Here is a 113,776-nt window from a genome sequence, read left to right on the forward strand (position 1 = left end):
ACTAAGGGAAGTTGCCGGTGTCCAGGGCTTGAACTTGCCTGCCTTTACCCCTACATAACTGAGATGTAGTACAGCTCAATAAGAAGCATTGGAAAGCCATAATTGTATGCACGCTCCTTTAACTGGTCAATTACCTGTCAGAAACGGAAAGTCTGTGTTGGAGAAAGCTGTTTTATTATAGGCCTCTAAAGAAACAATAAGGAATAAAATACATGCACATTTTCTTTGGATCATTAGAAAAAAAATCAATATAGTGACCAACTTGGGGGGGAGGGGGAGGGGTGGGTGAGAACGTCATATTAGCTTGATGATTGTGCTATTTTGACTTACTTCTAGTGATACCCTTTGAGTGTCATCTTCCATTAACTTCATCTCCACTTCCTCTTTTCTCCTTCAATTCAGTTGCTCCATATCATTCCATCTGCCCTTCCCCATTTCATGACCCTTTCCAGATTCCAATCCATTTATTTATTGATTTATTACTGGCATTTATAAAGGGCCAACATATTCCGCAGTGCTGTACAATTGGGAAAAAGATAATACAGTATCAACAAACCAATAGAAAGGTAGAGGGCCCTGCCCGTTCGCTTACGATTTAAATCCATCTCGTCAATCACTATTTTCCTTTCCACATTTAAAGCAATGCTCTAATGTTAAAAATAACATTTGCAGTTATCCTAGTTTCTTTTTTTTTAGTTTAGATTGAAGGGCCTCCTTAAAAAAAAAAAAAAAATCAGCAAAATAGCTGCACAAAACATATCTTTAGTGCTGAGACAGTCTCCAGTCAGCAGCCTGATCTGCTCATGATGAAATAGTCAAGCTTGGTGATATCTGGTCCAAACCCAATCTTATAGAGAAGCATTGTGGACCCAGGACACAAATATGGCAAAAGCCATTCTTTACAAAGCAGATGTCTGTCGGCCAAATGTAGCCCTGGATCAGCGCAGCTAGGGGAGTGGGCATTGACAGAGCCAGGAGGTAGGCATAACAGCAATAGGAAGTTGAGTGACAGCTAGCAAGCTGGGTGGGGCAGAGCCACGAGCGGAGTATTTATACCGGCCATCTTATGAAGAGGCCATCTTAACTGAACCTAAACTTACCTGTCAGTTGTCCCTCCCACTCTCCCTGAATTTTGTTAGGTTAGATAATTTTCGCGTTTTTTCACAGTGGCGGGGAATGGCCAGGTTAAATCGGGGGTTAGATGGAGGAGGAGAAGGTGGGTATCCTGAGGTTTAGTGTGGATTAGGCAATGTTACACGTGGTTGGTAGGTACTAGCCCGTCGGTGGCTCCGAACCTGGGGGTGTGGTGGTGTCTTGGTACACCCTACACTGGAACTGGTGGGTAGCGGTGTCTTGGTACACCCCTACAATGGATATGGTGGGTAGCGGTGTCTTGGTACACCCCTACAATTTAATATGGTGGAAATGTGGTCATATTGGACGGCCAGTTTCTGTGTTAATATGTTAATTAGATTGATCTATTGTTATTATTGTGGGGTCATTGCCAGGGGTATGTTATGTATATGGGGGGATGTAGACTTTAAAGATTTGTGGTAATTACCCTATTTGTTATTCCTTAATTAATTAATTACTTAATAAAGCTGTGGACTAATATTTCCAACAGTATAACCTGGGTCCGTGTCTTAATGGGATTGGGGTAAGGTTAGCGCATATGGCGGTAAATCCGACTGTGCGCCTGTCATGTAAACATTGTCTTTTTTCACAAACAGAGTTTTACATTGTCCAAGTAATCGGGGAGCATCTATGCACCACACCACTACATCAAGATCTTCCGTAAATCATTGACTATTCCACCTCACCATCTCTTCTAAATTTCACTTCTCGTTTCAGTTAGTTCTTCCGTTCACCCCGTCTATCCTTTTCCTTCACTCCCCTAAATTATTGCATCTCCCTATTATTCCAACTACTCTTCTTATGACATTTGCTCCTTCACATTCACTCTTACTTTTCTCATTCCATCTAGTTTTACCTTTCTCTTTTTTTTTTACTTAGTCTTCTCTTTAAATTATATTTTACCTTTCCCCCGCTATTTCTTTGTTCCCTAATCAGCCAGCACCTCCATCTTACCTGTTTTAGTCAGAAGTTGCTGTGCAGTAACCTGCATGAGGCCAACCACAAGAAATTCCTCCATTACGTTTGGTCAGTGACATCACTGCTGTATCACTGTTCCTTCCTTTGCAACACATTCTCGAGGCTGGTACATAAGCAGAGGGGATGCGACATGACAGTACATCTCTGATGTCCACTGCTGCTACCTTCCCCTCCCTTTCCAAGCAGAGGCATTTCCATGCAAATGTAAACAGTGCTGTATTGCCTAAATTGCAATGTTTACATATGCCTGAATGCAGGGTCATTCCACCAAAACCACTACATTATGATATATACACTATAGCGCTTAGTTTACGCAAATAAAGCTGGTACTCCTAATGACTGGCACAATATAAGATACCAAGATCACACACAATGTGAGCCGCTGCAGAGATGTTGAACTCACTGCTATCATTTGTTTCAAGAACTGACTCACAAGGCCATCCAACACGATGGTAAACTTTAGTAAAGGGCCTACACGAAAATCTGTTGTTTTTTTTAACACTATGCAATGCGGTTTGGGAAATATGAATCCCTTGTGGATCTGAGGTTGAGTTTAATGCATACAGCCTGGCCCTTACCAAACTCTGGGAATTCTATCTATCTATCGGTACATGCTAGTGTGCATTGGAGAGTGTTTTGTTTTTATGTGGGTTTGTACAATGATTTTTTAACGGGCCCATAGAGTTCTGATGGCAGCTATTCGGACCTATACTGGATCTGCAACCCACAATTACAATTTCCCATCCCTGGTAAGCATATGGTGAATGAGTAAGCAATTTGTCTGTTTTGTATTAATATAAAGCTTACTTGCTTTACTTAAAATTAATACAATAATGAACTGGTTAATAGTGAAAGATGTGCAAAGATATGAGCACAAATACATTCCCAAAGTTTGCTTTTTTGCAACTTACAGCACACATAAACATATTCTCCATTATGAAATGATGACACATATTTTGTTCAGTACTGAGACCCTTGCACACTGTTGCTTGCAGGAGAGGAGGAGCCTTTGACAAAAAACTGTAACAACAGTTCCTCAACCACACGTACAAATACATACACACTCACACACAGACACTTATATACACATACAGACGCCTCCTTCTCATCTTGTTGCTGCCTCACTGCTCTCACTATACAATGCACCCACATTTATTACATATATTTGTCTAGTCTAGCACCGATTACAGATACAGCCTCTGCTGCCTTTAAACAAGCATAGATATCTATTATCCAAACAGATCCATAACCACATAGACACAAACACATACACACACAGATAATTTACACCTAAACTAGACGTTCCATTAGTGGAGCTTTCTCTCAGCACTCTTATCACAACAGTGGTATTTAGATACAGAGGTAAACAGATACCCAGAGGCACAATGTCAGGAAGCAACAAATCCCCATTTAAAAAGAGAGCAAGTCTACAGGCTCCCAGCTCAGCAGGTGAGTGAAAGGAGGGGCTGCTGTTGTAAAGGGCTGGGGTTTGGGGGCTGGGGTGAGGAAGACATACAAGGGAGAGATAATAAAATATATTAGGGATGTTTAAATATATACAAATGCCTGTCCCTGTACACTAGTAAGGCTTAAAAAGATATTGTCTGCTATAGCACTTTGCACACTGTAATTATGACTTATGTTTGCACAAAGCAGCCTCTGTTCCTGTTAATCCTTTATTCAGTTTGAAACGTCTGAAATGGCATCATGTAATTATTTAACAAACAGAGGTCCGCAGTCTAACCTATTCAGTTTTTTTTCTATCTCAGCAATTTTTGTCTAAAATGTGGATTCCACTGATTAGTTTTCCCCCCTGGTGTAATGAATAAACCCCTACAGTGGTTTTTGTGTTTTTTTTTTTTTTTGCCTCAGCTGCTCCAGCTTTGACATATAAAATTGTTAAATTAAGCAGGCACAGCCATTAGGAAAATGGATAGAAATGGAAAGAGTTATGGAGGGAGAGAGAGAAGAGAGCAATGCTGTGTTAATATCCAAGTGACAATAAAGACATCTCAATGATTTATGCATAGGACAAGAGCATGCACTTTATCAGAATTGGCAGCGAAGGGAGCACCGGTGGTGAGGGTGGGAAGAAGGCATCTTGGAATGCTTGGCGTAATTCTAACATAAACATTCTGTTTCAGTTCAGAATAAGCAATTTTTCCGTTGCCATGGATTTTGATAAAGAAGGGCCAAGTGAAATAACGGAATTCATTATAGTGATACAGGGGAGATAGAATAAAATAAACGGGCAAGAATGACTGGCAGAAACACATATTTTTTGTGACACAGAAGGTCAACAATGTCAAACAATAGAAAAGAACAGAAAGAAATGACAGTTCAAGGATAGGATGCATTACAAATAATTAAAAATGGCTTATTAAGCAGTGTGCGTCTCAATCTCAAATAATATATGCATTAGATTAGATGTTGCTGATGTTTATAAAAGTGATGCAACTATAGTTGCTGTAATGCAGCTGCATCCTCAATTCAGATCCCATGGATGTCTACCTCGTCATTCCATTATCTCACAGTCTAATGGGTAAAGGCAGAGAGATTCATGTCACTAAAGGCAAAAATGTCATAATTATCTCTTCCCACTCCAGCCTATAAAAATACCCTAATCTGCACTCTTTTACACATTCCGTGAAAAGACTCAGTTTGTGGAAATTCCATTACTTCAATAGTTTCTAATCCAGTATTCCTGTAGTTTATTATACTACTTTACTGACACGAGACCCTTTGCTTTGCATTATGTGACCACCAATGTAGTTTGATGATACCCTGCCATAAAACATACATACAGCATTGACCATTATGAACCTGGAATGGGAGGGGAGTTAGTTGTGGTGCTGATGTAGCCGGTGTATTTGGAGTGTCAGTAAAGGAATTAAGATCATTTGTGATAGTCATAAAAGTGAAAGGAGACAGCATCCTGGTGCCCAGTATGACAGGTAGCTCATAGAGGCAAGTGGCCCTTTAGATTCAGAATTGTTGATTTAGAATTGTTGACTAAACGGGGAACTGTGAAAATGATAGGGGAATTGTAGATTTTAGGCATAAATAACTTAACTGGCAAGATTAACAATTTTTTTAATCTCTGATAGTCACCGCTGGTTCTCCTGCACTCTTATCACAGCAACTAAAGTGCACACGCAGTAGTTGCTGTGATAATTTCACGCATTGTTTTTGCAATATTGCAACAAAATGACAAATATCACACTGTTCAGAAAATAAAGTATCCACACGCCACAGGCCAGTTGGGTAGGTAGTGGTTGGGACATAGGTGGGAGTGGTGGTTGGGATTTACATTAGTGTAACACCAGTATAATGGTGGCTCTGTCAACACCGGAGAGGCGGTAATATTTAATTAACATCTCCTTAAACAATAAAATATATAATTAATCGCTTTGGATAAGGCGATGCACTCACTTAAAACAAATGTATCACCGTTTATTATAATGCAGTTCTATGGAATATAATCACATATTATAGTTGTAATATATATCGTTATGCACGGTGTGGTGGTGGGAGTGCGTAGTATAGTTAGGTGTTTCCAATAATGTCTGTAAGATTCAGGTTGACATTGTGGACTTTCATCTAAAGGAATATTTTAGGTACCATTCCTGCCCATTTAAGAGCAGCTGGTAATGTGTTGTTGTAATATGAAGCAATTACATCAGGACAAGAGTGGAGCTTAACAAGAGTTAGAGAGCAGGTGTTTGACTGCAGACTGCAGGATGGTAAAGTGATGTAAGCGTATAGTTATGTTTATGTGATGGTCAGAAACAAATAGGGATTAGAAAATGGATAGATTACTGAATATAAGACGTAGAGTGTGTACATCTTCATACAAAGAAAGTTGAAAGCAAAAACTTACTAGGATTCAGAATGGCCTTTTAAATTTGCTATTCTCTATGTTTATGTAAATTTGTCAACTGTCATCACTTTTTGTCAATCACTCTTTTATTGCGACACAAGGTGTAAATCCAGACTTATATAGCAGTAGTAGCAGCGATGCATAGACATAGAACAAAAATATATCAGATACAAGATTAAGAGGCATGAGATACAGGAAGAACATAACTGAAGGGTGTACAGGGTTATATAAGGATAAGAAGTTAAACATGAAAGATTATACCCAGCTGTTCATTAGCAAACACCAGCTCCCCACAAAATAAAATTCAAACTGACACTAGGCTATGATCTGTAGTGTTGTTGTTGCCTCAGGTGAGTGAACTATTACATATTAAGTATGGGACATTACAGGGTGCACCCGAGGGGCCAAGCAACTTCATGCACCACGTGCAACTATATTTTTGTTGGGTTTACCCGATACCCACGCTTGCTACTGGAGTCTCACATCGAGACTGAGTCCCATTGACTTTTAGTGGGCCCCTTCGCTGAACCCAGGCCTTAGTAAGAGCCAGCATACAGTTCCCATTGCTCCGGTTTCTTGTGGCACCATAAGCTGTATCTCGGATGGCTATGTTCACAGAGTGGCAGTGTTGGTACATTCTCCTAGGGTGAGGGATTTACTGTGTGGTATACCCCTCAAGGCCTTCAGTCTGGGAATACGGTAATGGGTTGTGGGCAACTTAGGGCACAGACGTGCAGTGGCTGTCTGGGCTTGTTTGTTCCGGCGCTTAGGTATGGGCTTGCTTTGACGCTTTGGATCAGGCATGGAGCCCTCAGCTGCAGGGGGTGAGTAGTATTGCTTGCTTACTCCCAGTCGCCTCTCCTCAAGCCTGCGCCAGAATTCCATTAACATTGCATCAAGCCCTGTGAGAGTGGATTCCATTGGGCCCTGTCTGTGGCATGGTGTGAGGTCTTGCGCCCGCCATCTTGGTTCCCGACGATTCATGTGCTGAGTCGCAGGGCCACCAGGGACTGGTGAGAAGGGTGTGATTGCTGGGGCCGGGAGGGGAGCGGGAACCCTTGCTATGTCCACTTATTCCAGTAGGATAGCCAGCAGGAAGATCAGCCGCATTCTCCACGCCAGCACCCAGAATTAAGCCACAGTTGTGTATCGAGTCCAGGCTGCTCATTGTGCATCGGAAAAACTGCAGAGCGATGCAGGAGTGGATTCAGAGTATTCCCAGCTTCTAGATGGCTGGGTTTGGCGAGGCAAAAGTCCAGATTAAACCACTCAGGTTGGCAGCCAGGCCCCGCCCCCGTCATCACTTTTTGGGCCCATGTTGCTGGTGAATTTGCTTACAGTAGCCACTTCAAGGAAATTCTCAATGAATGTTAATGGTGTAAAAGCTCCAGATGCTTTCTTGCTGAGTCGCTGGCTTATTTCCTGGCAAGTCACCTCAGCTTGTCATGCTTCCAAAGTTATTAATTTAAGAACCATTAACCCCTTAAGGACCAAACTTCTGGAATAAAAGGGAATCATGACATGTCACACATGTCATGTGTCCTTAAGGGGTTAAGGTTGAGTAATAAAAACATCTAGACCCAGGGGCATACTTAAAAACACTTTCAAAGCTAAGTGTACCTTCTCAGTTATATGATTTACAGGATATTGGATAGATTTTTTTTTTAATTCTTTATTTTTGCGTGCATGTGAGCAAAGCGTTATTCAACAGTTCACCTGCCACAACAGCTGGTGTCTATGTTTGTTTAAGCATTCAACAACATTTTGGCAAGAGTCTATGCACATATATTTTTTGTGTAAGAAGTGAGTCGTTGTGAAGGTAAGTGGTACCAGTCGCGTCTGTTATAGGGTAGGGGTCCTTCACTCCGGTCTCCTTGGCTGGGTCGTGTTGGTTCCTGTTGAGTGTCCGTAAGTGTGTCTGGTTAAGATATGTAATGTTAGTCGTTGGTCTACTATAGTGTTGCAGTCTAGTTAGGGGAGAGGGGGGGGGTGAGTCCTCCGGGTCTCGGTGGGTACTGTGACCGCATGGTCTAATGGGTATTGTAGAGTCCCTTGTTGATTAGGTGTTTGCACTGTGGTGTATGTTATGTGCGCCTAGATTACCCCTTGGCATGGGGGGGGGGGTGTTATCATTCAGTTGGTAGGCAGTCAGGATCTGGTCTGGGCCTCTGCTTGCCTGTCAGTAGTTATGGTCTGAAGTGGGGAGTGTTTTTAGAGTCCCTCTAGTTGATGTTGATTGACGCTGCATGGGGGAATGTCCCAAAAGTCTCTTGGTGGTCTTCAGGTCCGGTTCAGGTCGCAGCTACTGCGCGCTGCTCCACTTGAGGCCTCCTCGGCACGAACTCCGGTGCTCTGACTGCATCCCGCCCAAGGGGGTACGTGGTTCTCGCCGGTGGTCCCGCTGGTTCAGGGGGAGACCCAGGGCCCTCGTGGCTTCTTGCATGTTGCTTACAGTATGTGGCGTGTCTCCCCTCATGATGTGTAGGGTGTGAGTTGGGCCCCAGCGGTACTTAATTTGGTTGGTTTGTAGCACTGCAGTGAATTGTTGTAGAGATCTTCGCCACACTAATGTTCCGCTGGAGAGGTCTGGAAAGAATGACAGGGTCATGTTTTCAAAGAGGTATGCCGACTGTTCCTTGGTGGCTGCTAGGACTGCAGTTTTATCCCTCAGGTTTTGGAATTGGAGCACTATGTCCCTAGAGGTGCTAGGTGGTGCCCTGGTCGGTCTTGGCAGGCGAAATATGCCGTCTAGCGTAATCGCCCTGGCGGTTTTCGCGGTCAAGAGTGCGGTGATGAGCCGCCTGGTAAAGTGTGGGAGCTCCGCGTCTGGAACTGAATCAGCCACCCCCCTAACCTTTAGGTTTTTGTAGCGTCTTCTGTCTTCCTGTAAAGAGAATCGCTGGTAATGTAGTTGGTTCTGTTTTTGCAGTGCACTGATGGCAGCTTGGAGCTCAGTTATTTGAGTAGTGTTGTGGAGATTCCCTCCACTGTCTGGAGTCGGCCTGTCAAATTTTTTAAGTCATCCCTTATCATAGCCACGTCAGCCGCGATTTTTCTATGGTGCTCAGCCATGAGGTCTCCTATGGCTTCCGGTTTGGGGTCAGTCGCGTGTGGCTGGGTCCGTGTCTGGGCCAGCTGTTTTAATGCTGGGGCCGGTGATGGGTCTCCCTCCGTGTCGTCTGAGGACCCCTGGTAGAGGTCCGAGCAGCCGCCATGCAGGGACGCCATCTTGGAGCTGGCGGCCTCATGGGCCTGCCGCCAGAGGTTTCCGATATCCATGCCGGGTCGGGGCTTATCCGGCTTTTGTTTTTTAATTCTTCTCCCCATCTGGTCCGAGGGGGGTTCGGGACTCACCGTGCGGTTGTTTCCGCCGGTGCCCAGGTGTGGAAAAGGTGGGTTTTGTAGTAGTTTTACCCGGAGCTCCTCCACCATGCGTCCGTATGCTTCCCCAGCGTAGCTCCGCCCCCAGGACTTAAACTTTTAAACGTGAAAGGATCACTAGAAAGTTCTCTATATCTCTCCCACAAATTGCTTAATGGGATTTATTCTTACAGTATAGAATACAGCAAAATGGCGGTTAACACATGTTTTATATTGGGACAAATTTTACCTTGCGTAAACTGAAAGTAAAAAAAATCTATACTTGGTATATTGCACATAAGCAAAGTATTCTTTTTTTTTTAAGTTCTAAAGAATTCTATTAGAAACATAGAAACATAGAATGTGACGGCAGATAAGAACCATTCGGCCCATCTAGTCTGCCCAATTTTCTAAATACTTTCATTAGTCCATGACCTTATCTTATAGTTAGGATAGCCTTATGCCTATCCCACGCATGCTTAAACTCCTTTACTGTGTTAACCTCTACCACTTCAGCTGGAAGGCTATTCCATGCATCCACTACCCTCTCAGTAAAGTAATACTTCCTGATATTATTTTTAAACCTTTGTCCCTCTAATTTAAGACTATGTCCTCTTGTTGTGGTATTAGCTTTTTTACCCCAGCCTATTTTTTTTCTCTTTCCAATTTCTTTAACTAAGGCTATGGCTGCATAAACAGAGACAAAGTGATTTAACTCCTAAATGACAGTGAATTGAGCAGTGAAATTGCAGGGGAATGATCTATACACTAAAACTGCTTTATTTAGCTAGAGTAATTTAGGTGACTATAGTGTTCCTTTAAGACAATATCATTTGGCTGTCAGTGGGAACAGTGTCAGCTAGGCAATGCACATTTTTAAGAAGGCTTAGCGGGTTACAAATCTTAATTTTAACCCTGTATGTGGGATAATAATTGAAATTGGTTTTATAGAGTTCCAGCCAAGTGCAAATTCCGTTTTGTGTTTGTCTAGCACACAGCTTTGTTTCCCTTTCCTGTTTGGTTCTAAATTAACCTTTCTTACCATCCTGCCCATTGCTTATGTCATTTTACAGAAACCTGTAATCTACAGTGCGCAAAATCAGCACTGTTTATTCCTCTTTGAGTGAGACCCAACAATGTGTTGCCCGTTTCATAGGCTGCTTTGCCTATTCCTAATACCAAAGCTGCTTTTCACTCTGCATTACTCCCCCTCAATTCTATTCTCTCAATCTGCTAATGCTAAATTGTGTAAAACAGCGATAAGAGAAAAACTGTGATTCTGTACATAGAAACAATTGTCAGCCTTGTATTGAATGTAAATGAGTTGTGTTTTGCAATGATATGGTAACTCTGACTTCCTATTTTTGATGTGCATAAAATTTACAAACAATCTTTCCCCATCTTGCCCCAACAGCATTGACAAGGTAATTGGAGAGACATAGCACTCATTGTGAGGCATTCAGGATAACCGCATATTCTAAGAGGCAAAAATCACTGGGGACAAACATCAGGAAAATACAATGAGAACAAAAAACAAACTGATATCACTGCAGTGTTTAAAGGCAGATGCAGCGTAAAGTAGGGGTCCCTTTATTCTGCCTATGCCGGTATTTGGCCAGATGAGGAAGGGCGGTCCAGTACCAGTCCATGCTTCTCCTGTCTAAGTACATTTTAATGGCAGAATTGGGTATTTCTGGTTAGATAGGGAAAAATAACTGAAGTATGCCATGTGTATATATATTGAACACAATCATATTGATATTTAGTTGAACCAAGGTTTGCTGTAATAATACTTTTAACTTTTTTGGGATAAGTTTCTAGCAGCTTTACACAATGGCTGGCAGTAGCTTATTCCCATTATTCTTGCTAGATTTACTCCAAGTTGCTAGAGTGATTCTTGTGGGCTTTAATAGTACCAATGATTTTCAGTATGATTGAGATCAGGCCACTGTAGGATATTCACATTTTTGTTTGCCTTTGCCTGTGATCATTGTTCTACTGAGAGGTGAACTTTCTCCCAAGTTTTAGCTGCTTTGCAGAAAAGGCTCAACTGCATTAAATATTGAACTGTATTTTGCTCCATCCATTCATCAGTTCTTTCAAGATTCCCAGGCCCCATTGACGAAATGTCCCCCTTGGGATGATGCTGCCACTACCAAACTCAATACTGCAGCGATTGTGTTTGTTGATGTATGTAGGGTTGGCACTTTTCTTGGGAAAAAAAATTATGACCATGCTAATTTGCATAATTAATTATATATGTGTGACATCACAGGGAGAGACATAAGAGAAAAAATAGAAAACACATTGAAAAGAAACCATTCCTTAAAGCACTAAAAAAAAACAAAAAACTACTTACAATAATATTTTCCAGTGCAGAGGGATTTTTTTCAATCAGGGTCAGCCTTGGGACTTTAGGCACCCTGTGCAAAACATCGTCACAGTACCTCTCCCAGGGCACACTCCCCTCATCCAATACCTCCAACCATTTTAAAACTCACATTCTTATTAATCCCAAGAGATTAAAGGAACATTACAGCATTAGGAATACAAATTTACACCTAACGTTATAGTGTCCCTGTTGCTACTATGCATTAAAATAAAAATAAATAAAAGTTTTACTTTTATTATGTGTGTGTCCATGTGTTTGAATGCAGAGGCATGTGTTTGTGTAGAGTTGGTATGTGTGAATGTAGGGACCTGTGTGTAAAGGGCTGATTTACATAAAGGGGCGTGTGTGTAGGGGCTCAAAAGATAGCACCCCTTTCCACCCAATATGTAGTACCCCATTCTCCTCCTCCCCCTCATAGATAGTAGCTCATTTTACATTAGCACCCTACAAATATTTTTTTTTCAATTCTGATCTAAGCATGTCTCAAAAGTAGTGCATATCCCATAATGGTTTGCATGTGTGTGTAGAGGCTGCTTGTGGTGTTGTATGTTTGTGGAAATGCTGCTTGTGGGGTTGCATGTTTGTGGGTGGCTGCTTGTGGGGTTGCATTCTGGGTCTCTAGTGGGGGAATAGAGGCTTTAGTGGGTGGTAGTGGCTATAGTTGAGTGATAGGGGCTTTAGTGGGTGGATAGGGCCTGTACTGGGACAGATTTGGCTGTAGTGAGTGGATAGTGAGTAGGAGTCTGTAGTGGTAGGACAGGGACTATTGTGGGGTGGGAAGTGGGTAGAGTGTGGTGACAGAGGATGTAGTGGGGTGAAAAGAACTATAGTGGGGTGAAAGGGGCTATAGTGGAGTGCCAGGGGCTATACTCCGGTAACAAGGGCTGTAGTGGGATGACAATGGCTGGATGGGGGGGTGACAGAAGCTTAGTGGGGTGACAGGGGTTGTAGTGGATGATGGGCTGAGGTGGAGTGAGAGGGCTATAGTGATGTGAAAGGGGCTGACTAAAAGTTTCTTCCCCCTCTCTGGAGCTTAAACTGGTCCAGGAAGAGGGGGAATCCAGTTCCCTGGTGGTCCGGTGGGAAATGTATCAGATCGTTGCCATGGTATCCACGACAACTCTCTGATATAGTACAGTTAAGGGAGAGCATCCCTCTATTCAAGCAAAAGCCTTGCAGGTGCCAGCCAGGGAAATCTCACCTGTCGTACCCAGCCACACAAAGGAGGAGAATGGATTGGCTGGTGAGGGAGATCTTTGATTTCCCATAGGCCAATCCTCCCCTTTTCTGCCTGCTGCTCCGAGACTGTGGCATCGGCGGCCTTATAAAAAATCCAGCCCTGGCATGACTACCACACTATTAAAGCAGCCAGCAATAGCCCACTGACAGCAGCCATGCTAACAGCAAGTACACTCATGCAGAGATGATGAGCTTTGAGGGACCTTCAAAAGGCTACAGGTAATGGGTAAGTGGTGGTTCTACACACCATGTGAACTTTACAAAGTGTTAGTGTCTCACAAATAGTAGCCAATTGTTAGTATATTGTAATGTAATTAGGTTTTTTTTCATCTGTGTAAACATGGAACTTCCACTGCAGAGGGGTTGAATATATTTGCAAACAGCACGATTTATTTATTTTCTTCAAAATGCCACCTTCTTAAAATAATTATATTTCAGTCTTAGGTAAACTATCACACAGAACAAAACTGTTTTTCAGATTTTAAATGTGAAAATATATATACAAAAATGTGAATCATACAATATTATAATATCAAGTACAATAGTGGTTGAGTAAATTCTATATCAACAAGCCTGACTGCATATAGAGAGAATTCAACCTTACACTGGAACATTGCTTTAATGCCTTGTAACCTTTCCTCTCTCATGTTCCCATCACCTCATTCCCATTATAACAGTTTCATATTACAACAACAAAATGTCCTTAAAGAGGCAGTATTTGTTTTTAAGCTGGGTTTATGAAATATATATAATATTATTTTACATATATTATATGTAACTGTAAGAATCTGTAATATAAAATAATGCCATGAGACTAAAGTCAGAGTAGTTATGAATGCCCCAACAACACTGAGATGGCATTATTCTCCATTAACACCCTTAACTGTTATGTAATAAATATTACATGTTTTTTATGGGGTTTTTTTTGGTTAGGGTTAGGTTTTTTTGCAATTACTCTGATAGACATGTGACAGCCTGCCCGGTATTCATGGGAGTTATACTGACAGCCAGCAGCTAGTATTTGAGTATATTGTCCCTAATTCTAATTAGAACTCTAATACTTCCCCTTTCCGATAACTGACATGACGGAGAGGTGCTGGAGGGACAGAGACAGTGTAATTCCCTATTCCTAGTTCCTCTCCCAGCATGTTAGTAACTCTAATGGTGAAGTGAATTAATGGAAGCAGTTTAATAAAGTAGTTTAATAAATCTTGGTCAGGCCATGTATGTCCTGGTGCTGCTCTGAGATTAATGGCCTCTGGATTGCACAGTATCACTCATACCTCCCAACATCAGCACCCGGCATATTAGGACAGTGCCGCCGCAATTGGGTATGTTGGGAGGCACGGTGTAGGTCACAATGTGTAATTCACATGCACTGTGAAATGTAACTGACTATGCAGTACCTTGTGTTTGTTACCCTTATGCAGTAACACAAATGCTAATTAATAGAGTAATGTAATATCATGTAAACGATGAGCTTTCTAGAATTTTAGAAAAAGAAGTTCTAGGAGGATCCTAGACATATGCCCCGTTACCGAATTCACGTGTTAGACATGTGAGTTGTATGAGCAGGGTCGCCATCAGGGGGGCATAGCCAATAAGGCTGTATGGGGCTTGCAGCGCCGGACTGGGGGTTCAAAGCAGCCTTGGTAAAAAAAAAAAATCGGTGCCAGCCTAATAAGTCATTGTGCAATGTAGTGTGCTTATCATATATATATATATATATATATATATATATGAGAAAAAATTGAGAGCACTCAATGGATTTATAAGTAAATACTATATTAAATCAACCGCATACAAAATCAATGTTTCGACCGTCTAGCGGTCTTTATCAAGATGCTGTATCATGTGAAAAATGTTAAATATATACAATAACAAGTGTTGAACTTACCCAATCACCAAGTGCACCCTGTTCGTCCGATCTGCTCTGTGAACAGGGTGCACTTGGTGATTGGGTAAGTTCAACACTTGTTATTGTATATATTTAAAATTTTTCACATGATACAGCATCTTGATAAAGACCGCTAGACGGTCGAAACATTGATTTTGTATGCGGTTGATTTAATATAGTATTTACTTATAAATCCATTGAGTGCTCTCAATTTTTTCCATTTTGTATATTCTGCACAGAGAGGCACCTGGTCATTATTTATTTCATGTTTTCTTTTGTTATGAGTGCCAGAAACTGTTGTGATTTATATATATATATATATAAATATATATATATAAACTCTGCATGTGAGTATGCTTTAACCCCTTAAGGACACATGACATGTGTGACATGTCATGATTCCCTTTTATTCCAGAAGTTTGGTCCTTAAGGGGTTAAAAGAAATATACCAATAAAAAAAAAAAAAAAAAAAAATATATATATATATATATATATATTATTGGTATAGTTATTTTTCTAATTGAAAATATTGGTCATTTCGGGGTAATTAAATTATACAGAAAAGCATACTCACATGCTGACACGTTAATCTCACTGACACAAGCTCATTGATACACAGGTTAACAGACAATCTCATTGATATACATAAGTTCATTGACATTGAAACACAAGCTCACTGATGCACACAAATTAGCTCACTGACAGACAATCTCAATGACACACACTGACAAGCTTACTGGTACACACACACAAATTTAGTACAGACAAACTCACACGCTCACTACAGACAAGCTCACTGACACATACACGCTCCCTACAGACAAGCCAATTGACACACACATGCCTACACAAGAGCTCACTAACACACATGCTCACCACAGACAATCTTATTGACACACACATGCTCCCTACAGACAAGCTCAGACACACTTATGCTCCCTTCAGACAAGCTCACTAACACACATGATCCCTACAGACAAGCTCACTGACACACATACAAGCTCACTCACTAGAAGGCACACACACACAAGCTCACTCACTAACAGGCACACACACATACAAACTCACTCACTAGCAGAAGCACACACACACACACACACACACACAAACACACACACACAAGCTCACTCACTAGCAGGCACACACACACACAAGCTCACTCACTAGCAGGCAAACACACAAAGCTTACCTGGCACTGGTAGGTGAAGGTCACATTGTCTGGCCTCTTCATTCCAGCGAGGTCAGCAGCTTTCATGCGGCCTGAATTGCTGTAAATTTTGAAGGGAGACTGCCGCACCAGCCCCAAGTTTCCCTTGGACTGACACAGGCTGCCTGAGTCCGAGGGGAAAATCATTTTAAATTTAAATGAAATCCTAATTTAGGGCTGTCTGATCGGTCTCAGCCCCCAGGTAGCGCAGCCCACCGGGAAATTTCCGGGTATCTTGGTAGGCCAGTCCAGTCCCAGGGGCTCAGACTGCAAGAGGGCCCAATGTTTATACATTTATTTATATATAAAATATTTAACCAGGATGGAAACATTGAGATTTCTCTCTTTTTCAAGTATGTCCTGGGTCCACAAAACATTACATTGTTACAATAGGATACAATATTACAAAAAATATGATATACAAACAATATATATATATATATATATATATATATATATATATATATAGCCAAAGATGAAATAGGAGCACTCAAAAGGACTTTTTTCCGTGTATTTAATGTGGTAAGAAAGTTTACAACAAAGTGTAACGCATCAAGTAAATCGACGTTTCGACCCCTAAGGGTCTTTTTCAAGATCAAATAATAAGTGACATAAACAGCATTTAAATATGAAATACAGATGATTAACTCACCAATCGTGCATGCAGCTAGCCGAACCCGGAAGTGTCCCAACACCTCACGTGGTACTGGGCGTGCGTAATGACATGCACAGTGGTTGCTAAGCAATGGAGCCGAACCCGGAAGTGTCCCGTCGTCTCCCGTGATACTGGGCGTGTATAGTGACGTGTGCCACAGTTGCTAGGCAATGGAGTGTAAACTCCGTTTGCAAAGATACACACCGCAAACCTCCGTGTGAGGGAAAAGTACTGAATACAAAATTAGGAGATCTCGAAAGCGAGATCAAGCTGTGATAGATTAAAACAAAAGAATACATAATACGTATTCTATGAGAAGATTTTCTACTGTTCATGATATAAGGATGAGACAGCCGAGGGGACAAAAAGTGCAAAAAAATGTGTAAACAAAGTGAAAAGTGTGTCTATAGTGACAAAGTGACGCACACTAAGAGTGCTGTAGTCTACTCGGCAGATATGTCTCAAAAAATGAACAGATACTAAACAGCAGAATATCATAGCAAATGAAAAATAATGATTTAACATATTGATAAACACGAATGAATATCATCTAGATATGTATAAATTGTACTAATAGTTTGTCTCATAGCTATAGAGCTGGATATCTCAAAGGTATATCCATATATGAAGATTAAGGCTCATGATTTGACCAAAGATATAAATAATTCAAAGGAACATCTTAAAAGAAATATATTCATTGAGTCCCTTTGGAGTAACAGTGTCCAAGCGGACACTGGTAGGTTTCGCGCTGCAGTAACAATTTGGATCTGTCTCCTCCTCTAGGACTGGGTGGAACATGGTCGATGGCCATAGATTTAAGTGTGGGGAGTCTGTGGTTCAGTTGGAGGAAATGCTTGGCGAAATGCTTGGCGAGTAGACTACAGCACTCTTAGTGTGCGTCACTTTGTCACTATAGACACACTTTTCACTTTGTTTACACATTTTTTTTGCACTTTTTGACCCCTCGGCTGTCTCATCCTTATATCATGAACAGTAGAAAATCTTCTCATAGAATACGTATTATGTATTCTTTTGTTTTAATCTATCACAGCTTGATCTCGCTTTCGAGATCTCCTAATTTTGTATTCAGTACTTTTCCCTCACACGGAGGTTTGCGGTGTGTGTCTCTGCAAACGGAGTTTACACTCCATTGCCTAGCAACTGTGGCACACGTCACTATACACGCCCAGTATCACGGGAGACGACGGGACACTTCCGGGTTCGGCTCCATTGCTTAGCAACCACTGTGCACATCATTACGCAAGCCCAGTACCACGTGAGGTGTTGGGACATTTCCGGGTTCGGCTAGCTGCACGCACGATTGGTGAGTTAATCATCTGTATTTCATATTTAAATGCTGTTTATGTCACTTATTATTTGATCTTGAAAAAGACCCTTAGGGGTCGAAACGTCGATTTACTTGATGCGTTACACTTTGTTGTAAACTTTCTTACCACATTAAATACACGGAAAAAAGTCCTTTTGAGTGCTCCTATTTCATCTTTGGCTACATGTTCCTGACGTTGGTAGCACCTAAGGCAAGATAACCGAAAGTTCCTTAAGGGTGAGTGCCTAAATCATCTTTATTTATATATATATATATATATATATATATATATATATATATACACACATATATAAATTGAACACATACCAGGTAATAAATATATTCAACCATGACAGGTGCATTCTGTGCTGCGGTATATTGCCATAGATCTCCTAAAAGATTTTAGATTGAATGAAGATTTGACTGTGTCCCTGATGTTATTCCATAATTGCGGTGGTCTGTAGGAAATTGAGGATTGAGCCACTTTATTTTTGTATTGCGTTATGCTAAATATCGCACTAGTATTGGATTGGAGGTTATAGGAGGTCGGAACAGCTGGGGAGAGCATTCTATTCAGGTAGGGTGGGAGCTTCCCAGAAATGCTTTATGCACAAGACTGGAAAAATGAAGAGTGCTTTGGGATTCCAGCAACAGACAGTTTAGCTCTTTTAACATGTCACAATCGTAGGTAAAGTATTTACATTCAAGTACAGAGCGGCAGAACAAATTATACAGAACGTATTAAGTTTATTAAGATGGGTTTGCGATGCAGGTGCATACACTACATCCCCATAATCAATGACCGGCATTAGCATTTTTTGCACTATCTGTTTCCTTTCTGTAGGGCTTAGGCAGGATTTGTTTCTGTACAGGGCACCTAGTTTTTTTTTTGTAAATCTGTTTTTATTGAAGTATGAAAGTTGGCGGGTACAAAATATAAGAAAGGAGACAGAGTTTCGTACAAGTCGGGAATAGTACAATGCGTTACATATCATCTCTGTACAATTACTAGCTACACAATATTTCCATACTTTTGTTTTTGTCTAATGTTTTGCCCCCGTTTGGAGATCTTCATTTAAACATTTTTGTTAAAGGAAAGAGTGTAAGTCGAAGGCAGCAAGACATCAGGAATGTTAACTGTAGACAATCGTCTAGAATATCATAATAAAATACGTGTAGAGCAATCCACATACTTATCCACCGACAGTTATCGTCACCAGATATCACCATATATGTGAGTCGCACAATAGGGTTTTAGTGTTCTTTTCCTAACAGTGCGTGTCATAGGGCTTAGGGGTAAAGAGGATTCACAGGAGGGGGGAGGGGAGGGGTGCGAGGGAAGAAGAAAGGGGGGGGGGGGTCTAGAAGAATATAAAGTACAGTCTAATAGAGTAAACTGAGAGAAAGTATAATGTCCCCTTAAACTCGGCACCACCCTGATCTATAATTTTAGTTACCCAATCAAAAAAATCAATAAGATTAGTTTGGCATGATCTCCCTGAAGTAAACCCATGTTGTCTCTGATCTTGAAATCCATGTGTTTTTAGATGTTCAACAATCCTATCCTTTAACATGGTTTCCATCACTTTCCCCACTACTGAAGTAAGGCTTACTGGCCTATAGTTGCCCGACTCCTCCTTATTACCTTTCTTGTGAATGGGCACAACATTCGCTAACTTCCAATCTTCTGGGACTACTCCTGTTAACAATGATTGGTTAAATAAATCTGTTAATGGTTTTGCTAGTACACCACTAAGCTCTTTTAATAGCTTTGGGTGTATTCCATCAGGTCCCATTGACTTATTTGTCTTTACTTTTGACAGTTGAAATAGAACCTCTTCCTCTGTAAACTCACATGTAATAAATGACTCAATTATCCTTTTTTTTAACAGAGGTCCCTTTCCTTCATTTTCAGCTGTAAATACCGAACAAAAATATTCATTGAGGCAGTCAGCTAGACCTTTATCCTCATCTACATACCTTCCTTCTTTTGTTTTTAATCTAACTAATCCTTGTTTTACTTTTCTTTTCTCATTTATGTATCTAAAAAAAGTTTTGTCCCCCTTTTTTACTGACTGTGCTATTTTCTCTTCTGTGTGTGATTTGGAAGCTCCTATAACTTGCTTAGCCTCTTTCTGCCTAATCTTATAGGTCATTCTGTCTTCCTCACTCTGGGTTTTTTTATAATTACTAAATGCTAACTTTTTGTTTTTTACTATTTTGGCCACATCTGCGGAGTACCACAGTGGTTTCTTGAATTTTTTGCTTTTACTGACAAGCCTAATGCAATTTTCTGTTGCCTTCAGTAGTGCAGCTTTTAAATAATCCCATTTATTTTGGACTCCATTTAAGTTGCTCCAGTCTGATAATGACTCCTTTACACATATTCTAATTTTAGAAAAGTCTGTTTTTCTAAAGTCTAAAACTTTTTTTTTTGTGTGGTGTGACTCAGTCACTGTTCTTATATTAAACCACACTGACTGATGATCACTGGATCCTAAACTTTCACCTACAGTAATATCTGATACCAAATCTCCATTTGTTAACACTAAATCTAGTATGGCCTCTTTACGAGTTGGCTCCTCAACGACTTGTTTTAGAGACAATCCCAGTAGGGAGTTTAGAATATGTGTGCTTCTGGCACAAGTAGCTATTTTTGTTTTCCAATTCACATCAGGAAGATTAAAGTCACCCATGGTGATAACTTCCCCCTTCATTGTCATTTTAGCTATTTCTTCAACTAGTAGATTATCTAACTCTTCAATTTGTCCTGGGGGCCTATAAATCACACCTACACGAACTACTGTGTGATTACCAAATTCTAACGTAACCCAAATGGACTCTATGTTCGTCTCACTAACCTTTATTAGGCTAGATTTTATGCTATCCTTCACATACAGGGCCACCCCTCCCCCTTTCTTGCCTTCCCTGTCTTTTCTATATAAAGAGTACCCTGGTATTGCTATGTCCCAGTCATTTTTTTCATTATACCATGTCTCAGTAACAGCGACTAAATCTACACTATCAGTTGCCATTATTGCCACAAGTTCATGGATCTTATTCCCTAAACTGCGAGCATTTGTAGACATGACTCTAAGCTTATCATTTTTTAACACACTTGCTACAGGCACCTTCTGTCCTTGTTTTGGGGGACAATTGGATTGATGTTTTATCATCCTTTTGCCCCCCCCTCCTAGTTTAAATATATCTTAGCAAAAACTCTGAACTGCTCACTGAGAACATTTGTTCCCTTTTGAGAAAGATGCAAACCATCTTTTTTGTACAGTTTATTTCCATTCCAAACAGAGCTACCATGAGCAATAAAGCCAAATCCTTGCTCCCGACACCATTCACCAAGCCACAAGTTAAAGTCCCTAATACACATCCGCCTGTCATTCTGAGTGTTATGCACAGGCAGAACTTCAGAGAATGACAGTGTGGAAGCAACCTGCCGTATATCATTGGCAAAAACACTAAAAACTTCCTTAACCTCTGAAACCTCATTGCAAGCCAAGTCATTTGTCCCTAAATGGACAAGTACATCCAATTCCCCTTCCTGCTTTGCTTGCTTAACAATATTACAGATACGTCTCCTGTCTCTGTGAGCAGTAGCTCCGGGAAGACACCTCACAAGACCACCATTGTCCATCTCCACACCTCTTATGATGGAATCCCCCAACAACAACTGCTTTCTATTAGGCCTCATCATAGTCTTCAAGCCTCTCTGCACAACACCACTGGCCTTAATGCCTCTCTCCACAACAGCACTAGCCTCAGTGCCTCTCTCCACAACACCTCTAGCCTCAGTGCCTCTCTCCACAACCCCTCTAGCCTCAGTGCCTCTCTGCACAACACCACTAGCCTCAGTGCCTCTCTGCACAACACCACTAGCCTCAGTGCCTCTCTGCACAACACCACTAGCCTCAGTGCCTCTCTGCACAACACCACTAGCCTCAGTGCCTCTCTGCACAACACCACTAGCCTCAGTGCCTCTCTGCACAACACCACTAGCCTCAGTGCCTCTCTGCACAACACCACTAGCCTCAGTGCCTCTCTGCACAACACCACTAGCCTCAGTGCCTCTCTGCACAACACCACTAGCCTCAGTGCCTCTCTGCACAACACCACTAGCCTCAGTGCCTCTCTGCACAACACCACTAGCCTCAGTGCCTCTCTGCACAACACCACTAGCCTCAGTGCCTCTCTGCACAACACCACTAGCCTCAGTGCCTCTCTGCACAACACCACTAGCCTCAGTGCCTCTCTGCACAACACCACTAGCCTCAGTGCCTCTCTGCACAACACCACTAGCCTCAGTGCCTGTCTCCATGACACCATTACACTCTGAAAGTGCAGAAAATGAATTATGTAGAACAACAGACTGTGCAATATGCCTTTTATCCACAACTCTAAGTCTACCAGATCCTACAGTAGTCCATCTGCCATTCCTAGTATGTCTCTGTGGCAGTGGCTTTGCAGCAGTTCCAGCCTGAGTTTGTTTACCAGATAATTTACAAATCTCAGACTTCAAAAATACAATCTCCTGCCACAAGATAGAGAACTGTCTACAGATTAGACAACAACTAAACCTCCAAAAAGTGGAACGCGAAACAAATGCATAGCAACTATTACACGGAACTAAGTCTGCCATTCCAATGAGGTGAATAATTTAAATCAAACTAATCTTAACTTTTTATTTATCCTCCTGAATACCTCAGATTACCTCCAGTTTCTCTCCAGAATATCTCCAACCACAGACACTTAGAAGCAACACTTAGAAGAAGCAACCAAGCTCTATTAGCCAAGCTAATGACAACAGCCCTTATATACTCCTAAAATCACCTCCCACTAGGAATGTTTAACACCTGGGTAGGCCTCTATTAGCAAACAATAGCTAATTTACACAGCAATCAATAGCAAGTAGCTACCTAATCCAATCATATGCCTTATAATTACCAACAGGAAATCAAACCTTGTGCAATCAGTAACCTTTTCCTACAGATGAATCTTACCTGTAACAGTAAAAAAGAAAACTCTTAGCACAACTCTTAGACAGTTGAAGCTTCTGTAAAACTCTCCAGAATATCTCCAACCACAGACACTTAGAAGCAACACTTAGAAGAAGCAACCAAGCTCTATTGATTTCAAGATTTCACAGTGGGTGTCAATAAAGCTTAGTACCACTACACTTGGTACAAAAGCCAAAAAATTGTCTTATGCTAAGGTTCATAATATGCCTTTTGAAATACCTTGGGGTGTCTTCCTTAAGGAATGGTAGGCCTTTGTGTGGTGGTTTGAATTAGCAATCTGCTACAATGCTCCAAAATGGAACACGGACCCATCAACACCATCTATGAAATTATCACGTCTCCTTTACAGCAACTTGTAACTTCGCAAAATAGTGTCTATGTATATAAAGAAATAGTTTCGCTTGTCCAATTTTTCTGGGTTCAACACATGAAATTCAAGAACTGACTTTTCACTTGCTGCCTTCTGTATCCCACTCCCTGACACAGATGGCATTGTAATAGGGCCTTGCCATGGCTCCAGGCGGCATTTTGACAGGGGTATTTTTCCTCACCTGTACACTGTGCAGGGCCCGGATGAGGCCAGCGCTACCATAAGGCGGGCCATGCAGCCACCTTAGGGCACAGCAGCCCAGGGGCACTGGATCTGACTAACATCAGGAGGAGAGCACACTGCACACACTTCCTTCTACCCGGTCTGACAGGAAGTGCTCACAGAGAGCACCAAACTGCTTCCTGTCAGACCGTGGAGAGGGAAACAAGTCTCTCTACACCAGTCCATGGCCACGCTACAAGAGGGAGATAAGCTGGCACCAGACACACACACACACACACAAAGACAGACAAGGGCTGAGGGTACAGAAACAGAAAAGTGGGGGGCAGAAACAGACAATATAATGAACTCTAGGTCATATATTAATTGAATACCATCCAAGACAGTAAAGATTTAAATAGAATAACAGCCAAGACAGTGCAAGACGTGTTCAAAAGCGAAACAAGGTATCCTGTGTTCCCTCTTTGATTTACGACTCATACTGGACCCCTTGTCCCTTATTTTTGGCCCATTGTTCTATTTCCATTCTCCTTCATTGATCTGTTCTGCCTTCACTTTTGTTCTTCCTCATATGTCCTCTGCTCCTAATTATGTCAGGTCTCTTATTGTCCTTCATATTACACAGTAAAAAAGACTCAAGACCATCAAATTCAGCCTTTCACACATCTCAACTTCTACTTTTGATTTAAAAGAAAGCTAAGAAAACAAGTGAAAGTGATTTTCAATTTACCACAAAATAGGAAATATATACTTCTTGAATAAAGTCATATTTATCCTTGAATCAACAAACTGTTAACTGAGAGATTAGCAATTTATTAGCTAATTTTTCCTTAAGTACTCGATTTAAATTAAAACACACCTCTAGACGCTGTCTGTCCAGGCACTCCGTTCAATTTCTAAAGGACATCACCCAAGCACGGCTATTTAGCATTTTTGCTGTAATTTCCATGCATGTATTATGTGTCCTCAATCATGACTACCCTCATTCAATGTTAAACAGAACGCAAAATGGTTTAATACTGAACAATAGGATGGCACTAGAAGACTACATGCAACATAACCAATTTAATGAGATGATATGGTTATGGTGCCTAGAGTATCCCTTTAATAACCCATCAAATAATTTACCAACAATGATGATGATCTTGTAGTATTTTTGTCCCTGTTGTTGACCTTCTGGTGTCTCCTGTAGTTCGAATTGTCCCTTTTGTGGTCTCTTCTATTATCACTTTAGTCTCAATTGTTCCTCTTGTAGCATCTCCTGGCTCCCACTGTAGTAGTAATTATAAATCCTGCAGGTCTCCTCTACCCCTATAGACCCTATAAACTTTATTGTGACCTCCCATCCATGGTTATCCATGTTGTGGCCTTCTGTGATGTACCAATCTCTCTGACAACATACACTGATACTGCAGTGGATATCAGGTTTGTTGCAATGCTCACTACACACACATTCTTGCTGCACCAGCATCTGCAGCCACAAAGTTTAGTAGTCTACACCCAGTCTTGCTGACTGCCCTCTTATCTTCGCTTGACAAGGAAGGACTTACCTAAACAGGACACATGTTTAGGCACATAGCAGTGTACTATCCTTACTGACAAAACCCACAAAGACATATTCTGACTATGTAACTTAAGAAATTAATGGTATAAAACTCTGGGCACCTGCACATAAGTAATAAATTTTGAAGCCTACGTGATATGCATGTAGCACACTAGCACCAAGAGGAGTATTCACCTAATTGAAAATTATCATTAATTCAAAGTTGAGTCCAGAATAGCCAAACTAGAAGCATGGCTGACAATTTTTCCAGTTCAACTATTTTAAGCTTAAAGGGTTACTCCAAGGATTATCACAATTACAGACCTCTAGGAGTACACTGACGCCATTCCCTGGCAATGTTTGCCCTCTGATCTGGGTCCTGGCTGGCACCAGGTCGATTCTGAAGAACGATGAACGACATCTGGCTTAAGGCCTCATACTGATTTCATATTAAAAAAAAACACTGCTCATACAGGCTCCAAGCTAAATGACCACTTAAAAAAACTAAAGTGGTCATTGTGCTTGAAATAACCCTTTACATTTTAAATTCACTTTGAATTCCTTACAATTCTCATTTTAGTGGATAACCATGCTAATTTATATCACTATCGTTTTTGGTAAAGAGTTATTCTTTGAGGTTAATTTCAAATTAGGGCCAATAGCCAAATAGTGGACATAGCAGACTTCAGGCCTACATTTTTGAAATTCACGTAGAATTTCTGGAAATTGCATGATTTTGCTATTACATGACGAAAAGTCATGATTTTATTAAAGACACGGAGGCGAGTATTGCATAACCCTTTCTTTACTGTCCACCAATAGCAGCAAAGAATACAAACAGAATGAAAAAATGAATAACATACATTAACATAGGCCCCTCCCCGCTCAGGTCCCAGTATATTAGGCAGCACTTCCCTTCCATATCCCTCTTTCTGAAGATGCGACCTAGTAACAATGTCCAAACAAGAACAAGAACAGAGTCCAATAGTCCAATAACTAGAGAATCTCATAACTGGAGGGTGTAATCCAGTAACAACAGGGAAGCACAACCGGATGAACTGTAGGACCGGAGATTGTCAGCGGGAAGTGTCCATTCAAGTTGGGTAACAGCATGCCATCTTGTCGGATCAGGCTGTGAAAACATAAAGAGACAGGAGCCGACAGGCTAAGATCGATAATTGCAACTATTGTCAGGTACCAATTGAGGGGAAAAAATTCCACATGAATACAATCCCACATCCTAGGGTGATTAGTAAACAAACCAACATAAACCATCATTGAGACATGGCCCCACTTACCGTACCAAAATATTAGATGTGACTCGCTGCAACATACGAAAAGGGTGGGAAGACAGGAAAAATAAACGTGGGCGGGACAATACTCGCCTCCGTGTCTTTAATAAAATCATGACTTTTTCGTCATGTAATAGCAAAATCATGCAATTTTATAACAAGACACGGAGGCTCATATTGCAAGTTTAAAGCTGATTAACTACTGCCGTAAATGTATGTGGGGCCGGGTGAAAGTAAAATTCACGGAAAGTAGATTCCCTAGACCAGTCGGCTGTCCTCATAATATCTTCCAGGCGAGCTCCTGCGGTCATCATCGAGGAGGCTGAGGCCCCTCGGACCGAATGGGCACCGAAGATCGTGGTATCGATGCCCGCCTGATCCAATAACCATCTCACCCAGCGTGACAATGTGGTGCTAGAGACCGGGCGGAAGGGTGGTCGAAAGGACAGGAACAGCTGTGGGGATACATGGGAACGATGAAGTTTGGTACGATCTTCGTATTCACGAAGGCAAGCCACAGGACATAATGCTGGAGAGGCAGGAAAAACTGAATAGGACACCGACTTGATAGAGGTTTTCGTCCGGCGACTGATGTTGAACGTGACCCCGTCCGGGGTGTATGACTTGGCATCGCCAGGGTTCTAACGTCCGAGACCCTCTTGCATGACACGAGGCAGAGCAGGCAAACCAGTTTGGCAGATAGTTGTTTCAGGGAGAGCACTGAGTTAGCGGGCCACAACGAGATAAAGGATAGTACAACGGAAACATCCCATGACGTGGAGTAGCGAGGCCTGGGGAGCCGGCACACCAAGTGATGTTGACCAGCAGGGCATCCATCGAAGCCTTGATGAATTGCAGAGATGGCTGACCGGTAAAGGTTGATAGTCCTGTAAGCCTTCCCCGCTTCGAAGAGGGACGTCAAAAATTGTTACCATGGTTACAGGGGCCGAAACGGGATCCGCGTCCCTAGCCATGCACCAGCTAGTCCAAGCTCGCCAAGCTGACCCATAAGCTCGTCTAGTTCCTGGGGCCCATGCTTCCGCCAACAGGCGTCTAGTCGTGTCCGAAACTCCTTGGATTTCCCAGGGTCCCCGGAGATCCGCCATGCCAGGAGTGGGAGGGAGCCGTCCAACTGGAGCGGGTGACACCGTCCCATCGGGTCTAGCAGTAGATTGTGGCGTGAGGGTAGTAGCCGTGGGTAGTCCATCGTCATCTCGAGAATTTGAGGGAACCAAGACTGGGTTTCCCAGAATGGGGTCACCATGACTAATTCTGCCCGGTGTCTGCGGGTCTGGAGGAGGGAGCGTGGAATCATGGAAAACGGTGGGAAGGCATATAGGAGGTCCCCGCTCCAGTCTTGCAGGAAGGCATCTACTGCCTCCGCCATCGGGTCTGGTCTCCAGCTGAAGAATCAAGATAGTTGGGTGTTGAGTCGGGAAGCGAAGAGGTCGATAGAAAAGGGACCCCAGAAAGACGATAAACTGGAGAACGCCTCCGTGTCCAACTTCCAGTCACTAGAGTCTGAAAGATAACGTGACCCCCAGTCCGCTTGGACGTTGTGTAGACCAGGTAGATACTCCGCGTGGACCATCAGGTTCCGTTCCAGGCAGAATTCCCAAAAGTCCTTCGCCAGGGTGGCCAACACTGCTGACTGCGTACCCCCCAGGTGGTTGACATATCTCACCGCTGAGACGTTGTCCATGCGTAGACGGATGCAAGTTAGGGCTCTGTCCCTCGCGAAGCTGCGGATGGCGAAGGAGCCTGCCAGAAGTTCCAGTGCGTTGATGTGTAGCCGTGATTCGGCTGCCGACCAACGGCCTCCTGTAGAAATCCCTTCGCAATGGGCCCCCCATCCGTGGAGGCTTGCATCGGAATCGATTGTGAATTCTGGCAGCGGGCCAAAGATCGCCTTGCCGTTCCATGCGGACAGGTTGAGAATCCACCAACGCAGCTCGTCCTTCGTTTCGGTGTCCAGTGACACCTGGTCTGCGTAAGATGCACCGGCTCTCAGGTGTGCGATCTTCAGGCATTGCAGTGCCCGGTAGTGGAGTGGGCCCGGGAACACTGCCTGTATAGATGAGGCCAGTAGGCCAATGAGCCGTGCCAGCTGTCGCAGGGTGAGTTGGGGCCGTACTAGGGCTCTGCGTAACTCCTTGCGTATGGAGAGTATTTTGGACCTTGGCAGGCTCAGAGTCGCCTCCCCTGAGTCCACGAGGAATCCTAAGAATTCCATCCGAGTGGCGGGGGTTAGGCATGACTTTTCCCAATTGATAACGAACCCCAAGCGGGAAAGGAGGTTTATGGCCAGCCGTAGGTGGGTAAGGAGAGTGGAGCGATCTTGAGCCATAAGGAGTATGTCGTCTAAGTATACGATTAGACGAACTCCCCGGCTGCGTAGCCATGCCATCACAGGACGTAGTAGCTTTGTGAAGCACCACGGTGCTGAGGAGAGGCCGAAAGGTAGGCATGTAAACCGCCAAGTCTCGTGTTGCCATTGGAAGCGTAGGAGGTCTCGGGAGCCCAAGGCAATCGGCACCGTCAGGTATGCATCCTTGAGGTCTAGCTTTGCTAGCCAGTCTCCGTGAAGGAGAAGGTCCCGTAATAGGTGAATACCTTCCATTTTGAAATGGCGGTATCGGACTATGGCATTGAGGGGGCGCAGATTTATGATGGGCCTCAATTGTCCGCCTTTCTTTTCCACCAGGAAAATATTGCTTATGACCCCTGTGGGTTCGGGAGGTGCTTTCTCTATAGCCCCTTTGGTAAGAAGGGTGGAAAGCTCCATGTCGATCCGTCTGCGATCCTGGAGTGAAAAGCAGATCGGTCGAGGAGGGGGAATGTGTACGAAGTGGTCTATCAGTTCTATGTGAAACCCTTGAATGGTAGTCAGTACCCAGGGGTCTGAGGTAATTTGTGACCAAGCTGGCAAAAAATTTCGGAGTCTGCCCCCTACACAAACATGAGAAAAAACATGAGGTTTGAGGTAACTCACCGTAGGGTCGTCTCAAACCAGATTGGCCTCGGAAGCCTCTGGATCGCCACGGGCGTCCTCGAGATGGGAAGAAGGAGGGGCGGGTGTTAGTCTCCTGGTATTGGGTGCGTTGGTGAAAGGAGCCTCTGTCACGACACTCCTTAGCTGATTTGCCCTCGTGCAGTACTCATACTCACCACTGTTTCTGTTTGGCACTGTTCCTGATTTCTTTTCATTAAGCACTTCACCTGGTCCTTGTTTAGCACCTATTTAGTTTGGGTTCTCCCCTCACTCCTTGCCAGATCATTGCCTTTTGTTTCCTGTTTCCCTGGTTTCTTGTGTTCTTGGCTCCTGGCTCCTGTATACTGTGAATTGGTCCTGTTTCCTGTGTCCTGTGTCTCCTGGTCTTCATCCTGTGTCCTCCTGATCCTGCATTATTGTGTCCTCCTGGTCCTTCGTTATTGTGTCCTCCGATCCTGTGTTCTGGTTCCGTGGTTCCGGCTTTACTACCAGTGATCCTGTCCCTGCAGACTTACTCATTGATTTTCCCTTGGATCTTGATGTCACTATATTGTCTTGTGACTCTGGACCTGTGCCCTACCTGATACTCGTGGTAGCTGCACAATCCTGCCCTTACCAAAGGACTTTCAGTATTTGTTACCTGCACGATTCGTGCTTATTTTTTGATTTACTGTATATATTTTGTGGCCTTGTCTGTGTATATATATATATATATATATTGTTTTGCTTTCTCCTTTGGTTCCCTGTAAATATATTTGATTCTTGCTTTAACCTATTCATTTGTGTCATGGCATTATTTCTCTGCTGAAAGGGTTCCCACAGTTAAAGTGACAGTGCTGTTCCAGGGCAGCACCCCTTCATGTCATTACAGCCTCGTCCCGTGCCACGGGATTGGAAATAGTTCCGGCCGGACAGACGGCTCCTGGATCTGCCGGCCCTGGTGGAGACCCGTCCCTGGAAAACTTGCCTCATAGAGGATTGAGCCTTATCCAGGGCAGTAAATGCCCCAACAAAACGCCCCAAATCTTTTATAAAGAGTCGCCGAAGAGGAGGCCTTGGGCGTCCTTACCGGCTTCTGTTAGGGCGAGATTAGCCAATTTGGGCTCTATTTTAAATAAGATGGCCTTACGTCTCTCAATCGAAAATGAGGTGTTAACATTTCCAGCAATACAGATTGCTCTCTGGACCCAACCACGTAGGTCTTCAGGGTCAACCATGCGGTTTTCCGCTCTGGCGTCTTCCGCCAAATCAAATAGCTTTGCCAATGGGCCGAATATGTCCAGGTGTTTATCCTGGCAGGATTTTATGGCGGATTCGAGCCCCTTACGGGGATTCCAGCCTAACTTGGTAAGAAATTGGGTCATCTTGGGGTCTACCTCGGAGTGTCGCAAACTTTGTTAGGCACCACAGGCCTTGGACACTCCGCCCTCAATTTGTTGAGGGCCGCCTTACTAAGTGGGTGTCGCACCCACTTCTCCAAATATGTGGCAACATGGTCGGCCGGGAGCCACTCTGCCGATCTCGGATGGTGTAAGTCATCCGGGTCGAAGAGTGGAACGCCCGACGGATCCACAAGGGTGGACTCCGCTGTCGCGGAGTGCCTAGTCCCTGGTTCGCCTCCGGACGTCTCTGCCTGGGCAGAGGGAAGGAGGTCGAAGCCTGTATGAGCGGCATCCGCTTCAGAGTCGCTGTCCGACTCAATCCTAGCCTCCTCACTTGACCGGATTTCTGAGTCGGAGTCGCTCTCTACCTGTGCTCTGGCACATTTCCATAGCCGAGCCCGTTCTGCCTGGCTCGGAAAGGCTCTCTTGCGTGGTTGTGACACGTTTTCTGGGGCGACCGAAGGTACGCCAGTCATGATGTTTCTGGAGGCAGAGGGACATTTAGATTTGTGGGTAGCTTTCCTGGGTATATCTTCCGGTGGGTCCACAGGAGGACGCGGCTGAGGCGTCGTGGAGCCTGAGTAGCGCTCGTCCAAAGGACGTGGCAGGAGTGCCTGAGAAATGGTGTGGGAGAGAGTAGAGGACATGGACCCCATGGCTGCCATAATGGCGTCAGGCACTGAGCTCTGTTGCGCTAAGAACTGAGTCCCATCTGAGTGGGTAGTTCTGTTGGAGCGAGCAGGTGAATTACCTGAGGTGACAGGGGCTTCTCCCCTGCTGAGTGGGGTATCAGACTCCCCAGAGGGAGGTGAACCAGAATTTAGTCTAGGTTTAGGCATTTCAAATAGAGTAATGATCGGAGCAGCAAAGAAAGAGGGATATGGAAGGGAAGTGCTGCCTAATATACTGGGACCTGAGCGGGGAGGGGCCTATGTTAATGTATGTTATTCATTTTTTCATTCTGTTTGTATTCTTTACTGCTATTGGTGGACAGTAAAGAAAGGGTTATGCAATATGAGCCTCTGTGTCTTGTTATAAAATTTACAATTTATTGTATAACCCTGACTCTTTTTTATACAATATTTTGTTGCAAAGTTGTGTGCAAGGCAACACATTGCAGTAAATATATTAGCTGTAAAGAGATGTTATGGAGTTTATTGTGAAGATCTGAAAGGTAATTACATATTTTAAGCAAAAAAACAGCTACATTGGAAAAAAAATCTCCAATCCATCTATTTTTACCACTTGCTTGTTTAGTCTAAAATTTACTCTCTTGTCTTTCTGACACAATTCGTAAACAAATCCTAAAATATTCAGCAAGGGCAGCTGAAATGGAAAATGTTGTCAGTCTTTTTACATTGGCCTAAAATTAGCAAATCTCTTATTCCCACATTGGGGAATATACACGTTTCGTGTTCGGCTTGTCAAAGCCATACTTGAATAGTCATAACTAAAATGCATATTGCTAAATGTTTTTATTAAACAAAATGTTCCTTTGGTTTCCCTGGGGTCATCCATGTTTAGAAATCAGAGAGCTCTTTTGTACATATTTGAGCTTTTTCCTTTTCCCTCAAGCTTATTACTGGCAGTTTCGACATTGCAGTGGTTGTAGAGGCAGCCAGGGCTGGGGACTACTTTCCATTCTAAAATACATACTGCTAAATACAAATGTTGAAGAATAAAAGAGTTTTGATAAGTTAATTATTCTGCTCCGTGGCAATCCATTTGAGGGATTTCCCTATTGATACTTTAGGTACTTTTTCTACTTGATAAAATATATTGCTACATTCCCTATGTCTGTGTATTTTACAGTTGCCAACTCAGCCACCTAAGATCCACAAGCTGTTGGGATGTGCATAAATAGTGCTGCCTTGTAATAGCTACAGGTCACATGATGCTTGAGGAAATCAATTATGATTTGATTTTCTCCTGGCATCATGTGCACTGTACATCCTGTTGGAATTCAACTGAACTCCCAGCAACACAAGGGACATATAGCTAGCTGCCTGAGATACTATAGCAACTGTGTGTCTAGTTTATAGGGACTATGAGTGCACTTAGCATTTAGAAGCCTTCACTTTATTAACCTCTCCACGACCAGAGTTCTGAAAATCCCTTACTGTGACAGTCCTGACATTTATATAATATTGAATGGGTTAATCTAATTCTTCAGCTTCATACTGGATTCCACCCATAGAACAATAAGCAGGGACAGTCCCAGACAGTATTAGAATCTTATATAAAGCCACCAGCTGTCACCAAAGTCCATCTCCTTTACCTCTCACTGTATCCCTTTCACACAGTGAGCATGCCCCTATCTTTTACACCAGAATAATCCCTGGATCTCTGCATCTCTGTTCCTGGACTCCAGGCCCAATCCCCTCTTCCCATCCCTCTTTTTTTATCTGCATTTTCTCTCCATGCCCCTGATTTATCTTCATCCCACTAGCTGACCTTGTGTGTTTGTGTTCTTACATAATAACCCATTTCCTTCCCATCCCCTATCTCTGTCTGCACCCTCCTCCTAACCCAATTTCGCTTTCTCTATCTATGATTCTTTCTATCAAAACACAAGTTTTAATGGAATGTGATGGAAGATATGTACCAGCTTTAGCAGAGATAGTAATATCCAATAATTACTTCCCCACTGGAAACCAGTGAACATTGTGTCTCTCCACAATCCTTTTCTTTTGTTTATTCTGTTAAAATGTTTCTCAATATTTCTCTCCATGTGCAGCTTATTGCTCTTGTAGTAAGTCTGTCTGACTTTTTGCAAGGCCCCCATCTGACGATCTCTTGCCTATTGACAGCCCCCCCCCCTCCTTTCTTTCATCCCCATGCACAGCAGTTTTGCAGCTGATCATAGGCTGTGCAGCTGCCCTCCCCCCTCTGACTTAACACTTGGTACAGTCCTCTCCGGTTGTTTTGCTTGTTCCTCTGGGACTGCGGCTCGGACGCTTCCACAGACTGTCAGAACAGAGGGGGAGACGACCGGCTCTAATGCAGCAGTTCTTGAACAGCTGTACGGTCAGTGTTTGGCTCCGGGAGAAGAGGGGGACACCGGGCACAGAGAGGAGGAATCTGGGAGCAGGAGAAGGGTAGGTGAAAGGGAAGGGGTGCAGGAAAAGTGCAGAGGGACGTAGAAAGATACTGGGTTAGATTTGATACACTCAAGGGGCAAGGGGTAGGCTGCAGTGATGTGCATGGGAGCACCCATGTGGAACTAGGTACACAGCAGATGGGGAAGGTGATGTGGGGTCTGGGAGGCTCATAGTGTCTGTAAGATAGATCATCATATCTAGGGGTCACTGCCAGATACAGGTGATCTATGGATACCCAGATAGACTATAAAGCCTAGGATGCTGGTCCATGGAGGGTGGTAGGGATTATATTATGGACTATAAACCCTATAAATGATACTTGTCTATCGAGAGTGATAGGGGTTGTATTATGGACTATAAAGCCTATGACGCTTGTCTATGGAGGGTGGTAGGGATCACTATCACTGGCTAGATGTGGGTAGTCTTCAAAAGGGTAGTACAGAAATAAAAGGATTTGGGCTTCTGGCATGCACACTCTTGTAGACCACAACTCCATCATGCTCTGCCACAAGGTGCACATGACATTGACAATAAAGGGGGCACACATGATGAGCAGAAGAGAAAGAGGTTAATAAGTTGCTGTTGACTTTAAGGACGTTGGATAGGCAGGGGTTCATGAAACAGAAACAATTTGGCCTGTGAGATGATGAGGTGGTAAATGAAGTTGGAAAGTAAAAGAAACATACAGGAAATTAATTTATTCATAAGGAGAGTGTGTGGGTTACTTGGAAATACCCTGCAGATCAGAAACAGCAACAAAAGTGTTATAATTTATTAAGCTGCAACTCAGGATTCCCAACTGTGAAAAGGGAAAATGATAAGAGAATGTTAGGATGCAGTGTGTTTGAAAGGGCAGAAACACAAGCTGTACATGTAACTTACACTTGCCCTAGGCACTCTTTATCCCACTGACTAATTTCCAGAAATATATTGCAGAAGGGAGTCTAAAAAGTTAGTCGTGACTCTGTCTTCCTGAATAAAAATAAATAAATCTATGAGCAGACATAAAGACCTAAAATAGAACTTGACGTCTGCTACAAATCTCATAGTCTGCTGAAAAGAATTTGCAAACTGTTATGGCTATTTTGTTCCCAAGTTTTCCCAGGGCCTCAGCCTTACAGAGAGAATACAGCAAAATAAAACGATGTAAACTGACAGCTAGGCACAGGCCAATCGGAGATTGGAAATGAAAAAAAAAATAGGCATAATGTCATAATGTGCGAGGATGCAATATGAGTGAGTGACGGAGCAGTAAAATGAGAAAGCAGATGGTAATGTTGAATTAGATAGCGGTGTAGATAAGTGAAGGTGTTTTTTATTTTTTTATATACACGAGAAAACATGGTTCTGTCTTGTTTATTTAGGTTCTATGCACATTTAAAACTGCCCGATTAATATTAGCCCAAAATAGCTAAACATGTTAAAAAAAATAATATAGAATTATAGTGGGGGGAGTGGGGGGCGGTGGGTTGTTCTAGCAAATCTATTAGGGTTTAAAATGGGACATTTTTAAAGCAACATTTACATTTTTAAATAAAAAATTAAAACTTGATTCCTATGTTGATGCATAGTAAGACTACATATATTATAAAATGGTCTGTTCTCTTAAAGGGACACTCTAAACACTATAACTGCTTAATCACGTTGAAGTTGTTTTAGTGCCTTGAGCCCCTTTGCACTGTCCTTCCACTCAATGTTAAACTGTTTGAGGCTGCCTAGCCACAGCTGTAGACTACCCTTGTCGTAGCCATTTATATCAGCAGTGGGAGGCTGTGATAGGCTGAGAGTGTTTAGTGGGTGCATTATCCAAACCAGCAGAGAGGGGACATCAAAAAGAGAAACAAATTGCAAATATTCACAACTCATCTACAAAGTAAGAAGCAGTTCTAGTGTCTGGAGGCCCTTGGGTGCTTTCTTACCTTAAAGGGTTATCTGCAGTTCCCCCAGGGGGCTTCCACCTTCTGACATTGAGTTTCAGGAAGCGCGGAGTCAGGCCACAATTTGGCTAGAGCAGTAAGCTGATGCTTTAAGTAACAAGGGATAGGCAAGCTTTGCTACTCCAGATGTTGTGGACTTCATCTCCCCTGAAGGTTTGCAAGCATTATAGCTGAATAAAGGTTGCCTACCGCTGCTCTAAGCCAAACAATAGCTCTTCATTCATAAAAAAGCGGTTCCCCTACCTAGCAGCATTGCACCCTTCCTAAAACTCAATATTAGAAGCCAGATGGCGCCTGAAGGAACTGCAGATCTAAAGTTGGAGGTTTAACTCCTTAAGGTAAGAAAGCGCCCATGGGCCTTCTGGCACCATAACAACTTTATTTATATTAAGTTGTTATGGTGACCGGAGTGTTCCTTTAAGCCACATTTTGGAAGATTTCAATTCACCATAAAACTTATTTAGTAAATAGACACTACAGTTTATTAAGTGCCATTTATTTGGTGCTAACTTTGCTATAATGTGAGGGTTTATGAAAGGTGTTTGTTACAGGCACACATTGTGTACTATTGAGAAATAATTTAACAATATCAGAAAGAATTGAAATGTTGAACTATAGAAGGCCAACGGATTAAAAATGGGAATTTTCAGATGTGAGTGTAGGTCTTTCCAAAGAAATATTACAAAGAAATATTACAAACACAATGAATGGTTATTTTAGTATGTTGTCTAGAAGGAGAGATTGATTTATGATTAAATGATCTGTGATGAACATTTAAATACTGTGGAGTATAATAGGATATAACCAGAAAATTAGATTTATTAACTTCAACAGTTTAAAGGGGCACTATAGTGTCAGAAACACAAACGTGTATTCCTGACAATATAGTTCTAAAACCACTGTTTAGGTTGTTGAGCCCTATAACCTGGGTACAAAATTGATTTAGTCGCCTTTTTCCAGCACCACGCGGGGCACCCCACGTCTGGCCCCCGCCTCCTTGCCTGACATCAACAGAATTGATGTTCTAAGTCTATCATAATGCGTTCCCATAGGAAAGCATTGGATTGGCTGAGATTGTCAATTCTGATGATCTCACTCAAAGAGGCAGGGGGCATAGCCAAATGTTGCCCAGCCCACTCAGCATCTCCTCATAGAGATGCATTGAATCAATGCATATCTATAAGGAAAGTTCAGTGTGACGCTGAACGTCAGTGCACACTGTGCAGTACTAACCCAGGAAGCACCTCTAGTACCCATCTGAGGAGTGTCTACTAGAGGTATTCCTAGGTTGTAATGTAAACACTACCTTTTCTCTGAAAATACATTGTTTACATTAAAAAGCCTGCAGGGACTGACTATACTCACCAGAACACCTACAATAAGCTGTAGTTGTTCTGGTGACTATAATATCCCTTTCATTATGACAAAACAGAAAAAACACGACACCGCAATACTGTCAGTGGATTGGGCCTATTGCCAGGCATTTCCAAACTTGCTTTGAGTTCACTCCCCTTTTAACTTGAATGGAATGTTGACTCAGGAGCTCAGATCAGAGAAAACGTATTCACCTGTTGCTAAAATGTTTCTCCTAAACTTGCTTATCAAAAGGTTAAAAAATACAGTCCATCAAGTTCAAATTGAATTACTTTTCATGAATACCCATAGACGCTAATTATTGAAAATATTTATTTTGGGGGGCAATTTTTGAGCCACGTTGTTAGGTTTTAAGGTGTTTGTGAACTCGAGTTTTACCTTAGTTAACATTTGGGGGATTACAGTTGGTGCACTTGGTGAAATCTTTTTTTTTTTTTTTTTCTTCAGTTAACCACTGAGTTGTCCCAAGCCAAACTGAGTATAATTTGAGGTTCCCTCAATATTGTTTACAGGCTTTTTAACTAAGGGGGATTGAAGAACTAGAGATGAATCAAGTTTTGCTTAATTGAACAATCTACTGTATACAACATTGTAGTTTTACAATAGTAGTTGTAGTTTTGTAAACTCAGAGAGTTTGACCAAATTGGTACTGCTGAATAACACCAGATTTCAGATAGAGCTGTTCACAGGCCTAATTGGTTCTTAGTGAATAAACCCCTTGGTACTATGATAGGATGTCCCCCAACATTTAAAATAGACAAAGAGGGACACTTTCCTTTGTGAGTGTGGGTATGGCCAGAGGTGGGGCTGTGCTGAGCAATTTTAGGTGAATGTATTCCACTAAAATATAAGTTAGAACATGAACAATATATCTTATTATGCAGACTGATTTCTAAAGACAAACATTACTGTGAGTATTAAAGCCGTTTATATACTTTACAATATGGAGCTCCTAGAAAAAAAGGATATTAGGAAAGAAAAGAGGAACAGAGGGCTTTGTGTCCAAAATGGGGACTGTCCCTCCTACATAGGGACAATTGGGATCAGTGGCGTACACATGACCCATGGGGCCCCGGTGCGAAAAATTGATCCGTGGGCCCCCCCCCCTCGCGCTTACTCTGCGCGGGCCGGGGCAGCAACACATGGCGGCGGGCACCTGGTCGCAGGGGTTGCGACCGCGGTATGTACGCCACTGCATGCAGATGCACACACACTTAAAGGACCACTACAGACACCCAGATCACATCAGCTCAATTAAGTGGTCTGGGTGTCAGGTCCCTCTAGTTTTAACCCTGCAGCTGAAAGCATAGCAGTTTCAGAGAAACTGTTATGTTTCACTGAGGGTTAATCCAGCCTCTAGTGGCTGTCTCACTGTCAGCCGCTAGAGGCGCTTCCGCCATTTTAAGACACTGAACGTCCATAGGAAAGCATTGAGTAATGCTTTCCTATGGGCGGTTTGAATGCGTGCGCGGCTCTTGCCGTGCATGCGCATTCGGAGCTGAGAGGCGGAGGGATCCCCAGCGCCATGGGAGTCCGGCGCTGGAGAAAGGTAAGTGCTGAAGACACACACACACACACTCTCACGAACAAATGCATACACACTAGCTAACAGACACACATTTACTGACAAAGACACACTCAGCGGCAGACATACATACACACTCACTTACAAAACATACACTCTCACTGACAAACACACACTCACTAACAGACATCAAACAGACTCACTAACACACACAAACACACTCAGTAACAGACACACACAGTAACACACTCACCGACACTCACTAGCACACACTCTAACACACTCACTGACACTCACTAGCACACACTCTAACACACTCACTGACACTCACTAGCACACACTCTAACACACTCACTGACACTCACTAGCACACACTCTAACACACTCACTGACACTCACTAGCACACACTCTAACACACTCACTGACACTCACTAGCACACTCTAACACACTCACTGACACTCACTAGCACACACTCTAACACACTCACTAGCACACACTCTAACACACTCACTGACACTCACTAGCACACACTCTAACACACACACACACACACACACTAACACACACACACACTAACACACACACACACACTAACACACACACACACTAACACACACACACACACACTAACACACACACACTAACACACACACACACTAACACACACACACTAACACACACACACACTAACACACACACACTAACACACACACACTAACACACACACACTAACACACACACGTACTAACACTCACACGCACTAACACTCACACGCACTAACACTCACACGCACTAACACTCACACGCACTAACACTCACACGCACTCACACGCACTCACACTCACACGCACTAACACTCACACGCACTAACACTCACACGCACTAACACTAACACACACACGTTTTTTTTTTTTATTTAATCCCCCCAGCCTCCTTACCTTTGGAGTGCTGAGGGGATTCCCTGGGGTCCAGTGGTGCTGCTGGGCTCCTGGGGGGGCCGGTCATCCGGCGGGCTGGCTGGTCCTGCGGGCGCGCGAGGGAGCACTCTCCCCTGAGTGCTTCCTCTTCAGCTCCCTCGCGCGCCGCGTACTGATACCGGCGCCGGAAGATGACGTCATCTTCCGGCTCCGGTATCAGTGCAGTGCGCGAGGGAGCTGAAGAGGAAGCACTCAGGGGAGAGTGCTCCCTCGCGCACCAGCCGGCCGCCGGGTGTAAGCAGGGCCAGCCTCGGGGGGCCCGGAGGTGGCCGGCTCCTGGGCCCCCCAGGAGAAGAGGCTGGCGGAGAGCGTACATACCGGGTCGCAGGGGCGGCCGGGCCCCCTGGTGGGCCGGGCCCGGTCGCAGCCGCGACCCCTGCGACCCTGGTATGTACGCCACTGATTGGGATGTAGATTGTGTTTTGATGAACACTCATCATGGACTGCTGTGAATTTGCCAAGATGTGTGTTTATTTAGCACTTACACCAAATTTTTAAATCAGTTCTCTGTTATGCAAAGTTTCTTTAACTCTCTTTGATGGGCTCACTTGAGTTAAACTTTAATTTTGGCTTTAACTCAGACATTGACTTTCAGAATTCCCTACCAGAATCCACATTCTGTTTCTTTTATATTTACAGTTTTGCAATCTCCCGAACGTCTCTTATGAATCTCTATGTTTTTTTGTTTTTTTTCAGTGTCTCAATGAAATGCTTATTTAATTCACAAGGTTTTTAAGAGTCATACATTCACAGTGTTCTTTTTATCTTACATACTTGCTTGCTTTCAGATCATCGTGGGTCTCCATTCCACCCGCTACAGTCTGCAAAATCTTTTTCTGGTACCCCTCACAGCTTAAAGCAACTGAACCGTGAACTAAGAACATCAATGGAGGGAAAATACAAGGAAATTGCAGAGGTTACTCAATATTAATTATTCTTATTCTTTTTCGTCTCATGAAGGAACACTGTATCATTAGGAATACATATATACACATCATACCTATACATATCAGTCTTGTTGTGCCTAAATAGTTTAGGGCTCCCACAGTGTTAAAAGAAAAAAAATGAAATAAAACAAATGGCTCACCTTTTCTCCAGCGCTGAGTCTCTCTTGACGCTGCTGCGGCCTTCTCCTTGGCTGATGTCTTCTTGGAGGTGAACCTCTTGAGGAGCATTGGGGACCATAGGCGCATGCACCTATGATTCTGCCATAGAGAACCATTGGCAGAATCATAGGTGCACTGCACTGCACATGTGTGCATGATGTCGTGCTGTGAGAGCCGGTAAGAAACAGTCCTGCCTATCATACAAGGATGGCATACTGAGAGAGACATGCTTCCAAACCTTCTAATTCTTAAAATAAAGGGTTCAGGGGGGAGTACTGAATAAGATGGAGTTTTTATAGTACCTACAGTCTTCCTTTAGTATCTGATAATACAGCATTAGTTTGTTTTATTTATCCTTCATTAAATCTAACAATGTCTGTCTTGTGTATATTTACAGCCTTCCCAACATACCCTTTTTTATTTTCTCCAGAATTATTCTTTAAGTTCCATGTTCCTTTCAGTTGTGCTCTCTCTGTGAAATCTTACCCTTATTCAAACCGTTTCCTTTTTTTTTTCCTTCAGGAGCTCTTCAGTCGCTCTCTTGCAGATAGTGACATGCGTTCTGCTCCATATGAATTTCCAGAGGAGAGCCCAATTGAAAAGCTTGAGGAAAGAAGACAACGTCTAGAGAGACAAATCAGCCAAGACATTAAGTAAGAGCATTTAAGGAAATATATTTAAGGGACGTATGAGGGAGAAAAAGAGGACCAAAAGCCAGAACAGGGCTGAAACAAAGACACAAAAATAAATAGAAACTCAGCACAATTAGCAGTTCACAACACACACTTCTGGTAAATGTAAAACCAATACCAGATTTCAGGGTGCCACAATCACTAGGTGTACCAGCCTGTCTCCAATGGACTACTTAATCCGAGACAATTATAGCCAGAAGACAATTCTATATACCAGTAATAAAAGGATAACAATTTATTCCATAAGTGAAGAAATATACAAAAAAACAAACAATAAAATAGTCTCAAAGAAGACCCTTCTGGTAAGCAGCTAAACAGGCAATAAAGCAATTAGCAGTTCATACAACGTTTATGCAGAGTGTAAAATAGAGATAGAATTGACAAAAGGTGTATAGATGTTGACATTTTTTCTATAAAGGATCTACGGGAACATGTTACACAAAAGTTTAACAAAGGAATAATAGGTGAAAAAAATGAGGATGATGTGATGAAAATCCATCAACAGAGATCTAAGCATGGGATGGGGGTGAGAGCATTCCCTAGACCAATATGAGATGAACTTAAGTGTTGACCCTCTTCCAAGTCACAGTGGTTTTGCCTGCTACTGACCTGACAGATTGTTGTAGTGGTAATGGTACCAGGAGTCACCTAGCGCTGTTCCCTAGTTAACAGTCAAACCATTTTCAAATAGTTTGACATACGTGGTCCCACTTACTCTTCAGATTGCTAAAGTATATGTTCTCCTCTCACAATTAATTTTATATATATATATATATATATATATATATATATATAATGTATTTATTTTTAAATAAAATCTGTCCAAACATGGGCAAATATGGTAGTTGGAAATTACAAATCAGTGATATCTGAAGTGGGGGCTGCACCATAGAAGCTCAGGAGACACAGGTAAGTGTGAAATGATTACAGCACTATGTAATGCATGTATTGCTTAGAGTGATCCTTTAATGCATTATCAATATACTGTATTCGTAAATTGGATTTTTTTTAAGGAGCAACATCTATTTAAAAGGAGTACATGCCAACGGGAGTGGTTTGTTAAGCAGATTTTTAAAAGTTTATTAGAAGCATTTCAATGCCCATGCATCCCGTATCGGCAGTGCGTTTCAGGGAAAAATACTAGATTGGATAGACGTCATCATAATTGAGTAACTCACTGGAGGTGGAGTGGCTGCACTGAGGAGACTGTCCCAGTGCTGGAATAAAGGTATGTTTAAAGATTTTATAAAAAAAAAATATTTAAAAAAAAAGGTGGAGGGCTGACATCAAATGCCAAGAGGAACGCTTCAACAGTAAAAATAAATAAGTTCTATTACATATATTTATTTTTAACCTTAGAGTGTTCCTTCAGTATTTGCAGACATATGTTTACATTTATGCATTTCTGAGGTTGTTTTCTTTGATGCTTTATTTGCTTTATTTGATCAGGGATGCCCAAACTTTTGCATGCAACTGTGCAGTTCCAGTATATGCATATGAGATCACATTTAATTAAAATCTAAAGGGAATAGTTTTTTCATGAAATTACATTACAGATTCCCAGTGTCATGTGTCGTCATTATCGAGTTTGCCCTTCCCTCATATCCTTTTTTTCTCTTTTGCATCTTTTAACTCCTATCTAGACTTGAACCTGATATTTTACTTAGAGCTAAACAGGATTTTCTGAAAATTGACAGCAGCTCTGACTTACAGTGAGTTACGCCTTTGCCTCTATATAAAATTGTTCCTGGTTTATTTCCCTTCCAGTTTGCGCTTCCCTTTCCTTTTTTTATATCTTTATCTGTTATATTTTTATTTTCTAATTTCTCAGTCCCTTCCTCTCCCTTCTTCGTTTCAAACATTTTACTCTTCTGTTTGCTATCCCTTTTCTCAGATTATACGACGAGGAATATGAAGATTATGTAGACTGCTTCTCAAAGGAAGTTATCCTTGAAAGAGAGTATTTAAGAGTATCCATCACTGGCGATGAGAAATGTGGGGTAAGTACCAACAGTTAATTAACTATTTAGGTAAAAGGTAGTTGACGCCTAAAGACTTAAAACCTACTAATATATTGCACGAACACAAGCATTTATGAAGTTTGTCTCAATCTGAATTGAGATGTGAGAATTATTGGGTGAATGCAATAGTTATCATGGGTCATTTTTTTAATTGCTCCATTGGTTCTTTTTTGTATCTGGTCCTCAGTAATGTATTGAAATTGTGTATATATATATATATATATATATATATATATCTATATATATATTTGTGCTTGGAATTTCTAATACGTAATGGGATGTAGAAGGAGAAGCAAAGTTGGTTGAGGTGTGCCGAAACCAACGTACGAGTAGGCCTGTAAAAAGAGGGCAAAAGAGGATTCTAAGAAAACACACTTTATTGCAAGTTTATACAGCGTGAGCACTGAAAGCTTGTAAGAAGCTTTTACTGTGATTGAGGTATATATGTAACTGAGCTGAAGGTTACCTGTGGCCCCATCACTTAGTGATGTAGACTGGGTGTAAGAGCTTGAAGCTGCTGATGCAGCGCTTTTGCGAAAAATAGAGACCAGCGAAGGAAGCCATGATGTAGCTCAACCACAATGGAAGGGTTAGACGTGAAGTAATGGATTAGGACTGATAGTGTGTGGTTGACCTTGGAGACGTAAAAGCGGAGTGACAGCATAGGAGGTTTAAGTAAGTTGCTTGATTTGTAGGTTTAGAGGAAGAGGCAGAAATTATGGAGAGCAAAAATAAGTCGCAAGAGTGCACTGAGGACGGACAGCAGCTGAAATAGCCTGCCCTTCGGTGGGTCCCCGCTCAGAACTCAAGCTGGTTTTAGCTCATCTTGTGCCATTACAGAGAGAACATATCTGAAGCATATCAGACTGGTCCCACCCATACGGGCAGTCCAGATCCGAAATGCCAGCAAGTTCTCTCTGCACGAGAGATACAGCAACACCAGACGATCGTTTCAACCTTGTTAGGCATCATCAGTGAGGCATAGCTGATATCTCTCTAGGTACCGTGAGCAAGAGGCAGAAATTACCATTGTTTAACTGCAAAAGTCTTGATTCAAGCAAACTGTACTTGTGACGTGGCACAATATACAAGGCCCTGGCATGAGTGATAGAGTTGTCGTGAAACTGTGTGAAGCGTGCCTGCCAGTCCTGGTGTAATTGTGTGCTTAGTCCAAGATTAGCTCATGGAATGGTGGTATCCTGGATGGTAGGTAGTGGGTCGTAGGGAGTGCATGAAAGAAGACCTTAAATTGAGCATGAAAGAGCGTCAGTGACTGTGCTGTGGACACCAAGAGTAAGTGTAGACTAGAACTGAGAGGTTGCTGCCAGCCAAACCAGCCTGCGAATCAGCAAAATAATGGAAAGAAGATGAGTGAACTCTGGAGACTGTAGTAGTAAAGTAGATAATGCTTTTATTTAGCAAAAATAAACATCAACGTTTAGTCCTCCTGGACTTTTCTCAAGACAAGTGCTAAGTGCCACACAACGGTTATGTATACACACAACAAAATATAGAAAAATATAAGTGGAGCTCTAAAATACCTGGATAAAAGATGAATATTCTGGATTGTAATCTTTTACAGAGATCTGCAAATAATAATATATAACACATACATAGTGCAGATAGTATATACAATTTAAATCTGAAAATAGAGTATGACAATTTCCAACTCACAAATGTAGAGCCAACTGGTCACCTGGCTCTAGTGTGTAGCGCTCTGGGTTCTTTTAGGGGAGATCCACCACCCACTTATGTCTCCTTCTGGTCTCCTCCACCTTCACTTTCATATGCAGGAATGGACAGGAAACTCCAGTGATAAAAGGATAAACATTTATTGAGAATAAAAAATAATAAAATAATCCATTGATTAAAAAAGGCTTATGGTATTTAAGTCCAAATAAAGTCCAAAACGCGTTTCGCCATATACAGGCTTCTTCGGTTGGTGTGTGGGTTATATATACACAAGCTGTGAGGTAATTGGAGGGTGAACAGGTGAGAGCAAGACTGGTGATATCAGAGATGACATCATCATACCAAATGTAACCATGTGAGTGAAGGTAAGAAAAAATATATACAAAGAAACAATTAGCTCTATAACGTATGATAAGTGGAGACCCGATAAAAAGAAAACTGGATCGACAGAGAGAAGTGGGGTAATATTCATGTGAGAACAGAAATGATCAAAGAGCATAATTCAGTGATAGTTCCAGTCATAAAAAGAAGGAGGAATCTCACATTAACTGGGAAGGAAACAATATAAAGGATTTTTCTCATTCAGTCTGTGTGGGGCTAGTGTCCCCAATGTATAAATCCAGAATGCCTCCCTTCTCAAAAGTTGTGCATCTCTGTCACCACCTCTAGGGGCTAGTGGGACAGGTCAATGCCCATGAAGCGTAACATCGGTAAAGAGTGTCCAGCTTCCAAGAAATGTTGTGCCACTGGAGTGTTGGCAGAACGGGTGTTCAGGGCGATAACTATCGCAGAGCGATGACCTCGCATTCTTTCTCTTAGGTCATTAGAGGTTTTTCCCGATATATACAAAGCCACATGAGCATGTGATGCGGTATACTACATGGGTAGTGGTGCAAGTGATACAATGTCTGTTAAAAGTCTGATGTTAAAAGTTTTTCCCGAGTGGGGGTGGCAGAAAGTCTTTCCAGTAATCATAGAGTTACATGTTGTGCAACTCAGGCACAGATAACATCCTCTCACAATGGGACTTTTTTCTTGTAGTATGAGGTTATGTTGGTCAGTATGTACCAGCATATCCCGTAGGTTTCTTCCTCTCCTGTAACTCATGATGGGATTATTACGAAAGATGGGTGGTAATGAAGTGTCTTTTCTAAGGATATCCCAATTCCCTTCTATTGTAGATGTTATTTGACAGGAATGAATGTGGTATGATACAGGAAAGATTAGTCGAATATCGATTGGGTTTGATGGTCGTTCATCTGCAATCGTTTGTTGTGCCTGCTGGAGTGTTTGTCTGAAAACTTTTTTAGAGTAACCTCTTTGCAAGAATTTGGTAAACATCATTTGTAGTTGTACATCTGATTTAGAGTGTTCCGAATTGTTGCAGAGAACTCTGACAAATTAAGAGATGGGTAGAGACTCTATACGTTTGTTGGGGTGGAAGCTTGAGGCATGTAGAATAGTATTTCTATCGGTGGGCTTAGAGTAGAGTGTGTAGGCCAAACGGTTGCCTGTGACAAATATTTCAAGATCAAGAAATTCGATACAGGTGGTACTGTACTTGTATGTGAGTTTCACTGGAGTAGGTAACAAATTAAAATGTTGTATCACAGAGCATAGTTCATCCTCACTACTAGTCCAAAGGAGGAGGATATCATCGATAAATCTCATGAATTTAAGTACCGTATATACTCGAGTATAAGCCGACCCGAATATAAGCCGAGGCCCATAATTTTACCCCCCAAAATTGGGAAAACTTATTGACTCGAGTATAAGACTAGGGTGGGAAATGCAGCAGCTACTGGTAAATTTCTAAATAAAATTAGATCCTAAAAAAATTCTATTAATTGAATATTTATTTACAGTGTGTGTATATAATTAATGCAGTGTGTGTATGAGAATGCAGTGTGTGTGTATGAGAATGCAGTGTGTGTGTATGAGTGCAGTGTGTGTATGAGTGCAGTGTGTGTGTATGAATGCAGTGTGTGTGTATGAATGCAGTGTGTGTGTGTGTGTGTGTGATGCAAAGCCTTAGTGGGGGGTGGGCATTTTTATAATTTTTTCATTATTATTTTAATATTAGTTTTTTTTTTTTTTTTTTATTAATATTTTTTTTATTATTATTTTTTTTATTATTATTATTTTTTTTAATTTTATTATTATTATTATTTATATATATATATATTTTTTTTTTTTTTCGTCCCCCCTCCCTGCTTGATACATGGCAGGGAGGGGGGCTCTCACTCCATGGTGGTCCAGTGACATTGGCATTTCAGTGGAGGGGCTGTCAGTGAGTGTTTACTTACCTCTCCTGTCAGCTCCCTTCTCCTCCGCGCCGGTGTTCGGTCAGCTCCCAGTGTAAGTCTCGCGGCCGCGCTATGACCCTGCGGCTCTCGCGAGACTTACACTGGTACTTGCCGAGGGAGCTGACCGGACCGGCGCGGAGGAGAAGGGAGCTGACAGGAGCTGCAGGAGAGGTAAGTAACAGCTTCCTGACAGCCCCCAACAGCCCCCAGTCTGAATTATGGCAATGTAAATTGCCATAATACAGACATTGACTCGAGTATAAGCCGAGTTGGGGTTTTTCAGCCCAAAAAATGTGCTGAAAAACTCGACTTATACTCAAGTATATACGGTATATGTTCTTTATATCGATTCAAAATGTATTTGCTCTCATAGTTGTTCATGAAGGCATTGGCATACATGGGGGCATCGGTGCCCCCATTGAAGTGCCAGCCTGTTGGATATAGTCGCCAGACTCAAATTTGAAGTAATTCAACGTTAGGCAGAGTTGTAGTAATTCAAGTATAAAATCAACAGAAGGACTCCCAGGGTCCTGATGATTCTCCAGCACTTTCCTCATTGCTTGGATTCCTTCAGAGTGAAAAATAATTGCATATAAACTGCTGACATCAATTGCAGCCAAGATAATTCCTGATGGAGGGACAGTAAGCTACTGGAGTTCCACAATCACCATAGGAGAGTATTTAGCACAAGTAGTCAAGGACATCACTGGTGTTTTAAATTTGTGGTCAAGCCGTTTGCCAATCGGTTCTAGGAGGCCCCCTTTGGCAGAACAAATAGGACTGCCAGGGGGGTGTACCGGGTTCTTGTGAAATTTAGGCAGTGTGTATAAGACGGGACATATTGGGTGAGTCTCTAGTAAGTATTCAACCTCCTGGGGAGACAAGTGACCCTCGGTTAAGCCCTTATGGAGTGTGTTGGTTATGATTTCGCTGTATTCCATTGTTGGATCCTTAGATGAGAATCGATATGTAGATGTGTCTGCCAATTGACGCAGTATTTCATCTTTATAATCCATATATTGCATAATCCCTATAGCTCTCCCTTTGTCCACGGGACGAATAGTGATAGATAGGTCTGTGGCTAAGTCATTTAAGGCTTTGCGTTCTTTGCTTGAAATGTTTGCAATAACGTCCGACTCTCTATTTGTAGATTCTGTGTGAACACTTTCAAAGTTGCATTTGTGGACGGAGGGTCAAATGTGCTCCTGAGTCTGAGATGATGATCCATCCAGTTGGTGGTTTCTGAGTTGGATCGAAAGTGATCTGCCAGGTGTAATTTCTGTCAATATCGATACTGATCAACTTCCCATTCAAAGTTTACTATATCGGAAGTGGGAACGAATGACAGTCCCTTGGATAATAAGTTAGTTTTAATAGACGTTAATGTTCTCTGTGAGAGATCGATAATGGGGGTCTCCATCACCTGTGAGGAGGTCTGCCTCTCTGTCCAGTGTGCCTTCCCTTTCTGACCTCTCCTTGTAGGTTTGTCCCGGGAAAATGATACTCTGTTCTGTTGCTGCTTCTTGTATCTCTGGTATTCTGGACCGGTTCCTTGGTAAGACCCAAGCCTGGGTCTAAAAAAGACACCTGGTTATCTGTGTGTTGTTGTTTGTGAGGTAGATCCAGAGGTGATGGGTGCTCCTTGTTCTGATTCAGACGTTGATTCACCTGATGTAAAATCAGTGGTTGGCCTAGTGGCTTCTTAATCCTAAGTCTGTACGGTCTCTGAGTTGGGCGGCTATTATGGCCAGATAACCATCTATATACTCTGTGTTCTGAGTAATCAGAATTTACCTTGTCAAGTTTCTGTCTTTTGAATTGTACCAGGTCCTTCTTATATTGTTTCAAATCTTCAGAGAGTTTCTGAATCAGAGAGTCACAGTTAGGTGTTTAGAATAACAGTGTGTTTGAGTTCGTAGTCAGATATCTTGAACTTGGTCACTTTGAGTTCCCTTCCCACTTCCTCTATGACCACTAACATCAGATCCAAGGAGCATTTGTTTCAAATGCCTGAGTTGCACAGCAAGTAACTCTATGATTACGGGAAAGACGTTCTGCCACCCCTACTTGGGAAAAACTTTTAACATCAGACATCGCATCACTTGCACCACTACACATGTAGTTTTCTGCATCACATGCCCATGTGGCTTTGTATATATTGAAAGAAAACCTTCTTTCCTATACTATGGCTTGGCACCGGAGCATCATTAAAGACCGTGAACTAGAGTGCTGGGATCGTATATATATGTAATCTACTGTGTATTGTTGTATTGGAGAATACATCTTACCAGGAAAAGGGGAGAGAGAGCAAAATTTAAACTGCATGTCCCACATTTCTTATATGATTATCTGTAATGGGGCAGTGAGTCCCAAGACGGTTTGTAAAATAAGATATGCATGGAGATAAACCTAGTTTGCTTTGTGTATCATAAGTACAGTTATTATCTACACTATTTTTTTTTTCCTGATAGCAAAATATCTGTACAGGTAGGATTTAGGGATTTTTATAGTAATTGAGATAAAGAAAACAGCAGAAGTGTATACATTGATTTGTTCATTCTTAAAATGAACCTTTCACTGTAGGTTAATTTTAACATAAAACAGCTCCCAAGGAAGTGAATATATAATGTATCATATATAATATATATCTGTGCTTTGGAAACTGTTTTATTAGTAAAATGTAAATGTTACACAGTTACACAGTTACATTTTTGCTGCAATTGGCTCTTCTTGTGGACACTTCCAGAGAACTTCTGCTGTTATTGCCCCTACTTGGGGATATTTCCAAAGAAGAGTAGGGGGAAGCCTACTGATGACATGATGATGCTAGCACATCCTTGTCCTATATTCCTGCAGCAAAAGAGATAAATGCTTGCTGGAGGACCAGAGACAGGAAGCAGAGAACTGCATTTGGAAAGGTTCTTTTACTCTTCCTGGTGGTCAATTTTTGGCTTAAAATGTCTATGCCTCCGACATACAGGTCTAATGTCAAGGGCTGACTGACAGGTGGGGATGGGTGCATGGAACTACATGACAATGAACAAAAAGCATAATTTAATTTGTCTCATGTTGGCAAAGTTGACCAAGATGATCCAGGATGATATTGAAAATATGTAGCATGTAGACGCAGGAGTTGACAATGAAACTGTCCAGCCAATATTTCATTTGGTAAACACTTTGTTCCAACGAACATTTATATGGGAATATCATGGTTTTTGTTTACTTTAAACCCTCATGACTTGATAGGCATGCTAACACTAGGGTAGCAATGGATTCCCACCAGAAAATAGTGGACACAATAGGCACCCAGACGACTTCATCTCATTGAAGTGGTCTGGGTGCAGTGTCCCTGTCCAACTTAGTCCTGCAATGTAAGTCATTGCATTTTTCTAGAAACTGCAATAATTTGTTTGCAGCACTAAGACGTCTTCTAGTTGCTGTCTCTCAGATATCCACTAGGTGTGCTTCCGGGATTCTAAGTACTCCGAGTCCCTTAAACAATGCTGGATGTTCTCATGCTCTGCATGAGGACATCCAGCATCAGTGAAAACCCTTATAGGAAAGCACTGAAGCAATGCTTTCCGATGTGGAGGTCTAATGCGCCCTCCCACATTTCATGCTTTGCAGTGAACAAAATAACGTTTTGAAGTAAACCAAAATGCTGAAATATTTGTTAGGTATATAAATTGTTCTGAAAAAATGAGCTGTATCACCAATGCACTGTGTCTGCAGGTTCAACTAGTTTCCATGGTAACTGCTATACTTTTAGTACTGTAGACCAGTGTTCCCCAACCCCCGGGCCGCGGACCGGTACCGGTCCGTGGATCAAACGGTACCGGGCCGCCCAGGGGTGTGCGAGTCTGCCGGCTAATGCAGGGCTGGCAGTGCCAAAGTGCCAGCCCTGCAATATGCCTGCGGACCGGGGAGGGAGATCTCTGATCTCCCTCCCCGGTCCGCAGGCACTGTGCTGACCGCCGGCAGCGGAGTGAATGAGAGAGGACCCGGGAGCTCTTACCTACAGCTCCTCCGGGTCCTCCTCTCGCGAGATTTGGAGCGTTGCCGCGGTAACCACGGCAACGCTCCAAATCTCGCGAGAGTGAACTCTAGCCCTGTAACTGGGCTAGAGTTCATCTCACCACCACTGGGACCACCAGAATTTCCCCACCGGACCACCAGGGACTAAGAAATGTCCCCCCTCCTCCCAGTAAAGGTAAGAAGGGAGGGGGGACATGAATATATTAATTTTAATTAAATAAAAAATATATAAAAAAGCCTCCCTACCCTCCTTACCCCCCATACACACACTGCCCCCATGCACACACTACACACATTGCCCCACAAACACTGCCCCCATGCACACACTACACACACTGCCCCACAAACACTGCCCACATACACACACTACACACACTGCCCCACAAACACTGCCCACATACACACACTACACACACTGCCCCACAAACACTGCCCCCTCATACACACCTGCCCCACAAACACTGCCCCCATACACACACTACACACACTGCCCCACAAACACTGCCCCCATACACACACTGCCACCATGCACACACTACACACACTGCCCCACAAACACTGCCCCCATGCACACACTACACACATTGCCCCACAAACACTGCCCCCATACACACACTACACACACTGCCCCACAAACACTGCCCCCATACACACACTACACACACTGCCCCACAAACACTGCCCCTATACACACACTACACACACTGCCCCACAAACACTGCCCCCATGCACACACTACTGGCGCCATAACAGAGGGCAGAGGAGACTTGTGATCGGGCACCAGAGAGAAGGGGCACTGCATGGAAGCAGAGGCAGCTTGGGACAAGGTAGGTAGGAGACTGAAATACAGCCTTGAGTTCCCAGCCACAGAAACTCCCCCAGTCTGTGACTGGGAAAGAAGCTGCGGAGTATAGGTGGTGTTACATCAGCATTAGTCTGCTGGTGTAACACTACCTACCTATCCTGTCTGTCACATACCCTCATATGTACCCCATTTTTATTAACTCTCACATGAACATGCTATATACATTCAGTCTGCGTATGTGTGGGACCGTGAACCAACAATTTTGAGTCTGTCTTTATGTGACTATGTTTGTGATTTTCTCACTATGTATGTGTCTGTGTGTTTTTTTAATATATGTGACTTTTTTTTTTTGTCTTATTAAATCAAAACAAGCGGGCCACGGAAAAATTATCAAACGTTTACCGGTCCGCGGCGATAAAAAGGTTGGGGAGCACTGCTGTAGACCACTTTTCAAAACATAACAAATATTTTTCATAACCTTCATTGTGTTAAGGTATCAAGACTTGAAGCAAGCAATCTAGAAATATCAGTGGCTTGCCAGAGTGCAAATTTTTGGACAGTCAGACTTTCTTTATATGTCTGATTTTTAACCGTCTGACAATATGTCTGACAAATATAAAACTACCTTCTGGTTTTTAAAGCCATTCTGTCAGATCACGAATATTCATTTGGAACACAAGTAGACTTTTAAAATAGTCCCAATTAGTTTAGTCTTTTTAAGATTCTAAATGTCATTTCACTATACTAAAATTTGTTTATATGATAAGCCAACTGACATTTTCAAGCTAAAATAATAATAATAATAAATGAAATTCATGTGAACCTAAATCTACTTGTGTCCTAACATCTAATAAAAACAGATTTTACAAGCATATGTTTTTCTTTATCAAGTGATATAAATGAAAAAACTATTCATTACATTAATTTACATCAAAACTGGTGCTGTGACATTTTTGATGAGTAAAACAAGCCCTCTAGTGGACACCTATGAAAAAAAATTCTGGTTCTAATTGTGACCGGTTTCAAGTGTTTACCTTGCAATTCCTGTTGTTTAACCCCTTAAGGACCAAACTTCTGGAATAAAAGGGAATCATGACATGTCACACATGTCATGTGTCCTTAAGGGGTCAATAGTACTTGAACTCTAAACCACTTCCCAAAACATAGAGCCAGATTTATTCTATTCTACAAATCTAAGAAAAAACAGTGGACAGTGCTAAACCTACAGAGGCTGGTCATTTTAGAAGATTTCATACAAAAGGGAAACCTAAGAAAGCAAATGTGGAAGATTGGAAGATGTTATCTTAGGAAAAGTTATGAAATACTATCATTTATAGCAATCTTTCGGATAATCCTGCCCTTTCCCTTTCCATGACAATTGGCTTTACATCTTTCTCCTTCTTTGACAAGTTGTAAAGTTTATGGATAAAACTAATATGTTCTCAGTTATGATAATATGATAATGACGACACTAGGTGGTGCACTGATTAAGTTTGGATGCATTTTCACTGCACAATGCTAGCTAAGACAGAATATCGAATACCATCAGTGGTATTCAATCAAACCCAGATATTTTGCAGTCTTAAGTTTGAAAAAAAAGAGGTTGAGACTCAGTAACATTAGACTTACATAGATCATTAGCCAGTTGTCCTGCCTGTATGCTTTCTCACTTCATGCTGGGGGCCACTTGCGTGCTACTTAACCTTCCAGGAGATTTTCTACAGCAAGGGGTAGGCAACCTTCGGCAATCCATATGTTGTGGACTACATCTCCCCTGCTGCTTTGCTGTGCATAAGAGCATTAAAAGAGTTGTAGTCCACAAATTCAGGAGTGCCGAAGGTTGCCTACCCCTGTTCTTTCGAGAAGCAGGCTAGAAATGGAGGTTATGCCTCTACGCTACAATAATGCCGCAGGCTCGGCTGACGCTCTGTGGGGAAAAGATCTGTGCCCCCTGCTCTGTATTCTTCCTGCCTCATTCACCCAATGAAAACTGGAATGAATTAAGTATCTTCCATTTGTTCACAACAGCATTCAAGTGTCAGTGAAACTCTTTATCGGATCCTTTGTGTTCCACCATGTTACGCTACTAGGGGTGATTTGGATTGGAACTCAACTGCAGCTTGTAATCTCCCTAATTACAATAGTGAAGAAATGGAGAATCCTTAAGTATCAATACTGTAGCTTTAATAAAAGAGAGAATCACTGGTAACTTGATTCAACCAAAGTTTTAATAAGTGTTAAACTTAAATGAATTGCATTTAGGCAATAATCCAATAAGAAGAAGTGCAAGTAATCAACAACACAGAGTTCATTATTAAGTATTTCTTCAGAGATCCATTAAGTAACATTCTTTAAGTTCATGAGAATAATATTCAATAGGAACAATAATCAAGTAGCTGAGGATATTTGCAAAGCAAGAACAGTTCATAGTGAATAAGCATGATGGGAGTTGTCCTTCATGAGATTAGTAACTTGTAGCACTGAATGTAATTGCAAAGCAAGGAACAGTTCATAGTGAATAAGCATGATGGGAGTTGTCCTTCATGAGATTAGTAACTTGTAGCAATGAAGATTTGAGTAAGCAAGCATTAGTTCATTAATAAATGATATTGCAGACAAATAGCTGAAAGATATACTTAAGGTTAATATGGGTAGTCCTCCAATAGTTCAGAGATATGGTCCACTTGTAAAGTAGCAAAGTATCCGTTCTCCAGTAATCCTTTATGGCATGCAGCAATCCCTGCATTTGCTCAAAGGCTGGAACGGCTTGTCTGAGCTTGTGGAGAGGTAAGTCTGGTGGAAGTAGCTCCCAGTAGCTGAGCCTGTGGAGCCCGCGGTCTCGCGGAGGCAGCTCACACGTTAGCTCACACAATCAATCACCAAGCACCCTCTCTCTGGCCCAGTCTCCCTAAATACCGTCAGAGCTGTGTCAGAGGGGGGCGGGGTCCGGCTCCTCACCGCTGAGTGCCGAACCCGGAAGTGTTACTCCATGACACACCACCTCTTGATTGCAGATGGCTCACTAGAGGGCTGCTCCTATTTTAATGAATTAATGCTGTTATATCTTTCTGCCTTTCTGCCTCACTGTCCATTAACAAGTCCATGCAGGGGACACAAAGTAATTCACTAAGACTTGGGGGGGGGGAAGCATATTTCACATAAGGAGTGAATTATCAATCTAACAGCATGTGGAGATTAGAGATGTGCTATTGAATGCTATAGATGCTTGTAAAATGGGCAAACTACTTGATAATGGCTGATATACGGCATTTGAAGATTCTTTCATGGGTCTTTCGGTGCCAGTGATGTGCTTATTCTAATCCTTCTGTTGCGCTGCCAAACTCATTTCAGCCTCTTTTTGTGACTATCTTTGTGTAGTGGGCCATCCTTCCTGCACCTAGCAAACTGTTGAGCATGTACGACCAACCAAACAATGTTACACACTTTAACCTACTATCATATCTTATTTAAAAATGCACATTCTTTCTTGCCTTGTGTATGTGCCTTGTTAATTTTCACATTGAATACAGAGTATTTTCCTGCTCCGATTTAAAAGTACACAGATTTTAGAGACAAACGACAGCATGAATTAGAAAAAAACATTACATTGGGCTACCAGAATAGGTTGCCTAATTTGCTTTTGTTTGCTTGGATTTTATTAAACGTCATATGATTACTATATACAAATATATTTAAAGTCCCAAGATAATTCTTGGAATTTTTTGTCAATCTTTCTTTTATTAAGGCATTTGATTTGATTGGTACAGAATAAAGAAAAGGAGTTTAACGAGATATACACAAGATAGGGATATCACTGCATTTTTTTACATACTCCCAGATATGACTGCCTAATTTTTTATTAATTAAGTAGAATATAAACACGCTAAGCTAATGCTTGAAGACTATGAACAGTTATGAAGTTTAAACATGAAAGAAGAAACGGTCTTGGCTACACGTTAATTAGGTATGTCTGTAATCAGACGATTTAGATCTGTGAAGGTTACCACTAGTTGCAGAAATATATGTTAAAAGGCACCCGCAGGTTACAGCACATAAACTGGCCTGCTATATTCTGCTAGTGGCCCGTGCAGCCTTTGCTAAACAAAACATGTACATTTGAGCAGTGTATACCTCTAGGTCTGGCCCGTAGAGTAAACAAATGCCATGGGTAGTGGGCCTCGCAGCCAGTCTGCATGTAAAATGAAGGTGAGAAGGAGCTGTCGCTTTGGGAAACCAGTCCATTAGGTAGCGGGGAGGGGGAGTGCCCCACCCGCCCCAATCATAGCAGTGGGCTCGCAGAGCTCTACCAGAACGTTTGCTAGTGCCATGTCGGTGTGTAGCCTTACACTCTACCTCCTGCAGCTCTTGGACTTGTGTCGCCAGCGTACCACGCGTCTTCTGCCTGAGGCCTTGATAGGAGACCTTGCCACATGTCCATTGATCTCATTATCAGGATCGTGGGCCCAGGGTTCTCCCGGAACCCGACTGTCCCCCTGGGTGTATGCGTGGAGCTCAGAAGAAGCACGTGCCGCCCAGACAACAGTGGAGCCCATTTGCGCAGCAGGGGTTACTGGTTGGTGTGAGTTTTGCGTCTTTCCAATCCCCGGCTCAGCTGCAGGTCCTGTTATAGGGTTGGATTGTATGCTTGGTGTTGCGGGCAGTCGTTGCAGTGCTGCTCTGGATTCGATGCAAGACCAGAAAGGTGTACATAGCTCATCAAAGGCTGTCTGGAACGTGTTTGCCAGTTCATTGCAGTCTGCTTCTCAGCTGTGCCGGCCATTTTGACTTTATCAGAGTGTGCTGCTACAGCGTGGCAATCTCAGCACTGCTGCAGGTGCGTGTTTGCTTCGCCCCTAGTGGGGACCGGGATATCCCCCACGGTCCAGGCGGGAGGATAGCTGTTGTACACCCACAGTCCCAGGCTGGAGGATCGGCCATTTCCTCCCTCCGTGGGAACTGAGTATGACCGCGGACCAGCGCATATGGCTACCAACTTTTTTCAGAGGGCACCACAGCAGTTAGTGGCAGGTCGGTACCTGTTTGGGTGAGTTTAGGGGATGTCACCTTGTTTTGTAGCTGTGAACTTTGCAGGCTGTGTGAGGAGCTCATATCAAACGCGTATGTTGGCCATGTCGGTTAGGAACATTCTTGGAATTTTTAGCAGTCATAGAACTTTATAGTTGGTGAGGACCCACCCTAGCATGGGAAATGGTTCCCTACATACAGAGAAGTTGGGATATGAAATGCACTGCCAAGTCTAGTTGATTTAATGGAGTCAGACAATAACTGAAAAAAGGTTTGATAACTTTCTATTAAATAGAAGTGTTCAGAGTTACAACAGAGTTAAAGCGACACCCAAAGCACCAAAACAACTTTAGTTTAATGGAGCAGTTTTGGAATATATATCTTGCATTGACAGCCCCTCTGCTCAGTTATGTGCCATTTATGAGTTAAATCACTTTTTGTTTTAAGCAGCCCTAGGCAAGACTCCCCTGGCTGTGACTCACACAGCTGCCATAAAAAATGTTTCACTTTCAATCAGATTTTAGTTTACCTCAGAAGTTCTTATCTCTTTTTTAATTGAATTTTAATACACAGGGGAGGCTGCTGTAGGCTCTTTCGGGCAATTAGCAGTGCAGGAGATAATACATTTGTAAATGAAACACACTGTGTAAAAGGGGATATGAAATGTTCAGTGATCCTGATAACCTAGTTTTATTTATTTTAATGCATTACCTACATAATACTAAAAATCGGGTCAGCTCCAACCTATGTACAGTCTCCGTAAATCCAGTGTAATATTTGACTTTTTAAAGCACTGTTGCAATCCAATCTGTAACAGATCTGTACAGCTTTCCCCAATCCAGTGTTTCTTTTATTTCTCACTACAATTCACAATCTGACCACTCTATGCCCCTGTTCCTTCTACTTTTGCAGGTACCATTTACAGATCTTTTGGATGCTGCTAAGAGTGTGGTAAGAGCTTTATTTATCCGCCAGAAGTACATGAATCAGTCTATGCAGAGTTTCTGCCGTACCACTGCACAGCACCTAAAGGAACTTAGCGAAAGGACTCCAGACAGCCCCCTAGAGGAGGAGAATGATGACACCCCAGTTGCTGAAAGTAAGTCAAACACTGAAGTGTATTGAGCTGTCTCTCTATGGATGTGCAGCAATTGCTTTATATATGTTATGATTTATATTAAAGAAATAAAACTGGGCTTTCATTAATAGAATTGTTTCTAGCACTCACTCTGTGTCTCTCCACAGATGCCCCTGTACACCCACCTTTCTCAGAGCATCACCCCTATAAAGTTTGCGACCCCAGCAAAATGCCGCACGACTTGGGCTTTGGGCTGAAGATGGTTGATGGTGTAGTTCACGTGTACACAAAGCGTGACATCACTGATGTGTGAGCATCCAATGTACAGCATTTGTGTCTGGCATCCGACATCTCAGATGTCTGGGACTGAAAGTTTGTTATAGTGAAAAAATTGTCATTTTAGTCTTATTGACTAAAAGACATTGATCATGCGTATTATGTGACAAGCATTCTTATAGATCACCATGAAGAGACTAGTGCACAGAAATAATTCACACATGCTAATTAGGGTCACTTATCCTGTCCATTATGCAAGTTATTGAAAGAAAACCCCAAGCACCATAACCACTACAACTCTCATGTGGTGTTTCAGGTGCCACTCCACTGCAAAGTTTAGCTCAGGAGAGCTAATGGAGGCTTGTGCTTGGAAGCTTCTGGTTCTCTGGCACTAGTAATGGAGGCTGGGAGAGGTTTTACTAAATGGGGTACCTCCGGGGAACTTGGAGTGTTCCCTTAAAAAAAGATCAAATTGATTTGACAGATTTTCAGAATATTTTTATCACAGCAGACCTTCATGGGCACCTGTATTGCTATTTGTGTCATTTGGCACTGTGGCCTCGGCTGATATAGTACAGCTCAGTCTCAACTCAACCTCAAAAATAAATTGAACATGTTATATTCAGCACAGACAGGGAATATATGGAATTGTCATCCCATGTCACCTCTTCATATCGGTGCATGTGAGTTAATGTCTTGTTTTGTTCTATTTCACTGTTTCATTGCACTATATCTCTCAACAGGAGCACTGAAATGGATCTTCCATATCCAGACCTCCAGGAGTTTGTGGCTGATATGAACGTACTGATGGCTCTGATAATAAATGGTCCCATGTGAGTAGCATGTGATGGGAACTGTGACTTAATTTGGGGAGGAAATCATGTTGAAGAACGGACTGAGTTAGTTTAAGTTAGGGAGTAGTGCAATTAATCATATTCTATTTGTATTTTTCTGTATAATTATGACAATTGCCTTTCTTCATGTCTCCGCTCCCTGTCATTTATTCTCTCGTCTGCTTGTGCCATGTCCAACTTTTCCCCCATTATTTCATATCCATTTTGTTTTTACACCTTCTGTGTTGCCCTTTTGATCTTTTTCATTGCCCACATTAACTCTCATGTAGTAAGTCGTTCTGCTACCGCCGGCTGCAGTACCTGAGCTCTCGCTACCAGATGCATGTTCTCCTCAATGAGATGAAGGAGCTGGCAGCTCAGAAGAAAGTGCCTCACAGAGACTTCTACAATATTCGCAAGGTACATAATAAGCCTGTTTACTTATACTTGTGGCCTGATTACCAGTGTACCGTCTTTTTACCTCAGACCTCTCTGCTTTAGGTGGATACTCACATACATGCAGCATCCTGCATGAACCAGAAGCATCTGCTGCGCTTCATTAAGCGAGCCATGAAGAAGAATAGCGAGGAGATTGTGCATGTGGAAGGGGGCAAGGAACAGACATTGCGGCAGGTGTTCCAGAGCATGAACCTAAGTGCATACGACCTCAGTGTGGATACTTTGGACATGCATGCAGTAAGTTAGGGGACTTGGGAAAGAGTTCACTCAGCATAGAACCCCAGTGCAGTGAGAATTCCTCATGAAATATGTTTTCTAAAGTTTCACTGAGCACCGTTTCTTATGTTGGCTTAATGACAAAACCTTTCACTTCTGAACCGACTTAAAGGACCACTATAGGCACCCAGACCACTTCAGCTTAATGAAGTGGTCTGGGTGCCAGGTCCATCTAGGTTTAACCCTGCCTGCTGTAAACATAGCAGTTTCAGAGAAACTGCTATATTTACATTAGGGTTAATCACAGTGAGAAGACGCCAGTGCCCATAGGAAAGCATTCATAAATGCTTTCTTATGGAGTGACTGAATGCGTGCGCATTCAGACAATGACGTTGGAAGGAGGAGAAGAGTCCCCAGTGCTGGAAGACAGGTAAGTGATTATCCCCTTCCTCCTCCTAGAGCCCGGTGGGAGTGGGACCCTGAGGGTGGGGGGAACCTATTAACACTATAGTACCAGGAAAACGAGTTTGTTTTCCTGGCACTATAGTGATCCTTTAACTTAGCTGGAACACTGCGTAGGATTGTGTTTGTCATTAGTTGGTGGCCTGTGGGAAACTTGATTTGTATCAATAAAGAAAAGTGCAGTGGTAGAGGAAATTTGACATTGGAAAAGGCAGATGTGGTCCCTATATTCAAAAAGGGTTCAATAACTCTGCCTGGCAATTACAGACCTGTGAACTTACCTTCTGTGACTGGGAAAGTATTTAAAAGGGTTATTAAGGGATAATAATCAGGAATTTATTGGGAATTCATTAGCAGAAATCAGCATGGTTTTATAAATCATGTCAACATTATAGATCATGTCAAACTACCTTAAAGGGATACTCTAAGCACCAACTTTAGCTCAATTGAGCAGTTTTGGTGTATATTGCATGCCTCTGCAGTATCACTATTCAATTCTCTGCCATTTAGGAGTTAAATCACTTTTGTTTCTGTTTATGCAGCCCAAATCACACCTCCTCTGCATGTGACTCACAGAGCCAACATGAAAATGTTTTTAAAAATTTTCAATCAGCACAATGTGTTCACTTTAGAAGTGTGTATCTCCTGCTCTAGGTGAAGCTCCTACATGCTCTAGCAGGCTTTTAACACAGCAGGAGCTATGAAATTCTAAATTAAACAAACTATGCAAGACAGGAAGTTTAAACATTAGAGCTCTCTTTACATGAAATGTGTAGGGAGACTGCCACAGGCTCTAGCATGCTTTTAACACGCTTTAAATGTAAAGCTATGCCCTTTGGGGTGAAGAATGCACAGGAAACTTAGTTAAAGTTAGTGTTAGTAAATTAGGAAAAACGACACATGAGAAGGATTTAGAAATAGTTACAGACAACAAACTAGTCAATCAGCAGTTGCTAAGGCCGGTAAAGTATATATATTTTTTCCTCTTTATAAATCAATGGTAAGACCACACCTTTAATGTGCAGTGCAATTATGGGCACTTGTTCTAAAGAAGGATATTATGGCACTAGAAAAAGTGCAGAGGTGGGCTACAAAATGAATAAGTGGAATGGAAGATTTTAGTTATGAAGAAATGCTAACAAATGGCCATGCTCAAATTAGCTTACATTATTAGGAGAGTGGGTAAAACAGCACAAGAGGTAAAGAAGGGTAAGATGTAATAGAAAAGTATGTTGCTTGAGGTTTACACTGAGGCTTAGTTTATTAAGGTAACAATTGCTGGAGATAAGGGACGTGTGGGGAGGGAGAGCTGTTAAATAGTTAAATTAAATGCCTTCTTGAATAAGTGAGTTTTTGAAGGAATGGAGACTTTGAGTGTCTAATGTAGCAAGGAAGGGAATTATATAGGAATGGTGCAGCCCTACTGAAGTGTTAAAGGTGAGGTGAGAGTCAGAGATGCGAACAGAAGAAAGACATAGCTTTTCGGCAGAGCAGAAGGACCTTGATGGTACATTCTTTTGCATTATTGAGGATAGTTAGATAGGAAACATCCCCATATGTAACATTCCCATGCATGCTGTTGGTTTGTGAGATATAATTAATATTCATAAACACTAATATTTCCGTACATTTTTATGTTTGGCCCTTTGTAGGACAGAAACACATTCCATCGATTTGACAAGTTCAATGCCAAATACAATCCAATAGGAGAATCTGTCCTAAGAGAAATCTTCATCAAGACGGATAATAAAGTGTCTGGGAAATACTTCGCTCATATCATTAAGGTGACATCTGCCACTACTCAGAATTGTCTTATACAGGGGAATTAACATCCAATTGCATTTTTGGACCTTTAATTTCAATGTGATTGGAAGTAACAGCTGTTGCAGTACTGGAAATAAAATTGCAGTACCTTTCTGTTTACAGAGTTGAAAGTCCTGTTGGAACTTTCACAGCTAAAATTGAAGTCAACAAGGCCAGATGGGAGACATGCAGAGATTGGCAGAGCCAAAGTTGTGTTCACCCCATTATTTTTAGAACCACTATACCAATTACTTTTACTGCTTGTTGAATGAAAGCCTAAGAGAGAGACTGCCAGTACTACATTGCAAGAATACAATGCAAGAATTGCATATTGTTCAAAAATATCTTTCAGATATTTCCTTTTTGTTTGCATGCTCCTATGTGCGTGTTGTTTAGCAAATAATGTTAATAAAGTGCACCTTAGCTTCACTTTTTTTTTTTTTTTTTACTCACCAAACTAGCTTGGATTGTAGCCAGCTGAAATCCAATGGCAACATTTAAGCTAAAACAGTCAAGCTGTGCCGGTAGCTGAAATTGATTTTTATTTTCCAGAATATTAATTTTGGCTTTTATTTTCCCATTTGCTTCCATTTGGAGTTTAACCTCCCTGGCGATCTGATTATGTCCGTATTTTTTATTGTTAAAGTGGTAAATTGTTTTTACAATGTATTGTATGTATTTTTTTAAGCCAGGGGCTCGTAGGGAAAAGGTAAGTGATACTACAGTGCAATCACGAGCATGGCTCGGAGTTACCGCTTTTGGATCTGAAAATTAACCCCGCGCCATGCTCGGGATTACCGCCAGGGAGGTTAATGAATGAACCCTAAATTGTAAATTTGTACCCTAAAGATTTACATTCCTTTACATACCAACGCAATGTTTTCAAAAGTGAATGAAAGACGTTTATCTGTTATAGAGCTTGAAACAAATAATATAAGTCATCGAAAAAGGACTCCCACAACTTTCTCTGAGCCCTCCCCTTTAACATTTAACGCTGCTTTTAAATATACAGTAAATGAAAAAAAATGAGTGCTTGCCCGGCACTATTCATGTTTTAAATGTTCTAAGGCAGATCTGTTCTACTGAATCATCTTACAGGTTAGAAATGAGAATAGAGTATGTATCTTAATAAGTTTATGCCCTATGTTCCAAAAATCAAAACCTTTTCTCTATTAGCCCTTGTTTAGTTTGCCATATAAGGGGTTGTATGTCCATCCCTATTGACCTGGTTACCAATGATTTTTGCCTTGTGCAGGAAGTGATGGCTGATCTGGAAGAAAGCAAGTATCAGAACGCCGAACTGCGTCTCTCCATCTATGGGCGGTCTCGGAATGAGTGGGATGCATTGGCTTGTTGGGCAGTCAACCACAAAGTGCATTCTAACAATGTGCGATGGCTTGTGCAGATTCCCAGACTCTAGTGAGTATTTCTGTGGAATAGTATTTATTTTCTAACATTATATTAACAATACAGATAAATGCTATCTTTGTCCTCCCTTTATTCTGCTGTCTAAACAGACTATCAGTGTGAGTAACAAATGGGCACATAGAAAATATAAGAGTAGCAAACTTCGATCCTGACTGAAGCCCTTATCAAGCTGAAAAAACATTGCCGTTATACATGTGTTGTATTCGCAAACTCTATAAATGATGTGCGCATACACATATTAACGCTGGCCTGTCTACTTTAACAAATATTTATTCGGAGACAAAACAACAACAACATACAAATAATGACACACAATCTAACTAACTATACCAACAACAACCACAAATGAACTAGCTAACAATAACAACTAAACCTTATGAAGTCATCAGATCACACTCACAGTTCACCATGATAAAAATTAGCCCATGTCTGCTCAGTAGCACAGCCAAGAAGGAACAGGGAAGAACGGAGATAGGGGGAAGTGGTTATTTATTTCCTGACTTGTAAATGTATTGGATTACCTAATTACCATATAAATGGGTAAAGCCTATCCCCCTGTAATAAAGGCATACATGAGCTTGGTCACATGACCACTGGTCACCCTATTAGTTTGATGACAGAATGTCACCACAGTACCCTAGGTATATCATGTTATCTAGCCATATATTTCTTGTGTGGACAGTTATTATGTACTTTGGGGTTCTTTACAGTGTGGGTGCTACTCTTTTCCAGCCAGCCGTTGCTTGCTAAAAATGCAACATTGTTAGAAAGTAGCAGCTCCCTTTATTAAAGGGCCAGACTTAAAACTAAGGTAAATATATACTCCACCACCAAGACTCATCACACGCACAGAGAGAAAGGAAAGAGAAAAAAATAATAATTCTTTATTTACAAGGTACATAATAAACGCCAGAGAAAGATGGAGAAACTCCTTGTAGGAATCAGCGAGAGAGAGTTTTTGTCATTTCAGTTGAAATTGATTTATGTAATTATTTGTTTTTGTTCTGTAATATTTTTGTACTATTTCGTAAAAATGTAATGTTCACAAGGGCATGTAGTTCAAACAGACTGCTGACGGCAGTAAACACACCGCGAGTTATGCCTTTATACTAATGCTCAAGCAACAGTCATATATATGAAAGTTCTAATCCCTCAAAGTTATTTGTACCTGTAAGTTTAAATCAACACTATTTGTATAAGCTGTTATTGAATGTACAGCGGACTTCGCTCTGACTTATTTGTGTTCATCGTGTGACATCTCTTTAATGATGAGGCGACTATGTATGAAAACAGACCTTAATAAACACTTGCGTTTGCACAAAAAAAAAAAAAAAAAGAGAAAGTAGCGGCTAGTAACGGCATAATTTCTTAAACAGCATCAGTCGCTTACTGACTACCATTGTTGAAAATCAGTCAATAAGTAGTGGTCAATGTCTACCAATATTCTCTATGGGAGCCACTAGCCACTGGTTTTCAACCCTGTGTCGATTCATTACGAGCTGCCATTTATATTAAAAAATGTACCCTGGCCTTAGGCCTAATGGAAAAAAGTTTACAACAGCTAAATCCCACTATATCCTATAACTAAATATGTGTTAGTTATATGGCATTGCATTGAAACTCTATAGCACATATCAAACCATATTAAACTGTATTAAAGAGCAGTAAAATAAATGAAAATGACAGACATTTGGTGTAAAGAAATTAAATGAGTCTTTCTATAAGCAAATTGCATGTGTCATTTAAATGAACAGTCCCCATTGCATCTCAAAAGCTCCGTAGCTATATATCTGGCGTAGCTCAATATCACAGTTCAATACATTACATACACTGTCGCTATCTCCTTCTTAGACTAATCAAAGAGTGAAGTGCACATTCTCATTGTGAACCTTTTTTTTTTTTTTTATATTTAGTTTTCATTGAAGGTTTTCAAGGTTATGAATCCAGTACATAGTTGTTTCACAGAATAAACCTATCTGATTATAAAAAAGGCAGTAGGTTTGAGTTTTACATTAGCACAGTAAAGTATCACAGTGTTTACATCTGTTTTAATGCACACGTTAACATTTCACTATTGTTTCACCATAGTGGTCTATTATTTCCTTCAGTAAGGTATGTGGTACCATGCAATTCAACTCAACAAATGTATTTACACAAACAAACTTTCAGACAACCACGGAGATTCATATTTAACGTTTTTCCATGTGTTTTTTCATAACAGTTTACAAAAGTCCCTATCTTGCTCCAATCCCTCTTTTAGTTCCCCTTATTTTCCCCGATATTTCCCTCCCCTGTACCACCTATCCCAAACTTCCCATACATCTCTAAACTTTTCTGTGGCTTTAGCGGTTTCAGTAGACATTTTCTCATATATATAGATGAACCTTTTTTTTACCATCATGGTAATCATTTACCGTTGTAATTACTATGGTGACAACTTACACATCATGTGTTCCCTATGTTTTACCGGCACACCAAGTGGCTAGTCAGCGAGTGGTTGGAATCTTTGTAAGCAGAAATTATTGTCGGTCAGCAAATAAAAAGTAGCAAGAAGGTTGGAAACCTGTCAGTAAATAGCAGCCACTATTAAATACTGTTAACTGACGTTGTTAAGTAGCAACAGCAGCTTGTGACTGGCAAGATTGAAAATGAGCCCTTTGTATGTTGTGGATTTGGCTGCTCTGACCATGATGCACCAGTTTCCTGCGTGAGCTGCTCTATCGTTTATTTTAAGTAAGAACATTGTATCTTTCAGCAGGGTTCTATAGTTAACTGTTCAGTGCTTTAAATTTAATGGGGTTTCTGCAATCGGATAGATTAGCATCTAATAGCAATATTTTTGTTCCTCTGCTGTTTTTGTCTTCATCAGTGATGTGTTTCGTTGCAAGAAGCAAATCAATCATTTTCAGGAAATACTACAAAATATTTTCCTTCCTCTGTTTGAAGCAACTGTGAACCCAGCAAGTCATCCTGAATTGCACCTCTTTCTGGAACATGTGAGTACTGAAATGCAATCCTGAATTAATTTGCTTGTTTTAGCTATCTATATTTAATCCACCCCTGGATCAAAAAGGCAAATACAAGTCTAATTGTTGTGCCTAGCGCCTCCTCAATCAGTTACTCAGCCTGGTCCACGTTTGATAATGAGTTAATTCATCTTGTTTATAATAATGATAGTAAAGTAAGATAAAAGTGATTAGATTTTTGGAATCACTTTGTTGTGTTTTGTGTGTATAGAAACATAGAATGTGACGGCAGATAAGAACCATTCGGCCCATCTAGTCTGCCCAGTTTTCTAAATACTTTCATTAGTAATTGGCCTTATAGTTAGGATAGCCTTATGCCTATCCCACGCATGCTTAAACTCCTTTACTGTGTTAACCTCTACCACTTCAGCTGGAAGGCTGGTAAAATATTCCTCTGTCGCCACCAGGTGGATGGGTTTGATAGTGTAGATGATGAATCAAAGCCAGAACAACATATCTTCAATATGGAAAGTCCACTGCCTGAGAACTGGAAGGAAGAGGATAACCCCCCGTATTCATATTACCTATACTATATGTATGCCAACATGACTGTGCTCAACCATCTACGAAGGTATGCATTTATCTATGCTAATATCTATCTATCTATTATTATGATTATTATTATTGCCATTTATATAGCCCAAACAGATTTCGTAGCGCTTTACAATATTATGAGAGGGGGGATTTAACTATAAATAGTACAATTACAAGAAAACTTACAGGAACGATAGGTTGAAGAGGACCCTGCTCAAACGAGCTTACAGTCTATAGGAGGTGGGATATAAAACACATTAGGACAGGAAATAGCAATCAAATAAGGTGGGAGTGAAGCAGAGCTGGAGGAAAGAGTCAAGTGCTGCCCTTTACGAGAGAGCAAGAGACAGGTATGTGAGGTAGAGGTTACTCTGGGAGGCCATAAGCTTTCCTAAAGAGATGGGTTTTAAGGCACTTCTGATGGCGGTAGGCAGGCTATTCCATAGGAAGAGAGCCGCCCGCGAGAAGTCCTGCAAGCGTGAGTTGCCCGTACGAGTGCGAGCAGCAGACAGGAGAAGGTCACGGGCAGAGCGGAGAGACCGAGAAGGAGCATGCCTATGGATCTGTGATGAGATAAAAGCGGGGCTAGAATTGTTCAGTGCTTTATAGGTATGGGTTAGCACTTTGAATTGACTCCTGTAGTATACAGGAAGCCAATGTAAGGACTGGCAGAGGGGTGAGGTGTGAGAGGACCGACTAGACAGGAAAATCAGTCTGACGGCAGCATTCATTACAGACTGTAGAGGGGCAATACGGCTTTTGGGAAGACCAATTAGGAGAGGGTTACAAGAATTAATGCGGGAAATTACTAGAGCATGGACAAGCTCCTTGGTAGCATCTTGCGTAAGAAAGGAGTAGACACAGGCTATGTTTTTAAGATGGAATCTACAGGATTTGGCAACATACTGGATGTGAGGCTCAAAGGTGAGGCCAGAATCAAGTATGATGCCAAGACAGGGCACTTACTGTCTATCTATTTTTGTAGCATATAATAAATTAGTTTGAATAGGAAATATTTCTGTGTGTGTGAGAGTTTCCAGGTAAAATATGTATGAAAACTTGGCTGTTAATGATAAGAGCTATATTTCAATAAGTCTAAATTCTGCTTAACCTAAAGCCTCCTCTTATACTAAAACCTCTACCCTAATCTTAACCTTAGCATTATCATTTGCTGTAAAGACATGGCACTTTTACTAGTACAACACCATTTCAGAGTTATTAAAACAACAGTATTTAAAAAACAGCTGCTTCAAGTGTATCGCTTATTGATTACATACCAATCTGAATTTGCTGCTACAAATTTAGACCTTGCAGAATATCTTCATATGTACGAATAAACAAACAGACAGCAGTTTAACCTTCTATATATTTATTGTACTCACTTCAGGAGTTTACTGATTACTAAATGTTCCTAGCAATGTTTATATACCGCAAAAATAATTATCTAGTATATAAAAAAAGAAGTAAGAAAATGTAAATAGAAAGTGTATGCTGGTTTTAGAGTAAACTCATGCATTTACTTCAGCTGGTTTACCCTTCTTTTGTCATATTCTCATATTCACAGGCAGCGTGGATTTCACACTTTTGTATTGCGCCCACATTGTGGCGAAGCAGGGCCTGTTCATCACTTGGTTACTGGATTCATGCTGTCACAGAATATCTCCCACGGACTCCTGCTACGCAAGGTGACACTGTCCCCACTGTTAACCCATAGACTATCAAAGAGCATACTAACATACTAAGATCCACGCTGAATGTCCCTGGCACTGCAAAATGATACCTAGATATCTTTAGTCTTGCAAATATATATATTTTTTAGAAGCACATTCCAATGCTTCCTTTCTCCTCTGTGACATTACACACTGATCAGTCTATTCCTCCTGATATTATATTCCTATTGCTTAACAGGCTATATTTTTACTGTATTTGGAAGCCTAGTCTCATTCAAATTCTAAATACGTCACTGTATCCTCACAAATGTCTGTAGTAAATCCCCCATTCTACTGATGCCCTTTATACTATTTGTACTATTATTATTTTAGTTTAGTAGAGTGTCCTTTGAAGGCCAAAGTAGCTGAACTGGAACCACAGCTGATCTATAGAATGTTTCAAATTCAGCTAATATGGCCTTGAATTTAAAACTCATTTTTAATACACTTTGAATTCTTGACACTTCTCACTTAAGTAAATATCAATGCCTGTATCTGTGTTTGAAACATCTTTATTTTTATCCACACAGACATGCCAGGCTTAGTTAGAATCTTACATTTTCTTTCTACTGACTTTAGCCCTACTGTCAATCTTGTTTTTACAGAACACCACAGAGTCTCATGTATTTCTTTCTGTGTTTTTTTTACAGGCTCCGGTGTTACAGTACCTATACTACCTGGCACAGATTGGCATTGCTATGTCTCCACTTAGTAACAATAGTCTGTTCCTTAGTTATCACCGGAATCCACTGCCAGATTTCCTGTCTCGAGGTCTCATTGTGTCCCTATCAACAGATGATCCGCTGCAATTTCACTTCACAAAGGTGCCTTAAGCAGAGGTTTCTCCAATGATTTACAGTTTGGAGTAGGGAAAACAGAATGCATGCTTTATCTGTAGTTTGGAAAATCCTGTGTCAATATAAAGCTCTGTAGGTAAACTGCATTGTCTTCTGCAGGAGCCGTTGATGGAAGAATACAGCATTGCTACCCAAGTCTGGAAGTTGAGCTCATGTGACATGTGTGAACTCGCAAGGAACAGCGTTTTAATGAGTGGTTTCCCACACAAGGTAACGTTCAGACACTAATTGCCGACATGACACAACACCTTGCACTCAAACTGGTCTGGAAACAAACTTCATCAGATCTCACCATTGTATAATCCCAATCTCCCAGGAAATCATCTTGCCGATAACCCAGAGATACAGTATATGTAAGGGGGGGGTTTACTAGATAATCTTATTTCATCATGATTAAGGTTCTGCGCTGGCATTTCTTATTTGAGAATGGTTTTAATTTCTGTTTTTTCACACACAAACCACAGGCAGAGTTATCCACTAAACTTTGAATTGTCAGGAATTCAAAGTGAATTTAAAAAGCCAGGCCAAAATAGTCAAACTGAAAGCATAACTGACTGACATTTCTTACAGTTTGATTACTTTCGCCTAAGATGTGAAATTCACTCCCAGATTCAAATAAGGTAACAGTGTTACAAAAGAGGGTTAAAAAAATCATGAAAACAGACAGTGTATTGAAACAGAAGAGTGTAATTTGATACATCCCCTTCTTCCCATTTAATTAAATCACTTGACATTCAACTCATTGTTACAGGATTGTCTGTAGCTCTAATCCCTGGTGACACTCTGAAAGTTTTTTAAATTGCTTGTGGATGGTTAGGGCATACTGGCACAACACCAGAGTAATGATATTAAGAAATCCTGGTGCTGCATTTTGGCATTTATGTATGTACCAGAATATTTCACTCTGGTAAAATGTCTGTCTACCAGCCATTGTATTGTAGGTTCTGGAAGCTTTCACCTGGGTTGTCGTCAAAACGTTTATGAAAACATGGGTACCTGGAATTGTCTTGGAGCTGAAATGATACACACTGTAGAACAGTTCAAGAATAATTGAGATTATTAGGATAGGAAATAAGAAAATGTGTTATTTCATTCCATGTTTCTGTCAGATTACCAATTTATGCCATAAAAGACACTTTCATTAACATTAAAGGGACACTATAGGCACCAAATCAACTTTAGCTTAGTGAAGCAGTTTTCGCATATAAATCATGCCCCTGCAGTCTCACCCCTCGATTCTCTGCCATTTACAAGTTAAATCACTTTTGTTTCTGTTTATGCAGCCCTAGCCACACCTCCCTTGACTCACAGTCTGCATGAAAAAAACTGGTTTAATTTTTAATTAGATATTAACTTGCTTTACAAGTTTTTATCTACTGCTCTGTAAATTTAACTTTAATCACACACAGGAGGCTTCTGCAGATATAAGACAATCTAAATTAAACAGAATACACAATAAAAGAAGTTTAAACTTTAGATGATTCTTTACAGGAAGTGTTTAGGAAGGCTCTGCAAGGGAGGTGTGACTATGGCTGTATAAATAAAGGGATTTCATTCCTAATTTGCAGGGAATTAGCAGTGAGCATGCATGGACATGATTTATACACTGAAACCGCTTAACTAAGCTAAAGTTGAATTGGTGCCTATAGTGTCCCTTTTTAACAGTTTGTAGCTAAATACTAATTGGTTTCCACCTCATTCATTTATGTAAAATGCCTAACTAGCCACTTTCATCTGTGTAGGTAAAAAGTTACTGGTTGGGTCCAAATTACCTATGTGAAGGTCCGGAAGGAAATGACATCCGCAGAACCAATGTCCCTGACATACGAGTTGGCTTTCGATATGAAACTTTGTGTGAAGAACTGATGCTCATCACCCAGGCCCTGCAGAGCGATGAACTGGAGCCCATCCCTGAAGAGATCCTGTGCATGGGTGGAGGATCACGTGGAAACATTACAAAAGAGGAGACCTCTACTTTGGAGAATGAGAAGAGCAGACCCTGATCATAGAAAGAGTGGTGGAAGAGGGATGGAAGGTGTAGGAGAAGGAGGTGACCCTGAGCACTGTTGGAAAGCAAGAAACTCTGAGAAGGGGGTAGCATAACTAGGGTAAAGACTTTAAATGTGGACGGGCATTTTAGGTAAAACAAAACAAAATCAAAAGTTTGGGATATAAAAGAAAGTCCTAATCCAAGAAAACAGATACACTAATACTGGACAAGAGAAATTGTAGTTCTGTGGTAAAAGGGTGTGAGGTGACCACATAAAAAATGAAAGGGGGTTACTTAAAACTGGAGACATCATTACATTATTGTAGCAACAGGAAAATTCTTGATGACAACACAATCATTCAATATTAAATGTTGGATAATATAAATGTGACAGAAAGGAAGAGAGGAATTAGCAAGGAACCTTTAACCCTCATGTCATGATTCCCTTTTATTCCAGAAGTTTGGTCCTTAAGGGGTTAAAGGGATTTTATCACCTCACTATCAGCAGTGTTTCATGTGGAATGGTAAGATTTTATCACCTCACTATCAGCAATGTTTCATGTGGAATGGTAAGATTTTATCACCTCACTATCAGCAATGTTTAATGTGGAATGGTAAGATTTTATCACCTCACTAAAAGCAATGTTTCATGTGGAATGGTAAGATTTTATCACCTCACTATCAGCAATGTTTAATGTGGAATGGTAAGATTTTATCACCTCACTATCAGCAATGTTTCATGTGGAATGGTAAGATTTTATCACCTCACTAAAAGCAATGTTTAATGTGGAATGGTAAGATTTTATCACCTCACTATCAGCAATGTTTCATGTGGAATGGTAAGATTTCATCACCTCACTAAAAGCAATGTTTAATGTGGAATGGTAAGATTTTATCACCTCACTATCAGCAATGTTTCATGTGGAATGGTAAGATTTCATCACCTCACTAAAAGCAATGTTTCATGTGGAATGGTAAGATTTTATCACCTCACTATCAGCAATGTTTCATGTGGAATGGTAAGATTTTATCACCTCACTATCAGCAATGTTTCATGGGGAATGGTAAGATTTTATCACCTTTCTATTAGCAATGTTTAATTTGGAATGATAAGATTTTATCACCTCACAATCAGCAATGTGGAATGGTAAGAATTTATCACCTCATTGTTAGCAATTTTTTATGTGAAATGGTAAGATGTTATCACCTCAGTATCAGCAATGTTTCATGGGGAATGGTAAGATTTTTTCACCTCACTGTTAACATCGTGGAATGGTAAGAATTTATCACCTCATTGTTAGCAATTTTTAATGTGAAATGGTAACATTTGATGGCGTCACTATAAGCAATGTTTCATGTGGAATGGTAAAAAGTTATCGCCTCACTATTAGCAATGTTTAATGTGTTATGGTAAACAACTCACCATGGCTTCCTCAGGTATCACGATACCTACAGGATCATAAGACACTCTAAAAAGGCTACTTTCTATGTTGCATTTACTTGAGTGTTCTAGCAGAGATGGATGTCACTGTGTGAATATGACAGTCCCCATTGCTCCTTGTGAACATCTGTGCTGTTCTATATAGAATTCTGTGTATCTTCAAGGAAAGGCAGTAGATCAGTAAAGGGAGAAGTAAGTATATGGCTGTTACGAACAGTACACCATGCCACAGTTGTTCACAGAAACAATCACCATTTTTATCTAAATCACTGTAGTTGATGATTTTATATAATATATCAGTGTTCTTTCATGAAGATGTTCCTTTAGGAGGAGTGATGTGGCATCAGTACTGAGATGTCACCCTGATCTAGGGTAGGATTGTCACTGCAACCTTAAAACCTGTGATGTCACCGCACTGCATGTAGATAGAATGAACATATTACCCAATTTAGTGAAATGCCTTGTAGTCAGTGAAATGCCTTGTAGTCACTTGCTGCCCTCCATTCAAAGGCAAAGGTATCCTAATCAGACATACTTGCATGAATAAGGTGCAATATGGGTTGTATAGCAATGCCAACCATCAGGGGAATGTTTTGGAATGAAATACATGCCAGTACGTGTCTGTGAACCATCACCCTGTCCTGCAGACTGATAGTTCATTTACTGAGCCCATCACATTCGGACGGATTCTGGTAAACTTAACCTATATACATAAGCAGATCAGGCTAATTTTCAAAACAAGGTTTCTGTTTAATTCAGACACAAATATAAAAGGAGTGTGGATACTGACTAAAATGTGATGGTATAGACAATGAATCATATGGACTATTGTTAAATAATTAATTGTTAGGACTCATTGGTACACAGGGTGTGCAAGAATGGAGACTACTATATGGATAGATGGGTTATGGTAAAATGGTACAAATATCTCTAGTTTCTACGTGTTTTGTTTGCTGTGGTTTTGGTTTACTTGTTTGCAATTTGATTTCCTGTTTTCTTTAGGTCTATAGTCAGTATTTGTGTAAAAAAAAAAAGAATGACCTGTGTTTAAAAATTGGGGGCTGCCATTGGCACTGTACTGAAGCTAACATTCTGGTAGGCACATGTTTTGTGATACCATGCAGATGTAGATATATTTAGTTTCATAATTTTGCATGCTGTCACTGTCTTTGTTTAACTGGCTTTGTCTTTATCCAATTCCCTTGAGTATCCTCTTTCAGAAGTGCTGCTACATGTGACATGCCAGATCACTGATGTGCATGACAATAAATATATTTCAATAAAACCTTGGATCCAGCTTATTGAGCCTTGTAATAATGAGTTATAGATGCAGATGATTTGCTTATTATGACATGTTCTGCGTTTTTTTTATCCTCAATTTATTACAATGTTTTAAAAGTAGTTTTGAAAGCACTGTCTCTTTATTTTTCTGTATATTCTGAAATTATTTATAGTAACAGTTGTGTTATTGATCAAAATGCCAGGAAAAATTCCCTAAAAGGCACAAATTATTCAGCAACACTTCAATAAATCTCTCCTTTATTTCACGGTAAATTCTGCAATCCCTTCAGCATGTTGAGCTGGTTCAGGGAAGTCAAACGGATTTAGTGCCATATTATTATTATTATTATTATTATTATTATTTATATAGCGCCAGCAAAATTCCATAGTGCTGTACAATGGGTGGACTAACAGACACGTAATTGTAACCAGACAAATGGACGCACAGGAACAGAGGGGTTGAGGGCCCTGCTCAATGAGCTTACATGCTAGAGGGAGTGGAGTATAGTGGCACAAAGGCTATAAGTTGGGGTAATAAAATAGATTGCTAGAAAAGTATTCACTGGTAACTTAGGTTATTTTTGACAGTTGCAGGAGGAGTCATGGCCCCCCAGTACTAAGTTCCCAGTGAATACTTTTCTAGCAACCTATTTTATTACCCCTACTTATAGCCTTTGTGTCACTATAACCCACTCCCTCTAGCATGAAGGGAATAAAAATCTGCTAACAGATTAAAAGATATGCTTTCCTGAAGTGTGTTTTCAAAGATTTTTTGAAGAAGTGGAGACTGTTTGAAAGTCTAACGGAGATGGGAAGGGAGTTCCACCGAAAAGGTGCAGCCTCGGAGAAGTCTTGGAGGCGTGCATCAGATGTGGGAGTACGGACAGAGGATAGACGTAGGTCTTTGGCAGAGCGCAGGGGCGTCGATGGGACATACTTGTGTATTAGGGAGGGTAGGTAGGTTGGAGCAGCATTATGTAGGGACTTGTAAGCAAGCACCAGAATCTTAAAGTGAACCCTATATCTAACTGGAGCAAATGTAGGGACTGACAGAGGGGGGAGGCGTGGGAGGTGCGGGCAGACAGGAAAACGAGCATTGCCGCCGATTTCATAATAGTTTGCAACGCTGCAATCTGGGAACACGTAAGATCACTGAGAAGGGGATTGCAGTAGTCAAGTCGAGAAAGAACAACGGCATGGACCAGCACCTTAGCCGTGTCTGGTGTTAAATAGGGGCGGATGCGAGCTATGTTTTTGAGATGGAAGCGGCAGGATTTGACGATCGACTAGACATGAGGGGTGAAGGAGAGGTCGGAGTCAAAGAGAATACCTAGGCAGCAAGCCTGCGAGATAGAGGTGATGGTGGTGCCGTTAACTTGGAGGGAGACAGACACGGGAGTAGCAACACATGAGAGAGGAAACACCAGAAGTTCTGTTTTGGACAGGTTAAGTTTAAGGAAGTGAGCAGCCATCCAATTAGAAATCGCAGAGAGGCAATCAAAGACACGAGTCAAGATGGGCAGAGAGAGATCAGGAGAAGACAGGTAGATTTGCATGTCATCTGCATATTAATGATAATGGAAGCCAAAGGAACTGATGAGTTTACCAAGGGAGGCAGTATAGATGGAGAACAGTAGGGGACCAAGGACTGAACCTTGAGGGACACCAACAGAGAGAGGTTGGGGAGAAGAGGCAGAGCCAGAGAAAGAAACACTGAAAAAACGCTGGGAGAGGTAGGAGGAGCACCAGGAGAGAGCAGTATCTCGAAGACCGAGATTATGGAGAATGAGAAGAAGCTGTTGATGATCAACAGTGTCAAAGGCAACAGAAAGATCAAGGAGAATTAGGATAGAGTAATGGACGCGATATTTAGCAGCGAATAAATCGTTCGATACTTTGGTCACAGCTGTTTCAACAGAGTGACGAGAGCAGAATCCAGACTGAAGCGGGTCAAGCAGAGAGTTGGATTCGAGGAAGTCTGTCAATCTCGCATACACAACTCTCTCAACGATCTTGGAGGCAAACGGCAGTAGTAATATAGGGCAGTAGTTGTATGTGGAGTTGGGGTCGAGGTTGGGCTGTTTCAAAATTGCCGTTGTGGTTGCATGCTTGCAGGGTGAAGGAAATGTGCTGGAGGAAAGGGAGATATAAAAACTTTAGTGAGAGGAAGAGCAAGAGAGGGAGAGAGAGTGCGGATGAGATATGAGGGAATAGGATCGAGGGAGCAGGTGGTGGGGCAGGAGGACCGGCGCAAATCGGAAACCTCTTCCGTTGTAGTAGGGGCGAATGAGCATAGAACAGTGGAATGAGTGGGCCTGGGTGATGTATTGGAAGGGGAGGGAGAGAGATTAGAGATCTTTTCCCTGATTGTAGAAATCTTCTCAGTGAACTTAGTCGCAAAGTTTGAGGCGGAAAGGGTAGTAGGAGGAGAGGGAGCAACAAGGAGAAGGAGAGCATTAAGTGTGAAATAAGCATTTGGGTTGGCGGGACAGCGTGCTTATGAGGGTGTTGAAGTAATTTATTTTTGCAGAGGAAAGAGCCAGAGTGTAGGAGTGCAGCATAAATTTATAGTGGATGAAGTCAGGTACAGAGTGAGACTTTCTCCAACAGCGTTCAGAAGTTCTGGAACATTTTTGGAGATATCGGGTCAAGTTGTTGTGCCAGGGTTGTAATTGGGAACGCTTGCTGCGTTTAAATGTAGGAGGTGCCATGATGTCTAGTTGAGAGGAGAAAGTGCAGTTGTAGAGTGAGGTTGCAGAGTTAGGGCAAGTGGGATTTGAGATGGGTAAAAGGAGAGTTTGGAGTTTGATGGAGAAATGCTGGAGATCTAGGCTGTGGAGGTTTCTGCGAGATTGGAGAGTTGAGGGTGGTGAGATTTGTGTATGGGATATGCCGATGTCAAAGTTCAGCAGATGGTGGTCAGATGAAGGAAATGGAACAGTGGAGAGATTAGAGGTGGTACAGAGATTGGTGAAGATGAGGTCAAAAGTGTTTCCTGCTGTATGAGTTTCTGAAGTAGACCACTGTGTGAGGCCGAAGGAAGAGGTTACAGAGAGCAGACGGAAGGCATCAGGGCAGTCTGACACCTATGTTTTATCTCCCTTTTATTTTTGTTCCTTTAAAACAAGTTCCTGCTCTGATTAATTTCTACCACTAGGGGCCTCACTTGCCTCTAGTTCTGAATACTCACCTGCTTATCTTTGATTACTTCAGCTACAGAAGACTACACCCAACTAACCTCATGGCCTTAACATTGAAGTTGGTGATTTACCTAAAACACTTCATATCCTGGCTCCTGTGAACCTGCTTCACACTTTCCTTCAAACCTGCTCCACACCAATCTGCTCCAGACTTACCTTCAAACCTGCTCCACCCTTACGTACACTTCAAACCAGCCTGCCTCTGTAACCAGCCTTCCACTGTTACCAGCCTGCCTTTGATACCAACCCGCCTTTGTTACAACCCTACCTGGAAATTACAGACATTCTTTATTATTTGCAAGTAACCTGTTCTGTGGCAAGTATCCTATTTTGTGGCATATTGCCTAAATTCTGTTTTCCATCAAGTTTCATAATATGTCTAAAATCACTAATAAAGTACCTGAAGTAGACCCTGGCATAAGTCTCCTATCTGACCTGCTCAAGATCATGACCGCAGTTGAGGTTGTTGATTGGGATGTTAAAGTCTCCAAGTATGAGGGAAGGAGTGCTAGAGGAGAAAAAGTGGGGTAGCCAGGAAGAAAGTGTTAAATTAATAGCCTAGGATGACCAGGGGGGCGGGTGGATAGATGATGGAAATTCTTAAAGGAGTAAACTTAAATATGTGGACAGTGTGAACTTGAAATTAAGTAAAGGATAGGGCAGGGGCAGGGAGGATAGGTTGGAATGTACATTGAGGGGAGAGAAGGATGCTTACAACCGTCTTTAGTCTGAGTTGAGTCTGGGAGTGTGGGAGAATTGTAGTCCACCGAAAGGAACATAAAGAAGCTGGAGTAGCGGTATCAGAGAGGACCAGCCAGGTCTCAGTGAGTGCTAATTGTGTGAGGGAATTAGAGAAGAAGAGATTGCGGTGTATGGCTGTTGATTTAATATTGCTACAGATGGAACGGGCGTTCCAGAGTACACAGTGAATGTTGGTAGAGGAGGATAAACTGCAGGGTATTAGGTTGAGGTTTGTGTGGTTTCTAGTTGTTTTAGTGTGAGGAGACGAGGTGAAAGGCCCTGGGTTGGGAGACGTCACCAGCTGCTATAAGTAGGAGGGGAGATAGTGACAGGAGGCATGAATGGGTTTTATATGGGCGGGTCTAGGATGAGATTGGGTGGGAGTAGGAGAGAAGAATAGAGAAATGAGTGCAGGGCATGAGATGAGAGAATGGGGGAGTGTAGCAGAGATGGATTAATGTGGATGTGATTGTGTTGTTGAGGGAAGTGGGTGTAAGGAGATATTTTGATAGTGAGGGTGAGGGTAGAAAAGGAAAAGAGAAGACAGAGCATTGCTGAGATGAGTACATTGAGAAAGCAGAGTGGGTAGAAGTAAGGAGAACGAGGACTGAGTGTAATGGGTTAAGGGAGTGTAGGAGTGTTCTGAATGCAGGTAGCTGTCATTTCTAATTATCTAAAATTGTATTTGAGATTCTATCTATAAATGGAATAAAGAGCTTGGGGTGGTGAGGGGGGTGGTGAGGGGAGCGGTGGGCGGGCAACTGAGAACTGTGTTGGTTTCCAGCAGGGAACGTTTAACTCAGACTATGGAATACAGAGATGATAGGGTCAAAAAGGGCTGCAATAAAACTGGAATGGAGATGCACAGAGGAGGTGAGGATTGGTCAAGCAAGACATTTTGGTAGGTATCAAAATAAGGGGGGGGGGGGTGTTGCAGAAATGACAGAGAAAGTCTTTAGAGATAAGCAGATAGGTGAAAAACATTTAAGTTAACAAGCCAACAATGTTGAGTGGGGCTTGGAACAACTAGCTTTAGCATGCAGGGCAAGACAAAGTAAATTACATATGTATAAATAAACAAGTACACATACACACCCACAACTGTAGAGATACTATATATATATATATATATATATAAAACAAAAGCAGAACCTCTTGCACTCCTACTCAATATGTATAACCAGGTGCCATGTCCCAAATGTATAAAAATCAAAAGAAATATTACCGGCACTCTTGGAGTAAATTCATTCAATTTATTTGTTAGTAGAACCAGTCAACGTTTCAGCTCCCGATCGGAGCTTTCATCAGGACACACAAGGCATAAGACATTGCACAAAACAAACTTAAATAAGACATCTCATCCAATAATCACTCACCAAATCAGCTGAAGTTCATCGCTCATCCTGCACGGCGTGTGCCCGGCACAACAGCGCATGTGTCAAAGCAATTCACTCTTCCGTATCACATGATGGAGGGGGGCCATGAATCAACCCAGGAGGCGTCATAGTATCCTAGCAACCTCCGATACAATCGGCAATGGTTGCTACTATGTGTACAGCCTCCGGTAGGAGAGGATCTCCTTTCATAAATGGCGCCACCCACTACATACGCAACGGACAGTTGCTATGGCAACCGGCTCTAGCCGTGTTAGCAGGAGCGGATGAAGATAACCAGAGCTAAAAAATATATATTATGTTAAAGGGTAAGGGGAGCTTCTTATTAATTAATAGCACCTAAATACCAAGTGAATCAATAAATAAACAAGTGAAAACAAGTTAAACTCATAATCATACCGTGAAATCATAACCCTATTTATAGACTGTGCCACTAAAATCTCATAATAAGAGCAGCTCTCCTGCTAACATATAGTGTTTCAAATTCCATTCCGAATATCATTGCATACTCCATTACATAGTGCAAAATATATATATTTTTATAACCTACTGAGAATTGCTTAGTGTATTTCCACATACTAAATAAAAGTGAAAAAATTCTTATAATGTGTTGATCATTCAGGAGGGGTTATATATCGTTAAATGCACACCCTCTTATAAAGTGTGCCCTAGAGCTTCAAAATGTGATATACAAAATATAAAAAAAAAAAAAAATTTAAAAAAAGAAGGATATTTTTAAACAACCCCTATATACCCTAATATTTATATATACAGCCTTTGGTGAGTGTTAAGTTGCCATTTTTTGACCGATTATCAATGCATAAACTGAATTTGTAGCTAAATCATAAAAACAATTTTTGGCTTAAAATTACAGAGGCAGTTTCTCCACGGGTTCTCAGCAGGGAATCATCTTCCCTAGTGAGGTCCCTGTGAGAGAACTATTTCCTCGATCTCCAATATATTCGAGGGTTATAGTCATACGGTCTTTATTGTGAAATTATAAAAATGATACAAAGGAACATTTTTCATTTAGGCCTTTAGGGGCCACAGTGTCCAACTCCACTATCCAGTAGGTTTCTCTCTGCAAGAGAAGCTTTCCTCGATTTCCCCCTCTTGCTGCCAATGGAATATGATCGAACGCCACACATCGCAAAGCAGAAAGTGGATGTTGCTTTTCCAAGAAATGTCTGGCCACAGGTTTGTCCGATCTGCCATCACGGTAGGCAAGACGGATACTTGACCTGTGGCCTCTAATTCTCTCGCACAGGGCTGTCTCTGTCTTTCCTATATAACTCAGTCCACAAGGACATGTGAGTTTATATATGACAAATTCTGTGCGACAGTGTATCCTATGAGCAATCTTATATGATTTACCCGTATGTGGGTGAGAAATTGTCTTGGATGGAATAATATGCCCACAGGTTACACACCCTAGGCATCTAATGCATCCATTGTTAGTCTTCCCTCTTAGTGAGGGACTATAGCAATGGATGGGATCAGTCTTCACTAATAGATCCCTTAGGTTCCGATTTCTCTTATAGCAAAACATCGGTTTGGAAGTAAATTCTTTTGGAAGCGTCGAATCTTGTTGTATCATATTCCAATTTCGGCTGATGGACTCCGTTATTTCCTGGCTGGCAGAGTGTAGTTTCATGGGGAATACCACTCTATTATTTGTTTCTTTTGAAGGGATCCTTTCCTTATTGAAGTATTGTTGTTTTGCTTGGCATAAAGCCTTTTCCAATACAGGACGTCTATATCCCCTCTTGACAAACTTAGCATACATCATTTTCAATTGTTCTTCCCTTTGTTCTTCTTGAGAGTTGTTCCTATATACTCTTATAAATTGGGAGAGCGGTAATGATTTTTTTAAATGTGGCGGGTGAAAGCTTTCGGCATGCAGGATGGTGTTCCGGTCCGTGGGTTTGGTGTATAATTTGTACTCAAGTTTGCGATTAATGACAGAAAGTTCTATGTCAAGAAATTGAACATTTTTTGAATCAATATGTGAGGTCACTTTAATCGGTGTCGGTAAGTTATTGATGTATTCAATCAGTGTATCTGCTTCTTCATGTGTTCCATTCCAGAGTATTAAAATATCATCGATGAATCGATAATATCGTATTATTTGGTTCTGGTATTGTGTCAAAATATATTTCTGCTCAAAATCAAACATGAACGTATTGGCATACATGGGGGCCATCGCTGCCCCCATAGAAGTGCCTGAGACTTGTAAGAACCATTGGGTCTCAAATCTAAAATAGTTATTCCGTAATGCCAATGACAACAATTCCATTGTAAACTCTATAGGGGGTCCACAGTAGTGTGCAGAACTGGTCAAGAGTTCCCTCATAGCCTCGATACCCTCTTCGTGCGGGATAACAGTATATAAACTGTTAACGTCCATAGTAATGAATAGCCCATCAAACTCTTCTATTTGTCTCAGATTTTGTATGAGACTATTTGTGTCCTTAATACAAGTTGGGATCGCAGTGACAGGTTGTTTAAAAAGATGATCAAGGTACTTGGCTATGGGCTCCAAGATGCCGTCTACTGCGGACACAATTGGTCTGCCTGGTGGGTTGGATGGATTTTTATGGATCTTTGGAAGTGTATATAGCACAGGAGTACGGGGATGGGTTTTCTGTAGATATTCAAATAGCTCTGTTCCAATAAAGCCCGCCCTTAATCCGAATTGGAGTGTTTCCTCAATTTTCTGTGCAATATCACTAGTTGGATCTTTGTCCAGTAGTTGGTAAGTTGTTTCTACTGCCAGTTGTTTATGGATCTCACTCGCATATTGAGCGTAATTGAGTACCACTATACCCCCGCCCTTATCTGCGGGTCGGATGATAATTGTTGGATCTGACGCCAGTCGGCGGACCAAAGAATGTTGTTCCTTTGTAAAATTCCAATATAGTGGTTTATGTTTCTTCAGAGCATCCGAGGTCTCATTCTTCACCGTGGATAAGAATGTTCTGATCGTGGGTTGGTTTGTTGGAGGATCAAATTGGCTAGGTTTCCTAAACAGTTGTTGGTTGGATTTCACATTCTGATCCTCTGGCTTTCGATTTTTATTGAAAAAATCTTTCAACCGCAGTGTACGGCCAAATTTGTAAAGTTCCACGTTCCACTGGAACTGATTTGGAGCCGTGGTGGGTATAAATGATAACCCCTTATTGAGGATATCCAGCTCCTGGTGGTCAAGTGGTCTATCTGATAAATTAAAGACGGGGATTATTTCCGCACTGGTGGTCTCCCTCTGAGTCCAGTGGGCCCGTCCTTTTTGTCCCCTTCTAGTGGCAAATCTTTTTCGTTTTTGTTTTTGTTCCTTGTGGAGACTCTTTGTGGAAGTATATTCTCCGAATGTGCCTCCATTTCTAAAAAATCCCTCGGTTGAGTTAAATGGCGTCCTTCATTTTCTGACCCTGATTCACCTGAGGTGACATCTATTGTCGTCACATTGGGTTTGATGATCCGTTTTCTGAATCTTCTTGGTCGAGTACGTTGTTCTCCCGACAACCATCTGTAGACAGTGTGCTCAGAGTAGTCTTGTTGTATACGTTCCATTTTTTGCCTTTTAAACTTTATCAGCTGATTCTTATACTTTAATAGCTCCTCATTGAGTTTGAGTAGTATGTTAATTCCTTCCTGGGAGTTTAACAGGATTGCCTCCTCGTTTTCCAATAGTTGAATCTTCTTGCGAATTTCCATAAGATCTTCTTTCACATCCTGTATGGTAATCAACATTAGGTCTAGTGAGCATTTATTGAGTACTAGGGTCCAGTCCTTACACACTTTAGATTTCATTCTACCAATCGTAGGTATGTTACGGACTCGAAAGCCCCTTGGTATGTGTTTGGCCCTGTGATAATCAGATAAAAAAAGTCCATGTAGGTCCAAATCTATTTCTTTCTTTTTAAGTTTCAAAAGTTTAAAGTATACATCCCGTACAGTGGTTGTGGTAGGTAGAGTTAAACTTGTTGAATCCCATAGTATTTCATCAGCCTGTTCATTGGAGAACTGCAGAGTGTTTGCCTGAGTTGCATAGGCTCCTGAGTCTTGCAGAAAATTATCCATAATTAAAGATTGCCACTTTAAGGGAACAGAGCAAAAAAATTTTTTCAAAAAAGTACTTAAGCAAAATCAAAAGTCAAAGCCACGTCTTAATTATTCCCTCTGAAGATACCACTTTAAGAAATAGGCTCATTAACTGGCGCTGAAAAATGCTGTTATCTTCTTCCCTCTTCCATATGGAGTAAGTAAAAAGTTATCCACTTTGAAATTAAAAATCATATATTTTATTGATATGCATTAAAAATCTTACAAAAAAAAGGGGTAACCGTTTTAAAAAAATACAAAATGTACTGAGAGTGTCCCAATGTTTGCTTTAATCCTTTCTTTCCAGAGGATATATCTTCATTCCATTAGTGGGTGCATAGAGAGGGGTCCTGGGAGGATCCCATATATACAAAACAAAAGCAGAACCTCTTGCACTCCTACTCAATATGTATAACCAGGTGCCATGTCCCAAATGTATAAAAATCAAAAGAAATATTACCGGCACTCTTGGAGTAAATTCATTCAATTTATTTGTTAGTAGAACCAGTCAACGTTTCAGCTCCCGATCGGAGCTTTCATCAGGACACACAAGGCATAAGACATTGCACAAAACAAACTTAAATAAGACATCTCATCCAATAATCACTCACCAAATCAGCTGAAGTTCATCGCTCATCCTGCACGGCGTGTGCCCGGCACAACAGCGCATGTGTCAAAGCAATTCACTCTTCCGTATCACATGATGGAGGGGGGGCCATGAATCAACCCAGGAGGCGTCATAGTATCCTAGCAACCTCCGATACAATCGGCAATGGTTGCTACTATGTGTACAGCCTCCGGTAGGAGAGGATCTCCTTTCATAAATGGCGCCACCCACTACATACGCAACGGACAGTTGCTATGGCAACCGGCTCTAGCCGTGTTAGCAGGAGCGGATGAAGATAACCAGAGCTAAAAAATATATATTATGTTAAAGGGTAAGGGGAGCTTCTTATTAATTAATAGCACCTAAATACCAAGTGAATCAATTTATTATATATTTTTTAGCTCTGGTTATCTTCATCCGCTCCTGCTAACACGGCTAGAGCCGGTTGCCATAGCAACTGTCCGTTGCGTATGTAGTGGGTGGCGCCATTTATGAAAGGAGATCCTCTCCTACCGGAGGCTGTACACATAGTAGCAACCATTGCCGATTGTATCGGAGGTTGCTAGGATACTATGACGCCTCCTGGGTTGATTCATGGCCCCCCCTCCATCATGTGATACGGAAGAGTGAATTGCTTTGACACATGCGCTGTTGTGCCGGGCACACGCCGTGCAGGATGAGCGATGAACTTCAGCTGATTTGGTGAGTGATTATTGGATGAGATGTCTTATTTAAGTTTGTTTTGTGCAATGTCTTATGCCTTGTGTGTCCTGATGAAAGCTCCGATCGGGAGCTGAAACGTTGACTGGTTCTACTAACAAATAAATTGAATGAATTTACTCCAAGAGTGCCGGTAATATTTCTTTTGATTTTTATATATATATATATATATATATATACATACACATATACAGGTAGTGCCCGACTTTACGATCTAATTGGTTCCAAAGCCTAGTTCATAAAGTGAGAGTTCATAAAGTGAGAACTAATTTCCCATAGACTGCAATGTAATAAACATGGGTTCCGTTCCTGACCAACAGATTTTTCCATTGAAAACCTTAATTATGAAGTACAAATACAAGATGAAAGCATAGCAAGTACATGTTGTAAGAACATTAAAAGAAGACATACCATATTGAAATCCTCACCAGTTATCTTCCTCCTCAACCACATGTTGCACTTGTTGAATGTAGCACTGCACTTGTTTCTGGTTCGTTTAAGACCCCCCCCCCAGCCCCTCCAGGTGTCTCATTAACCCCTCCCAGCCTTTCCAGGTGTCTTAAATTAGAGGGACAAAGGCAGGGGCGGACTGAGAACCCTCAGGGCCCCCGGGCAAAATAAATCAAGGGCCCCCTTTCAGGCCCCACCCATACTCTGCAGCAAGCGCCACCCATGTCCCGCCTCCATGCACCGCCTCCAGCCACACCCTACACAATCTTTAGACACAAGGAACAAAAGTGCAATAATCCCTTTGAGGCCCCAGTAGAGACTACAAGTGAGGGCTAATGGGCCATGGAGGGGGGTCTTTCTAGCAGAGGCTATCTCAGTGTCCTTTAGAGAGTGTGTTAGAAAGAATCCCCTCCAGGCCCTATTAGAGACTACAATGGAGTCTAATATGCTTGGAAGGGGGTCTTTCTAACAGAGGCCATCTCAGTGTCCCCGCTGGAAACCTCCCTCTCTCTTCTTACCCCCTCTTCCTCCCTCTTCCTCTCTCTTCTTACCCCCCTCCCTCTCTTCTTACCCCTCCCTCTCTCTTCTTACCCCTCCCTCTCTCTTCTTACCCCTCCCTCTTTCTTCTTACCCCCCTCCTTCTCTCTTCTTACCCCTCCCTCTCTCTTCTTACCCCCACTCCTTCTCTCTTCTTACCCCCCTCCCTCTCTCTTACTACCCCCTCCCTTTCTCTTCTTACCCCCCTCCCTCTCTCTTCTTACCCCCCTCCCTCTCTCTTCTTACCCCCTCCCTTTCTCTTCTTACCCCCTACCTCTCTCTTCTTACCCCCCCTCCCTCTCTCTTCTTACCCCCCTCACTCTCTCTTCTTACCCCCTCCCTCTCTCTTCTTACCCCTCCCTCTCTCTTCTTACCCCCCTCCCTCTCTCTTCTTACCCCCCCTCCCTCTCTCTTCTTACCCCCCTCCCTCTCTCTTACTACCCCCCTCTCTTCTTACCCCCCTCCCTTTCTCTTCTTACCCCCCTCCCTCTCTCTTCTTACCCCTCCCTCTCTCTTCTTACCCCCTCTCTCTTCTTACCCCCCTCCCTCTCTCTTCTTACCCCCCCTCTCTCTTCTTACCCCCCTCTCTCTTCTTACCCCCTCTCTTCTTACCCCCTCCCTCTCTCTTCTTACCCCCTCCCTTTCTCTTCTTACCCTCCCTCCCTCTCTCTTCTTACCCCCTCCCTCTCTCTTCTTACCCCCCTCTGTTCTTACCCCCTCCCTCCCTCTCTGTTCTTACCCCCCTCCCTCTCTGTTCTTACCCCCCTCTGTTCTTACCCCTCCCTCCCTCTCTGTTCTTACCCCCTCTCTGTTCTTACCCCCCTCCCTCTCTGTTCTTACCCCCCCTCCCTCTCTGTTCTTACCCCCCTCCCTCTCTGTTCTTACCCCCCTCCCTCTCTGTTCTTAACCCCCTCCCTCTCTGTTCTTAACCCCCTTCCTCTCTGTTCTTACCCCCCTCCCTCTCTGTTCTTACCCCCCCCTCTGTTCTTACCCCCCCCCCCTCTGTTCAACACCACATGCAGTGTTATTGCTTGAAACACAGCAAATTCAGAGTTATTAATACTTGTGTGCCAGGGTCAAGTTGCACTCTGTTCCGTGCTGCCTAATGTCAATACATCTGTCGTCAGCGCATATTGCATGCATCCGACAGACAGAATAGCTTATTTCCTCCATCCCACACTGAGTGAAGTCCTCCCTATCCCCTCAGCTATTTTTAAATTCCCCACACTCTTTCCTCCTCCTTTCCCTCCCTCTCCCCCTCCCTTGCCAGCTCAGAGCATGCGCTTGTGCCTTGGCACGGCTCCCATGATGTCAGACATGGGTGCACCGAGCAGCTCCGGGGAGCTTCATCCGGTGTTGGATTAAAGTGAGTAAACCTTTGAGTATTTTAGTAGAGGGGTTTGTATAGAATACTGCCAATAGGGCATTGTTGTAATCATCATGAAAAAGGGTTGCAGAAGCCTTTTAGATGAAAATAAAAAATAAACTCTGACCGATTAAATAAATGAGCTAATTATTAGTTAAAAATTAGATGTAAAAGTGCTATTGACATTTCGATAATTATCTCCCCAATTATGCATTTTCTCTTTAGTAAATAACCTTGAAAGTGCATGTATGTACGTAGTGGGGAATCGTGATGCAGCATACCAACATAGAACCAACCCAATTACCACCCAATAAAGACAGACAACGTAGTATGGATGAAACAGGCCACAGCATTTATTATAACATAATATAGTTAACACCACCATCTAGCCACCCTGGTCCCCTCATGCCTCCATAGATATTGCAAAATCTTACTGTATTCAAGCCAGAAGCTGTAGATCTGCATTCTGTTTGCCTCAAAAAAGTGGTGGTCTGATCCAATCACAGTGCTTCCCCATAGGATTGGCTGAGACTGACAAAGAGGCAGATCAGGGGCAGAGCCAGCACAATTCAAACACAGCCCTGGCCAATCAGCATCTCCTCATATAGATGAATTGAATCAGTGAATCTCTATGAGAAAGTTCAGTGTCTGCATGCAAAGGGAGGAGATACTGAATGTTTGGAAGCATTTTAGGCAGCCATGACCCAGGAAGGATCTCTAACAGCCATCTGAGGAGTGGCCAGTGAAGATATCACTAGGCTGTAATGTAAACACTGCATTTTCTCTGAAAAGACAGTGTTTACAGCAAAAAGCCTGAAGGTAATGATTCTACTCACCAGAACAAATTCAATAAGCTGTAGTTGTTCTGGTGACTTTAGTTTCCCTATTAACAAATAAGTTAACACATAGTGTCATACAGTATAACCCAACCGTCCTTGCCAATATACTAACCATGAGCCTTTGCACCACTTCTCACCTCCCCTCTTGGTATAAATTCCTTTTCCTTCCAATGATTTCCACCAGCCGACCTTTTCCACAGCCTGTTCCACCCCGTCCAGAAGGGCGATATGAAAGAGGTCGAGCCCAACCTCAGTCAAGTGCACCCCATCCCCCAAAATAGATTGGCAGCATCCTGCTTCAAAAACGGTCTGGTGAATAGGAATCTCACCATCACCCAAAACGAAGCTAGAAACGCTCCTGTTCAGATTATGATGCCAACGCTCCATGGCACTCCGAGCACGCTGCCAGAAATTACGGGAGATAACCTTTGACCAGACCAGGCGTACATCCGAGAATAAAACAAGAATGCGTGCCATGACCCGTTTAACGGCTGACACAAAATCCCATATGGGCACCGAACCCATATCATTACCCCCCCAAATGGATGCCAAACACTCGGAACCCCCAGGAGGTGGGACGCTGAACCAGGTCGGAGAGGAGCCGCACCTACCTCATGCATCTGGTACCAAACCACCGAACCTCCGCTCAAGATGGCATAAGATCCAACCACTCGCCCCCCAGGCTGGACTGCCGCCCGCCTCCTGGCCCAAATGACATAGGAGCGTCCCATGATCCATATTCCGGGGGGAACCGGAACTGCAGAGAGAAATCAACTCCGGAGACCGGCAGGGCAAAGATAAGGAACCTTACGCCCTGACTCCCACCTTCCGATTCGCAGAACCACCTGCGCTGGCATGCCAAGCCTCTGTAGCCGCCCCTATACAGAATGAATTCCCCCTGAACTCCCTGCTAAGAATACCCAGGAATTCCCTACTCATTTTATCTACCTCAGAAGAATGATGTAGAGCTACGGCTAAGTCAACTCTGCTGGGATCTGAACCTGCAATGTCCAAGAGTTGAACAGATTCTATTGATGAATTAGCCCACTGCGCTATCACACCAACCTCAATCAACATACCCTTCCAAAAGAAAACAGTCTTCGAGCGGCGGATACTGAAGGAATTCCGGTCCGTTGCTTAAGCATCACCACCACTAAAAATCACCCCCCCCCCCCATCTGGAGACGACAGTAACTTGGAAAGGAAGCTGAGCAAAGCAAAGAAATTACTGAGGAGGACTACCCCACAGCCTCCTACGCCCCTAAAAGACATAACAAAACCTGTAGACGAGCGGATGAATCCTGGAAACCCCTGAGGGAATGCTCCCACCCGTCCCGTTCACTCCACACCTTACTGTAGCGGGCCCCAGGCGGCCGCAGAGATCGACCCACGGACCCCAGATTGTCGCAATGGAAAAAACTACCCACCTATCTGTGATTTGGGAACCCCACACCTACAAGGCCACCAGAATGGGGAAGAGCTCCAGGACAGCCAGATTCCGCAAAAGCCTCGCTGCTTGCCAGCCTACTGGCCAAGAGTCAGCACACCATCAAGAGCCCAAAATGGCCCCAAAACCTCCCGAGCCTGCTGCAGCGGTAAACAGGCGGAAGTCAGTGGTAGAGACCTCTGGGGCCTGCCAGTACATGCTACCATTATAGGAGGCCAAGAAGGAATCCCAGACAGCCCCAAGGGCAAAATCCGACTGGTGAAGAAGTCCAGCTTACCCAGGAGAGACCGCAGGCAGCGCAGCTCAATTTCACATCACCCCAAAGCCAGTGGCACCTCCTGTCGGAGGTTTTGAACCGTAATCAGGGGCAACCGACATTCCCCAGTCCCGAAATCGATATCCAGGAAACTACGGCACGTAACCGGACCCACGGTGTTGTCCTGGGCCACGGAACACTGTAACACTGAAATACTTCCCCAAGAAAACCGCAGCAGCAGAGCACAGACGTGCGACTCTGTCAGCCCCACACACAAGAAGTCACCCAGATAGTGCAAAAGGGGAGTCGACTCCCACTTCCCTCCACTCTACCCACGCCAGGAAAGTGTGAAAGCACTGCCAAAATAAAACAGCAGCCCATAGGGAGTTGAAAGTATCAAATGCAAAAAGACAGAAATAAGCGCTCTCTTCTTGGGAGTGAGCTGCAGTTCACCAACAAGGTGTTCCCTCAACCTTGTGAAAAGTGGACAAATATAACAGAAAGGTGAACAGCGCTAATAATAGGAAAGATACATACATATAATGAGATACTGGCCAACAAAGTAACTTGAAAAAAAGGAACAAAAATACAATAATGGTACAGTATGTATGAACAATATAACTAGACTAAATAGAGGTTGTAAATTCACACTCACACTTTTAAGAGCTATATCAGCTCAGTATTAGAAGCCTGGATGGAATAATCCCCGTCTGTGGATTTCTTGGTTTTCAAGACCGTTGATGGACTTATAGGTATAGATGTTCGTTATATGTAAAACAGAAATAAAATGCACCACATGGTATAGTATGTATATGTAAAATAATTTGGTAAAATGGATAATCCTACTTACATATACTAGAGCAAGGACCTGCTCTAGTTTGGAGAGCTTCAGGTGGAACAATCCCCACCTTGGGATATAGTGGACCCAGGTATAGCAGTAAGCAATGATGAGTAGGAAGGAGGACAAGAAAGATGACTGGATATATATAAAAATATATACTTTATTACAAATTAGTAAAAAGTGAAAATTACAAACTATAAAACCAGTCCTGATAAAAAGTCCAAAATTCTTCCTCACTTGACGCGTTTCGCCGAAGCTTTTTCAAAAGTGAACTGTCCATCCAGAGTCCTTACTGTCCATCTCAACCAAGGGAGGAGCGTCCTCAAGTGGCAGGAGGTAAAATATCTCTAAGAAACCCCCTATCCAATCTGCTCCCTAATATCTTGTGTCAAGCGCAAGCCGAGCAGGCTAGACCAGCGCATATCAGCAGCGCGCCGAGCCACACCTGAAACGCCCGTCTTCTGGGAAGCTTTGACAGCATTAGCTACTGCGCAGGATGCCGCAGGAAGTGGGTCCCGAGGTTGCCAAAGGGCAACGTACCACTACCAACATACGCCACAGACGTGGGGGGGGGGGGGCCCGGAGACCTGACAGTAGGTGGGGGGGGAGGAAGTTGAGCTAGCGACCAAACTGCCCTGAGCTGACTTACCAGAGTGGACTCCCCGCTAAGTGTTTTTTATTTATTTTTAAAATGTATTTATTTATTTATTTTTTGCTCCCACTGCACTAAAAACCGCCCCAGGCCTGAAAGGAACCCCCCTAACGCGGGACCCGACTGGATAAATGAAGAAGGAACACCGTACTCACCAGCCAATGCCCGGCGTACCGACCGCGGCATAACAAACATAGAAGGTCCAGGCAGATTACTCTGATTTCAACTTCCACTGTGTTCCTCAAAGGTGTTCCAGGCGCCACCTGCTGGGCATTTCTAGGAACTGCAGCCAGGTGAGAAAAGCAACGGAGTGGAGGTGAGCCCACGCTCCACACCAGGAGGCAGCTGAGGTAAGTGACCAGCAGAGAGAGGAGGGGACCCAGAGAGAGCAGAACAGAGGGCAGAGACGACCCAAAAGGGACAGAAACAGGTAAGAGCAGGGGAGGAAAAGGACGGGGGAAGGACACAGAGGAGGAGAGGGGAGGAACAGAGAGAAGGGGAGGGGGGAGAAAGAAGAGAGGGACCAGCAGAGACAGAAGGAAAATTAGGGGGATAGAGGAGGGCACTGGAAGGCAAAAGGAGGGGTACATGGGCAAGACAAGGGAAGGAAGGGTATAAACTGAAGGGGAGGACAGGGGAGAGAGACCCCACAGGAGCCATCCTCACTGGCAGAGGAGGCCCCAGACCCATGAGAGGTCCCCCCCACCCCCAACAGCAGTACTTTGGTACCCCGCGTGGCACCACCAGAGCCCCAGTCACAGCCCCGCCATTGCGCCTGCCAGGAGGTGATCGGGAAGGCCTCTGGACGGCCACACACCTCGCGGGACGCACCTCCCAATTCCTACTGCCTCCGACCCAAGCCCCAATGCCGGAGTAGTAGGCCGCACATCCTGCGCAGTAGTAGAAGGCTGCATGTCTGGAGCCACAGACACGTGGGCCTGGCGATGCTTTAAACCTCCTCAACTGGGCCTGATGTGCAGCAGGACAAACAGGAGCAGGAGGACAGGAAGCTGCTGGCCCGAATCCCAAGTGGCACTGAGGTAAGACCACACCCACCAAACTTACACACCACATAATCCCACCCACACATTCCTACACAACCAATATCACACGCTGTGGTGGAATTTCAGTGAATGTAAATTTAGTAGGCCAAGATTTTCATGTGGCATATGTGTGTTGTGTCAGTTAGTTAGCTACACGTAGCTAGGATACTGTCATCAATGTACTGAACATGTGCAGGAATGCAGGAACTGAAATTGCACTTATTTCCTTTGTCTTGGATGAGCCATGTGGTTTGACCAGATGTACAAGTCTATATTCTGCTCATTGATTGGTTAAAGGTATATGTGGGTGTGGCTATTAATGGGAGGAGTTATAGTGCTATATAAGGAATGTACACCATGTGTATTTTTGGAACAGGAGGTCATCTGAGGCCCGGACGGTATGTTAATAAAGACTTCTTACTTCCTGAAGACCTGCATCCATCTCTCTGTGTTTGGCTTCTGCTAGTTTACTCGGTAACAACGCAACTATCCCCACACTCATACATGTGCCCTTGTCAGCTTAGCTGCGCTATCTCCCCAGGGCCTTATAACAATGTTTATCCAAAATAGAGAAAGGGAAGTAACCTTCAACTTGGTGTACAGTTCTTTCCCCATGTTCTCTGATCTTTTCATTTTAATCTGCTGATAACATTATCTTTACAATGTCCAAAGGTAACCCGATAGCTTTGTTGTTGGTAAAGATTACTTTAACAACATTTCCAAATGTATGCTAGCATCTCTTCTAATTCATGGTTTCAGCTATTTCAGTCACACCTATTACCGTCAGGTATAGCAAAAATCCAGCAATGCAAACTCAATAGGCAAACACTGACATTATATTGGCTTGTGCTGCAGAACTCAAGTGAATTTCACCATTCTAACAAATCAACTCTACAAATGTTTGATAATAAAGTGCCTATCCTACTGTGTTTGTATCAACATATATAGTCCTAGCAGTCTTAATCCTGACAGTTGTCCATCAGTTCTCCTCACTACTGCCAGGCAAAGTGTTCAGTGGACAGACTGGGTTTGTCCTTGTAATTCTGGCTACCTCCAGCAAATATTTACTGTCATCAAGAGGGACACATTTAGGAGCCCCCATTCTCGTAAAACCTACTGAATTAATGTGTATTTCTCGTGTAATTCCAGCTTGCTGATTTCTATACATAAAGCAGGTCTGTCACTTTTCTCTTATTAGCATGTACAAATCCCATATCTGAGCTTCCCCATTTAAAAAAAAAAAAAATGTTTTTAAACAAGAAATATTTTTGAAGTAAGGACTACTTTTCCTTATGAATAATCTGCAGGTTGACAGACGTTTACAAAGGGTGGAAGCTTTAGTCTATATCCATGTCACGTATTCATCCGCTTATAAAAATGTGGTTAATGACATTTACTGTCCACACAGGAAAAGTTGTGCCGAGCAGCAACCAAATCCACAGAAGGGTTAATGCTGAGCAGCAATTATGCAAATGAGAACCTGGTAACTGCTTTAGTGTCAGGATCGGGACAGGGATCCAACACGCAGAGTACAAACAGGTGGTAGGTACGTATACCGGACCTTAGAATGGCCGGACTTAACGTAAGGAGTAAGTAGAGAATGGTCTAAGAACAAGCCGAGGTCGAGGGAACGAGAGGACAGGTAAGCGAGAGACAAGCCGAGTCAAAGGGTAACAGAGGTAAACAGGGTAGTACAAACAAGCCGGGTCAGAACCAAAGAGACAACTAGAATACAAGAGCACTGAGTGACTAGACAGGCTAGAACCACGACAGGGCAATGAGCAGATGCCGAAAGCCTTACTTTATACCTTGATTCTAGAGGGTAATCACGCCCCCGACGAGTCCTGATTAGTGCTCGGGACTTGACTGACAGGTCGACCCGGGTTGGCGTCATGACGTCGACTACTGACCGTCGCGTCATATAAGGAAGTGGATCCCTCGCGGTCGGCTTGTAAATGGCCGAGAGGACCGTGAGGAACGGAAGAAACAACCCCTCTGGGAGGATAAACGTCTAAGTCTCTCACCTCCTCTGAGGTAGAGACTACAGGTACCCTGACAGTACCCCCCCTCTCAGAAACGCCCACCGGGCGGAAGGAACCGGGACGAGATGGAAAACGGGAGTGAAAAGCCCTGCGGAGGCGAGGAGCATGTACATCCTCCTGAGGTACCCAAGTCCTCTCCTCAGGACCATATCCCTTCCAGTCAATAAGATATTGTAACTTCCCTCGGGAGATTCGAGAATCGATGATGGAGTTGATTTCATACTCCTCCTGACCCTCAACCTGAACAGAGCGAGGAGAGGATATAGTGGAGGAAAATCTGTTACAGACTAACGGTTTCAGTAAGGAAACATGAAAGGAGTTAGGAATGCGTAAGGCAGCTGGAAGAGCTAGGCGATACGCAACTGGGTTAATTCGAGTCAGAACCCTGTAAGGGCCAATGTAACGAGGAGCGAATTTCATAGAAGGAACCTTTAAACGAATGTTTCTTGTACTCAACCATACCCTATCACCTGGAACAAAAACCGGAGCCGCCCTTCTATGCTTATCAGCGTGTTTCTTGAACAACATGGAATTATGTAGGAGAATTTGTCGAGTCTGATCCCACAACTTCCTCAAATTGGCAACATGAACATCAACCGACGGTACCCCTTGGGAAGGAGAAACCGAGGGAAGAATGGAAGGATGAAAGCCATAATTCATGAAGAAGGGGCTGGAACGAGTAGAATCACAAACGAGATTATTGTGTGCAAACTCCGCCCAAGGAATCAAACCGACCCAATCGTCCTGGTGTTCAGAAACAAAACAACGCAAATATTGTTTAATCTTTTGATTGGTACGTTCAGCAGCTCCGTTAGACTGAGGGTGATAGGCAGAAGAAAAATTCAATTTGATGCCTAGTTGAGAACAGAAGGATCTCCAAAAACGTGAAACAAATTGGGAACCTCTATCGGAAACAATTTCGGAAGGTATCCCATGTAAGCGAAAAATCTCTCTCGCGAATATCTCCGCCAATTCAGGAGAAGTCGGGAGTTTAGTTAAGGGCACGAAATGAGCCATCTTAGTAAACCTATCAACCACCGTGAGGATCACAGTCTGTTTTTTAGAAACAGGCAAATCTACAATGAAGTCCATAGCCAAACAGGACCATGGTCTCTCTGGAATGTTCAAGGGATGTAACAACCCACATGGAAGCGTATGAGGTTGCTTAGTCTTCATACAGACCTCACATGCTCCGATGAAATCCCTAATATCCTTCCGTAAAGAAGGCCACCAGAAATCTTTAGAGATCAAGGAACATGTCTTGCGAATACCCGGATGCCCAGCCGCCTTACTGTTGTGAAAACACTGTAAGAGTTCCAGTTGGAGTTCAGGAGGAACAAAATGCCTTGCCCTAGGAGTCTGTCTAGGCGCCAGATGCTGCAACTTCATGATCTGACCAAGCAACGGAGAGTGAATCTTAAGACTCGTGTTGGCGATAATATTGCACCTGGGTACTATAGAAGACAAAACCGGCTCCGATATCACAGAAGGTTCATATTGTCGAGACAAAGCATCGGCTTTAGAATTCTTAGAACCAGGTCTATAAGTGAGCACGTAATTGAAATGTGTGAGGAATAAAGACCAATGAGCTTGCCTGGAGGACAAGCGCTTGGCCTCCCCAATATAGGACAGGTTCTTGTGGTCTGTCAAAATAGTAACAGGATGTAAGGTGCCCTCCAATAAATGTCTCCACTCCTTTAAAGCCATGATAACTGCTAGTAGTTCCCTGTCACCAATGTCATATCTGCTCTCAGGACCTGATAGTTTCTTGGAAAAAAAACAACATGGATGTAAGGGCTTATCCACACCTAACCTTTGGGACAGGATAGCACCTATACCTGTCTCTGAGGCGTCTACCTCGAGTAGGAAAGGCAGAGTCGTATCAGGGTGAACTAAAATTGGTGCAGAAGCAAACAGTTCTTTGAGTGTTTTGAAGGCAAGAAGGGCTTCAGTAGACCAGTTCTTAGTGTCAGACCCCTGTCTGGTCATATTGGTAATAGGAGCTATAATTGAAGAGTAACCCTTAATGAAGCGCCTATAATAGTTGGAGAATCCAATAAACCTCTGAATGGCCTTGAGACCCCTGGGTAAAGGCCAATCCAAAATGGACTGGAGCTTATCCGGGTCCATCTTAAACCCTTCCCCAGAAATCACATAACCAAGAAAGTTTATCTGGGATTGGTCAAAGCTGCATTTCTCCAATTTGCAGTACAGGCCATGTTGAAGAAGCTTGCGCAATACCCTTCTGACTTGTCTGTGGTGAGTCTCAATCTCTCTAGAGTGTATAAGTATATCATCCAGATATACAATAACGCAGTCATGTTGAAATTCTCTAAGAACTTCATTGATCAGGTCCTGAAATACTGCCGGAGCATTACAGAGACCAAAAGGCATTACTGTGTATTCATAGTGCCCATAACGGGTATTGAACGCCGTCATCCACTCGTGTCCCTGCTGAATTCTCACCAAGTTATACGCCCCTCTGAGATCTAACTTGGTGAAAATCTTGGAGCCTTTTAGACGATCAAAGAGCTCGGTAATCAAAGGAATTGGGTAGGCATTTCTAATGGTTATTTTGTTCAAACCTCGATAATCAATGCAAGGTCTTAGTGTACCATCCTTCTTTTTAACAAAAAAAAACCCAGCCCCGGCAGGGGAGGAGGATCTCCTAATGAATCCTTTTTCAAGGTTCTCACGAATATACTCCTCTAAGACTAAGTTCTCTTTAGTGGACAAAGGATATACATTACCCCTGGGGGGCATAGTACCAGGTAGTAGATTAATCTTACAATCAAAAGACCTGTGTGGAGGTAAAGTATCAGCATTCTTTTTGTCAAATACTGCCTTTAAATCCAGGTACAGGGGCGGTATTTGTACCTCTGTAGAGTAGGTAGAATTAATCGGTGTGTTAACTGCGCAAAGCGGTGACACTGTCCGTAAGCACCTGTCCTGACAACCCTGACCCCATGAGATTATCTCCCCTAATTCCCAATCAATAATAGGGTTATGTTTTTTTAACCAAGGATACCCCAGGACTATGGGAACAGAAGGAGAAGAAATAAGCAATAAAGATATGTCTTCCTCATGTAAGATACCGACAGTTAATTTAACGGGTATGGTTTCACGGAAAATAACAGGCTCAACTAAAGGTCTACCATCTATGGCCTCAACGGCCAAGGGTGTCTCCCTTAACTGGGATGGGATAGCGTGTTTGGTAACAAAAACTTGGTCGATAAAGCTCTCAGCAGCTCCGGAATCAATCAATGCCATAGTTTCTAGTACTCCCTTCTCCCAAGTTAAAGAAACGGGTAGCAGAAGCCTGTGATCTTTATAATTAAGATTAGAGGACAAAATAGAAACACCCAAGGCCTGTCCTCTAGAGAAACTTAGGTGCGAGCGTTTCCCGAGCGATTAGGACAATTTAGGCGTAAATGACCTCTGACTCCACAGTACATACACAACCCCTCCCTTCTCCTGTACTGTCTCTCCTCTTCTGAGAGGCGAGTATTGCCTATCTGCATAGGTTCTGGAAAAAGTGAGGTTGTGGATTCAGAACTTTGAAATGAAGGAGCTAGTTTAAAGGAAGGTCTAAGGTTTCTCTCTCGAGTGTTCTGCCTCTCTCTTAAACGTTCGTCAATGCGAGAAATAAAAGAAATTAAATCCTCCAAATTTTCAGGAAGCTCTCTAGTAGCAACCTCGTCAAGGATTATGTCTGATAACCCGTTTAAAAATACATCTATATAAGCCTGTTCATTCCACTTAACCTCTGCCGCCAAAGACCTGAACTCTAGTGCATAATCCACAAGTGTTCGGTTATCTTGTCTAAGGCGCAACAGTAATCTAGCTGCATTGACCTTTCTACCTGGAGGGTCAAAAGTTCTTCTGAAAGCAGCTACAAAGGCATTATAATTATATACTAACGGATTATCATTTTCCCACAATGGATTGGCCCATCTCAAAGCTTTCTCAACAAGTAATGTGATAATAAATCCAACCTTCGCCCTATCTGTAGGATAGGAGCGGGGTTGTAATTCGAAATGGATACCTATTTGGTTTAAGAAACCACGACACTTCTCTGGAGAACCACCATAACGTACAGGTGGAGTCATACGGGAAGAAGCACCTACAGTGGCTACCTCTAGACCTGAACTCACAGGAGAGAGAGAAGTATTACGCATCTCCTCTGGTTGATTACTAGAACGAGATAGTAACGCCTGTAGTGCTAGAGCCATCTGGTCCATTCTGTGATCCATGGCGTCGAACCTAGAGTCAGAAGGACCAACCTGAGTGTTTGTACCTGCAGGATCCATTGGCCCTGTCGTAATGTCAGGATCGGGACAGGGATCCAACACGCAGAGTACAAACAGGTGGTAGGTACGTATACCGGACCTTAGAATGGCCGGACTTAACGTAAGGAGTAAGTAGAGAATGGTCTAAGAACAAGCCGAGGTCGAGGGAACGAGAGGACAGGTAAGCGAGAGACAAGCCGAGTCAAAGGGTAACAGAGGTAAACAGGGTAGTACAAACAAGCCGGGTCAGAACCAAAGAGACAACTAGAATACAAGAGCACTGAGTGACTAGACAGGCTAGAACCACGACAGGGCAATGAGCAGATGCCGAAAGCCTTACTTTATACCTTGATTCTAGAGGGTAATCACGCCCCCGACGAGTCCTGATTAGTGCTCGGGACTTGACTGACAGGTCGACCCGGGTTGGCATCATGACGTCGACTACTGAGTGTCGCGTCATATAAGGAAGTGGATCCCTCGCGGTCGGCTTGTAAATGGCCGAGAGGACCGTGAGGAACGGAAGAAACAACCCCTCTGGGAGGATAAACGTCTAAGTCTCTCACCTCCTCTGAGGTAGAGACTACAGGTACCCTGACATTTAGAAGTCAAAGGCCAGTTACAGCCAATCAGATCTAGAGGAGGGGTTGTGGCGAAACCAACCTCGCCACTGGGCCCTGGAGAAGCCTGTTTGCCCGCCTCCTACCTGCTGACTATGGCCCCTGGATTATTTGGGGCATATTGTATTTTATTGTGCGACTGCTGGCCCTTTAAGTACAGTGAATGGTATTTTATTGTATTGCTGCTGGCCCTTTAAGAACTGTCTGGGGACATATTGAGACTTCGGGTAACAATACCCTTTAAGACTATGGCCCCTGAAAACGTATGGACTTTTATTTGGTGTGTATGGCCCTTTAAGAACCGGCTGGGGACATCTTGTAACTTTGGTGAACAATGTCCCTTTAAGACTATGTCCCCAGACCGGTAAAATAACTTGTTCCTGGCTTTCTCCCACTTGGTTCAGTAAATAGGGCTTACTGAACCAAGTACCACACAGGCGGACCACCCAGAAGTTAAAGTGTGCAGGCAATTTCCTCCCAGGCTGTGAGGTTACTGCAGGTTAATTGCCGAGCGCTGGGTGGCCGCCATTCGGCAGCCGAACACGTGGCGGCGGCCATTTTGGTCATTCGAATGCGGTCAGCGGTGTATGTTAAAGATTCTGTGGAACTAAAATCGGCTACACATTCTGCCGAACACCGCTGACCCTTACCTTCTCCCATACGGAACTTGCAGCTCCAGAGACTAAGTCCCGTTCGAAATGGGACTTAGTCGTTTTTTCGCATGAAATTGACCGACCGCACAGCCCAAATCTATGGAACTGTTTTGGGCAGGAAATTGTGCTTGCGGTCGGTCATAAAGGACTTCCAGCTAACTTTTGATCCACTGGAGGGATTTGGCTGATTTTTGGAAGTGTTTATGTTTGATGTATGCTGAGTCTGAATATGCAACTTTTATTGAAATTGGATGTATGGTTTTAAAGTTACAGTGTGTGTGTAAAAACTGTATTTTTATTGTATGTAATAATTGGTTTAACTGTTTATCTGAGGGGAGGGAATGTGTGGGTTGCACCAGATGTGTGATTGGTGATTTTATGCCTCCCCCTGGGTGTGGCCTGTAAGTGTACAAGTGTAATAAAAGCCAGGCTGGATGAGCCAGTCCAGAGTTCCTGTTTTAACCTCAAAGTGATGTGTCGTCTCATTATTGGGGGAAGGATTTATTGTATGCTGTTCCAGTTGACTGCTAGGAGTACAAGCCTATTCGTATGGTTCCTATTCAATGGTCTACAGCATTCATACGCTTGGGAGAATTTAAAGGTTTCTCGGATTCGGTGATTATGGTGTCTGCCAGAGTGCTTGGAGTCCTCAGGAAGCACTAGGAGCATCCATTAACGGAGGTACCAAGTCGGGGTGCCAGGTGATCCGTTACAGGGGTATTTAGGCCCAGTTCTCATCCTGCTCAGTGCCATGTTGTGGTTTCCCCTGTGGTTGTCTGAGAGCGCGTTATTGATTCTGGTAATTCTGGTTATTTGACTTTGGCATTGTTTTTGACTTCCCTGTTTTCTGGCATCCCTGACTCCTGGCTCTTCCTTATCGTTGTGTCTCTTTCTGTTTCCCTTGACCTCGGCTATTCCTGACTATTCTTTGGTACGTTAGTCCGGCCATTCTAAGGTCCGGTATACGTTACCTATCAGTCCTCTGTGTTATACAATTCTACGTGCTGGATCATTCTGTAATCCCGACAATCCATGATCTTTATTAACTTTTGTCATTGGTAGTCAAGTTCTTAATCACCTCCTTCCAGCAACGTGTCACTTTCAGCACCGTCACGTCATTAACTGTCTGTGCGGCCTCTCAATGTACTGGCATGCACGTGATTTCACATGCACACCCTTGGAAGGGCAAAGGAAGTGATTTCCAGTGGCCACCATCTGACTGATTGAGTGTCATATTCCCTTGTAAATCTATCACTGGCCTGCTCCTGGCTGATTCCTATCTAAGGCAGGGCTGGGGCTTCCTATAGGCCTACTAGGTGGCCGTCTAGGGCGCTGCTTAAAGGGGGGCGCCTGCAGGAGCTTTACTGCTCGGCTTGTTTGGCCACCCCTCTACGTTTGAATAATTATACAAATCGTGCCACCGGCCATGTAACCGGGCGCTAGGGAGCACTTACATGTCTGCTGACTAGCGCCCGGTGTAACACTGGTCCGTTGACATCCATCTCAGCCTGCTCATCCAGGCCCCCCACAAGCACTCCCATTGCCGCAACAGCGTGAGGGTGCTTCAATTTCTCGCTCCCGTCCCCTTGCCTTGGGGACAAGTGGACGGGAGCATAGCAAGGGTGGGGCTGAGACTGAGTGAAGGCAGCCAGGCACAGGGAAATGGCCAGGAACACATGAAAAGCAGTCAAATATGAAGAAAGGTAAGTGGGTCAATGGGACATTGTGATGTGTATTTGTGAAGAATGTGTGTGTCTGTCTGTATGGGTCAGTGTGTGTTTGCATGAGTAAGTGTGTGTCTGCAGTATGGAACAATGTGTGCCTGTATGGGTCAGTGTGTGTGTCTGCATGTGTCAGTGTGTGTCAGTGTATGTGTCTGCATGGGCCAGTATGTGTGTCTGCATGAAACAGTGTGCATGTGTGTGTCTGCATGGGTCAGTGTGTGCGTGTGCATCAATCTGCATTCTTCAGTGTGCATGCGTCAGTCTGCACGGGTCAGTGTGTGCGTCAGTCTGCGTGGGTCAGTGCGTGTGCGCAGGGCCGTCTTATACTGCCATATCTACATGGAACGCATTACGAATGCCTAATGGAACGCACATGTGACTCCGATCTCACTTCCAGAAGTGGCAAACCGGACGCTACAGAACTATCACCAACCCGGGAATTTCAATCTTAGAATCTTCAAGACAGCTAGACACCTTTTGGAAACACCCACTGAACCACCAATAAGATGAAAGGAAGATCATATATAAAAGACTCATGGGGAGGGTTATATGCTGCTTTTTCCTTATTGTAGGATTGCTTTTATAAATCTGTATACTTGCATTTGTTTTATTGGTCCCTGAGGAAGGCTTGTGCAAAGCCGAAACGCGTAGGGCCTTGCATGTATTTTATTTAACTTTTTTTTTTTTTTTTAATTCTTTATTTTTGCACACGACAGGCAAGGCAAGCACATCGCAACTTGGAGGCTTGCGCAGAAGCCAACATAACACAGATCAGTACTTGACAGGTAGATCAAGCGTACGTTAAACATTGAGGCCTACGCAGAGGCCAACTTGTTGCATAGAATCTTGGGATAATCATACGTATGCGAAGCAATACATAACGGGATTCCCAATTCTGACCCGGTCCCGGGTCTCTTATGGTTTGCCCCCTGTCGATGGATTTTTAATTATATGAGCCCAACCCTAGGTTTGGCAGTATTCTATGACTTCCTAGAGGGTAGCCGAAAGACTCCGCTGTTCCTTCAAACCCAATGATCAGGCTAAATAGAAGAGGGGAAAATCAAAAAATAAAAGGAAGGAAAGAAAACATAAGTAGGACAGAAAGAGGGGGAGACATCCCCAGAGGGAAGAGAGAGGAGAGAAGTGTGGAGAGAAGAAGGAACAGCCTCTTTAGCAGAGAGGAAAGAAGTAGTGGAGGGAGGGGGGGGAGGGAGGAGGGGCCACCGATACACAATCAATATCTTAGCTTCCATCTTAGTCACACTGGGTCAGAAGCCACCGGCCATCGTTCCCAGGACACTATTGTCCCAGGGCTCCCAGAGTTTCAGGAACTTCTCCACCGAGCCTTTCACTCTTGCCGTAAGGTCGTCCATTAATCTACAGTCCCTAATTTTGGGTATGACTACTTGTGCATCTGGGCCCTCTGGTGATAGCCACGCGGTAGCAATCGCTCTGCGAGCACACAAGGTCACCTTGTGTATCAGTGACTGTTCTCTCCTAGTCCATCCTTCTACTGCTCTATTGAGCAGATATATCCAAGGATCCAGAGGTAAGGGTCTGCCGAATATCTGTGTCAGGACGTCTTTGACCGCTGTCCAAAAGACCTGCACTTTCGGACATTCCCACCACATATGTATATAAGTGCCGCGCATACCACATCCCCTCCAGCAATCGTCAGTGTCTATTTTATGCATATGGTAAAGTTGGATGGGCGTAGTATACCACCGCAACATGGTTTTCCATGACTGTTCTTGGAATGTAGTACAAATAGAAGCTTTGGAGTTCGCTTCCCATATCTCCTGCCAGTCGATTCCTTCTAGCACCTCACCCAGGTCCGATTCCCATTTATCCGTGTATGGTAAGTTTCCCCATTCCTTGTTCTCTGTGCTTAGGTGGGCATATAAAAGCGTTATTAATCCCTTGGGAGCTACTCCGTGCAGGCACATAGACTCAAAGAAAGTCATCCGTTTCAATGCTGCTTCTTTGATGTGTGATTGTCTGGCGAAATCTCGGATCTGAAGGAAACGAAAGAAATCCGCCGGGGTCAGGTGTGTGCCTTGTTGTAGGTCCGTGAATTGGATTATGCTCCCATTTGGGTATAGCTGATGAATCCGCTGTAATCCGGTTCTTTCGATTTGCCGAAATTCTCTAGGCGCCATTCCCGGGGGAAAGTCACGATTTCGTAGAATTGGGGTGAGAGGGGATGGCGATGAGGCAAGTCCGTATCTGGTTCTGCAACGATCCCAAATTTGGATGGAGTTAAGTATGGCTGGGCACGTCGCCCTTAGTATCGGTCTACTTTCTTTCGAGGCCCACATGGTAAATTGTGGGATATCTGAGCCAACCATCAAGGACTCTATGTCTACCCACCGCCTCTCAGTGGGTGGGGAATGCCACATCGCAACCTGTGTCAGTTGGGCAGACAGGTAATAGAAGTACAAGCTCGGTAATCCTAGGCCGCCTCTGTCTTTGCGTCGGTAAAGCACCTGTCTGGATATTCTATGCCTCTTGTTGTGCCAAATGAAATCACCTATTGATTTCTGCAACGGAGCTAGTTGAGATTTAGCAATATGAATTGGTAGGGCCTGGAACAAGAACAGAATGCATGGGAGGATGTTCATTTTAACCGCATTTATCCTACCTATCCAAGATATAGGTTTGTCTGTCCAATTTTCCATATCGCTAATCAAGGATCTTATCATGGGCGTGTAATTAGCAGCGTAAAGGCGTCTTGTGTCTGCCGTCAGATGAATCCCCAAGTAGGTCAAGGTATCCGTTGCAATCCGGATCCCGTGGGTGTCCCTTATCCCCCTCGTTTCCTCTTCCGTAAGTCCTATCGGTAAGGCGCTAGATTTCTGCATATTGGCTTTGTATCCTGACAAAACCACGTATTCCGTTATCACGGTCCGCAAGGCCGTCATTGACACCTCCGGGTTCGTTAGAGTTAAGAGGATATCATCCGCATAAGCCGAGACGGTGAAGACTTCTCCGCCCACTGTCACACCGCGGATCCCGGGGTGTCGGCGTATAGCTTGCAGTAGAGGTTCCAAAGCTAAGGTAAAGAGTAGGGGGGACAGAGGTCACCCTTGTCTAGTTCCATTAAAGAGTCGAAAAGGAGACAGTGGGGCTCCCGCTATCTGAACTTGGGCTCTAACCTGGTGGTACATCGCCCTCGTCACCGCAATGTATTCGCCTGGGAATCCCAAATGTTTCATGACCGCAAAGAGGAATTGCCAACGGACCCTATCGAAGGCCTTTTCCGCACCGATAGATACAACTAAGGTGGGGGCATCAATAGTAGATTGTTTCCATATCAGGTCGATATTTCTCCTGGTGTTCTCGAACAATTGCCTACCCTGTATGAAACCGACCTGATCTGCATGTATAAGTGTGTTCATGAGAGGATTTAACCTATCTGCTTGTATTCTCGCCAATATTTTTAGATCGTGGTTGATCAGTGAAATGGGTCCAAAATTCTCAGGGCACAGGGGGTCCTTGTTCGGCTTGGGCAACAAGATTATGGTGGCCAGGGTCATGTCTGAATCAAGGCGTGCTCCTCTCCTTAAGTCTGCGAAGAGTCGTACCAAATGTGGAGTTAGTTCCTCTCTAAAACTCTTGTAGTATGAACCATCAAATCCATCTGGGTCCGGCGCCTTGTTGCCTTTCAGGCCGGAGATGGCCTTGTCCACTTCCTCTTCAGTGATGTCTGCGGCCAGGCTAGCTGCGGCCTCCCCACTTAGTCTGTGCATCCATTCACGTCAGATTCTGGAGTGTGGTTATAGAGTCGCTTATAATATTCCTCGAATACCCTGGCGATCTCGCTTGATTTGGATATGCTTGTGCCATCCGGGCGTTTGATTGCCGTGATGTGAGGCCTGTCCCGTCTAGGTCGCAATGTCCTGGCCAGGAATGTGTCCATTTTGTTTGCGTTTTCAAAGTACGTGCGTCTGGTCCAGGTCATGGACCTAGCCGTGTCGTCTAACAATAGCGTGCGGATAGACCTCCTCACTGCGCTCAGTTGATCCAATGTGTTTGCTCCAGGTGTAGCTTGGTGTTTCTGTTCCAGGGCGCGTAGTTGGCCCAATAGGTTTTCCAATTGTTGATGTTTTAGCTTTTTCTTCCTCGTGGCTAGTTTAATTAGGGTTCCTCGTATCTCTGCCTTATGCGCTGCCCACACCGTGCCTGGGCCCACCTCTGGGGTGTCATTCGTGGCAAAGTATTCCGTTATCTCCCTGCGTATTTGCTCTGTGATTTGAGGGTCCCGCAGCAGGGATGCGTTTAGTTTCCACGTCCACGGCGAGGCTACACATAGGTTTCCCAGGACTATGGCAACGTCTGCGTGGTCAGACCATGAGATATCGCCCACTGTTGACTTCATGACGCGGGCCACTCCCGACCCATTGGACAGAAAGAAATCTATCCGGGAATAAGTTCCGTGCGGAGCGGAGTAGAAAGAGTAGTCCCTCTCCTCCGGGTGGTGGGCTCGCCAGATATCTATCAAACCAGTATCATCCATGAAGTTTTTGAGAAGGCGGTCCTGACTGCCCCTCCCCTGCGACCGTGGCCCACCGTCTCTTGAAGTCCTGTCCGCAGCTGGGCACGGAGCTGCGTTGAAGTCGCCTCCCATGTATATCATACCATGCGGCAATCCCGATATCTGTTCCCGTAATACTGTCCAGAACTCGGCGTCAGGCCTGTTTGGAGCATATATGTTCAAAAGGTGCACGGTATGGGAGTGAAGGGTGCCAGAAACCGTGACATAGCGGCCTTCCGGGTCGACCACATGGGAGGACACCCGAAAGGGGCAACTGCGCCTGATCAGTAATGCCACCCCGTTACATTTGCGGTGAGCTCTAGCCTCATATGATCCAATGTACGTGTGGTCTCTCAATTTAAACCCAGCCTGTTTAGGCAGGTGGGTCTCCTGTATGAAAGCAACATCAGCCTTCATTCTTTCCAATTCTTTAAACATGAGACGGCGCTTCTTAGGGGCGTTGAGCCCTTTAACATTCAGAGACACTATCTTGATCCCCATCATAAAAGGTAGTAGATGCTCTTGCCAGTAGTAGTTGCGACTGGTATCCCATCCCCGGCACTCCCGTAGTATCGGTAGGGCCCCCATCCCATCCCCCCGACCCCTCAGGGCAAGGTGAAGTAGAAGGGAAAAGGAAGGAAGAAGAAAGAGAAAAAGCGAAGTGGGAAGGAAGAAAAAGGGGAAAAAAGAAAAGTAGTGGCATCCGGACAGAGTCCATTGCCATAAGATTCTGGACTTACCGCCTGCCAGAATAGTTTTGGGAGCGTGAGCCCACCTCCCAGCCACGATCAACGTTGGAAGGAACAGTGGGATCCCGGCTCCGTCTCCTATGCGCCCTGTCCAATCGCTATAATGACCATGCTTTATAAAAAGGGATTTGAGAGGTTACCTGTCAAGGGTGCTATCTAGTAAATCGCCCTCCCCTATTGAGACCGAGGGAAACCCTCCCTATCGTTTAGTTAGAGCTTGGGAATGTAGGGCACAGTACTAAACCCAAAGGTTGAGCCCCTCCGATCCCTGTCGCCCCCCCCCCCAGCATGGCCGACTGGGCCCCCCCAGCCCTCTCCCCCACCCTCCCCCCTGCAGACATAAATGAACAAACATGTAAAACATTCAAAACTGACTTAAACCAAGAACAGTATAATCTCCCGTGTTTACATCATGCCCCGTGTACACCACGCCTAGAATACCGCGAGACCATCCAGCGCAAACTAGCTGGTCTGGGCACAATGGGCGTGGGGCAGTGAAGGGGCTCCCTCAACCCGCCCTGGCGGGGCACCGAGGGAAAGAATAGGGCCCTAACCCGCATAAATGCTTAACTCCCTCCAATTGCCCGCCAGCATCCCCCGTGATGGGGAAAAGGTGGATAACCCCGTGTATGGACGTCCCCGACCCCTGCCGCCATGTCATATGTAAATTTGGCTGTGAGCTGAGGTAAACACCATCATCTCCCGCCCACCATAGAGGACCCAGCAGGGTGCAGGATGAACGGGCCTCTGCACGTGTGTTCTCTACCTCGATGGTTCACCCCTTTGCTAGGCCCTCCCACTTTCAACCTCGCTACTCCACCATGGTCTGCGGGGGAAAATGAGCGTGTCAGAAACCCTCCCAACTGATCTCACTGTATTGACTCTTATAAGGGAATAAGGGAAAATACAAAGTACTAAGGCCCCTGCATCCGGTCCTCCCCCTAGCTGTCCAGCCTCCCCCTCCCAGACAAGACAGCCCTCCCAATATGTGGACCTTTAGAAACAATGAAACATTTACAAGTATCAGACTCATGTGTAGTAATAGATTTCCCCCCCCAAAAAAACTCCCCAACGTGTAGATCGATTTCCCATTACCCCCTTATACTTCAAAATTATAGGAGCGTTTCCGAGAAAATAGAAAAATGAAAAACCCTGTCCATTATACTCCAAGTGCCCATGAGCGGGAAAGTCCTGCGAAAGTGCCGGCATCTTCGGCTCCCCTGCCCCCATAAAACCCCCATCCAACTGGTGCTCGCCTAGCCCTCATGGCAGTGCGGAGAAAACGGTGCATCGTGACTTCCCTCGGTGCGAAATACAACTCAACCGGGACAGATGATATGGATAGACATGGCCCTTTGTGTGCCCCGTAAATTGTCCTGATGAAACGGGGAAGAATTTGGCGGTGGGCAAGGTCAGAGAAAAAACCTGCAGGGATAAAAATAAAACAAGGCCGGGGAGTCTATAACGCCATGCGGGAAATGTGGCACCCCCTCCCCCCTCTCCCCCACCCAAAGGCAAAAATAGGGAAAAAACAAAAGGGATCCAGTCTTACCCAGCCCCAGACCGGGAACATGGCTGAGTGCGGTGCGGTATCGACTCACGGTTCCCGGGGGCGTCAGCGGTGGTCAGCAACACCCGCCACCTGCCAGTCGAGTTGCAGCTGCGAAAGCTCCTCTGGGTATATCGTTAAAGGTGGTAGGTCCGGAGGTGGTTGCACGTTCAGGCTCTGGAAGAAACGATGAGGATCACCTCCAGGTATGAGGGTGTGCACCCGGTCATCATGGAAAACGTTCAACTTAAAGGGGTACCCCCAAGCATACTTGAGTCCCGCTCCGCGCAGGGCTCCAGTGATAGGTCGCCAGTCCCTCCTTCTTTGCAGAGTGGAGGGTGAGAGATCTTGGTAGAGGGATAGCACTGTGCCCTTGTATCTAATAGGGCCCTCTCGGCTCCTTTTCACGACCGCTTCCTTTGTTGTGAAATAGAGGAATCGGACGATGACATCTCTCGGAGTGTTGGAGTCAGGTCTCTGCTTCCTCAGTGCCCTGTGCGCCCGTTCAAGGTACCATTGTTCCTCAGGAATCGAAGGTATAAGTGGTTTTAATAAAGCTAGCAGGAGCCCCCGCAAGTCTTCACCCCTGTCCTCCGGTAAGCCTCTTATTCGGAGGTTGTTCCTCCTCGAGCGGTTCTCCATATCCTCCAGGGCCATTTCAGAATCCATCACACGTGCTGTAACGTGGTTCACCCTGTCTATCAGGGCATTATGGGCCCGGGAAAAATCTTCCACACGCCCCTCTAAGCGTGCCGTGCGCTCTCCCAGAGCCCCGATGTCGGCCTGGAGGACAGCGGTCGATCTCGCAATCTCCCCAGCCAGGTAGGTCCTTACCTCGGCGAGTTTCGCTAGCACAAGGTCCTGGTCTGTAGGGGAAGCTCCCGCTGCTGCACGAGGTGAGCCTTGCGGAGAGACCCCGTCGCCATCTTGGGTCCCGGCCCTGCCTGGCTTGTGCGACGTTAGGAGGTCGAGAACGGAACCCCCGGACTCCGTGGCCCGTCTCAACTGCTTCTTGGGGGCTTTTCTGTCCATTGTGGGGGGGCAAAATTCGTAAATATGGTCGCTTATTGTGGCTTTTGGCGCTAGGCTAGCGGAGCACTAGTGAGACGCGTCTATCCCCATCGACGGTCAGACCACGTCCCCCCTTTATTTAACTTTTAATTGGTATAATAAAGCTCAGCATTTTTTCACCTATTTCCTGGGTCTTAACTTACATTCCATGGTGGTGACAACATCAGAGGAGAAGGATCCTTGGATATACCCCCCAAATATTGAAGGGGAGGCACCCTGAGGCGATATTACACTTCTATATCTTGTGAGTGTATTCTTATCTGGCACGCATTTGTATTTGTTTTACTTGCACTACACTATTGTATCATTTTGTTGTCCATCTGTAGGTAGTCAGCTACTTCCTCTATATTCTTGTTTGGTCAAATCTTATGTACAAGATACAGTCTGGAATATCCTGAGAGGAAGCTGTCTTATATGTATTAATGATCAGTGAATTTTTAATATTGACTGGACCCTGGGCAAAGCATTTGCTTGGGCCCCCTGGACCCTGTCCCCCCTGTCCAGGCATGCAATCACATCCTCCACCTCAATGCAGTTGCGGACCTAACGTAGAGAGGTGCAATAATTTTTTTGAACACGAGTGATTAAAAGGTAGATCCCCATCTGTTGTGCAACTCCAGAAATGCTTTGACAGCTGGGGCTCTACCATTTCCCGATGCTTGCAGGTTTGTATTTAGCACTAAGCAGTTTTTGTATGGAATATGTTTGTATGTGGTGTTGGCGTGACTGCAAGCATGTATTTATGTGTAGTGTTGGTTTTTGAATGCAGGGGTGTATTTACATATAATTTTGGTGTGTAACACAGACGTGTGTTTGTACGTAGTGTTGATGTTTGAATGCAGAGGTGTATTTGTGTGTAGTGTGTGAATGCTGAGATGTATGCACATATACACACACAAAGAGATATACACACTGAAACACATGCAGACACACAGATATAGCTCCTCCTAGCTGGCTTCCAAAAAGCAAGGGGCGCGGTCGCGCTGTTAAAGCACCTCAGCGCGTGACCGGGTCCCTGCTAACAGAAGCCCACCAGGTGGCTCTTAGTGCATGGGCCACCCGGTGGGCCTCCTTAGAGTGCGGGTTACTGGCCGGGGGAGAAATAGTTGAGGCCAGCGGGGCCCACGGTGCAGCTGCTTCGGGCCCTCCAGGAGTAACTTATTCTTCAAACAACTTTGTTAAGCATGTATAACCAATTTTTTTTTTTCGAAATGAGGTCAATTGTGAATTAATAAAGTTACATTCTTGAACTTTTAACAGCAACACAAGCTCTGTTATGTGGGTATGGTGGATGATTATCAGATTATGTGCACTTTTATGGTTTTCCTGTTTCAGGTTGAAATTAATGGATACTTGTCATGCTTCTATAGCCTGTAAGCTATTTTAAGCAGGGCCCTCTTCAACCTATCGTTCCTGTACGTTTTCTTGTAACTGACCTATTTAAATCCCCCCTCTAATAATATTGTAAAGCGCTACGGGATCTGTTGGCGCTATATAAATGGCGATAATAATAATAATAATAATAATAATACTATTCATTCAATGGAATTTAAATCTTCACGAGATTTCATTTATGCATTATGCCGGCAAAATTGCTCCCAAATGTATAGATTTCTTGCAATAAGGCCAAAAAAAACTGTTTTTTCTCCCTCCTTGCAGACACAATATCGGCATAGACTCTATGTTATTGCTTGCCTAATGGCTGTTCACTGACCTAGCTTCAGTCTCATCAAGCACACATGTATTTCACATATGTCAGAAGAGTTTTCACTGCATATTGTACTTCAAAAGTGTGAGACCACGTTTTTGGATAGAGAAGCAATTTCAGAGAAGGCCAGGCAGAAATGTAAAATCTGCCAATTGATAGGCAGCTTCAAAAGCCTGACCTAAAGTTAGAATAATTTCATAGACCTGATTCTGAAATAAATAAAAAATATATAAAATGTAAATTTGCAATTACCCAGTTACCAATTAGACATATATAGGCACAAAAGTATGCACAGCAACTAAACACTACATCATATATCAAGAACAAATCTTCTATGACTCTCCTGCAATGAGAAGCTCATTCTCACTCAAGAATGATTTCCAAGAAGCCAAATGACTGGAAGTTGATCCGTTCATCCGAGAGGCGAATAGGTCCACTACCAATAGGCCCCTGACAGGAGGCAAAGTAAAACCATCTTGTTCAGCGTCAAATTGCTGCCGTCCCTCAACATTTGGACATATTCCTCACAACACTGCAAATAGCAAAATATCCTGATTTCAGTTGCAGGTAATTGATGTGGAGGCCTGCCTATGAGTCTGACCAAGGATGCCTTGTCAAAAAATCCATCATGTCGTGTCCCAGCCCCATAAACTGGCGTATACCATTAAATCCAGAGACTGACCAAAGACATCCTTGCCATTCCATGCCTCCATGTGCAGAATCCACCAGAAAAATTCCACCTCTCCTTGACATCTGGAGTGAGCGGAATAATTCTAGGGTCTTTGCAGGGAGCAAATCCAACTACAACGTACATAGAGGGGTTACTGATGTCCGAACGGATAGAGGATTCCACTGGATCCCCTATGAGCTTGTTGAAGTGAATGGACTTTATGCCACACACTACCTGCTACTGCTACATTCAAATACCCTGCTTCAACTATTTTTGGTGAGATCCCACCAATCTTTTTTTCATTTTTTCGTTTTTACTTTTGGAGTACTGTATATATATAGAGAGACTCTTTATTTTGCCAATTTATTTCCACGTTTTTTGTTTTGTATTTTTTAGTTTTTCATATCTACTATCAGTTTTTCAGGACAATAATTTGAACAAGAGTATATATATATTTCTTTCCTGCAATATTAAATAATTTTTTGTCTTCTCTAGAGGACTAACTATATTCTTCATAAATAGTATGGAGTATGGTAGGATCTATCACAAGCATATTTAATTTAACATTGATCCATAATGTGCCCAGGATCCAGGTTACATGAATTAAAAAAATAAATAAAAAATTTATGAATTTTCTCTTATTTTTGTATTACATTTTTCATGATCAAGTCTTTCCGATGAACTATTGTTGGTTTTTTTTTAGATACTGTGCAAAACAGTGACTAGGCTGCAGGGAAAGCGTTAAGATTTTTTTTTTTCTTAAATTGCCGTGGCCAACAGAGTCAAAAAATATATATTTTTTCTATCGCACATGCTTTCTTTGATCCACTTGATTGCTTCTTTTTATTGTTTTATTATGCATGGGCTAACTGGAGGTGACTACAGGAAAGCATAAATTGAGGAATCTCTGGAAGCAGTTTAAGCTGTAAGTATTGCAAATTACAATGTAAATCTCCCATTGTAGAACTTAGTGTAGGACCCACCGATATTGGGGTACTGTGATGCAGTGGTGGGCTATGGCTTAACACGATATGCCGTGACTAAATCACCAAATTTGTTTGCTAAGATAGGTGATTGTATGTAGCCTTGTAAAATTTAAATCTGTATTTTTTTGTGTGTGTGTGTATG

General features: G+C 43.0%; 1 protein-coding gene across 3 annotated transcripts; it reads left to right on the forward strand.

Annotated features, from left to right (window-relative positions):
- The first annotated feature begins 3,149 nt into the window (after positions 1–3,149).
- Positions 3,150–72,519, forward strand: AMPD2 (adenosine monophosphate deaminase 2). Of its 3 annotated transcripts, none has more exons than XM_063451909.1 (18): positions 3,150–3,561; positions 40,563–40,690; positions 41,403–41,533; positions 43,216–43,284; positions 43,467–43,572; positions 58,369–58,555; positions 58,702–58,843; positions 59,554–59,643; positions 59,934–60,063; positions 60,145–60,339; positions 62,433–62,564; positions 63,839–64,002; positions 66,881–67,007; positions 67,445–67,608; positions 69,136–69,256; positions 69,931–70,104; positions 70,237–70,347; positions 71,880–72,519. In XM_063451909.1, exons 1-18 carry the CDS (start codon positions 3,498–3,500, stop codon positions 72,138–72,140), a joined length of 2,496 nt encoding a protein of 831 aa, XP_063307979.1. In that variant the 5' UTR covers positions 3,150–3,497; the 3' UTR covers positions 72,141–72,519. The 3 variants fall into 3 exon arrangements, with proteins under 3 accessions (XP_063307979.1, XP_063307971.1, XP_063307988.1); XM_063451901.1 differs by lacking the exon at positions 3,150–3,561 and adding an exon at positions 33,771–33,885; XM_063451918.1 differs by lacking the exon at positions 3,150–3,561 and adding an exon at positions 33,866–33,956.
- The last annotated feature ends 41,257 nt before the right edge of the window (positions 72,520–113,776 follow it).

The sequence above is a fragment of the Pelobates fuscus genome, chromosome 1 (genome assembly GCF_036172605.1).
Source record: "Pelobates fuscus isolate aPelFus1 chromosome 1, aPelFus1.pri, whole genome shotgun sequence".
Taxonomy (NCBI): Eukaryota; Metazoa; Chordata; class Amphibia; order Anura; family Pelobatidae; genus Pelobates; species Pelobates fuscus.

Excerpts from the sequence above, each read along its gene's own strand:
- AMPD2 (XM_063451909.1), top strand. The coding sequence starts at position 3,498 with ATGTCAGGAAGCAACAAATCCCCATTTAAAAAGAGAGCAAGTCTACAG. Across the intron at positions 3,562-40,562 it reads ACAGGCTCCCAGCTCAGCAG|ATCATCGTGGGTCTCCATTC; the intron begins GTGAGTGAAAGG and ends GCTTGCTTTCAG. Across the intron at positions 60,340-62,432 it reads ATACTTTGGACATGCATGCA|GACAGAAACACATTCCATCG; the intron begins GTAAGTTAGGGG and ends GGCCCTTTGTAG.